Here is a 116,060-nt window from a genome sequence, read left to right as displayed (position 1 = left end):
AACCCTACTCAACGCTGGTGACATGACAGAGTGGTATAAACCCCACCGTGTGGCTACCACTGATGATGGTGATGATAATTTATTGTGTTACCATAGCACCTCTGACAGTAGGCAGAGATTTTCATTCATTACTATGTACCTGCTAAAGCAGATAACCAGAGCTTTCCTCCTTAACGATGTGAGTTTTGCTCAGTTGTAATCTTTGAGTTACCTTTAAACTTCAGACTAGATGATCACAATGGTCCCTTCTGGCCTTAAAATCTATGAAAACCAGAAACAAAGCCCTTCTCTGGACTGAGATTGCATTTACTTAATTACAGGATTGAGATTCTGCCTAATTTCACTCGGGAGCACATTCTTTAACGTCAAATGCTGACCCCTCTTTGGTCTCGGATGCAGTTCTGCTGCGCTCAGATGACTCTAAAGCATGCTTCCCACTGGAATGGTCCCTTTTCATATTCACAGGAAATCTGCTTCAGAACTTCAAATAGACTCCAGAATCCTTGATTCTCCTGTCTGTGTCTGAACCACAGGTCATTTGTTGGGACACCTGTACAGAACGAAGGGAGGCAGAGGAGGAACAATCTGGGGAAGAATGTCAAAGGGAAAAATTAGCTAACCAAATGTGCACTGAACATCATGTCAAATGTATTGCTGTATGCTATTTGTCTCTTTTGTTTGTTTAGCTTGCTAACCCTTTGAGGAAGGGACTGTATGTAATACAAGTAATAATGAAAATAAATAACAACACATTAACTCTCCTGTTCAGTATTTAGGAAAATGCCATGAAGGCTAAATGGGTTTCATCCAGACTTGAGGGATTAAACCTAGGGCTTTTCCCCCACGGGCATTATTGTTCATGGTTATACTAGGAACGTGTGAACTTAGCTAAACCTTCGCACAAAACCCAAATCAAACCTCTCTTGAGATTCAGAACATTTTGGTTAACTACTTTGGTGTGCTCTTGTACTTCCACGTTCCAGCCTGAATGCCCCAAGTTCTGAAATCTTTCAAAAAAGACAGTTCCCATGAAATGTTCAGCCTGATTTTAGAGGCTTAAGAGGCTTGTTTGGTAGTTGCAGGGCTAGATGTGCCACTGTCTGTTTTATAGTCTCTGATTGGCCTCCCTCAGGTGTTGGGCCTTTTGCCTTTACCCTCCTGGTGTGGAATTTTGCAGTTCTCCCACTTCTAGAACAAGCCCTGGGCTACAGTACCCTGTATATCAACCATGCATACTCAGCAGGTCTGAATATGTTTTGTATCTGGAGTTTTTCCCTTTGAGATTCTGTGACCAGTGGTGTCTATAGTGACCAGACAGCCTTCTTAAAGCCAAAGTATTGTTCATTTTAATGTTGAGAACAAGGCGTTTAGAGAAAAAGGATTTTAAAACAACAAACAGTCCACACACACATCTGTCTTACCTAAAGGCTTACTATCCTCATGACGGTAACCTAGGCCAGCCTAATTTCTTCACATACACCAACAGGTGCCTGTGTGCCACTCTGGTTCCCCCAAACAACTCTGCCCCTTTCTTGATAGAGAAAGCAAGAGCCATTTTAAACTGTTATGGTCCTTTTCTACTTCTCTTTCCCTGGGCTTTGGCCATGCTGGACAAAACCAGTTTTGCAGGTTGGTTGGAGAAGAGATAAATCCTTCAATATTAACAATTCAGGCAATATCCCTTAACGACCCTCAAGTGTTTGCAGAAAGTTGGCTTATCCTGAGCTATTCTTTGGCCTTCTTGCTTATTTCTCCTTGCAGCCCACTATTAATCCCAAACCAAAACAGTCAAACAGTAAACATCCCAATAACTAGGCCAATATACCATTCATAGATTAGATCAGCTCCAGTTTGAAATCTGCATATAAATTCCAGATAAGCCTCCAAACACTGGGCGATTCAGCACTTTGTATCTATTAAGCTGACAATTCTGTTCACATATTTAATTACCATGCTGAATCAGGGCCTGGGTTTCTCTCCATATAAATCTTGCAGTTCAATTAATCTTTGATGTGTTTCCATTGACTTAAGTGGAGTGAAATCCTGGCTGATTTTGCCCTTGAAATCGTAGGTCATTTGATTTTCCTCCATCACTAGCCCATATCTGAACAAAAATAGCTGGAGCTGTTCTTGTAATTCAGTGTCAACATTTTAAGAAAGAAAAGTCCATCAATGGCTCTGCTAATTGTGCTTACATGTTTGTTTCCACATGATTGTGTTCAGCTGTTTAGCTTAACTTTGGAACAGTCAGGCCCCATTGACTAATCAGACCTTCAGTGAAAAAAATTGGGCCTGACAGCTTCATGGACATAAATGCCCTATAGCAATCACTGTAAGTAGCGGTACTTTATATGTATTTGGTAAACATCTTGTGTGGCTGTCCTGAAAAGTTACTTAACTGTAACTTTACTGGCCTCTTATTTCCCCAGTCGGTCAAAGAAGGTTTTAATGAAGTTTATTTTTTAAGCAAACAGTATTTTTTCCCCTCCCCCTTCAGCTATACCAAATTAAAGCTACTGTTTGTGGGAAATATCATTATGTCACTGCTTTGTTGATTCAGCTTTCCTTTGCCTTTTCCCCTTGAATATCAGGAACAGATGATAGTCATCACTGTTTCCTGATCAACCTTGTTGCCACATTTGCTGCAGCCTGGATGTATTTTTTTCTTCCCTTCAGCATGATTTAGTCCAATTGCACTTATTCACAGCTGGAGTAAACTTCACTGACTCTAATGAGTGGTGAGAGCAGGCAATGAGGAGGCAGGACTCCTGGGTTCTATTCCCAACTCTTTGTGTGAATTTGTGCAAGTCGCGGAGGGTCTCATCTGACTTCTATTCAAATCAGCAGGAGTCTTTCCGTTGTCTCCAAGGGAAGTTGCATCATGTCTACTGTTTGCCACAATTCACCCATCTGTAAAATGGGGATGACCATGTTATCTTGCAGGTGATGCAGGGGCAGCTAATGTTTTGACAGCACTTTGATGGAAGGATAATAATTGTTGTAAGAATAACAATACTTCTATGGCTCTGCTGTCCTCTGCCTGTGGCGCACAACAATTTATTATCCTGAGGGCTGAGACACTTTCTTCTAACTAGCGTCATTGAGCTCAAAATAGAGGTATCAGGGTGAAATTAAATGGCCTGTGATATGCAAGAGGCCAGACTCGATAATCTAACAGCCCCTTTTGCCCTTAAACTCTATTAAATGAGCCAGATCATTCTATCCTTCCACATAACTCCTATTTTGGGAATTTTGCATTTGGCCCTAAAAGTGCAAAAGATTATTAATATCCACCATCATTATTAGTTTATTTATTAGCAGATGGAGGGGAAACGCTCAGTTTGAGGAACCCCAAAATTTAAAATGTTGGTTCTGAGCAGATTTGTTTTTGATGGCTTTGTGCCATTAAGGAACACGGGTGATGAGGGCTTGTGCCACTTCAGTGAGTCATTTTGTGGGTTCTTAACTCTGAAATATTCATCTCGGTCATTTCACCCTCCTCTTCTTGTTGCTTCTAATCGTTTTATGTGTGCACATGCTGGTTTGAAGATTTAAGGGAGGAAAAGAATTCCATGGTATGCTTAAAAATAATCGCCAATGTCTTAGCAAAGTCACTATCCTGTGCAGAACTCATGGTAACACCCCAGCATCATGGTGCTGTTGAATTTCCAGTACAAGCCAGATCATGCAGACAATGACTCCTGGCAAATATGCTTATTTACACATGCAGTCAAGCAAATTTGCTGGGGTAACTGCTTGCAGGATTGGGTCCTCATTTAAAATGTTATTTAATCTTCACATGATGGTAAAAGTTAACCCCAGTAGCCTCTTTGTGAAGCTCCTATGTGAAGTGAATCCAGGGGTCTTAGCCCTTTTTCCCAGTGGACGAGTAGCCACATCATAATAATGGCTCTCCTTCATTTTTCCCCAATCAATCTTCTTCTGTCTATTGTATTTTTTTAGCTTATCAATCCCCCATCACCTGGACTCTTTAATCAAGGCCAGATGTCTTTCTAAAAGAGGACTCTAGTTCAACCACAGTTTTTTGAGGCTAGATAAGTGAAATTTTCAGGTCCACGTTATGCAGGCAGTCAGACTAGATGATCATGAAGATCTCTTCTGGCCTTAAGTAAACTATTAATCTATTCAATCAATCAGTATCATACGGTGACACCAAATTTAGCAGAATTCTTTTAAAGAAAAAAATAACCGAGTTTTTGATGAAATTTCCAGCGCTTCCTGGCTAGAATACTCTGGCCCCAATTACAAGCAGTCTCAACCACTGCCTAGTGGCATGGGCATAGTTAGGGGAGGTGCAGTGGGGGTATTGTTCTGTTCAGCCTGCTAGGGGATAGTGGGGGTCGGGGAGGGAGAGGAGGAGACTCTGTCCTTCCCATATTGCACCTCTCCACTCCTGGCACATTTCTGCTCATGATGGACACCACCTCTTGGGTCCTAGTGCCCACCTGTTTCCTGTACAATGGTGAGTGCTCGGGGGGAAGCAAGGCAAAGGATGTGTGTGTGCGGGGGGAGAAGAGACAGTGGGGAAAGGGATGGGATGGGGCAGGGGGAAGGAAATGAGACAAAGGGAAGAGAAGGGGATAGGGCAGCAGACAGTGGGGAGCGGGAGGGGGGGAGAAGATAGGGAAGAAAAGGGGATATGGGAATGAGTGGGAGGAAGCAGGAGCCTGGCACTTGGCATCCCCTTGGCATCAGCAGCCCCAGCAGGGAGGCGGACGCAGCAGCACCAGAGCAGAGACATCGCTGCATCAGTCCATGGCGCAGTGGCTGCCAGCAACAGCTGGAGTTCCCCTGTTAAGCCAACCCGTACCGCCACCAGCGCCGGCAGCCCAGGTACCGCTGCAGGTGGGGGAAGATAGCCAGTGAGCCAAGGGGTGGTATGAGATCTGGAAAAGGTACATGAAAATGCAGGGAAGCAGCAAGTTCACTGAACTTTTTTTAACTTAAAAAAATGTTCAGATTCAGTTTGTGCTCTGGATAAAAGTCCAGATGAATTTTTATAAGTCACGTTGTAACAGGGTAAGCTGGCCCTTTGAGGCAGGATACAGGAGCAGCACTGCTCTGTTCCTAGGTCAACTCAGACCCAAAGCATTCTGGAACTTGTAGTCCAGAAGGACCATGGGAGCTGTAGGCCGCTCTGCAAGGAATGTTGGGAACAGAGGCTTGTATATAAGAGCCAGGGCTGGCTCCAGGTACCAGCTTATCAAGCAGGTGCTTGGGGCAGCAACTCTGGAGCGGGGCGGCACTTCCAGGTATTTGGCGGCAATTCGGCAGAGGGTCCCTCACTCCCGCTGGGAGCGAAGGACCTCCCGCTGAATTGCCGCAGATCGCAATCACGGCTTTTTTTTTTTGGCTGCTTGGGGCGGCAAAACCCCTGGAGCCGGCCCTGATAAGAGCTCCCTTTTGAACAGTGTGGGTATATGTGGAGCGGCGCGGCCGCAGTTTGTCCCTCAGCGGGGTTGTGGGGTATCCCAACGCCTCGCTTTAGTTTGCCGGTCGGCGGCCCTGCTGTCCTAGGAACTAATGCCCACTCGGTTAGGGGAGTTCAGACCCCTGGCGGGGTTGAGTCAATAGTCCGAAACCGGCTCAGGCCGTAGGTCAGGGCGGAGCAGCGAACACTGAGTCCGAATGCTCAGAACCTCAGGCAGGGCTGAGCAGTAATCATAGGCTCCAGCCTCCTCAGGCCAGGGGAAGGGGGAGTCTGCCACCCCGGAATAGGGTGGCAGGTGGGACGCAGGTCCTCCCACTCTACTGCGTCCCAGCCCAGGGCTCTAGCAGCGGCAGACACTCGCTGCTGTCAGTGGGGATCCTGGCCGCAACACATTGACATCGGCTCTGGCAGTGTTGCAGCCAGACGGGGGTCGGGTGCCCCCGGGCTACTTCCGCACTCCCCCTCGTAAGGTACCTGAGTCGGCGTAGCATCGCCGGCGGTCTCGAACGCCACCGACTCCTCTGGGTAAGTAGCCGATGGTAGGCTCAGCGGCTCCTCGGGGTAGCGGGCAAAAGGCAGGCTCGGCTCCTCCTCAGGGTAGCTGGCGCGGGGCAGGCTCGGCTCTTCCTCGGGGTAGCTGGAGCGGGGTGGTCCCAGTCAGTCCTCCTTGGAGTACCTGGCGCAGGGCAGGCTCGGCCAGTCCTCCTCGGGGTAGCTGGCACGGGGCAGGCTCGGCTGGCCGGGTGTGAGCTCCGGCTGGCAGCGGCCGAAAACTTCTGGGCCCTGCGGTGACTGGGCCTCAACTGAGCTCTGCAGACGGTCTTTTATACTTCCGAGTCTGCGCCGTGACCTCTGAGGTGCGGGCGCAGGACCCTGTGGCTCCACCCACGTTGGTGGGAGGGGAGGTTTGTCCCTGAGCGGGGCTGTGAGGTATCCCACCTTCTTGCTACAGTATATTTGAAGGAAGTAGGACCAGACATTGAATCTCTGCAAAGAAAGGGCTAAGGAGGGGCTTTAGAAGAGATTGCAAAGGGCCCTATATGGACAACTTGCTAACATACCCTGAGAAATGGATGGTATTTTGGCTAGGAAGCCAGAGAAGGCCATGAATTAAGGGCCTGTAGCAGAGCCTAGGAAAGAGCCCTAAAGGAAAGTGAAGTGGGGATATTTTGAGATTACATAAAATGGTTGCTTCATTGTTTAGAGTTTGAGATTATCTGTACCTTTGAAGGACCATCATTGTTGTTATACCTCAAAAAGGGAGGTAAATTGATAGACCCTCAAGGGTGAGCTACCTGAAATGATTTAATAGAATATCAGGGGTAGAAGGGACCTCAGGAGGTCATCTAGTCCAACACCCTGCTCAAAGCAGGACCAATCCCCAGACAGATTTTTGCCCCAGATCCCTAAAGGGTCCCCTCTAGAAGTGAACTCACTATGCTGGGTTTAGCAGGCCAATGCCCAAACCACTGAGCTATGCCTCCCCTTAAATGAAAAAGTTTTCTTTATTTCTGAAAAATGCCCTTTTTGACAACAAAAAATGTGAGGAGGGGATTTTTGCTTCCCCTCCCCCCCATGATTAATAAAGCCATAGATTTTTTTAATCAAAATTATTAACTTTTTTGTTTACTGAAAATACATTTCCAGTAAATAAAAGGCAGTAACCATTTAAATAATGATAAAAATGTGTTTTAATTTCTCTCATGAAAACTTTTAAAAAACAATGAGTCCTGCAAAATGGAATTAACATTGAAAAAGAAAGCGATTGGATGAAAGTCCTGGATCCTTGCTGTGTTTATTTTGAATTTGGCTACCCTGTAAAGAGCAGAGTTGTAATTTTTGTTGGAGGGCTAAAATCCATCCCATTAAGGAGGGGCATCCTATTATATTCTGTCCGGGTTCTTCTACCATTTAGACTCATAGACTCTAAGGCCAGAAGGGACCATCATGATCATCTAGTCTGACCTCCTGCACATTGGAGGCCACAGAACCTCACCTACCCTCTCCTGTAAGAGACCTATGACCTCTGGGTGAGTTACTGAACTCCTCAAATCATGATTTAAAGACTTCAAATTATAGAGAATCCATAGGAGTAAGTGATGGATCCATTAGGCTACCAGGGAATAAAGGGGGCTGTTAAGGTGGATATGGACATTGTTGAGAAGCTAAATTATTTCTTTGGAACAGTGTACACCACAAAGACATTGTGAAGATACATCTAAGCAGTTATGGGGTGAGAGGCAAAGTATTATCCTAGACTAGAAGTCATTAGACTCATACTTCTAATGGATAATAAAAACCTGAAGAGTATATTAGATAGGACTTTTTCGGGAAGGAATTTAAACCTTCACGTTTTGGAGTATAACCTAACCACTAACCAACAAAGATAATTCCCCTGCAGAAGGTTACACCATAATTGTCTACTAGAGGGTTTCTTGCGCCTTCACCTGAAGCAGCTGGTACTTACCACCTTATGAGACGGGCTACCATGTTGGATTTGGTATGAAAATTCCTATTTTGCTATGAATTCTTTTTAAGGTGGGTAAACGTGACTCCCTGAAGACTTCCTCCCCTCCTTCCTTATCTTCAGCGCTGTACGTTCCTCACAGGTCTGCATCTACCCTTTGTTCACTTCCCAGCCCCTGCCAAGGTCCCACATATATATTGCCACTGCTCATTTGCACTCGTGCAAACTCTACCAGCAAACTGCCACTCAGGGCATGCAGTGCAGATTCTTGTGTTTATATAAATGCTGTTAATTCCTGAATCCTGTGTAGTACAAATGCAGAACTGCTAGAGAGCTCTTTTTATTCAGGAAGGCCCCATAAATCCATACAGAAGGCACTTGAATGTTATGGGAAAAGAGACAAACTCCTCTTGCTAAGTTTGACTATGTATCATGGTGACTGAAGGTTTTGCATTAGGCTCTGTTTTTGTTTTTGCTACCATTGGTCTAGTTGCATTATTTGTTAAACAGACATCTCCCGTGTGCCTTTCTATGCGTGTGTTCGTGTCTCTCTCTTCTCCATGTTGCCACTGTATGGATTCCTCATTGCAATTCATACACCTGTCACTTTGGGGAGTCATTGCCTCTTGCCATGCTGATTAAAAACCAGGAAAAAAAGGAGGAGGGAATTGCCATATAAATAAAAAATTATAGACTTGTTACATTTGAAAAAGGGACCAATGTTAAAACTGCCAATTTTCAGCACAATGCTTGTTTCCTGATTACCTATAGCTAGGGAGAAAAGCATCTAATGTCTTGTTTTTTAGTGTTTAAGTGGTTAATGATTTAATGAACTAAAAAAAATCTCATTTGTTGCATCCCTTGGACTTAGAAAAAAACCTCAAAGAGCTGATTTTCTGTGTATCTCAGTCCAATATTGCTACCTGCTGGGATATGAACACAATCTCTAAATAAATTGCAAGTGGCCTTGGGCAAATGGAAGAGTTTTGCTTTGATCTTGCTAGAGAGAATGAAGTCAAATGTTCAATCAATCAATCAAATTCATAACTTCTAGCTACAATCGGCCTGACAACAGCCTATTATTTATTTTTAAAATCACATATTTCATTATTGCAAAACACACAGTCTCTTGTGGGGGAAAAAGGACTAAATTATTGATAAGCCTTATATGTGACTGAGTTTGTTGTTTTTGACATGCTTGTCATTAACTATTGTCAGGAAGAATTTACTGAGATGTTGAGTCTGAAAAGTTGGCTGCGAATGTGTGTGGTGCCAGATTTAAACTGGGTAGAGTAAACTTTAATGGCCTCTTTCTTACTGAATTCCTAGTTGGTAAAGACAGCTGAAGGCAAACAAGCTTTCTAGTGTGAAAACAATGCTTTAAAAAGAGCCACCTTTGTTTTAAATGGTACGAAACAAATGATTCAGGGTCTGAAATTATCCATGAGGTGAGGATATGAAACTTTTGATTTTTACATTTCTGGAAATAACAATTCTCCGTTTGCAGCACAACTGTATAAATAGAAAAGGAAGAACAATTAACCCACACATCTTAAGAGTCTGTCTTTACAAGAGTGTCTGTCAAAAACATCAGAAGAGCTGCAAACATAAGAATACATTGTATAACAATGTGTAGGGAGAGTTACAGTGTGCATTCGTTCAGTTGCACTATTGCATTAATCAGGGTGTTCCAACGGCTGCTCTGGCTGGTTTTAGTAGTAAGGGAATTGCCTGGACACAATATAAGTCTCCAAATTATTTTACAGCATCCAAAAGTGTTCTAGGCACCTCAAATCTGTCTAATTGTATTTGTATTTGTCCCCATGTCCATATTATCTGAGTACCAGGGAACAGAACAAAATGGAGAGTGACATTCTGGCCCCACTGGATATGTCTACACTGAAAACAAACAAACAAAACCAGAGCAGCAAGTCTGAGAGCCCAGGTCAACTGATGCAAGTTTGCATTACAGGGCTAAAAATAGCACTGGTTTGTAGATGTTCCCACTCAGGCTGGAGTCTAAGCTCTGAAACCTGGTGAATGGGGAGGGTCTTGGACCCTGGGCTTCAACTGACGAGAGAACATCAAAACAGCTATTACTAGAATTGGCTTCACCCAGCAGGCCAGTAGCAGTCACAGGTATAGCGCTCACGCTGCCTGAGTCCCTGAAGAGGGCGCTCTCCCCTAGGCTGTGCCACATTCCTGATCTGCGGTCATGAAGAGGTGTAACAGACAGTAGCGGGGAGGACGGGGATGGGCAATCAGATCATGTGGTTACTTCAGAGAATGATAGATTTGATACTTTTGGGTGTTCAAAAGAACTGTAAGTCTGAAGGAAGGATTTAAATAAAGAGGGCATTAGAGTGATCTGATTGTAAAGCACTCAGACACTTACAATAGATGCAACATATTTTCAACACGGAACAGTGACAGCGTTCTTGATACTCTTTATAAACAATGGAACTGCAGCCAGCTGAAGAATTTTTTGGACAAAAATTAAGACAAGTATACAGAGTGGCTGAAATATTTATAAAACCGCATCTTCCCCCTATCCCCAGTTCTAAATGAAACCTTGAAACATTTTGTGAGGTAGGAAAATCAATAATATTATCCTTATTTTATAAATGGGGAAACTGAGCCTAGAGACTTGGTAATTTACTTGATTATGCTGAAATGTTTGATTATTTTTTTTATTAGGAAAATTGAAGTTAAATATTTCATTTCAGGTTGGTTTGACACGAATCAGAATATCTGTTTGCTGAATGAAATGCAATGTTTCGGGTCAATTTGACAAACAGAAATGAAATAGTCTGATTCAGGAATATTAAAGAATTTCATTTTAATCAATGCCAAAACAAAACACTCTGCCATTTCTGAACCAAAATTTTTCAAAACTTTTTCTTGATATTTCTTCTTTTGATTTAGGATTTTAACAGGGTGCAGGTGGGCCTCTCTAGCTTCAGCCCCTGCTGTTCCCACAAACCAGCCACAGACCTCTGCTTTCCCACCACCTTGTAGCTACAGACAGCATCAGGCTTGCAGCCGCAGGGACTGATTTCTTCTGCAGCCAACAGGGAAGAGTGGCCTCTAACTCCCTGGTTCCTCCATTTCCACTCCCATTTACTTCCTGCCTGCCCGTCTTTATGTAGCCCCTGGCTACTGAGGCCAGCAGCTGTTCCCTGTTTGCCAATTAGGTCTGGGCTTATTCAGTCAGCTCCAATTCCCCTTTCCTGATTGGAGCTGGTGTGATGGAGGTGTGGCTCAGGTTTTCCTAGCCAGCACCCTGTCCCAAAGATCAACAATGCAGAACTATTGGATTTCCTGCAGGGTGGAAATTTTAAGTAGAACAGAGCCAAAATCAGAAGCATAAGGCACTCTTGGCAAATGTACCCTGCGTCTAACAGAGAGAAGTGTGAGCTTAGTGGTCAGAATTCCAGACTAGGAACCCTGAGCTCCTGAATGTTGCCCTTGCCTATCTCATGAATGTGTTCTACTGTTCTGAGCAAGTCACTGAATCTCTCTGTGCCTCATTTTACCCATCCATAAAATGGTTATAAAATGCTGATTTAACTAATATGGATGTTGTGTGGATTAGATCCTGATTCTTCGGACACAGAAGGTATGTGTACACTTATCCGAGATCGACGCTGCACTGATGGATGCACTGGGAGTGGATTTAGTGGGTCTAGTGAAGACCCACTAAATCGACCACAGATTGCTCTCCCATTGACTCTGGTACTCCACCAGAATGAAAAGCATGAGGTAAGTCGACAGGAGAGTTTGTCCCGTTGATCCAACACGGTGTAGACACTGCAGTAAATTGACCTAAGCTACGTCGAATCCAGCTACATTATTCACTTAGCTGGAGTTGCTTAACTTAGGTCAATTTACCCTCATAGTGTACGCCAGGCCTAAGTCACACGGGGAGTCTTTACATAGTATGCTAGTGGGTTGGACTACTCATGTGACAGGCTTTCAATTAAGGGTTTACAAAAGTTGGGCCCTATATTATTAGAACTTTTCCCTGTAGTTTTCCTTTAATTTGAACCCTGTGTGATGGGGTGCCACTTGATGTACTGGGGTACCACTGAGCCCACCTGTTCCACCAGTCTAGGCTCCTTTACACTGCCCTGCTGAGCCAGACCCTCAAACCTCCTCCAGCACACACACTGGTGCTGAAAGACAGACACTGAGATCAGTTCTTCATGGGAAGACTCAGCTAGGGATTTTCCCAGCATTCAAGTGCATCCCCACCCCCGGAGATTAAACCCAAAATTGTATTGTCTTGCGCTGCAGAGAACTGTACAGTGTAAGCTAATTGAAATTCGCCTCCTCCTCAATGTGGAGGAAGATATGCACAGCTTTGTGTCCCCCTGTTATGAATTCCACAAACAGGTTTTAGAATAAACAAAAACAAGTTCTCCATACATCTGAAGAAGTGGGTTTTTCACCCATGAAAGCTTATGCCCAAATAAATCTGTTAGTCTTTAAGGTGCCACCGGACTCCTCATTGTTTTTGTGGACACAGACTAACATGGCTACCCCTCTGATATTAAAAACAAGTTTATTAACTACAAAAAGTAGATTTTAAGTGATAATCAGGGATAGCAAACAGATCAATTGGATTACCCAGCAATTAAAACAAACACGCAAACTAAGCTTACGACACAAAAGAAACTGGTTACAAGCAGTAATTTCTCACTCTAAATGTTGTTTTAGGCATTTCTTTCACAGGCCAGACACCTTTTCCAGCCTGGGCTCAGCTCTTCTCTTCCCACCTCCTTTTGTCTTTGTTTCTTAGATGTTTCCAGTAGTCATCCTGGGCAGGGATTCAGTGAAGAATGACCCTGATTAACTCACTTCCCTGCCTTAAATAAGATTTACATATGGCGGGAATCCTTTGTTTCCCGGTTTGAGTCCCACCCCCTATTAGTGGAAAAATACTAGTAGTCCAAGATGGAGTCCAGTACCAGGTGACATGATCACGTGACCCATGAGTCCAGGGTTGTTTGCAGCATCCCAGGAAGCTTCTAATGAAAGTGGGAGATTAGTATCTTAAAAGTCCTATTGTTCTCCCTAATGGCCCATCCAGGCTGATTGCATTCTGTCTGGTAGGCATTCACCAGGTGTAAACACAGTTGTAATAAGTACATAGACAGTATTCCTAACTTCAGATACAAGTAGGATAATCATAATCAGTACATCATAGCCTTTCCAATGATATGTCACATGATCCATTTTGCATAAAACATATCTTAGTTATGCCATATTCATATTATACCAATATTTCTCTGAAGAATATGGGACATAGTGTCACACCCTGTACTGAACAACTTTGTTTTAGCAGTACTTCCTCACTAGCCAGAACAACTGTGTGCCGGGAAGTGTATTATAATGAAAGAGGGATGGATTTTTCCTAGTGTTTGGCTCCTCAGTGGATGGAAAGTACGATAAAGCTTTTGATCTTTCAAAGTGAATGACTTGTAAATGCTGCAGTTCAGACTGGAATCATTTTCTGCTTCTGTCCAATGCCAGGCTACAGTTTACTTTAAATAACCAGAGGATTTTAAAGTCAGGAAGAAGGTAACAAGTGATAATTATGAAGCTCACAAATGCCATTGTGCAACACTTTGAGTGACAGTTCACTTAGCAAGAAATATACAGAGAGAAATCCTCCTAGTTCTGGTTAGTGCAAAGCGAGCTCATTGTCAGAGAACTGCAGTACGAAAGCCAAAGAGCGCCCAAGTTGTAGCCTGCTGGCTAAGTGCAGTGCACACCCTCACTTTGAAGAGGTACAATTACTAGAGAGGAAGGAAGAGTTTGTGGATAAAGCACCTGAGTGGGACTCGGGTGATAATGGGTCAATTCCCACAGGCTTCCCATGTGATCTCGGGAAACTCCTTTTCTCTCTGTATGCTTTAGTTCACCATTTGTAAAATGGATATTATTTCTTCCATCTCTTGTCTGTCTCGATGGTGAGCTCTTCAGGGCAGGAACTAGCTCTTGGTAAGTATATATACAGTCCCTGGCACAATGGGGCCCCCATCTCAGATGGACCTCTAGATACTATAATAATACAAATAATCTATCTAGAAAGATGTGTGCCAGCAAGCCATGTTCCATATCAATTCAAGTAGCACATTGTTTGTATCAGACTTGGAATCGCTGTGGAATACGACGTCTCATTGAATATGATGATGGCTACAGTTTGCTCCATTTGATGAAAACTAGGTTCACCATTACATGACAATTGCCAGTTCAACCCTGGAAAGAACAACCTTGGCTGTCCCTACCGTGGCAACAAGAGGACTTCCTGTGACATAAATAATCAGGATTTATGCACAGAAGTGTGGGTGAGATGGAAAGGTGAATCCTGCCCTCCAACTAAGGCCTGGGGTTGGAATAGTGGTCCTGGCACCTCTGTGCTACTTACACAAGTCACCAGGGCAACTGGATAATGATCATGGAGGGGTAGGAATACTTAATCTGTTCTCAGCTCATAGGGACAGGCTAGACGACCTTGTGAGGTTCCTTCCAGCACTAAATTTCTATGATTCTGTAATCAAGGCTCTTCTGGCCGCTTGCTCAGGTCATTCCTGCTAGGTTCCATGCAAACTGGGGGTTGTGCCTCGCTACTCCAGATTGGCATAGCAACCCATTCTGCAGTGCATAAGGGAAGTGCATCCACAAAGCTGACCCACTCAAAGCCCCACTGCACAGGGCTCCAAGCCTGCACCTAACTGGTAGACTTTCACCCCGCATGATCAGAGAACACTGGAAGAAGAACAGCAAAGCCTCACAAAGCCCTTCCCGGGGTTCCTCTGTTTGCAGTCATCAGAGGCAATGCTGCAGAAGTATCCAGCCTCTATTGCTGATGACACTCGGTGCCAACAAACCTGGATGTGCTTCAAGAGATTCTCTTCCCTGAGTCTCTTATTGCAGTAGACGTAGTCTTCAAGGCTTGAACCCCAGCTTCAGATTGACTTCTGTGGAGCATTGCTGATTTGCATCAGCTGATGCTCAGTTTGCAGTCGATCTCGTAGTTTGTGCTGACACTTTTTTAGCTCTAGCCACTTATATTGTAAAGTGCTGTATTCCCATATTTATCCTCTTCGTAACATAAAATAAATACATCTCCTCTTGCAGACATAAGACTTGGTTATCTGTAATTGCATGGAGGAAACTGGATTATGCAAATATGATTATTACTCTCTAAGGTTTGTTGTGGTGTTGGTGGCTTTTTTAAAAAAAATCGGGCTCATTAACACTCCAGGCAACATGGAATTTTTTTATTTTTTGCTGACATTTCAACAGAATATGCTGGGGAAAAAATTGCTTCCACATCTTTTCTGTCTGGGCTGGATGCATTTAAAAAAAAAAAAGACTTGAAATTGTTGACCATTTTCCCAACTCCCTTCTCTCTTTTTTTTGGTCACAAGCTGTGAGTATCAGCCAGGAGCAAATATTAAATGTTTTTGTAGAGGTTTCCATAGAAATTAAGGCAGGTTTTTGTGCATCACCTTAATCGCGTATGTTGCAGATCATGGTCATAAGTCACCATGACAAAAAGGCCAGGAAACCTTAATATTTTTGTTTACAGTATGTTAGACAGATTTTTTTTCAGTGTAGAGATAAGACTATGTTAAATATGATTTCATAAACAGAGCCTCTCTCAGTTCAGTTCCTCTTGGGACTGCTCTCTGATTTGTTCATTGGATGATTATAATGGGTTTTAATTATACCTGTGAGCCAAGGTATATCAGAAGTAAATTCCAAAGCACCTTATAGTCAAGATTTTTCAACATACAATAAGCTAAACAAGGCTTTTTGTCCAAAACGACAGAGAAAAACAATTTCCCCCCACATTATTAACTTGCAAAAGTAGGCAAACACAGCCATGAGAACACAGAAGATTTAGACAGATAAGCTCCTAAACATTTTTGGAGGGGCAATTAACAAGCACTTATGAGTTAACCCCTTATGAACCACAGAGTGGGCAGGGCCTTCTGTGCTTCTGGTATCTTCATACTCAACAAATATTAGGTGGAATGTCCAGCAATCAATTTTGCCTCTGTGGTTCTAAGGCTTTTCATAAGAATATAGGAGCTAAATGTTATAATTAATTTAAAACCAAAATGGGCATTTTAAAGAGAAGGACAACAAGCAATAATCAGTACTCCAGCAAAACAAACAAACAAGCAGTAACAAAAAGCACCATGGTCTGGTCTCTTTCTCTGAGTCATCTACAGTTGCCCCATAGACTACAAGGTACATCTTTCGTGAGATGCACATTTAGCTATTCCCTCTGGAAACATGAAAAAGGATGAATATTTTATCCATAAATAGTGCTTAGTAGTGTGGAATTCCCAGAAAAGCTCAGGAATTCCACACAGACACATGGCTTGGGTGAATATGCTTGACAAAACCATTTTGCACAGCCCTTTAAGAATGTGACTTAAAAAGAAATAGGTGCTATTATCTGTTGGCCCATTGAAGTTGATGAAAATACTCCCATTGGTTTAACTCCAACTGTGATCAGGACCTGAATTTATTGCTTCTGAATGCAGTTGTACTAATCTGAGAAACAGGCTATGTGATTTAGGCTCCTACACCTGTATTCAAAAGTGACGAGCACTCTGATGCTGAGTCTTCTTGACGGTCTTTAGTTCCTAATGGCCTAAGTCATTTAGGTGCTTTTGAAAATTGTATCCATTCATACAAGATCTTTGCTAAGATTTTTTCCATGTAAAAATCCGACACCTAAGCTTATCTTTGCAGATGCACAATTTCACACTAAATGAAAAGAAGCCTTAGAGTTTAGAAAATGTGATTCTGGGCCCAATCCTGATGTCTTTACACTGTGTTGCTTGGGCATTAAACAAGCAAACGTCAGCACTTGGATGCTGCATTTTGGGGCAGTTTGTCTGCTGACTCTTAGGCCATGCAGTCAGGAGTAGGTGGAGAGTCCAACAGTATCCCTAGATGTGTTTGGACTAGCCCTGCTTTTCAAACTGCAGAGCAGATGAAGGTTAAGGTTGTTTTTAATTTAATTTCAATGGCTTTTCCCAGTTTAATGATGGGTACAGTTACTCCACTTTAAACTCTCTGGTACTACACACGATGCTCTACTCATTCCAACATCATCTCTGGGAGGCAAGCACAAAGAGATGCTGCTGTTCATCAGGGGAGTAATAATGGAGTTCAATTTAGTATAATTGGGAGCCAAGCTGCATTACACTGTGTGTTTGTTTGTAGAGGGCTGTGCGGTAAATGTGACATGTACTGAATGACAATTTTTTGACTTTTGAATTATTATGAAGAGTTATTATTGACCTTGCAAATAAGTCTTTTGACCTGTATTTCAAAAGCAAGTCTTCAAATTACTGGCTGCTTTGGTGAACTAAAAACATTCCTTAATTAATCATCCAGGTCTGCACTTTTTGAAAAGCGCAGGAATCAATGCTTTCATAATGTGACTGTTAAATGTATCAATCTATTTGAACAACAAGGCTCCAGGTTCTTTGGTGCTGAATAAAAAAGGAGCTCTCTGAGAGATCCGTTCCGAGTGACACATTAGCTGACACCACCACGGGCAAGGTAAAAAGTAAATGCTAGCATCCTTTCAAAGTGACAAAGATTCTTGTTTGTTTACGGAAAAGTTCTTGATTTGTGTTTATCATTTTTAATTTGGCCAATGACAGACTTGGCTGAAAAAAAGACAGGAAAAATGTTGATTGTGAATGGATGAAAGATTAATTGTAAATATAGTTCTGAGAAAGCTGTAGACAAACTGTGTGTAATCAGCATAATGATTTTAATAAGACACAGGGGAGGTTAGGAACTCTGTAAAAATACAGTGTATGCTTTGCCATTCCAGCCATTGTTAGGCATTTTCTCACAGATGTAGTGGAGCAATGTGTTTGTGGCTGCTATCTGGTGGCGTGTAATATACAAATGTTTCCATCTGTGCTCAGAGCAGAGGTAGTTCTGGGATGGTAGAACCAGAATGGACCTCGTCTCTGTTTCAGCCACTGCAGTTCTATTTGTGTAGAGATTATGACACACAATGCTACAACTACTGCTTGGGGCATACAGGTTTTGAGGAATGCAATTGCTGGTAAAGAATGTTCATGGGGCTCTGTGGTAATTGAGGGGCCTCTTTTCGGTTTCAGAAAACAAAAGGAGAACACAATCTGTCCTTTGTTAATTTCATTGGTGCCCTGTGGGTGCCAACACTATTAAAAATACACATATTTTAGCTAATCAGCCTTTAGGGCCTGATCCAAAGTCAGCTGAAGTGAACAGGAGTCTTTTCATTGTCTTTTCATGGATTATGCATCAGGCCTTGAACTGGCTTGGGTGAAATTAAGCTCTGGAGAAAGCAAGGGGTAACTCTCTGAATTTGGCCTAATGACCTATGGCTGGATGATGTAGGAAATCAATACCTTTTTGAAAAGAGGAGGTTGAGTTGTCTAGTGGTGATGCAGTGATAAGGATACCTTAGTGTAATGGCTTTTATCCCAAAGGATGCCCAGACACCTCACTGCAAGTGTTTAATATGGCACAGAAACCCTACACTACAGGAAAGTGGAGGTATAAGGGGAAGAAATGAAGAATGCCCTGACCTGTTGAAACTCCTGGAGGCACTTGGGCAGGCTCAATGGTGCTGCAGTACAACACAGCTTTGTTTACTCTTGTTAATTATCCAGTCTGTAATTTGTCCAGGGTTACCCCATTGTGTCTTTCATGACCAGAGCTGTGACCTCCATGTCATGCAGTAACTTAGGGTACCTCTACAGTACAAAATTAATTCGAACGCGTTCTATTCGAATTTTTGGAAGCGATTTTATACATTCGGTGTTGTGTGTCCCCACTAAAGCGCGTGAATTCGGCGGTCCACAGTACCAAGGCTAACATGGAATGTTGGAGCGGTGCACTGTGGGAAGCTATCCCACAGTTCCCACAGTCCCCACCGCCCATTGGAATTGTGGGTTAAGTTCCCAGTGCATGATGGACAAAAACATTTTTGTGGGTGTTTCTGAGTGCGTGCCATCACTCGCTCCTCCCTCCATGAAAGCTATGGCAGATGCCATGCTGCCAGCAGATGGTGCAGTATGGTGTACCGCCTGTCTCCTGGTACTATGAATCCACCTCGCATGTCCTCTCGTCTTTCTGTCTACTCTTTTTATCTAACCATTTCCCCCTTTTTTTGGCTACCATGGACCGAGCAGCACAGCTTCCACCGCAAACACTACTCTCCTGCTCTTTCATCGCTAGCTAATTTTTCCATTTTATCTGTCCTGGGCTCGCGTGCAAGCTACAGATGGCAACAATTCCCCACCATTTCTTGGCCATCGTGAACTGAGCCGCACAGCTTCCACCACTTTTTCCATGTTGTCAGTCCTGAGCTCCCGTGGAAGCTACAGATGGCAACAATTCCCCACCATTTCTTGGCCATCGTGAACTGAGCCGCACAGCTTCCACCACTTTTTCCATGTTGTCAGTCCTGAGCTCCCGTGGAAGCTACAGATGGCAACAATTCCCTGCCTTTTTTGGCCATTGTGAATTGAGCCACACAGCTTCCAGCGCAAACTCTGCTCATGCTTCCGCCGCAAACTCTGTTCTCCTACTCTTGCAGCTCTAGTGAGCTTCCTGACCCCGTAAAAGCTACAGAAGACAACCATTTACCACCTTTTATCGTCCATCTTGAACCAAAGGGTTCTCCTATGTTTCACACCCTTTTTCCAGGATTACCCATGCAGGCACCATAGTGCAGCAATCATGGAGCCCACTCAGAGCTCCACTGCAATTTTGACCATTGTAAATACCTCATGCATTATCCAGCACTATGTGCAGTACCTACAAAACCAGGTGAGGAAGTGACGACTGTGCGATTACGATACTGATGAGGACATGGACATAGACTTTCCTAGAAGAATGGCATGTGGTGACTGGGAGATTATGGTGGCATTGGGGCAGGTTCATGCTGTGAAATGCCGATTCTGGGCCGAGGAAACAAGCACAGACTGGTAGGACCACATAGTGTTGCAGGTCTGGGATGATTCCCAGTGGCTGTGAAACTTTAATATGCATAGGGTCACTTTCATGGAACTTTGTGACTTGCTGTCCCCTGCCCTGAAGCCCAAAGACACCAAAATGAAAGCAGCCCTCATAGTTGAAAAGTGAGTGACCATAGTACTGTGGAAGCTTGTAACGCCTGACAGCTACCAGTCAGTCAGGAAACAGTTTGGAGTAGGCAAATCTACTGTAGCCGCTGCTGTGTTGCAAGTAGCCAATGCAATCATTGACCAGCTGCTATCAAGGGTAGTGACTCTGGGAAATGTGCAGATCATTGTGGATGGCTTTAATGCGCTGGGGTTCCCTAACTGCGGCAGGGCAATAGACAGAATGCATATTCCTATCTTGGCCCTGGCACACTGGGGCAGCCAGTACATAAACTGCAAAGGGTACTTTTCCATGGTGCTACAAGCACTGGTGGATCACAAGGGACGTTTTACCGGCATGAAGGTGGGATGGCCGGGAAAGGTCCATGATGCTCGCATCTTCAGGAACTCTGGTCTGTTTGAACAGCTGCAGGAAGGGACTTATTTCCCAGACCAGAAAATTACTGTTGGGGATGTTGAAATGCCTATAGTTATCCCCCGGGGACCCAGCCTACCCCTTAATGCCATGGCTCATGAAACCATACACAGACATCCTGGACAATAGTAAGGAGCAGTTCAACTACAGGTTGAGCAAGTGCAGAATGGTGGTAGAGTGTGCTTTTGGATGTTTGAAAGTGCGCTGGTGCAGTTTACTGACTCAGATCTCAGCACAACCAATCTTTCAACTGTAATTGCTGCTTATTGTTTGCTCCACAATATCTGAGAGAGTAAGTGGGAGACATTTATGGTGGGGTGGGAGGTTGAGGCAACTCACCTGGTGGCCAATTTCGCACAACCAGACAACAGGGCGATTAGAAGAGTGCAGTTTCATGACTGGCCAGGGTACGGTGTGACAGTTGTGTTTGTTTCTCTTGAAGTTACCTGCCCCCTATATATATGAAAGGAAATAAAGTCAAAATTGTTTAAAAACTGTTCTTTATCGTTTGTTGCACAACACATTGAGAGAAATCACAAGGTAGACCGGGGAGGGGGGGTATTGGGTTAGGGAGTGGAAGAGGAGGGAAGGACAAATCCAGAAATCAAATCAAAAGTTTGATTTTCCAGCTTTCTGCTGCTTGGATGATCCTCTAGGGTTGAGTATGTGGGTCCCCGTAGTCTCCCCCCTTGTGTTCTTGGGCATCTGGGTGAGTAGGCTATGGAACTTGGGGGGAGGGTGGTTATATAGGGGCTGCAGCAGCAGTCTGTGGTCTTGCTGCTTTTCCTGCATTAGCTCCACCATACAGTGGAGCATGTCAGTTTGCTTCCCCATGAGCTTGACCATAGCATCCTGCCTGCTCTCATCGCATGTGTCCCTCCTCTCTTCAAGTTCCTGTAATTCTTTACAGGACTCCGCAATTGTTTGCCTCCACGCATTCAGCTGGGTCCTATCAGTGCAGGAGGACTGCATGAGCTCGGCAAACATGTCATCCCGAATTCGTTTTTTCCGCCTTCTAATCTGGACCAGCCTCTGGGATGGAGTAGATAGGGACGGTGTTGAAACATTTGCACCTGTGGGAGGAGAAAAAGGGAGGGTAGTATTTTAAAAGATACATTTCAGAGAACAAAGGGGACACTTTGGTGTGAGTAAGCCATCGCACATGGCTGGGCAACAGAATTCAGCTTGCAGGCAGCCTAGGACCACAAAGGATTCTGCTTCTACATTTATTTCAATGCTCTCAAACTGCTGGGCCTCCTTTCCCATAGCAAGCAATGCCTGGTGGGTTTGCCATATAAAAGGATGGCCTGCGGGCTCTCTGGGATGATCGCTTCACAGAACACTCCCCTCCCCCGCACCCACCACATGGTTCCAATGAGGCTCTGAGCAGGGATGAGCCCTTTAAACTAAACACGAACAACCCAGCGCAGCTGGGTTTCCCCCTCACCCCCAACCGCATGGCTCTGATCAGGCTCTCACTCACCAGAAGTACCTTCTTCAGGGTCATGGTCCGGGAGCCCGCCTTAGCAGTGGGGAGAGGCTGTTGGCTCCAGCGTTAAGAATAGTTCCTGGCTAGGGGGGAAAACGGATTCCCCACTTGCTGCCTGTGCACTGTCCTCCTCCTCCTCCTCCTCTTTGTCCTCCAGTGACTCTTCCTCCTCTCTCCGTGCAACTTCCCCCTTGCAGGTGTCCCCGGACAGTGGTGAGGTAGCGGTAGCGTCACCCCCCATAACTGCATGCAGCTCACGGTAGAAGCAGAATGTATGGGGCTGTGATCCAGAGCGCCCGTTCGCCTCCTTGGCTTTTTGGTACGCTTGCCTGAGTGCTTTGATTTTTGTATGACACTGCTCTGTGTCCCTGGAGCAGGGGTGAAAGTAACTTAAAGGACTTTCCAGTACTCCGGAATCCAGAGGAAGGGCATGGCCTCCACTGGAAGAGGAGGAGCCTTTAAATCCCCAGGCCCTTTAAATCAAGATTTAAAGGGCCCGGGGCTAGGGCTGTGGTAGCAGCAGCTGGAAGCCCCAAGCCCTTTAAATCACCCCCTGAGTTCCCAGCTGCAGAGGTGGCTGGGAGCCCTGGGGTTTGGGGGCAATTTAAATGGGGTGATTTAAAGGGCCCGGGGCTCTAGCTGCTGCTACCACAGCAGAGCCCTGGGCCCTTTAAATTGCCAACGGAGCCCCAGGGATCCAGCAGCAGGGCCCGGGGCTCCTGCTGCCACTACCTCCAGGGCCCTTTAAATCGTCTCTGGAGCCCTGCTGCTGGAGCCCTGGGGTAGAGGCAGAAGGGCTCCGGTGGCTATTTAAAGGGCCCAGGCCCTTTAAATTGTCCTCGGAGCCCTGGGGTAGCGGCAGTGGTGCAACAGCGGCGATTTAAAGGACCCGGGGCGGTAGCGGCGGCAGGATCCCTGGGCCCTTTAAATCGCCACCCGAGCCCTGCATCCACTACCTCATGGCTCTGGCAGCGGGGCTCTGGCATCAATTTAAAGGGCCCTGGGCTCCAACTCTTTAAATTGCTGCTTCAGGAAGCCGGTCCACCCTGGTATGGCACACCAGCTCTTGCCGGCAGGGGTGGCAGGTTTGTAGAAATTTTGTTGGTGCCCAGAACCTGCCCCTGCCCAAACTCTGCCCCCCTAAACTCCACCCCCTTTCTTCTTTCCAAGGCTCTTGGAGGGAGTTTGGGTGGGGGAGGAGGTCTGGGGTGCAGGCCCTGGGCTGGGGCAGGGGACTGGGGTGCAGGCTCTGGGAGGGAGTTTGGGGATGGGAGGGAGTGTGGAGGGAGAGGGAACAGGGGTGAGGGCTGTGGGGTGAGGCTGAGGGTGGGTTTGGGATGTGACTGGGGATGAGTGGTTTGGGGTGAGGGAGGGGATTCAGGGCTGAGGCAGAGGGTTAGGATGCAGGGGGATGAAGGCTCTGGCTGGAGCTGGAGATGAGGGTTTTGGGGTGTTGGAGAGGCTCAGGGCTAGGACAGAAGGTTGGAGTGCAGGGGGATGAGGGCTCTGGCTGGGGGCGTGGGCTCTGGGGTGGATCAGGGCTGGGGATGAGTTTGGGGTGCAGGCAGGCTGCCCTGGGACTGGAGCCAGAGAGGAAGACTCACCCCCAGCCCTCTCCCTGCTGGCAGCAGCGAGCTCTGGGGTATGAACCGCCTTCTCCCCCTGGCAGCACACTCACCCCCCCTCACTGTCACTGCATGTGTTCCTAGGGCCCTTTTCAGGTCCAGGAATCCCCCTCTCCTCCCCTGTGGTGGATGCCATGCTGGGGTGGGGGGTGGCTGCCATCACATGTGCGCCTCCTCCCCGCTGCTGCCCCCTCACTGTGGCTGCCCCTTGCCCAGCGTGGGGCAAGAGCAGTGACTGCAGGCAGGGGGAAGCTTTACAGGTGGAGGGTCCCACTCGAAAATGAAAGGGTCTAAGGGGGAAGGGCAGACTGCCCTGGCAGTAGTTGAGGTGGGCACTAGGACCCTGTGGCAGCAGTTAATGCAGGCAGGCAGCATGGAGAGAGACAAATGCTCTGCTCCCGGACTCAGGGGAAGCGCTGGGGGCAGCAGGTGGGGCCAGGGGGGAGACCTGGCCCCGAACATCTGTGGAGCAGGGCTCCCGGACCCTCAATTTTGCTGGAGCCAGGAGGCGGAGAGGGAGAGAATGCTCCATTTTCTTGCCGGTAGCTACTGCACCTTTTCTTATCGGTCCTCTGTACCGGCCGGTACCTGCTTGCTTTCACCTCTGCCCTGGAGTAGCCTCTTTCCATCATGGCCCTGCAGACTTTAGCGTACGCATTTGCATTCCTTTTTTTGGAATGAAGTTCTCCCATAACACACTCGTCTCCCCAACATGTGATGAGATCCAGACCCCGTTTGGACCATGCTGGAGCTTGTCTGCAAATCCGGGACTGCATGATCTCTTGTGATGGTGGAATCTGTATGGTCGCCTGTGATGGTGGACTGTGCTGATGGTGACCAAACAGAAAATGAAATTCAAAAGTTCTCGGGGGTTTTCCTGCCCACCTGGCTAGTGCATCGGAGTTGAGAGTGTTGTCCAGAGCTGGCAAGTAGGGCTAGTCAGAAAAGTTTCATAGGAATGATTTTCCAACAGCAAATGCCCTTTTTGCAAAATTGAAACTTTCTGAACAAAACATTCTGTTTTGCTGAAAATTTTTAGTTTTCTGTTGGAAAAATGAAAATTGAGGTTCCCCAGGTGCTCAGAAGCTTCTTGTTGGTTTCACATTCTGCCAGTGAAACTGACCAAAGCTTTTCTGGAGGGCTGTCCAGTCTAAGTACCCTGACTCTCTGCCTCTCTGGCCCCAGAGTTGAGCAGGGCAGTGGCTGCGCTTGCTGCTTCTCTGACCTCCAGACTCGAAGGCTCTGAAATTGACCAGAACTTCCAGTCCTACTGCCAGGAAACTGAAAAATTCTCCTAAAATGACATTTAACATATAAAAATGCCTCTCTTGAAAATTTTCATGTTTCTATGTTTTGTTACAGTTTTGGACCCCTTGTTCCCCAAAATAAAATTTTTTTCACTGGAAGGAACTTCCATTTTCCAGCCAGTTCTAATGGCAAGCTAGAGTGGGTCTGACAGCAAACATCCAATTTTACTCTGCTGGGGTGGATGGGGAACAATAATGCTATATAATGTGTTTCACTTACACAGCACCTTCCATATAAGGCCTATATTAGCCCTATAAAGGTGTAGTATGGAGATGTGTAAACCTTGCTGGTCCATTCAAAGACAGTTCTTTACCCTTTTGGTGTATCCTTTGTTGCAAGATGCGTGGGGGCATAATACTTAAAAACGCCTAGTGTTGATTTACCTCTGTTCCCACTAACTTCAATGGGAGCAGAGTTAGGCCAACAATGAGCGTTCTTGAAAATCCCATCCCTAGCGAACAGAATGCAATGGTTAGTTTCTGCTCTTCTGGCAACCAGAGCTTTGATCTCCAAAAAACCTCTCCTTTTATAATAATTTGAGATCAGAAATGCTGATCCACAAAAGTGAAGATCTAAACACATCAAAGGAAACTAAACTGGTCTAATTTCTAGATTCCTTCTCTTTCTATGTGACAATCCAGCCCTTCACTGCCATAGAGGTCAGTATCCATCTGCAAGTGACAGATGAATATGCCTACAATAACAAGAGAGATACAGGAAGGTTATAACAACTGTAGCATATAGAATTATAAAAAGTAGCTTTCAAACTACTGTCAACTTTGACAAGCATTCCATTGAAATTCAGATACCTCATTCTCATCCCGAAAGCATAGATTATTTCAGCAAGAATCTGTTGCTCTAGTTCTAATGAGAAATGAGGAAGGACTCACTTTTAATAATGATATATAATCCATAATCATGTCTTACTGCGAGCTCCTCAGTGCCTGGACCATGTCTCCCTATAAATATGCACGTGCTTAGCACATTTTGAGTATTATTGTTTTATAATATAATAATGGGCAAAATCTGCCCAGAGCTCACACTTGAACATGAGGCTGGAATTTGGAATTGTTGCTGGGATTTTGGTAATATCAAGTGGAATAATATTACACACTTACATATGAAAAATCTACTTCTTTAAGTCTTTACCTGCATTTAAAAGATGTTAATAAGTATTTCTGACACTCTCGTATCTTTCCATTTAAACATTATTAAGAATATTCTCTCTTCTTTTGTTCACTAGAGCTAGACATTTCTGAGCTTTCTCTTCATCCAAGAAGCAACAAACGCACAACAAATTGCACTTGACTAATTTTGTTAAATTCTGCAGGAAAGCAAATGTGAAGTCAAGTCTCTAGTGGCTGGAGTCTTTGGCAAGAAGAATTTATAAGTGGCCTACATATCTATTTGTTCTCTGATTATTTGCCCTGCTGACAGTAGACGAAGGAAAGGAGAAGCAGAAGATTTGTACTAATTTAGTAAAATGTTTGAAAATGTTGAGCTTGTAGATCCAAGTATATTAACTAAATATTGTGCAGTGAAAATGAGAATGGGCATCTATCAGCTGAAGGACTTTGAAACTATATTAAATTAATTTGTATTTATTTAACCCTACTCTCAATGAGTCTTTGTTCAAGTTTCTGTAGCTTGGATTCTCTTGAAACAACTGATCTCTCTTTCAATCTCTTCTTTATTTTAGGAATCATTCGAAGAGTGATATTCCCTAATGAAGTTAGAAGAAGTCATAAAGTAAATACATAAAGTTAAGCGTTCACTTATAGAGATAATAGTGTTTGTATTAGACAGACACCAACCAAAATCTGAGCCTCATTGTGGGCCTCCCAAAAGTCCCAGCTTTTGTTTCGCTGTCCCATTTTGACCTACAAAAACCCCTGTCCTGGTTGAAGCAGCTACTTTCCTGCAGAGCTGGTTGGGCTTGGCTCCCTGCTCCAGCCATTGCAACCTGCTTCCCTTCCCTTGCAGCCCCTCTTCTTCCTGCTCTCCAATTTGCTCCTCTGTGCCAGCCCTCCCTGAGCCCGACATGCTCAGAACAGGGGAGCTGAGCCCAGCCAAGACAGACCCTTCCACCTTCTTGGGGGCAGCATGGCTTTGGTAGATAATGCACAAACACATCATAAGGGCTAGTCCTTGCCCCAATCCTACATATCCAAGACAGATGAGAGAAAAGGCAGTACCTATTATCCCTATTTTACAAATGGAACACTGAAGCACAGAGATTAAGAGACTTGCCCAAGGTGCTGCAGGAAATCTGTGGTAAAGCCAAGTTTTGAACCCAGGTCTCCTGAGTCTCAAGCCATGATCTTACCCACACAACAAATCCTCCTTTTACTAGAGCTATAGATTTTTATTAAGAAGGGGCAAAATATTTGATCCAACTAAAAGTGCAAAAGGAGCTTGACTGGGAAGAATGTGACTGCTCAGCTGGAGAGACACTGGGGCAAATTAATTTTTCATCTCATCTGGAAAGTCAACACTACCAACTGCACTGTGCCCACCAACACCCTGCTGGACCATTGTTAATACTGACTCAGAGGGAATGTGCCAGCTACTAAATTATTGACAACACTTCCTGTCAACACTCAGCCTGGGCAGTCTTGCATCCAAGTACTGCTTAACGCAATCACAGCCCAAAGTGGTATGGCTGCATATTGACAAGGAATACTGAAGAAAATTCATCCAAAGGTGACCTCTGTTGGAAGTAAGCACTGAGCTTTGAAACATATTTACTTCAAGATGGGGGTCAACACATGCCTAGCCTCATTAGTACATGCTGGGAATTTAGACCAGTCACTAATATGATCACTTGTGAGCCTTCGACTTTAGAGGGCCAACCATATTTTGAAAAACTGATATTATATTACCAGAAGTGGAGAATCCTAAACCTATCAGGACTTTTGTTTTGTAACTTTAGCTATATCTGAAATAGGTTGCATATAGAAGAGGCAAAACTGAAACCTTGTATCCTAATCTATTATATTTCACATGCTTTGGATTCAAAATGACATACTAGAATCCTCACTGCCTAGGCTTTTGGTTCCATCTTGGATCCAAAATGAAAGGTGCTTGTAATTTGGTACCCATTCAGCTGCACTCAAATCTCACAGACAGCTGGTTTCGTGAGATTTTGGTCCAAAGTAGTAGAAATCTCGCATGTCCTGTTGTCTGAACACCACGTGTGAGCAACATCTGTCCAGCCTTGCTCTAATTCTGCATCCCCATATTTGCTGTGTGATTTCATTAAAGTAAAATAGAGACATAATCCTAGTGCTTGATGTTCTACCTGCCTTGCAGGATGGACTCTCTATTATGTAACATTTGAGTTCTTGTGAAAAACAGATTCCCCTCCTGCTCATGAAATGTCAAGTTAGCAGGACTGTGCAGAAAAGCAACACTTTCCTGGTTTTTAGGGTTCCCTGGCTTCTTAATGACTTGCTTTAACTAATTTGGTTTCACAACAAGACTGCAAGAATTCCTTGTGTCTGGTAAAATATAAGGAAAATGGAGCAAACCAGCAAATACTGTAGATGATTTCAGAGGTTGATCTGAGGTCTCTTCTGGTGGCTGCGTAGGTAGAAGTTAAAGATTCGATGACAGTTCGTGAAAATGAGTAGGCGAGAAACCTTATCATTCCTCCCTTGTCTGCGGGCTCAGTTATGTTAAGTGTTAAGCGTCATCTGCCACTGAACTCAATGGGAATTCAGGGCACGTGGCAGGATCAGGCTCTGAATGTAGAACTGCTGCGCTATTGCCTACACAGTCGTATTAACTACAGTAACTCATTGCTTTGCAGGGCATATTGGGAAAAGTCAGACAGGCATTATTAAAAAAATAACGACTATCATAAATTCTCATTTATTTCTTTAGTCCATCTGGATTTAGGAAATAAAACATTTGACAGGATGCTGTTTAGCATTAGCACTAGCAGGTTAGCATGTACTCGAAGCTAGGGCTTCCTGAACTTCTAATATTAGCTCTGACGCTGACTCACTTTGAAGCCTTAATAGCTCTTCTTTAGATTACCCATCTGTAAAATGGGCATAAATGTACCTGCTTGTCTACTTTTATAAAGATGTTCTGAGGGCATATTAATTATTATTCATAATATATGTTATGTGAGATGAACAGTGTTATGAAGATTTAAATATTCTCATTTGATACTTAAGGTTTGATGCTGCCAATATGTCTTGTCCGAATTAGTTTTCAGGTCTAGGAGTTGCCCTGTTGAAATCAGTGGGCCTTTTCCTTTGAGTGGTGGTCTGCAGAATTAACCCCTGTCAATGCATTTAAAATAAGCTTGCTCTCATTGGGTTCAGTGGGAGTCTTGCAACTGACTTCAGTTGGAGCAGACGCTGGTCCCAAGTAACAGAGAGGGTTGCCAACCCTCCAGTATTGTCCTGGAGTCTCCAGGAATTAAAGATTAATCTTTAATAAAAAATAACGTTATGTGATGAAACCTCCAGGAATTCAGCCAACCAAAGCTGGCAACCCTAGTCTCGGACCAAGGTTGTGGGAATTTGAATGATATCTAATATCTGACTGTTAAATGAAAAGTACTTTGTTTTTCCACACTGGCAAGCAGCCTGTTTATAATGAGAATGCTCATGCATGAAAGGTGGTTTATTTGGATTTCCGTAATGAAAAATGGGTAGTCTATGCTAAATGCTAGATCGAGCTGGGTGATATTTTTCTGAAAAATCTGTCAAAAATGCAAATTTGGCAAACCTGAAATGTTTCATGAATTCCCGTCACTTTTGCCAAATTGTTGATTTAAAACACAATCAAAGTTTTGTTGGGATATTTTCCAAACAAAATGCTGTTGTTGTTGTAAAGGACATTTTTTCAAAATTTCCTATAATTTTATTTTTAAAAATGAAATATTTTGCTCTTGTGAGAAAGCATTTCATTGAATCCACGATGACATTTTTTGATTCTTGGATATTGCCAACGAACCCAGAAATTCATTATTCACCCAGGCACCCCTCTGCAAATTTAAAGAACAAAAATAAAAGAGCAGTTTAGTTCCAAGTGTCAGTGTAACGCCGACAGACCCCGGTCATTGGCAGGTGGGATCGAACCTGGGACCTCTGGAATTTAGTGCATGAGCCAAAAGCCATATGGCTGTTAGCAGACTCATTAATCTCTCTCTAAGTGGTCTCAGTGCCACTAGATGGGACAGAACGCCACACCCAAGAGGTATGTGAGTTACATACTCCCCCTAGCTGAGGAAACACATCCCAAGCTTCAGAGACTTCGCAGCTGAAATCCCAGCTGAGCCCCCACTTGTTACTCTGACAGACCCAGTCATTGGTAAGCGGGATTAACCCTGTGACGTCTGGAGCTTAATGCATGAGCCTCTACTGCATGTGCTAAAAGTTAGCTAAGGGTGTACAGCACCCTCTCTCTCTAAGTGGTCTTGGTGCTCTGGAGGTCTGTGGGTTACATCAGCAGAGCTCAACCCCCAGCCAAACGAACAACTCACCACCCCTGCACATATACTAGCCATGAAATCTCACCCTCTATGTCCACACAGAGGTAAAACTATATATATAGGCACATTATGTATATTTGTTGTGTGTATGTTCTAAAGTCTACATCCTCATCCATTTTAGTCAAGCTCAGTGCAGTACTAGGGTGTGAGGGTGAAGGTGACCTTAAGGCACCCCTGTGGTCCTTAGATCATGGGTCCATATGGGTATAAATCCAGTTCCAAGCATAAGTCAGAGGAACTTATGCCCAGTTGCCCACAGTCCCAAGGGGCTCTTTCAGTAGCTGGGCACAGCCAGAGTACAGATGCCTCCTGGCCACTTCCTTGTTCCTGAAAGAGCAGTCCCTCCCTGTGGCCATTGCACCACTAGAGATTTCCCTTACTCAAGAGGGAATCCCCATGTAGGTCTTCCAGACAAGCATAAGGTAACTGCATCTCAGGCCAGAATACATTCCTAAAGCCCTGATTTGTTCATCAGTGTGAGTAAGGGGATGAATAACCCTTAGGTCACAATTCTTGGATTTAACAAGGAGAGGTTCTAATTTGTATTTATGTAGATATGACCGTAGAGGGCAGAAGGTCAAATACTATTGTTCCTGTATCATAAAGGCTATCTAAGGAATCGCTGGCATTATGCCCCTGCCTCTTCTACCTTCTCCAAACCCCTGCAGTGAGTCTGTATGGCTTTTTTTGGAAAGTGGTATAGAAAAAACGTTTCCATTGCTATTTTTATGTTCATGACTCAGAGGATCGAGGACAGATGTGAATATACTTCTTAAACTTTGTAACCAGCTTTAAACATTAGGCAGCTTGGGAAGAAAGATGCATAAAATATTATGTTATTTCCTGAGCTTTACCTCTGTTTTAATGGGTAAATTGGGAGAATTGGGCTAAAGAATACAGCTATTTAATCGTTTGAAGAAATATGATGTTTGGAAGCAAAGATATCTAGACATTTTAGATACTATTAAAAAAAATTCTCTAATTTTTGTGCACATCTTCATTTCATTACAGAACCCTCCAATAGCCAAAACACAGTTAAAACTGGCTTTATTCAAGCCAGAGGTATAATAATATATGATATAGTACAACCTAATGTGACAAGTAGGTCAACATCTAGCTGTAATTTCAGAAGGTTTTTTTTTTTTTAAATATTCAGAACAACTGCTCCCTTCTATCAAGGAGCAATTTTCATTGGCTGTTAAAATGTCTTATCCTGTACAAGGAACATATGGCTTTTTTCCTATCTGGTAAATCTGAACCTCTGTTCAACTCCTTCTCTGTCTGAGGTTGGGCCATTTAAATTTCACCCGTATGCTAAATGATTGGGGGAGTGAAATAGGAAAGTCTTGGAGCTAGTTAGATCTTCACACTGTATTCTTGGTATGATACCTCCTGATGGGAAGCACTCTAATAAAGCTTCCATTTTCAAGTTGAGATAAAAGCATTGCCAGCCGATAGATCTGTACGTAGACAGTAATGCCTCTCTGCTTTGTTTTCATATATTATATGCACAACTAACATTAATTGTTGCATTTTTCTTATGTCTTTCCAGTATGTTTTTAATCTCCACAGGCTGTATTGATTTTTTTTTTCTGTGTTGCTTCTGCACTTGCCACCAGGACCTCCTTGTAGATAAGGTGGTGCAATTCAGTGTGTGATATTTCTTGGGAAAATGCACTAAAACACTTTTTTTTAATGTGTTTTTTTTTCTCCTCTCCCTTTTGCGACATATTAAAAGGAAGACACTGGAAAAGAATTCAGCACTCAAAGCACACCCTTGCAATGCCCTTTCTCTTTCAGAAAACTCTTTTATTCTACTGTTGGGAATGAAGCACTTCTGTTATAGCAAATACAGACTCTTGTTTTGTTGCAAAAGCTGTTTAAAAGGTTGCACAGATGGTATATGGAGCCGAACATAGTAGCAAGCGTGTGTGTGTGTGTGTGCGTGTGCGCATGTTTTATATATTATAAAGATGCTGCTAACGTCATAACCTGCCCTGTTAAGGAATGATTCATCCTCTTTCATTGTAACTAGTTTCCTCAGCTCTAATTTATAGCTGAGGAGGATTCCAGAGGAGAAAAGTTAAGACAAAATGTGAAACTGTCATAGACTCAGATGGAGGTTAAGGAAGGGTTATCCAAGACCATTCCCATTGTCATGACATCCATTCCTCCAGTACAATGGATGACAGATAGCAAAAGCAAGGCTTGAAATGGGGTGAGTAAATTCTGTGGCTGCAGAGGTATACCTTGCAACATTTGTTGTTGTTTTCAGGTGTATAATGAATTCCTTAAAAAAAGAAAGTGTGTGTGTGGGGGGGGGCGCTCTTTATTGTTCAAGTCTATACAATATAAGATGTGTAACAGTATCACAACATCGCAGAAGGCTATTCCACCATTCCCTTAGGCCAAGGAATTTTTTTTGATAGATGGGTTAAATTATCATCACCATCACTGTAAAGCGGGGAAGGGAAAGCATGCAGATTTAGTGCCCAGGCTGGTGATAGTAATTACAATGAAGCATTTCCACAGCACCACATCCCACTGAGCAGTGTGTACTTGTGCACTGACCCTGACACGTGCTGAGAGCAAGACTCAGGCTGACAACCTGTTGTTAAAAATAAAGCTGCAATTTTATTAACTTCTTATTTATCAATTCAGAATTATAAAGATCACCTCTCTGGGATTTCAAGGGGTCAGCTTAGCTATTCTGGGTGACTTCTGCATTCAGGACCATCACCTCATGTCAAAGGGCCTAAGGAAAGGCTATCCCATTACCCCACATGCATCTAAGGCATTAGAAGGTGCCCATCCACGTTTTGTACCACCCCTTACTCATGCAAGAGTTATAAGCCAGGATGAGGAACAGCCTCTGTCCAAACCTTTCAGAGCCACAGCCCAAGCCCTGAGCCCAAACCAGCAGCCCAAGTTGCCTATACTTATTGGGGCTGTCAGCTTGGGCCTTGCAAACTCCATAACCCCACTTGGACCTCTCCCATTAAGAATGCCAGTGACTAGCATGGATGTGTCCTCATCACACCTCATATCCTGGCTAAGCCACTACTACCATAGAGCTGTAAGGAAACTGTCCAAGCCAATACCAGATGGATGAATCCCATCCTCCCTAATTACCCATACAGATTTTCCTGTTTCGGTGCTTGATTGACACATATCCTGGCCAAGTCCGGTGAGCAGGCCTTCTTCCAGAGCATTACTCACCACACAATCAAGGCCACTAGAAAGAGCTGCTTAATTGAGCCCAGGTGTGTCATTTCTAATTGACAGTACAACCCTGAGGGTTAGAACCAAGACATTTCCCTACAAATGAATAAGACTCTGTGGTGGAGGGAATGTCTCTGCTGACAGCGTATGCAGGAGGGGTATGATTTGGTCCCACAGTGTGCCCATCCTACCGTACCAGAATACCACTAATGTGCTGGCATATCCATAAGCTCAGTGGGAAAACTTGGTCGCACCAACTTGAAATGAGTAACACAAAATGACAAGACCGACACCACAATCTCCTGCCTTTCAGTGACTCAAAACTCACTCCCTTAAAATCTCCATCACACTTTAAAAAAAACAAAAGACACTGAAGCTGAAAGAGAAGGGTGAATGTAAGAGCCCAGTTATTGTGCCTGTCACCATCCCACAGACTAGATTTTATGGGCTTCCATACCCAAGGAGACAGCAACTACAGCAGCTCTGTCCCTACAGGAGTGTGAGCCATAAACATTTGGTGACAGGCCCAGGAATCTGATACCTTTCCTCACAACCACTGTGGAAAGCTGGCAAGGAAATGCTCATCCCGTTGTACCAAAAGGGGGCTTGATATTGCAGGCTGCCTTGCTAGAAAATCCCACAGTGCCTTACCCAGCCAGCCTGGTCACTCCCACTTTTCATTCGGACTGTCTGGATATCCCTACTGACCTTATTGGAATACTTTAACGTCACCAATACATAATCCCAACTGCACTGTATAACGTCCCCCAATAATCCTCTACCTGACCTATTTACTGATCCTGCTACAATCTCGCTTACCTGCAGGACCCCAAAGGCTCTGACTATGGATGGAGCCTTCAGAAATACCAGCCTGTGGAGCACATCCATGGGCCAGCCCAAACCAAATCCAACAGGCTCTAGTTTGTAATAAATCACCATGGATTCTGTAGCTCCACTTTCTCAGAACATGTCTTTCTACATGTTTCATGCCACGGACTCTGAGCATGGGTCTCTGAATCTAGCCACTCTGCTGCAAAATGCTAAACTAGATCTTGGGAACAAGGTGGCAGAAAAGAAAAACTTGCAGTGGACCAATTCCACTACAAACTGCATGACCCACCATAGGCCCCCAAATGCCCTGAACTCAGTGAACTCTGCAAGCCCTGCATTATATGCCCTAAATGTCCTTGGAGTGACAGGGCTTGCCACCAGTGCAAATGGAGTCAAAAACCAAGTTCCAGGGGGCAATGGAGGTAGGGGCTGGGCCCTGCCTCACCTGGTCGATTTGTAGGGAAGACAGTGTTGTCTTGTTGATTGTGATTGATTGGGACAAATCTTGCAGTAACATGAATATCCTGTGCCAGACATAGAAGTGCAAAATCTTGCACCAACTACTTAATCTCTGGGGAATGGGAGACAGATTGTTCATCATCCACACTGGAAGTTGGGTGTCACGCCAAAACCCGAACCACTTACTGAGGGATTCATTCCACAATGGGAAAGAGTTCCAGGAAAGCGATGTCCCTGCCATGGCGCTGGTGGATCCAGTTCTCTGGCCAACACTGACCACACCAAGTAACCTGCAAATAAATCCCCCAAAGCCTTTCCCTCTTGCGGCAGTGTCTGACTGCACCAGCAGATCTGTTGCTACCAGCCAGTCTACTTGCCAGAATGAAACCCTGTTTTAACCTTGTTGGAAGAAGATCTGTCTCCCTGACTGTTGCCCATGTTTCATGTGTCACACAGGATAATGAAGAGCTCAGTGGCATACAAACAGCACTCACCCTCCAATCGAAAGCCCACTAGGTTTGAAATCAGACAGATGAATGGGAAGAAGGCTGAATGATGACTTACTGTCACCCTCTTCCAATGAGTCCCATACATACATCCTAAGCATGGACACACCAGAATCAAATGGCAAAAAGCAGACTGAACAGAGAGCCTATGTCAATTGCATAATTCACCAAATTCCCTCCAAGGGTAAGCTAAGTGATGAATTAAGTGATATTCCCTGCAGCCTACTTGGGCTCCTAAGGAAGCAACACACAGGTCCAGAAGGGGCAGTAGGGGCTAGTTAGCCTGCCAAATCACCTGGGCTATGCCCTTGACTGTTTTCAGATTTCTGGCCTTTCTCCTTGATTCTGTGTTCTGAAACCCATCCAGAATCATCCCCATAAATGAGTGCCAACATCCTTATTTGGGCCATCTCACAACAACAATCTGAGAGTACTAATTTTGAGTCGGCCTGGGGCCAACTCCTGCATTACCTGGGCCAATGGATGCCGGTAGGGTTCACTATCTTACTGCCCACTCCATGTGCCCCTTGTGGGCTGTGCAGAAAACACATCCTGTGCGGCCCACTGTTCTTGGAGCATTCACGCCAATACTTGCAAACAGCACAAATGCATTTACTCACATTAAATGTGAGTATCACACCGGGCACGGGCCTGCACTGGAATCCAGTTACTAACACTCTGCCTGTGAGGTGTTCGCTGGCAAAGTCAGCTACTCCAGCCACAGATCATTATCTGGGCATGTCCATTGGGTGCTTTAAATCTTCAGCGGCTCTTCAAATGAAATTCTGCATACTAGCCACACTGAGACATGCACCCCAAAACCGTTACATGGGCCCTCCTAATTGTATCAATATCCTTGAGGAATGACGCACCGCTCCCTGCATCCTTTTCACAAATCGCTAGCACAAATCAGGAATGCAGCACTCCACTTGTCCAGATGTTTGGACCCCTGGGGCTGGCTTGCCCTCTCTGATTCCTTTCTATTATCTTCTGCTTTGCTCTGTGCACTGTTTTGTCTAACTAGTAATGGAAATGTATCTATGTATTCACCTCTCCAAGTGTTAGCCTTTAACTTCAGAAGGTGCTGGCTTACCACCGCTGTTCTGGAGATCCCTCCCTGCTAGCTTCCCCTGGAGGCCCAACCACAGCTCCCCTCAGGGCCTACCTCCTATTGGCCTAAAGCTAAACTCTGGAGAGTGGGGTCTCCAGCTGGGTCTAACTTGGGTCTTCCAGCAAGCAAACCCCAATTCTGAGCCCACGCATGGGTCCCTGCAGCCTCAGAACCAAAAGCACTGCCTCAGCTCCCTCACCCACCACCTCCTCGCCTCTGTGCCACTGTCGGGGGGAGGGTGAGAAGGGCAACCTCCTCAGTCATGACGGCCAAGCTACCCCCCCTTCTTCTTCACCAGCCCTTCCCCCTCTCCCCGCCAAGCATGGAATAAACCAACTGAGAGATTCTGGGAGCCGAAGGCAAGCAGATTGCTACCTGAAGAGGCCCCAGCAGCCCTGATTGTGGCCCTGGCCGCACATGAGCCGGGAGGAGCCCTCAGGGACCTCTGCCCGAGCCTTCAATTACAGCACTGAAGTGATGACCCCTCATCCCCCATTGTGCTTTGTGGTGTGGGACTCATGTCCTCACATCACTGCAGGCCAAGCACTCCTCCAAGCAGGCTCACCAAACAGCTGTCTGCTCTTAGAGCACCTTCTTCAGTAACAGTCCTGGAGGCGGAAGGGGAAATTGGGCCCTGGGGAAATTAGCCTCCACTCACCATCTAGTGCAGGAGGGCTTTCACCTAACATGATCCCCCTGCTCCCTCCGACAGGTGGATCACAGCCCTATGCTCTGTTTGTTCCTGCTTGGAAGGGCTCTGCGGGGTGTTCTCCTCGGTGCGGAGAACGACCTTCTGCTCCCAGTGCCATCCAATCCATCCAGGGCCATGAGCCAAATCACCTCCAGTAAGGCAATACCGGCTGGCGGACTTGGGCCACCAGAACTTCAAATCCCATGTCAGGGCTACATCTTGTATCCTCATCCTCAGCTTCTACTCCCAGGAATCTTCCCTCAGCGCCATTGGCTGCCAAATGCAGCCTGGGAGGAGTAATAAGATCCCTGCTATGAGGAGGTGGAGGGGAGAGAGGGAGGAGCAAGCCAAACAGAGCCCCAGCTTATTCAAGCCAGCCAATCAAAGGATAGGGAAACAGACAGGACCACATCATCAGTCCGGCCCAGCACACATGGAACGGGGGCAGAAGCCTGTAGCCCCATTCCCACTCCCAGTGTCCAGACTGCACCCAGAGGGAGAACTGGATGAAAGGAGCAGCAACCACCCTGCCTTAGCAAGCAGAGTGGGTATTTCCAGTGTCTAATTATCCATTTCCACCCCTGCCCCAATTATACAATTATCCATTTTATGATTAATGTAATGATATTGTAAAATCCGTCCACTCCTCCTTTTAGAGTGACACAGCTGTGCAAGGTGCTTTGTATAAAATACACCCCTTCAGAGAACCAAAGGTGAAGCCAGCTCTGCTCTGAAATGCATCTCAGCTGTTGAAAAGTTTTGCAAAAGGTGAACTATTCTGCAGTTTATTTTGCTTCTAGACTGATCCAACTAACACTCAAAGAAACTGTGTAGGAGTCTGACATTTTAAAAGAAAGAAAGAAAGAAAGAAAGAAAGAGTCAGATTTTTCCAAAGAACTAAAGGAAAATGTGGCTAGAGCTCTGCTGTGCTGATGTTTGCTCTTGTTGGGAAGAATATTGCTCCATAAACTGCCTATTGGGGCAAAAGGGAAGAGTATGTGTATGTGTGGGTGTGCTGATGTCAGGAGTGCTTAGTGGTTTAGTTCAAGGGGAGGAAATCTTCCAAGAGATCAGTTTTACCTACATCACAAGCTGCCTCAGTTGACAATAAGGAAAATTTGTAGAGGTTTTTATAGGCCATGAGAGATTTGAAGCTGGAAAATACCAAATGCACAACAGACAGAATATTCACCCAGGAGTTTGACAAATATTTACTCTTCTTAGGCAATGAAACCACAAAACCTTGTGATTTCATTGACTAGAAGAAGGATCAAATTGGGGTAAATTTTCACTGTCTGGAGGCCCTGCCTCCCCTTTTTCACTAACACAATTTGCAGCTCAAAATTTTGTGTCTGCACTTTCAAAATGCATTGCTCTCCTCTGAGCTTGCAATCAGCTGGTTGAAGGCACAAGAACAACCTCATGTGCAGCACAAATTACACCTACAAAGAGGGGGCCTCCCTACAGAAATTTTACTTCAATATAAAGTTGTGAAGTACAGCACACAGTGGATGAGCCAAGACCAAAGGAATTGTACTGACAACACTGATTCTTTGAACGATGGCCACGCACACATAGGCAAAAATAGAACGAGTGATTTGGGATTCAAAATACTCCACGGAGGAAAGCTCCTATTCTCTGATGTTTTAAGAAAAATTAAGGGCAAAATTCTCTCTGATCCCGCAGAAGGATGGTCAGTGCAGTATTCTGTACTTGTTCCACTCCCAGTGTTCTCATGGATGCTAACAGAAGGTGTGCATGCACAATAAGTGCCAAAATGATAGGTTTGTAATAGGGGAGAATTTACCTTTAAGTAGTTCAAATAAAGGCCTCATTCACGTTGAACATGATGGTTATTACATAGGCTCGTGGTAGTCAGGGATGGAAAAGACATATCTGATTAAGTACATTCCCTTGAAAGGGCAGGACATAGACGTTGATCCTGCAAACTTTATTCACACCAATTGTTCTTACTCATAAGAGGCTTCCCGTGGGCGTAAAAACAAACTCCTAAATTATTCCTTCTTCTGAATTTCCCAATATCTTTTTTTTCCTTTCTCTCCATTGGATTACATAACTTGGGACCATCCAGTGTTTTTGTGTTTTGTACAGCACTGAGAATAGAAGATTGTCTGTGCATAATAAATAATGCTGCCCATGTGAGATGAGACAGATTAAATACCAAGTGGCTCTCTAAAAATAAATGCCATTGGGGTTTCAGTAGTTAAAACTAGCACTGACATGTATTTAATAGTTAGGTAACTATCTGCAATCATTTTCATTTAGCACAGTACCTTATTAGAGTTACCAGAAAAATTTCAATCAGCTATCATTTATTTATTTCTAGGGATTTTAATTTTAATCTTTTTTGTTTCATATGAGAAAGCTAGGAATCCTGACTGATGCGAATTTTTTTTGCAATCGGAAGAAACTAATAGTGCTTAACAATAATAGTAAAAAAACCTCAATTTGCATAAAGTATAAGAAAAATTATTGTTAAAACGGGACCAGATCAGATCATCAAATTATTCTTTTATTGGGGAGATTGTCTCTTGAGAAATTTAAGGCCTCATTTTATCAACCCTATTTTAATACCTACATCTAGCTTATTCCGGTCAGCTTTTATATATTTCCTATTACCTTGGTGTGGTATCTTCAGATTTGGGGCTGTTAGTCTTTATGTGTTGAGGATGCCTTTTTAATTTTTTTCTTTTACAGCTGTATTTTCACTGTATTCCTCTTCATAATAAAAAAACCCCCACAGGTGAACTGAAATGTACCAAATTCCCTTATAATATAAAAAGGATTTAAAATAAAAAGGAGTGTTACTGGAAAAGAAAATCAAACTTCATGGTAGAAAAGTGTCTGTAATCAGTCACTATAGGATATGCATAAAAAGCCGTCAGAGTATGAATGATAATTTGGAGAGGGAAAAAAAGAATGGTGGAAAGACAGAAAGAATGAAAGGATTTCAATTAAAATATACTAATCAACTGATTGTACAGCTAGAATATCTTGGTGCAATGGTGATGAACACTATAAAAATGCCGGAGATAGATTCCCAGGGCACAGCAAACAATTTGATTATAAATGAATTTCAATACAATTATTGTTTTTGGTCTGACAAACAGCTACAGCAGAAAGTCACATTTTATAGTGCAAGCTAGTAATGTATGAAACATTGCATTGTACAATAGTTATGAACCCTATTTTTGTTTTGAACCTCATAATGGACACTTGAAACATATAGCAATGAAAATACCCTTGCATCGGTTCTTTGTTCTGGAATTTTATCTGTAGATATAATTACAGCAAAAGAAGAAACTGCATCAGATCTAGGAACATCCTCCCTCGCACAGAGTAGTTTCTCAAATTTTCAGTTCAGCGTTTTCAGTTTGTGTAGCCTTGTGCTTTCATGCCCTCTAGTGGTTGGCTACATTATCATCTGTTGACAGAAGAAAATATTAAAAAATGACAAGCATGTCCAGATGTAGAAAGCAGAGGCAACCCTTGTCGGATAAAGAGACAGGTAGGTTCAGATCCAGCGAAGACTTAAGCATGTATGTAACTTTAAGTCCAGTTTTTGTCACAGTGGCTTCAATGGGACCACTCACATTTTGCATATGCTTCATAGAATCATAGAATATCAGGGATGGAAGGGACCTCAGGAGGTCATCTAGTCCAACCCCCTGTTCAAAGCCCCAACTAAATCTTTCCAGCCAGGGCTCCAGCAAACCTCACCTTAAAAATCTCGAAGGAGATTCCACCACCTCCCAAGGTAACTCATTCCAGTGCTTCACCATGCTCCCAGTGAATTTTTTTTCCCTAATATCCAACCTAAACCTCCCCCACTGCAAACTTGAGCACTTTTTATCTACCCTGCACCTTCGAGTTCTTATTCACTCACAAGTACCACTGCGATGTATTAAAGATCTAGACGATACTCCCCTCCTTGGATGGAAACCTCTGCCCCTTCCATGTAGTATTGCGAAACGAGAGCCTGTCCGATCGAATCACCTCCTCAATGCCTCTTCTTCTGCAAGACTAACAACTTCCCTGACTATCTCTCAAAGCCTCTTTTCGCTCCTCATAATATAGATTCATCTGCTTCAACCCCCTAATCATTTTTGTTGCCCTCTGCTGGACTCTTTCCAATTAGCCTTCTTGGCAACAAGGATACACATGTTGACTCATATCCATCTCCTCGTCCACTGTAACCCCTAGGTCCTTTCTGCTTCCAGTATAGGCGCTGGAACTGCAGCCCCAGGCTTGAGGTGGTTTCCATTATATACAGGGTTTACAGTTTGGTTCAGTGTCTTTCAGCATCCCCATTATAAAAATTGTTTCAGCATCCCTGTGTTTCAATGTAGTACTGGATCAGAGTCTAACTGGGCATCTACATAAATCTCAGAAATGGACTCAAACCATAAACTTAGACCTAAGCACCCCCAAATTTTTGTGACATTTCAATCTGGATTGGAGCTTCTTGGATGGTCTCTCACTATGTAATAACCTGTACGAGCACCCTGGATCTGGACACCAAAGAACTTTGTAGCTCAGACCTGTCGCTAATGAATGTGTGTCTATACAACTTCTTTTATTATAGGGTGGCTGCATTAGTATCACTCAGGGCCGGCTCCAGGCCACAGTGCGCCAAGCACGTGCTTGGGGCTGCACGCCGTGGGGGGCGCTTTGCCGGTTGCGGGGAGGGCAGCAGGCAGCTCCGGTGGACCTCCCACAGACATGCCAGGGAAGCCTGCGGGAGGTCCACCAGAGCCGCAGGACCCGCAAGCAGCAGAGCACCCCCCAAGGCGTGCCGCCATGGTTGGGGCGGTGAAATTGCTAGAGCCGGCCTTGGTATCACTTGCTTTCAATATGTGCATTTCAGAGTTTCCCTGGGGAAAACTTCTAAACACTTTCAGTTTAAAATGTACCTCCCTGTCTGTTTTTCCTTTCTACCATTTTCCAGTTCCCCTCCCACTTCCTATATATATATTGAGTTTTATGAATTGCAGTGCTCACACAAATTAGACTTGATAACCCTAGCTGGAGGACTGGAGATGGGCATGCTATGGACAGTTGCTGTGTAAGCTTCCTTCACACATCACTGTCTATGCTCTTCATTCCTAACATGAAGCTCCTTTTCTACAGCCTAGCCCTGAAGCCTGCTGTCAGTCAAGCTGATTGGTATCAAGCTATATGGTATGTATGGTCTGATGTGGACAAATCTATTTATCTAATTCTAAACTGAAGTCATTTATCACCATGGTATCTAAAGTCTATTTAGGAGTCAAGCTGAGACCATCACATTCAGATCACTTATGTGTAAGCTATATTTAAACACTTATAGCCTTTTGACTTTACTTTGGTTTTAGATTAGGGTAGAAGTCAGAATCACCACTATAATTATATCTATACCTCTCCCTCAGAGATTTCTATAGTTGCTCACCACCATGGAATATAGGGTATAGTATGTGAAGGCTAAAACAATCCAGATCTGGTATCAAACTTAGATCTTTTGGGTTGAGTTAGGTATTCTTTGCAATTCCATAATTTAATTCAATATTCTTTGCAATACCAGAACTTAGTGTGAGGAATAAGTCCTGTCTATGCTGAGAGTCTTCTATAGTTTCTGTAGATGTGTGGTACAGCTTCAGAATTTTAAGGCAGAGGAGGTTATATAAATGGCACAGATCTATATTACAGGTTAAACTCATCCCACTTTTACTTCTACTGAACTCAGTAGAGTTGCAACTGAGAGGCATTTGGACCAATACGTTTGGTGTAGCCATTTTGTTGAGCAAACAATCACGTAGTCCCCTCCTCCATTTTGTCTCACGGAAGGGACAAAAGGAGCAAAATTAATTGAGCAAATACAGCATCATCTTGCCTATTTTTTGTGACAGCACCTTCCTCTGAGCATCATACATGTGGGGCTGTATGGTTTTGAGAGGCAGAGATGGGAAGGGCTGCTTTCTGTGGCATTGTTAGCTTCCAGACTGGTGGAGATTTTCCCTGTAAGCTTGCATTGATCTTGCTGGCCTTACCTCTCACAGATTCCAGGACTATGTTGCCATTCCTCTTGCAGGACAGACATGGCCAGGGAAACTTCTGAGAAAGTCATGCTACCATGAGGAATGTGGAGGCAGAGAATCCCACAGAGCTACTGGTACACTGCACAACTGCCCTTGTTCTCGCTTGGCCATCCAGAGATTTTAGGGCATCCATATCAACAGGGCAGGGACTGCTTTTGTGTTCTTTGTCTGTACAGTACCGAGTACAGAGTCAATCCTTGTGTGGGGGCCTTAGGTACAACCGCAATAGAAAAAATGAACAATAACAGAGAGCCATAAGTTCTGCCCACTCAGCAGTGAGGCAAACCCTAGTCCTGATGGGATGATTCAGTGGTATACCTTCACTCTTGTTGAGTTTTCCACAGCACTTTGGCTCTCCAGGACCTCTCTTATAGGAATGCATGAGTTACCTCACAGCTCTTTGTACATATGTACATGTGTCCAAACCCAGTATTTACGTAGAAAATCGTTATTTAAATGAAGGTGGATGTTCTCATTTAACACCCATTTATGATGGGATCATAGTCTACAACCTTCACTGTTTCACTTTGAGGGAATTAGCGGAGTTAAACATTTTCACCTCAGGAGGCAGGGCTTCAAATCTTGTTTTCAAGTTACAGGTGAAAATATGTTAGTGATTTCATCTGATTTCCTACTTGCCTATATCACAAAACACTGCATGATCTGAAGTCTCTGTCCTAGGGAGTGAAATCTCAGGAGGTGCTGCCATACAGGACCAACACAGCGACCTGACAGAGCTCTCTAACAATGGGTGGTATCAGAGCTGCATAACAGGAGTGTTAAATGACTGGGCCGAGGTGCACTTGTGGAGCGGGGTTACAGGGCCCAGAACTAAAATACAGGAACAATGCAGGACTGAGATGTCAGTCCTGTAAGTCCCTTCATTTTCACAAGCACTAAACTTGGCAGTCAGTTTTAACAAGACATTTAGTCTTTGAGAAGGCTAGCACAGACAAGGGCCACATGACCGGCTATGATTTCTGTCTAAACACTGTATTATAGCCATTTAATTGTAATTCTGCTGGGATGACCAGATAGCAAGGGTGAAAAATTGGGACAGAGTTGGGGGAAATAGGCACCTATATAAGACTAAGCCCCAAATATTGGGACTATCCATATAAAATCAGGACATCTGGTCACCCTAAATTCTGCACACATGCAGATCTCAATCCTGTACTATATGACCCCATAGAAAGAAAAAGTCTCCTTTACATACTGTAGAGTCACTTCTTTTCAGACTTCAATGTTTCAGGTATCTCCAGTACTTTTGGTTGACACACTAGGGGAACGTGGGCGAACAGTAGGTTCACTCAGCTAATGAATAGACTTGCTAAAGGAGATTCTGAGCAAGCACATTACTGAGCACCATTAATTATGTTAAGATGAGCTGTGGATATCCAGTGAACCCCTAAGACTCGAACCCTAAGATGCATGCCAGTTCCCATGGTGGTGGTGGGTGCAGTAGAAACAGAAGGCTGTTGCAGCTGAGTCTGATAATATTGTTACACCGACACAGCACTGCTACCGACAGTCAAACTGTGACCCATTTTGTTCAAGACAGCTCTTGAGAACAAGAGAACTTCCACTTCATCTGCTCAGACCAATGGGATTCGTGCTAAGTGTGAATTCCCTCTTATATAGCTCACACTGCAATAAGCCCTCAGGGCCTCGTTTCTGTGTGGTCTTGTTGCTAACTGCCATTTCATCAAAGCTAACTGTTATTTACAGAATGAAAGGTGAGTGCTCAAAAAATGATTTGGAAGTCAGTAACTAAGGCCAGGTTAATGGTTAGCTGTGTGCTAACACAGACTCTGACCCATCCATTGCAGCCAGTCTATCGGAGGGCATTGCTATCCTCTTCTCACACAATGCAGGACGGAACAACATGGAGACAGCGAAGAGTGTGTTGTCTCCTGGTGTTTTCCCTTCATCTCTCATAAGTGGCAATCTCTGCTGCAAGTGACCCGCTTTCAAAAGTTGCTTTTCAAAAGTGTGTTAGAAGAGTCAAGCTGAATGGCAGTCTAAGCTGGGGAGATAAACGGAACTTAAAACACCATATATACACTTGCATATCAGCCAGCTCATGTATGAGCAGACCCCTAGATTTCATTACCACGGAAGAAACAAATTGAGTAATTCACCCATAAGCAGAACACTACCCCCTTTCTGCTGCAAGTCCATGGAGCACTGGCGTCATAGAAAAAAATGGTATTTGACAGACCACCAGTATACATCACTCCCGCTTTTCTCTTTTCCCCTTCCGCCAGCCAGTGCAGCAGGCCATCTAGTTCTCTGTCTCCAGCATTTCTTCATCAGAAATGTATCCCAGTTGCTACAAGCGCTGGGATCAGTGAGGACTACAGCTGGTCTTCACTGACATGATTTTTTGAGGAAAAATGTCGTTTTCATCAAAATCAACCCGTTTAGAAAACTGTTGATTATGACAACATTTCATTTAGAAAAAAGAAACAAAGTGTTTGGATAATATTGAAACATCCTATTTTGACATTTTCCAAATGGAATGCTTTGATTTTTTTTGTTTCAAAATGACTGTTTGAAACAAAATTCCTTTTTCTATACTTATTTAAGTTTCCAAAGGTTAAAATATTTTTATTTTATCAAAATGAAATGTTTTAATTGGCCCAAAATGAATTTTTTTTCAGAATTTCATTTCACTGGGCATTTTTGTTATTTTGTTTTGTTTTGCTCCATTTTGGAACAGAAAAAAACCGAAAATTATGGAATTTCCTGCAAAATGGAAAATCCAGTTCCCACCCAACTGCAGTGGTGACCAGTTAGGTGGAAATTATGCAAATGGAGAAGATCGATATTGTCAAGCTGATATGTAGTGACTATGGTCCAAGTATTGTAACACCTTCTTAGGTTGTGGAGATTCAGTTAGTTGCATGCTTAGCTTAGAAAGAGGAGGCATAGCTTCATTATGTGTGGAAAGGAGAGAAGCCATTTCCAAACTGCTTCCTGGGTAGATGCATTTCTCAGAAGAGAAGCTTCTCAAGGAGGCAGTGTTCAGATCTGGGCTGGTTCACAATTTAGGTTCCAGATCAACTCTGTGCTAGGATTTGCGTCCACATTTAATGGCACTGAACCCTATATAGTCCGAGAAGATTTCTGCTCCAACCCACAGAAATCTCTTAGCAGGCAACCATTCTTATTAGGTTTCTGCCCTCTCTGATCAAAGCCTGCAAGAATGGCTGTTTTCGAGAAATGTTAACAGTCTCAACACCCACATCAGAAAATAAGCACCTTCTGAGGTTGGATCTGACCCAGAACCAAAACCATATCAATTGGCTCAGATCCAAAGTTTCAAATCTGAACTCCTCAAAATTCAAAGTTTTTCTGATTCAAGGATTCAGTCCCTAGAATAGGCAAACACTATAATGGAATGGTGGCAGAAAGTGTTCTGCTCAGATACATACATATGGCATTGTGCTAATGGACACAACTCCATCATATTAACATTAGTCAACTAAGCCAAGAAAGTGTGTCCTTTCAGTCTGCATCTGGAGCACAGGGGCCAGATGAGGGACACTAGCCATCTATTAGTGCAGGGAGCTTGAAATGATAGTGGGTTCATTTCACTTTCTTTAACCTCTCCTTGGTTCAGCATTTCACATATAAATGTTTTACAGTAATAAGTTTTATTGCAACTGCATTTTAAATGAGCGACAGTTGAGAAGTGCGAGCATGTCTGATATTTTGTCATGAAATGTTGACAAAGTTGCTTGGTAGCCTTCTGCTAGCTGGCGGGCTTCATCACTAATATTGTCCTATGCACACACATGATTTTGCTTCCACACCCACCTGTACCCTCACCCTTTGTGCACCATCACCTTGTGCTCATATGATCTAATTTATCACATATGTATTTATCCTGGGTGGTGGAGTTTACACGTATGGAATTCTGACATACTAACAGTGATCACAGCCATGTGCACCTACAAATTGCATACCTTTAAGTGGTCTTCTTGAGAATTGAGCCCACAGTGCCTTCTGTGTGCTACACTTTGGCTTTAGATATTTGCATGAAACTCCCACCGAAGTCAATGGGGGCCCCATACCCACCTCCGAAGCCATATGATCCCACCTATCTTTTCATTACAAATATGTGGACCAGATCCTCAGCATAACTCCACTGACTTAGATGGAGCTACATTGATTTACATTGGCCAAGGCTCTGGATCTATATGTACGTAGCTCCACCTGTGCCTGCAGTTTACAGGTTGCATTGGTGTTTCCATTATAAAAATCATTCTTTTCAAGGGATGTGTGTCTGGGGTGCAAATTTCTGAGCTGAAACGTGCAGCAGTGAGGAATTTTACAATGATGTTTACTATTTACATCTTTGCTTAGAAGCTGCCTGTCTTTAATAGCCAGCTTCCATTTAACAGACATCCTTTTCCTATGTGTATTTACCATGCAAGCTGCAGGGGAAAGCAATTATGTTTAAAACAAGCCACCCTTAACTTGAAGCCACAGGGGGGAGTAATTCAATTGAACAGAGGCCACGGCTTCTAGATGAAGATGCGCAGTGTCTGTCTCTCACCAATAATAAAGGACAGGGTGGGAAGTAACAGACTGACAAAAAAACACACTTGAGGCTCTGTGTATTATGCACACTAGAGGCAAATTTGGTAGCACAACCCCCCAAACTGTGCAACAAATGGAGAATTATACAGCTGGGCTCAGGATTTGGGGGTAAGAGGGTTAGGCTCCTTTCTTATACTTAAAGTATACTTTCTTATACTTATACTATGTTACTTAAAGATCCCTTCTTTGCATCTCACCCCCAGAGGACATTGTTCTGCCTGCCACTTATACCTTAGTTTAGTGTGTTGAGCCAAACTGTGTCATTGCTTTTATTGACTCCTGGGGAAATGACACGTGCAGAGCTGAAGTTGGGATTTGGCCCATGGGGTGTCTTCTTTCCCCATTTAAAATGGTTTTAAATATAATTAAATTGATATTAGGCCCAGATTGATAGAAAAACCGTTCAGCTTCGATGCCATACAATGCTGCCAATGCTATTATGCATGTATTTCCAGAGTGCAGAAGCCAGATATATAATATTACAGTAGTATCAAGTATCAGAGGGGTAGCCGTGTTAGTCTGGATCTGTAAAAGCAGCAAAGAGTCCTGTGGCACCTTATAGACTAACAGATGTATTGGAGCATGAGCTTTCATGGGTGAATACCCACTTCATCGGATGCATCCAACGAATATGTTATATGTTTAGTAACCCCTTACCCGAAGAGCTTACTGTCTAAACAGACAGAGGATGGGAGAAAGAAAGTATTGTTATCCATGTTTTGCATGGTAAACTGAGGCAAGGAGAAATTAAGTCACTTGGCCAAGATGACACACAGTGTCTGTAGATGTGCCAAGGACTAAATACAGATCTCCTGAGTCCCAGTCCAGTGCCTTGGCCACAAGACCATCCTTCCTCTTTATACATTGTTTTTGACAAATCAGGACCTTCATGATTACTCTCTCCAGCAGACAGGCAACATTCAAATATCTAAGGCTGGTCATTCACACATCTGCCCTGACATTCCAAATCACTGCAATTGACACCACTGCTTCCCATTTGCAGGTCAGAGCTACCGTGGTTTAACCTGAACAAATTTCTCAAATGAAGATTTATGCCAGGAGTCATATAAGGGCTTGAAAAGGTAGTTATTGTGCTTTTATATTAATTCCATTTCTTATTAAATGTAGATTTATACTGATTGATTAATATATCCTTAACTGCCATAAACCACATTAGTTCCTTTTGTCTTCAGTGAAGCTAGGCTGACTTATAGCAGCAGAGGATCAGGCCCCAAACATTTATATGCATACTTTTGAATGCACTCCTTCATGTCATTATGAAGGCCAAGGTTACTCCTGCATTGTGCCTAGCTTGTCTGAATGCAACTCTCAGATGTATTCATAAATAAGAAGGTAACCTTTTTTATTCTTGATTCTTTCTTCCAGGGATTTGATAAAGAATTTCCTTTCCATCTACTTTGTTCATATTTCAAGGAGCTGATGACAATTATTTTATTAGCTATTTTTTTTGTTCAAAACCCGGTTTCTTCTATAGATTTCAAACTGAAGGTGAACCCATGGCAATTGAGAAATATACTATAGATTATACAAGGTCAATCTACAAAACATATTCCATTGCATTGTCCTCTATTCCATACAAAATCTCCTCCAGCTCATAAACCCATAGAGTAGCAAGCCTATCCAGGTTTGTAATAGGATTTTTGAAAGAGTTTTGAAAGAAATTTAAACTCTCAAGCATAAGAGAACATGTAACTATTGGGAGTTGGGAAGAAACTTTCCCTGCTCCATAATCTCTTGCTTCTGGGTTTCTAAAGTACGTCATACTGGTCACTATCTAAAATGGGATACAGGATTAAAAGGACAACTGGTGTTACCCAAGAAAGTACAGTTCTCAAACTGTGGGTCTGGACCCCATTTTAATGGGTTTGCCAGGGCTAGCATTACACTTGCTGGGGCCTGGGGCTGAAATCCAAGCCCCAGTGCTCAGGGCTGAAGCTGAAGCCCAAGGCCTTCAGCCCTGAGTTGTGGGGCCCAGGTTACAAGCCCTCCGTCTGGGGCCAAAGCCATTAGGCTTCTGCTTTGGCTTTGGCCTCCATGCAGGCGGGTGAGGCTCAGGAAGGCTCAGGCTTCAGTCCCTCCTTCCTGGGGTCATGTAGTAATGTTTCTTGTCAGAAGGGGGTCATGATGCAATGAAGTTTGAGTAATTCCTGCAGTAGATTAATTTTCCTAAAAGTCACTATCTAGTTGGCCAATTCAGCTAGAAATCAACAAGGCCCAAGAAAACCTCCTTTTCCGTACCACCAATAACCTCATGGTGCTTTCACTTTTTCATCTCTCTTTATTGCTGAGCCGGATGGAGGTTGAATGAACTTTCTTTCTGTACTAAACTGCACAAGCCCTGATTCAACTGAGCTTTTGTTGTACTTGATTGATTTCGGTGAAAGGTGCTAGATTAACAGCCTTGGTGATTGAAATGCTCCACTGACCTACCAAACAGGATTAGCTTGAGTCAGGGTAGATCAAGCTTCGCCACATCTTGCCCCATAAATGTGTCTCAAGTCTGAAAGGCCCACCTTGAAGGGAATGATGGTATTTGAGCCCCCATGATTCAGCAGGCCTTTGCCTCTTTATGGAAACTGCCAGTAATTGTATTATAGCTACTGTAGCCATAGAAGTAAATACACCCATATAGAAACAGATATTTTTAATTTGCTCAGAGTCTGGAGCTGAGGGTTCTTTTAAATATTTCCCTGTGCAACCATGGATCACTTTGCACCACAGCTAGGAAATAGTGAGCTAGGGAAACAGTTTTCCCATCCCATGACAATTTTTGAGTTTTTGAAAAATAGTCCTGTCTCAAATCAGGACAAAAAGTTGAAATCTGAAAATTTGTCACTAACCAACCTCCTCAAAAAAAATATTTGGATTGGGTCAATTGAAACATTTTGTTTTTATTAATTCTGAAATATTTCATATCAATTTGATTTTTTTAACTATCACTTAAATTTCAAAAGAAAAAGTCATTCATGGTCCTTTCTGGGCTTGGAATCTATTGTGATTATCTGGTCTGACTTCCTGTAAAGAAAAATTGAACTTTGTGCTTTGAAAGTGTTGAAATGGGTCATTTTGACAATTTCCACATTTTTATTTATTTATTTTATTTTCAAAACTGGAAGTTCATTGAAACTGATCCTTTCCCACAAAAGTTTTGGTCTCAATGAATTAGCCTTTTCCAACAACAACAACTAAATTTATGTGAAAAAATTCCAGACCTGCACTGCTTTTGATCAGCTGAAGATTCACCCCTGTGGGGCTATAATGTATGTACTGATGACTTGGTAACAAGTACAAAATAAAAATATTCTTTAAAAAACAATTAGCTTGTAGAGTTCCCTCCTCCTTGTGGCTCTCCCCTGCTACAGAGAACTGCCCCCTGTTTAATTCCAAAACTTGAAGCCATCAGAAAATTCTTAATCATCCTGTTTGAGCTATTAAGTGAGTCATCAGAAAGCAACCACACTAATCAGTGAAGAATAATAACTTTATTTATAGAGTAGCCCATGCTTACAACCCTCTCAGGAGCTAACAAAATACAGTATAACAAAAAACATGTCTCATTAAAACTTCTTTAAGTGGTCCAGTAAATGCTGAAGCTGGTTCAATAACTTTATTTTTATTTATTTTGGCCTACTTTAAGGGATGTCAGGAGGGCTTTTAGCTCATGTTCTATGGAGTGTCCCCTTCTGTGAATGGCTGGGTGCCATATATGATAGTCTGAGGAGAGAGAGAGAGAGAGACACTCTAGCAGCACTGATGACTGCATGTCTTAATTGAAGAAATCTCCAGATTACCTGTCTGACTTTCAGCAAGTTTTATGAATATAAACCCACATCCTTCCTGAAAATGCCCTCACCACTGAAACAGCTAATGGGCAGAAGGTTTTAATAAATACTAAGTTCAGTTACTATTAACCACAGGCTCATCACTGGAAAATACCTCAAATTTTGAAGTGTTTCTCTCTGCAACCACAGGTTGTTCCCATCCCACAGGAGTAAATTCTTAGCTAGAGGCCTGTGGGTTAGTGGATTATTGGTTACAGCTGTATTCTGTTCCTTTAAATCAATGAGAAAGATGGATACACACCACTTCAAAGGGAGTAAATCCAAGATGGTGAGATGTGTTTGTTCATGCTAGGTTGTAAAGACCATGGGGTTTGTCTGAGGTGGTATGGTTTAGTAGACAAAGCTCTGGCTTGAGTGTTGAGGAGACCTGGGTTCTATTCTTGGTTTCATTCTTGGATGATAACAGGCAAGTCACTTTAACCCTCTGTGCTTCAGTTTCCCCATCTGTAAAACGGGGATGATTATATTGACTTCTTCTACAAAGTGCTTCGAGATCTACCGATGAAAAGCTCTATACCAGAGCTAGGTAAACTTATGCACATAGAATATGCACAGCATTGCACACAAGGTTTTGAGAAGCCCATCACTATTGACTTGCGGCTGGGCCCCCTCCCTGTTGTCTTTAGTGAAGCTAGGCTGATTCACATCAGCTGAAGATTTAACCAGAAGTCTTCTGCTTATTCTCAAGTGCACTATGGTCTTTTGCAGTGCACGCTTCCTGTGCCCTTTAAGTACATTTCATCCCAGACCAGAACAGATCACATCAACCTGACTGCAAAAAAATAGTTTGTTTTCAAATACCCATTCAATGTTGGCCTCTCTGTTGAGACTCATATTTGCTTTCTAAGGAGGATGACAGTGAGTTTTAGGATGGATACTACTAAAAACCAGGGCGCTGGTGATCATAATTTATGCAGGTACACTATGTCTCTTAATATCTTCATTCCAACTACAGTCCCTGTATATTGTAGCTTTTATTTTAATTACTGCATTCCAAATGACTTGCCTTTCAGTCAGCAGGACAAAAAGATCTTGAAAGACCCCAGAAGTAATTTATGTGCAATTATCTGATTTTCATTTTTAGCAGTTTGTACTGTTCCAGTTTCAGTCACCTTGGAATATTCTTCGCTGCAGCCTAGGTAATTTAACTAATAGGAGTGACACTCATTTTAAAAGGGATCTTTATAATGACAGGCCCTGCTGACATTGGCCTGGGTAGTTTGAATTATTATGGTGACTCTCAGCATTTTCATTAATATCCTCCGCATTCTCAGGGGTTTCTGATCTGAAACTTGCCATGCAAGGTTTCAGCAAAATAACAATCTTTCCACTCTTTGTGGCTGTTAGAAGAGTGGATAAAAAAAAGGGTTCAAGACATTCTCAAGGGCAGAAATTAGGAAGCCTACACACAGTGGGTTTCAGAGGGACATTGGCCTTGCCCTAGTTCTCTGCACAGGCGTGAATTATACCCAGCCAAAACAGAGGTTCAGGGAAATGGAATCTTCTCCCTTAGGATGCTGAACTGTTTCTGAGCTGCTGCTGCATGCTCAGAACGGCAACAGCCTCGGTGGCCGCTCCTGCCAAAAGGTTAGCGCCACCCACTGGATCCTATTTGCTACATACCCAGTGGCCATATTCTTGTTCTACTTCCCATCCCAAAATCTTGCCTGCACATAAGTGAAGAAAACAGCCTGCATGGGCTCCCTGAATCCTTTTCACCCCCTAATTCTTCCTTGTGCTCAGCTGAAGATGCTCCTCTCTCTTTAACATTACAAGCGACAGTAGCACCCAGGGTCCTGCCTCCACTTGGTGGGTTTACAAGGCCCAACCGGGAGCACTATGCACTTTCTTTCTCCGCTGCCTCTCTAGACCAGCCAGAAGCGGTTACGGTTACCCTGCCGGCAGGTGGGGAGAGGAGAATGTAAGGAAAGCAGTGTGAGATGTTCCACATGGACAGGTGAAGTCCATGCTCCCTCTCTCTTTCTCTCCAGCACGTGGAGATAGTTTAACCAAAGAATGAAGGTTTTTAAGGAGCAGTGAGAGCAACAGAAGCTAGGGATGGGGTGAGGCCCAGCTAAGATGTCTCTTTTCCCTAGACATACAACTAAGCAGGGATCCCTCTGGGTGTATCTAGGCACATGGGCCTGTGAAGGGAGAACAAGAGCTCCTGGGTGAGGAGCTAGCCCCCAGGAATGGCAACTGCCCTGGCAAGACTAACATTACTCTTGCTAAACTTCATTCTGTTTGCTCTACAGTGAAAACTTACATCAGCATAGTGACATCTCCCAGGGATATAAAAAATCCACCCCTCTGAGCAATGTCGCTGTTGTGATCTAAGCACTGGTGTAGTCAGCACGAGGTCAATGGAAGAATTCTTCTGTTATTCTAGCTACTGGCTCTGGAGGAGGTGGATTAACTACAGCGATGGGAGAGGTGCTTCTGGTGCTATAGTGAGTATCTACATTTAATGGCACCGCAGTAGCATTTTGAGTGTAGATGTACCCTTACATGGTGCAGCCCTTTCCCTCCTATCTTTTGTTTATCTTGTCTGTTGAGACTGTAAGCTCTTCAGGATAGGAATTGTCTTCCTACGTGCCTATGCCTGGTGAAGGAAGGATGGTTTAGTGCTTAGGGCATTAGTCTAGGCCAAGTTTGGTTCCATTCTCTGCCACAAACTTTCTGTGTGACCTTGGACAAGTCACTTAGCCTCTTAGTGCTTCATTTCCTTATCTGACGAATGAAGAAACTAGCACTACCCTACCTCACAGGAGTAAAGTGATGCTTTCAGATACACCTCTACCCCGATATAATGTGGTCCTCAGGAGCCAAAAATCCGTACTGCGTTATAGATGAAACCCTGTTATATTAGGGTAGCGGCGGCAGGGCTTCAGGGGGGATTTAAAGGGCCTGGGGCTCCCCACAGTGGCCAGAGCTCTGAGCCTTTTAAAGCACCACCAGAGCCCCACTGCCAGAGCCCCGGGGTAGCAGCGGCAGGGCTCCAGTGGAGATTTAAAGGGCCTGGGGCTCTCCGCAGCAGCCGGAGCCCCGGCCCCTTTAAATCGCCAGCCAAGCCCTGCTGTCACAGCTCTGGGATAGCGATGGCAGGCCTCCAGCAGTGATTTATAGGGCACGGGGCTCCCTGCAGCAGCCAGAGCCTCGGGCCCTTTAAAGTGCCATCACAGCCCCGCTGCCGGAGCCCCAGGGTTACCATGCTATATGTGAACCCGTGTTATATCGAGTCACGTTATATCAAGGTAGAGGTGTAATATGTTCATGGGGGACCATATAAAAACCTAAGGGCCTGAGTCTCAGCTGGACACTAGGATAATACAAATCATGAATGCCACTGAAAAGCTTATAATTTCTTTGATTTTTATGCAACTTCTTTTTTCCAATAGGTTTACAAGTAGATATTCAGTAGCGGTGTGCTTTTTCCATAAGCAAAGAGTATACATTTAATCAGAACAACTTATATTTTTTTTACTAAGTGTGCAACGGGAGGAAGGAGAAAAGTAAAGTCTCTAGGAAGGTGTATGTGTGTAATGTAATGTAATGCACAGAATTGAACACAAAAATGATTGCCTGTCCTTGCAGACAGCAAAGTCCTTAGAGATAGAAACGTGCAATAGGCAGAAAAAAGCATGACAGGTACACAGCGAAATATATCCCAGTTCGCTGGGAGATTTCCTCCTCCCCTCCCTTATATCTGTTTCTATTCTTCTTGAGTGCAGTGTGGGGAGATGGCTCATGGGATTTGATACATACTGGCTCTGTGGAAAACACATCCCTAGTTTTGGGTATCTTCTTCTCCCAATCTGAAAGTCACAGCCTCAGAAATGTTCACTTTCTTCCCCCCACCCATGACATGTTCACTTTCTCCCCCCATCCACGACTTCTCGGATCAACTTTTTTCATGTGTTACTCAGAGTTTCTTTAAAACAGTGTTTCCACTGATACACCCCAACGTGATGAATGTTTTTCATGTATTATTAATGTATTCCTTTGTACCACGTTCTGCAAAAAAAAAGTTTTGATTTATTCTGCACCTTAAACCCGATGTGACAAAATTGAGAGAAGGCAGCGGGCTGGCTTTTTCTTTCTCCAAGATTTGAAAACTGAACTTAAAAGTCTGGAATTACACTCAGATGCCTTCCGCTCTTGGAACATTAACATTTTTTTTTTATTACCTGAACTATTTCCCCTCTCTCCCTTGACTCCCACAGCAGGGACCCTCATATTATTTCCTGCAGTGTTCCACCCCTGCTTTCAGAGACCTGGATTTGAGGAGCTGCCCTACAGTTTATCAAAGCTTTTCCCTTGGTCATCAGAGAGAGTCTTGTCTGGTTTGGGCTCTATGAAATTGTCTGCTTCTACTTTTTTTTCCTTGCTTTTTCTTCGTTTTCTTTGTATTGAATTATCTGTTCAGAGCTGAGTAATGTCACTAGAACTGCTGGGATGGAGATCTTCTTCTCTTATGTCAAAGACACAGAACCTTTCTCAGCTCCGCTGAGGGTTTGTGATAGAGATGTGTTTGTATAGCTACACAAACAAACTGGCTATGAGAAGAGTTTTGGTGGTAATACCCTTGCAATTAACTGTATTTATAAGGCGTCTTTTTGCCACCTCACCTGAAGCTCTGCCCACTTACTCATTCCTACTAGGACTAACGACTTCTAACATTCTAAGCCACTGAGCATCTTTCAGGCAGTAGCTATCTTCAAAGAAATCCAACCACCCACAGAAATGGGTCCTTCTTTCCTCAAACATGTGGCATTTCCTCCCCAATTACACATGTCTGTGGTGTAACATTTGCAATATTCATTCTAGTTGACAGGGTTAAGGTGTAATATTTGGTCAGCCACCCAGGTTAATTAAAGGTAGCGTTACCTATTGGAGATTTGAGGGTGACCTGTTTCCATAGATGAATAAACTTTGGTGCAGCATTCTACCTAGAGGAAAATTCTTTTAGATCATTTTGAGAATTTCTAACATATTAATTCTTTCTGTTGAGACCACTATAGCTAGACTCATGGTACTCTTTTGGGCAGGGGGCTGAAGTATATAGTACGAATGCAATTTTAACCGTACCCATGATGATGTGATGTGGTTCTAAAGCAGCGGTAGGCAACCTATGGCACATGTGCCGAAGATGGCACGCGAGCTAATTTTCAGTGGCACTCACACTGCCCGGGTCCTGGTCACCGGTCCGGGGACTCTGCATTTTAATGTAATTTTAAACATTTTAAAAACCGTATTTACTTTACATGCAACACTAGTTTAGTTATATATTACAGACTTATAGAAAGAGACCTAAAAACATTAAAATGTATTACTGGCACGCGAAACCTTAAATTAGAGTGAATAAATGAAGACTCGGCACACCACTTCTGAAAGGTTGCCGACCCCTGTTCTAAAGTAAATGTTTTGTTGGCACTTTGTGTGAAAAGCTGACAGATTCATCCCAAATAACTTGCCTTCCTCCATATGGTGTGACCTCTTTAAGTTCTTCTTCCCCAAATCTGTAGGGTGTAATTGAGCGTCCACACTGCACTGCAAATCTGTGTTTACAGTTGCTGGACCTGGGTCTCACAGCTCTGCTAACGTGCCCATGCTGCAGAATGGAGACCTTCTGATTCAGGTCTGTGGATGGACCTTAGTCCACGCTGCAAACTCAAAGAGCTTAGACCCTTGTTTCAGCGGGAGTAGGACTCTGATTCACACACACCCAGCAGAGTCTTCAGACCCCTGTTCTGCGAGCTTGTTGACTCAAGTCAGACTGATTTGTGTGTCGACAGAAGGCAGGCTTGGGCTGAAACCTGAGTCCGAGCCCAGGCTTAGCGTGCAGTATAGATGTACCCATTAAAACCCACTTCTACCATGCTGAATACAGTGAATCAAGCTGATTTGTATAGAGCTTGCCTGTGGTTGTTCCTATTCTTCTAACCTCTGTCTACTGGTCTAACTGTCCTTAGAGTGAGAACTTCAAAACAGCTCACAAAGGATGGTAGCTGTTCTGTGAAGCATCAGCCCAAATCAGACACTACTACAAAAATAATAATGACCTGCAGAAATGATTTGTGGCTTTGCCTTGCTGGGATAATGTAGTCATCCCACCTGGTGCCAATAGAAACCTTTACACAGGACCGTGCTGTGATGTTATGAATATGTGTGTGCTTGAGCTGGTATCATATGGGACCTCATGCACCTTTCCCATGAATATTCGCTTGAATATAAATTTGAATTTCCTTTGTCTGTGTTTGCATTAGAGCTGGTTGGGAAAAAACTAAATTTTGAATTTTTTTGATGAACAACAGACAAATTTGTCATGAAAAAAGTTTGATCTAGTTCATGCCATTTTGTGGATTCACTTTCTGTGAATCATTTAATGAATAAGTTTACTGGCAGGAATTTTTGTGGAAATGGTGATTTGTTATGTGAATTTTAGGAGCTAGTCACACAGAATGAGTTTTGAACTCCAAAATGTAAGCATTTGGATGGGAAACCTGTTTCTCAGAGTAACAGTCATCATCACATGGTATTCATTTTTGTCTCCTGATTTGATTCCATTACCAACCACAATTAACCCAGCTCAAATTTCAAATGCTGTATGCTTGCAACAAACTGCTCATGAACAATCTACAGAACGTGAAGACATTAAGGTTCACGTCTGCAAACAGAAAAAGTGAGAAAATCCATTGAATAAATTGCACATTAAAATTTTTGCTCCACCTCTTTTGTGCGCCAGCATAGCTCTGCCCATACTGTGCTAAAAATGTGTTTTCACTCGTGTGATCTTAATTGTTCTATCTATATTTATGAGTTGCCATGATGTATCTGTAGTAATAGAATTATTAATGTTTCTCTTGCTTACAATGGAGCACTAAAAGAACCAATGCATGAAACTCACCAGCCTGCAACAGTAGCTGGTTCATTAGTAGTAACCAAGGAAAGTGAGGAACATTAAGGAGTATGAATTTATCCTTAGCCGGTTTTCAATATTCTGTATAAATCCAGCAACAGAAAGAGGAATGGAAATTTGTGAACATTTGATAGGCAAAGACCTTGTTTGAAACAGAGCTATTGTAAAGCATAATTGGGAGGAGTAACCTTAAAGTAACTGGTACCATCACAATGCCCTTGGGAAAAAGGGTGCATTTCCAAAACACTTACTGGGGAGTTAGACTGAGGTTTACAAATAAGCCTAAGGGAGTTAGATGCCCAATACCCAGTGAGCTGATATGCTTGCTTGTATTGAATAGAACCCCACTTTGTGAGTAGCCCCATTGATTTCAGTGGGCCTACTCACAGTAAGGAACTATTCAATGTGAGCAAAGGTGGCACAATCTTAGGTTCTGGTGAAAATCCCAACCCTAACTGCGCAACGCCCAGTAATGTAATGTTGCAACTACAGTATACTCTCAATTATTCAAATAGCCTGGGGGAAAACACATTTTATCTAGATAATCAGGAATTTAGATAAACAAGATAGCGGGAGCCACTCAGCAGCGGGGTGGCCTCCCCGGCGGTTGTTGGCTCATCTTCCTTCTCCTTGCAGTCCTGGTCAGGGATCTCTGCTCTATTATCTGAACTTCTGTATTATCTAATTCCCTTCCTTGTCCTCCATGTATCTCATGCTGGGGACAAGGAAGAGATCTGGGTAATGCGTAGGCTTGGATAATAGAGTTACAGATCAATAGGAGCATTCTGTAGATTTGTGAAACAGCCACATGGGTGGGCTAGATGCTGAACGGAGCACACACCTCCAAGATCTAGGAGGCCAGTTTTGGCACTCAAACTGCACCTGCATAATCAAGGTGAGGAAGGGTTCCATGATTTATAGAGTTATAGTAAGTAGATCTGGACAACACAGAATGTGTATCTTATTGAGCTTTTAAAACATCAGTCAACCAGCCTGGAAGTTCTGCTGGTCATCTGGACAGAATCGATTGCAATATGATGAGGTAGTGACCGTTTAGGAAATTTTCGTAGTCTCTAGCATTGCCATTATGTTTGTGGCTCTCAGCTGTGTGTTCAGCACACTGAAGTTACATGCATAGTATTTTTCAAATTAAAGAGGTCTGTGTACATTTGATGGATCTGTCAAACTGAGGACCAGAGCTGAAATTAAGCTGTCCTGCTACCTTAAGTCAAAGATACTTTTTTCCATGACATGATTTTGTTTATTAGGTGAACCAAACCCCCCATACTCAGATAATTTTAGGATTTCAAAGTCCCTTCAGACAGGTTGTAGGAAATAAATTCCTGCATGTTTTGCAAGTTATACAGAGATCTTTAATAAATCAAAGAGACACTTACAGCAAGGAGCATCACTCAGTCTAGATGATTAGTTCTTTACAGTCATTAGGATTGGAGACCAGAGTGTGTGTGGACTAGTCTCTGTATAGATGATTGATGGGATAGGAGAGATCAGAAGCGATATTGTAGACAACAGATGAGCAGAGAATATTAAAAAAAAGCAAAAGGGGAGGATGGAAGCCCTGCTGAAAGATTAAAGAATAGAAAGAAGTACAAATGAGCAAATCAATTCTTGTGTGAAGATTTCTAGATGTTGTTTAATTCATATTGGTCTGTTCTATATTTGGTTTCCTCACAGTTTCTTTTTATTGATGTTTCTTTTAGCTCCCTCTCTGGGATCTGATTCTAAGATGCCTCCTTGAATGATCCTTTGAGGGGAAATGTTACAAAACGGGGGGCGCGGGCCTACCAACGTTTTCTGACACAAGTCATCCTTGCTCACACAAGCAGTTGCACACACTTCAGTGAAATCATGCACGTGAGTGAGGACTACTTGAGTGAATAAAGTTGAGCAGGATGAGGCAGTTGTGGGGGATGACTCTGTGTGTGTGTGTGTGAGAGAGAGAGAGAGAGAGAGAGAGAGAGACAGAGACAGAGAGAGAGAGAGAGAATATGCCCATAGAAAAGATTTTGCCCTCCTTTAACGATTTACCAGGTCTGTGGGGAATCTAGCATCTCATCACGTAGACAGAATGGCTAGAAAAACAAAGTGGGGGCAAATCTAAGAGGCAGTGTGGCTAGCATTTGCCCCTCCTGAAATAGAAACAAGGGGCCAGAGTTGCTAGCCAACTCTTCAGCTCCTGCTTTTCCCCCAGGCTGAAGCCCCCTATCCCCAAAGATGTCCCCTTGTACCCAGTCGCAATACTTTCTCCTCTCTCACTGCACTGTTTGCTGCCACCGTTGGGCCCAGCTAACTTAGCTGTGCAGCCAGCTGGGGGAAGGAAACTGTTTCTGCTCCTGCTTCCTCACTATGGGCTGCCTGCAGGGGTGAATTAGAACTGTTCCCTCCCCTCCCCCATTTCCCTACTCAGCCTGAGGCATAAAGCAGCACCATCGGTGCGTGCATGGGGAGGACAGCCATGAGGAGAGTGAACGGAGGGGTGAGGGGTAGATGAGTGCATGAGTGTTTGAGGGGGTGGATTGGGGATGTCAGGAGAGTACATGAGTGTATTGGGTCTGGGCATGTACATAGCTCACAGAGAGCACACCTATGGGTATTAGTGATGAGGGTAACACCATGATGGGAGAGTTGGGTTAGGAAGACAAAATTATGGTTATTACAGGGCAGAGGCATGGCTGGCTTTGTGCCATAACTGTGCCGTCCCACACTTTAACATGTTCCTATTTTCTTTTAAGTTTCACCCTAACTCTGCGTTTCTTGGGTTTGGTGTAGTAAAGTGGTCATGATAGGGTTAATAGAATATAATATAAAGAGACACAGTATAGTCTAGTGAGTAGGGCAATGGGCTGACGCTTGAGACACGTGTTCGGTTCTCCCTTTTACCTCTGACCTGCTGCAACCTTGGCTGAGTCGACATCACCTCTTTCTGCTTCTACTTTTCCTCCCACTGCTTGTCTTTCTTGTCCATTTAGATTGCTAGCTTTTTGGCACAGGGACTGCCTCTCGCCAGATGTTTGTACAGGGCAGAGCACGATGATCTCAGTTGGAGACTCCAAGTATTACTATAATACGGTCTTCGTTAAGTGTTTTGTCTGCTGGGATTTTAAAGGACCTGGTTCTGATCTCACTTGTACTGGGATAGATCAGCAGTAACTCCATGCAAGTCAAGGTACTGGGCCAAGGAGTAACTAAGGGTTTTCCTCTGTGGACTCAGTATTGGTTTCTGTTCTTCCTCTCCCCTACATTCAGCAGCTTTGCTTATTGTTTTTTATTTTTTTTATTTTTATTCTTTTGCCTTGGCCTCTTCCTCCTCCTTTTTTATCATCATTGTAATTTTCTGCCCAGGTTTGTGGTGGAAAGGCAAATTTTGCACTTTTTTTTTTTAACCTAACCATCAAGCTTTAGCACAGCCATTTGTTCTCTAAAACAAGCAGGCCTACATTCACTGCTAGCGTCAGCTCATGTTCACACTGAGGCTGTAGAGGCAAGTTCTCTGCTGTATCACAATTCTCCCTTTGCACTGATCGGGATCAATAGCTGCCTGTAAGTCCCCTGCTGGGGAATTTCTTGGTGTGAGGGAGTCTTCAGTGGGTGCAGAGCTCACTCCTCCTCACAGCCGCTATGCAGAGAAGAGTCACAAGGGGCGTGTCCAGAGTTCAGTGTGCCCCAGCAAACCCCAAAGGTGAGTGGCCCTTTGGGGACCATTATCATCAGGCTTTTGTTACAGTAGACACCAGGCTGCTCCAACCTGTACCTGAGGCCTGGCAGAGAAACCTCAGGTCTAAATGGATCCCTGATGGCCTACCCTCTCTGTTATGGCCTGCGTAAGATGGTCAGTCGCAGCAGAGAATCTGGACCTATTCAGATGGGTAGTTCTTCTGTATCTAACCCTATTGATCAACTACTGGCAGAACAGGCCTTAGCGTGGATTCCATGAGATCAGGGGGCATGATCAGTGTCCACCTAACTTGGATTAGTCCATTAGTCCATGATATTCTGGCTCAGGTGGAAACCTGGGCTTTCAAGCCCATCTGACCCCCTAGACTTCAGACCTGGAGTGCTAGCATGAGCCAGAACATCCACACCGCTCTTTTTAGCCCTCTAACTTGAGTCCTGCTAGTGGTTTGCTTCCCACTGCAGTGTAGACATGCCCTGTGTATCTAACAAATCTTGCATTTCTATTGCCTGCAATCATTCCATTTTTGGCTGTGCTTTTGATCTGACACACAGGAAGCAAAATCATCAGTGAGAATTTGCTGCCGATGTGGATTATTAAACAAAATGTAACCACAACATTTTACATTTCTAACTGAGTGGTGTCTAGGCCTTGCGCCAGCCCTCTGCATCAGGATGAAGAAGTTCTTCCAGAAACTAAAAACTCCAAGATGTGGTATTAAAAGCCAATCCCTCATACTCCCTCTCAGTTTTGAGCCTTCTATATGGACTGTAATAATAGAGCTTCTGCTTTCCTTTTTCAGTCTGTGGTTTTTAAAGGTAGGTAAAGAAATCATGCCCATCTGCAGGACTTTTTAGGTTGTTATGTTATTGAAGAAAAGCCATGCTGGTAATGGTGGAAAGTGCCAAAGTAATGGAAATGTAACCCTTCTGCCCCTCTGAGTTGGCAGCAACAAGGGCTGGGTTCAGTATCCAGGGGTTCCATTTCAATAACACAATGCCAAAACCAGCTCAAGCCCCCCACCAGTGACCTGGGAAAATTCTTACACAACACCCCTAGGTGCCTCGAAGAGGCATACTTCCTCTCTCGCAAGCACCGAGGTCTTGGTGTTTGTGTAGCAGAAAGGTTTAAATTACATGAGATAAACAACAAGCATTTAAATTGGAAAAACACCTCAACTAGAGTTTCCATTAGACCAACGTGAGCAAAAGACCCACCCCAGGAAATTGGCCGTGTCCTTTTCCCTGGGCTCTTAAGTCCAGCATACCCCCAGAATCACCCACAGTTCCAAAAGTCCAACAATCCAAGAAGTCTCTGTCCTGGTCATCTGGCCCCAGCCCAAGTTCGTGAGGTCTAATCTGGCAGAGGTCCCCCCCCAGCCCGGGTAGAAAGGGGCATCTTACGTGGTTCGGGGGCCAACTGCCCTGCCTCTCTGTGGGGTTTGCCTTCTGCCTTCTCCACGAAACTGCTCTGGGCTTTTACCAGCCGCTCCACTCTGCTTCTCCTAGCCGATCCTCACAAACTGCTCCGCCTGTTGCTCCGCCAGCTGCTTCTCTCGTAGAGCTGCCTCCACCTGTCCGCAAAACTGCTCGCTCCACTTGCTCCGTAGGCTGCTCCACCCGTCCCACAGCTACTCCACTCTGCCAGGCTGGCTCTGCCTCCACCAGCTTCCCATGATTCTGCTCCAGTCGTTCCCCACAAACTGTTCCATTCCACTTCTGCCAGCTGCTCTGTTCGCCGGTTTATTAGCTTCAGGCTCCCCCACTAGTTAGCACAGTACTCAGTGCTCTCAGCTCAGCAATTCCAGCTCTTTTAGTGATTTACTCTTAGTGTATTCAGCTCATAGTAGGGAGCCCCGTTTCTAGAGCACCCATTAGCCCAAAGTGAGTTCAGCTCAGCTCAACCTGTATTAGATTTCTTTTAAGGGAATAAAAGCATAACCTCCTGACATGCACAGTAGAGAGAAGTGGTGGAACTGGTGCTTCTGGCTCCAACAAGGACTACACACCAGGCACAGATACCTGTCCCCAGGCCTCCTCAATTCACTGGGTTTTGGAACCCATGTCCCCCTTGTCTAGCAAATACCACCCAGCTAGGTTGAGTCATTCTGTCACAAAGCAGTCCACAGCTCGGCAGCCTGGGATGGGGTAGGTGTGCCTATGCAAATACACTCTCTGAAATTCTTTCCACCAGATATCAGGGTAGAGCTCATCCTGACTCTGCTTATAGAAAGATTGGCACTGATCCTGGAGATGGCTATGCTTTTTTGGCAATCCCACTGTGCTCCATAGGACTGCTTGTGGGCCTCATTGAAAGACCGCATGAGTGTCACTAGGCGTTGGATCTGGTCCAATGTGCATGAAGTTGCTCATAAGGACATTATTTGGTTTTGAAAAGTCTAGAGTTACCGGACTATATTTTTTCTCTAGTAATTTTATTTCCTCATTTATTATCATGGTGATTTTTATTTTTGGTGCTAATAATTAGATCTGTGCATGGGTCATGTGCAATATGTTTAACATTGACTGGGGCTAATATATGTAAAGCTTGTCAAATTTGGCACAATATCCTTTAATACTTGTTTGTTTTACCCATTGGCATTAAGAATTGCCATTGACCATAGAGGAATTCTCTGTCATTCGAGATTCACTGGTATTGAGTAGGGCTGGTAGAAAATTTTCCACAGAAAAGGTTTTTTAGGAAATGGCTAATTTTGACCCAAACAACCCCATAAAAATGAAAATAATGGGGTTATAACCAAAAACCGAAAATTGGTTTTTGGCTACCAAAATTAAAACATGTCAGTGAAAACTCAAAAGTGAAAATGAGAAATTTTTGGGGGGACGGGGGAGGAAAGGTTTTGTAGGGACCTGCCTCTAGTCTTGGCCTTGGTGTGGCCCATAATTTTTGCTGTACTGTTGCTCTCTGTCAACTCTCATGCAATCCTGGGTAGCCTGACACCTCTCAAGGTCAACTTGGAAGCTGTTTCTTCCATTTTATTATTGAATCCTCCCACCCGCTCAAAACCCAGATGTCAAGTCATTAATGTTTTTAAAGAGCGAAGATCAGAGTCCACTGCTCCAGTGGCATCAACAAAATAATGTAGCCCTGCATGTGCTATTTATCCTATGTTGGGATGTGCTTGTGCAGAGCCTGGTGCCAGCTTGCTTCAGTGGGACTCCAAAAAAGATCTGTGAGACCAAGACATAACAAGACACACCCAAAGCCAGGTTGCTCACACATGCAAAGTAATCGGGCTGATGATCAGTGAGTGTCATGCCTGGTTCCAAATAAATTATCCTCAACTACAAGCAGGCTGTTAGTTTCTTTTTAAATGTATCTTCATATTAATTGTTCTAAAAACCTCAGCTCTTTAGATAAACTATCCCCAACTAAACATGGATGAGATTCATCCCCATGCAGAAGGCCAGCATGAGGCTTATGTCCCATTGAAACCCTTCAGTAACACATCGGCCTTGTGCAAATGCCTTGCACAGTGGTGAACTTTGCTGCATGTGACTTGATTGATCAATAAATGCAATATCGGATTTTTATGTGTGGTCTGACATACCCATCACGTCTCCTCAACATCATGTGATTTTTCTTTTAGACTGAAAACCTTTCCTCCCCAAATCTTCTAACTCTTGGAAGGCATTCAGCTATTACACTGCTGGGCCCTGTGTATGTACCTACAATAAAGAAATAAATCACCTACTGCAGTGTGGTTTCTTCTGTACAGGAGCCCATAGCCCAGTGGGCAGAACCACCAGCCATGGATGAAGTATCATGAAGATGAGTAACACTTTCACCAGCAGCAGTTTCAACTCCTTTCCTGGAGGCTTTCTGCTATTGTTTCGTAAACAAAGGATCCCAAGCAAAGACATATCACAAAAAGCAGTGGGTCCCAATTGCCAGAGACCTTGCTAACTGGGGGAGGGGAAAGGACAACCCTTCCCTCTCCCTAGATAGGCACTGCCACAGCCATTTCCCCTCCACGTTTATATCCCAGTCCTGATCATCCATGTATCATGTATGGGTCTGGGTCAGCCCCTCATGCATTAAGACTTTGGGCTTTCCACCTTCTCCCACATTTCCAAAAGGTCACTCGTGTGAGTAAATGGCTTTTGGTAGTCTGATGATTTGCATGCACAAATGCTTGTAGTTTTCAGGTGCAAATGATTATGTTGGTAATGCTGCAGTCGTAAATGTAGCAGGTGGGATGAGGCCTCAGAACTACTGGAAAGGATTTACCAGGTTTCAGTGTGCTAATAGAAGGGTTTGAATATAGCAGAATTGCACACCAAAACTGTGTGTGTGAACAAGTTTCAGAAACTCTGTATAGGAACACTATACCTTCCAGTCTATAGCACAGCAGAGCTCCACGTCTGTTCAATGCACTGGAATGAGCAAGGTGGATTGGAGGGGGTGGGAGAGTGGTTTTATTCACAAAACTGAGCTGTTGGCTCAAAACTTTGCACCAGAGAGGAGCAGTGCAACATGTTTGATGCTCCTTTCTATGCCTTGTCGCAATGACCATGCCTGCTGGGTTGGGGGTGAGGTTTTCATTTTTCAGCCCAATGAGTTTCCACACAGAGCTAAGTTGGTTACCCAGGCCTCATTATTTTTACCCAATCTAAACTTTCTCTGAAGGTTATTAAAGTTCCCTCATTTGTCAAAGCCAGAGTTCATCTTCTCCCATTAGCAGATAATGCTACCAAGCTTCTCTTTCAGTAGAGCAAAATGTGACAAGTGCGCACCCTTGCCATGGATTCATTGACAAGTATAAAACTGGGTGGTGGAGTATTCACAGTGGGCAAAGTTGTCCCCTGGGCAAAGGGTCAGCAGAAGTTCTATAAATTAAGTTTTGTTACTGAAGACTCGTGCGAGATTTAAGTGCTGGCCTTTAAGCACAGGAGTGAACTTCACCCAAGAGCATGGGCAGCTCATTGAAGTGTTAAACGGCATCCAGGATAATATGTTGAGATGACAATGTACCATACTACCTTTTCCTGTAACTTGTGCTATGCACAAGGATACATCTAAATAAAATTCATAGGAAGTAGCATCACCCAAATATGATCTACATTTTTGTTGATCAAAGGGGCTGTGGAGAAAAAAATAATTAAAAAGTAAAAGCCTTACGCAATGAGATTTAAAAGAAAACTTTGGAGGCTGACAAGATGCATCTGGCACAACTTCAAAGTACATATAATCAATGTTTGTCAATAGCAGTTTTGCATCCTTTAATTTATCTTTCATGGATATAAAGCATGATGTTATTAGGATCCAGTCCATACCTTAATTCTGTTTGAGATTTGATGAATCAGGGATCTATTAAATTCAGGGAAAATCAGCTTATTCAAGGACACATTAGCTAAAGCTGAGCATTATCTAATTCCTTTTATCTTGCTGTCTTCCTGACTAGTTAAAGAATCTTGAATTGTTGAGATTGAATCTTGAGTTGAATTGTCTTTAACTTCTGTGTGTGACCACCAACATACGAACATCTCTATTATGGTGGGTGGGTGTGTACATTATATATAACACCAATATAAAATATACTCCATCTAAATCGTATGTTACACACTCCAAAAATTCCTTGAACATACGGATTGCAAAGTCAAGCCCTCAAAAGTTAAGAAATGCTACAGTTAAAGTCGGGTGTGCAACCTTAATTCAGCCCTCTTGTGTGTTTGCATAATGATATAGTCTTTAATTACATGATCACATACTATATTTTCCCACAGGATGGCTACCTCATTCAGTGCCCAGGATGGACTATGCTCATTTAATGAGCAGTTTTTCAATATTTTCTTTACTCCTCATGTTCTCGTGTTTTATTTACTGCCCATTACTCACATCCTGCTCTGAAGACGGAATTATTCATTTCATCGTGGGCTTCTATGGCACTCACCACTACAATATCTGAGTCCTTCAGGAACATACATGAAATGTATTAATAGGACTTCTTGAATGACTTGAGCAGGTCCCTTAATCTCTCTATACAATTATACTTCCCTGCCCCCACTCTTTTCTGTCTTTTTACTTAGGCCTGGTCTACACTGGAGTAGGGAGGAAGGGGATCGATCTAAGTTACACAACTTCAGCTACGTGAACAATGTAGCTGAAGTAGATGTATTTATATCTACTCACCATGGTGAATTCACTGCGGTGAGTCGACTGCTGCCGCTCCCCCGTCGACTCTGCTTGCGCCTCTCGTGGTGGTGGAGTACAGGAGTTAACGGGAGAGCACTTGGGGGTTGATTTATCACATCTAGACTAGACATGATAAACCAGCGCCCGCTGGATCAGTCGCTGCCTGCTATCCGGCGGGTAGTATAGTTATACCCTTAGACTCCTACATTTGGGCCCAGGGTCTTATGTGTCTTCACAATGCCTTGCACATTGGAACCCCTAATCTTGGTAGGGTCTTCTAGGAGTTGTCAACAGTTGCCAACTTTCCTGCTGTTTTTATGAATCTCATGGCATTTGGTATTTTTCCTAAAGCTCCTGCACCTGGAGTCATGTTATTACATGAGATTCTCTGCTTTCATTTTAAAAAGAAGTAAATTCCTAGCTCTCCTGGTTGTGGGGGAAAGCTTGAAAACATAGCCCCTAAAGAGTCAAAACCCAGAAGCCAATAAAAAAGAACCCAACGTTTATTATTTTTTTTTAAATCTCATGATTTTTAAGCCAAATCTCGTGGCTTTTTTGCTGTGGGATTGTCTCTGATTCATATCTTTGAATGTCTAGGGTTGACAATAATGTTGATAATAATACATACATACTACTTCTATTTATTACGCACTAGGTTATTAAACTATGTCATTTTGACATATTCCCCAACGATCAAGACAAGAATGTACTGGAATGGATTCACCGGTAGCACATATTTGATCAGGATAGTCTGTTGACCAAACATTTAACATTAAACAATATTTGAGGGATAGTTAATCATTTGCATTGCATGAACTGGCTCTCTAGCCATTGTAGTTTAACTTTACAGAAAAAAAACCAGTCAACAAATGCAAGATTATTTGTAGGAAAATTTAGTTTGTGAAGATGGCTAATGGCGCTGTGTCCCTTTGGGTTCTTCCTCTGATCCTGTTGCTGGGGAATGCACCTTTCTGTGTAAGTATCCTTTTAAGATAGTTACTGCTTGTGCAGTTCTTTGCAGAACCTTTACCAAGCAATTACAAAACTAAGCTCTATCTCAGAGCAGTGCTTAATTTGTAATGAAAGAGGTGCCAGGGCTGAGGCAATTTTTTACATTCATAACTGATGCAGCAAACCCAGAGGTGCCGGTGTGTAGCCCTGGCACTGATTAAGTACTGTCTCGGAGACTGGAAGTACTGATTTAGCCTAGATTCAGATCCACTGGAATGTTGTGAGCCTAAAAGGTGGAAACCTGAGCATTATAGAATAGGCATTCCACCTCAGAGAGCCTATTGGGGGAGAGGACCCCCAAACAAGACAGAGAAGGGAAATCCAATGTGAAAATAGGTTGAAAGATAGAGCAGAGTAAAACAAGCAGAGGGAGAGTATAAAGAGGCAGATGGGGAACACAGAGCCTAGTGAAAAAATAAGTACTGTGGGCCAGATCCTCCGTTAGTATAAATCAATAGAGCTCTATTAAGGATCTGCACTTACATCTGTAAACCACACAGTATTTATTTGACAATGGTCAGGCAGCTGGTGTGCTGAAACCACTACCTATTATACTGACTAATATTGTCTCATTGTTTCCTTGTACTCCCCTGCCTGTCTGGATCCATCTGTTGACTGTTGTCTTATACTTAAATTGTCAAATCTTTGACATAGGGACTGTCTTTGTTCTCTGTTTGCACAGCACCTAGCACCATGAGGTCCATGACTGAGGCTGCTAGGCACTACTGCTATGACAATAATAAGTGATGGTATTAACGTAGATGCGTAGAAGGGGGTGCACTAGCTCTTGAAGAATGTTCTTCTGTCCCTAATACATAGAACTGATTCACTATAGCTAGGAGAAAACATATGTGTTAATAAGTCTCCTGGTCAACACACTTTCAGAGTCAGCTTTTTAAACTAAATCTAATTCCCAATTATTCTTGACAACTGTACCCAAATGATCTAGTTTTGACATCTCCTGTATTGGAACTCAGATCAAGTGTGAGTAGTCTCTTGGCCTATCCAAGGCCGTGATCAAGTGTCTTGATGTTTTTGGTCTTTTGGCCTCAAGATGACAACCTTGTCTCTGTCTCTGAGACCTTGAGGTAAAAATATTATCTAATTTATTATCCATATAGTGTCAAGGTATACGTGGAACTGTGCAATACGTGAACAGTGCCAGACATTTAATTGTACCTTGCTCAGGAGACCTGAGAGTCTCAAACCAAAACACATGCAGAATGTGGCATGTGCCTCTTAGAGCTAGAAAGCTTCATGGTCCAAATGAGTTTTCTAAAATTGTTGGAGGAGATATTAAACATTAAAGAGATGGGTTGCCTGGATGGGGTTGTGCGTGCATGTGTGTGAAACAAAATGTTGGAGTTTGTTTAGCCTAATTCTGGTGAACATCAGAGTGTTATTAAGTGTGAAGTTAGTACAGTGGCTCTGGACAGAGTGAAGCTTACAGCTCTGCTAATGTTCCCGTACAAATACTAACACATCCCAGTCTTTGCTAAATGGAGATGGCTTCCAAAAGAGGCTAAATTAAAAGGTACTATTTGGCCAATTTGTGTGAAGAGACAAGTACCGACAAAGCCAGTAGGGTGTTTCTTTTTCCACAGTCCCAAAAGGCAAGAAAGGGAAACAATATGTTTATACCAGTAAAAGGCAATGCATTACATCTTGTTAACCTGTGGAACAACCTGCCACTGGATTTATTGAAGCAAAGATTTTTAACAAGTTTTTTTTAACCATATAAGATGTTGGAGCTTTTGCTTACTGCTGTTAAAGTCAATGGAAATATTCCCCCTAATGACAGCGAGAGAGTCTTAGGCCCTTAAAGAGTCAGAATCTGAACCAGAATTGCAGTTGCTGTGATAAAAATAAGGGCTTTCAGTCTTCATGTTTAATGGAGTGAAATAGGGCCCCGAAGGAACTCATCTTTCTGTAGTACAGTATTGCAGTTAGGTCCATGTGTTTTTTCAAATGAGCATTGAGGCAGAAAGGATTAGATACTCACCTAAAAGGGTCAGTTGTGTGCTCGGGTTTGTTAATTTTGCAGACTTATTCAAAGAGGATGAAATTTCGCTTAGCCAGATAAGTGCTTGTGTTGATTTAGTAGGGCTACTCACAGAGTAAGGTGCTATTCTCTGAGTAAGGGCATGAGAAAGTGGTGCTAAGCATGTGATCTGTCTGCCAGATAACCAGAGATGCCAAACAGCAGCTCCGCCGCATCAACAGACCCCCCAAAATATTCACATCTCTGACTGTAGGGGGAAAAGGTTAACAGCAAAACATTCAACACAACTAGAGAACTCCAAACCCTAGTCTTATGAGAGCTAGAGAGAGATACTTTTCCAGATCTGTTCATCCCATCACTAAAGAAAAATAAAAGAGTGGCTTGTAACCCAAGAGAAGTTAAAAATCACTTTCAAAAACATTCCCGTTCCTCCAAACATTTCAGCACTCAGATTTTTTTACAAAAGGGGTTGTTGTTTTTTTTTATTTATTCTCTAACGAAGATTCCAGTTAATGAGATTTCATGTTTACTGAAATTCATTCTGAAATTCTAGATGTTGATTTGCTTAAATTCAGACCTTTAGAGGAAAGAGAGAGAGGGTTTTTTAATGGCTTATGGATCTTTCTGAACTGGCTGGTGAATGCATGATCAGTGATTTTCACTACACAACAGAGTTTTATTTAAATAGTGTATTGTTAAGGCTATCCACTCACAGACGACAACGGATCACCACACACTTGATCCAGCGATGCATTTGACAACTTACTGGCGGCATCCATACTAGGGTACTTCAGCGTCAGTTTCACAGATTTTGTGAGAACTCAATCAAATCAAAACAAGTCTAGAATGATGATGATGCTTTAATTCACACCCATTGCAGAAGGTTGGATCCTGTACTAAATCATGTACAGATTTTCCTGACTAGTCCTAAATGTTAGATCAATTAATTAGCTTTGATGATTTTAATCTGACTTTCCTGTAAATATCGCTGAGGAAAATGGAGTATAAATATATTACCCTCCGCCCTCCAAAATTTCATTAATGTTGCTAAAATGCAAAAGCAATTCTCCTGTCACCGAAAAGCAGCAAGACAGAATATTCAGCAGGCTAGTTTTTAATAAAACATATTTTTATTCATAATTAATATAACAAGGTTTTTTGGCTTAGCACTTGGCATGAATCCCAGCGGAAAAAAAAAAGGCCCAGTTGCTGTGACGTGACCATGACATGACAAACATGTTACAAGAGGACATTTTGGGCTTAATGATTTGCTCCAAAGAAGTTGCACTGAAAGCAGTCTGTCAAAAAAAAAAAATAGACTTTACACTCTGCCAAACTCAGTGGAAAAATTAAATTAATGTTTCCTTCCTTGCCATCATCATCCTCTTCATTTTATTTTTTATTAGACTTGGGTTATAGGAGTTTTTATATGTAGCAGTATAATTATTAAAGGATTATCGTTATAATATTGCAGAAGCCAAACAACATTTCATGCATTAGTGCCGTCTAGTCAGAACTGAACAGAAAAGCACCAGGATTTCAGGATCAGGGTCTAAGGTGAAATTCTCCTGTCAGTGCAATGCAATATAATCGGAAAAGAAACCAGTTACAAATGTGAAAATCTGGAGTAAATCCATCAAGGGTTGTGGAATTACAACATTGGTGAAACTGAGAGCAGAATTTGGCCGTATTTAAACAGCAGAATTGAACTATATGCAAGTTTTGCTTCAGTGACTAGAGATCCTTTACGGTTTTTATTCAATTTATTTTGCTTAGAATTTCAGTAGGAATTCACTGGTTATCACATCACTATTCTGAGAATCTGGGCTTTGCTTTTTTGTTTTTTAATGACTGTCTCACTCAACTTCTTACCAAATATTTAGTAGCAGAGACATTCTCAGACTAAGGTCTGATATCGTTAAGGATTTCTTACTTTTGCAAAATTGAAACAAAAGACTGTGTTATTGAAACACTGCAGTTGTAGAGTTAAGCACCTTTAGAGTTAAGACATTGCTTCAGCAAAGTAGCCTTTCTCAGCAAAGTACTGAAGCTTGTGTTTTAAGTGCTTTGCCAATTTCAGCCTGGGTTTCAATACTTTGCTGAGTCGGGGCTTCAGAAGTCAATAAATATGAGAGCTATGTTTGTGCCCCGATTTCATGATGATGGGTGAATTTAGAAAAGTTCAGATAGGAAATTAAGGCCCTGATTTAGCAAAGCATTTGCGCACATGGTAGGTGTTGATGGGATTTAAGTATGTGCTTAACGTTAAGCATGTGCCTAAGCGCTTTGCTGAACTGAAGCCTAAATGTTCAAACTTTTCCTCATAGGAATAGTCCCACTGACTTCAACAGCACTACTCGCAGGAGTAAGGCTGACTCACATGAGTAATGAATGCAGAATCAAGTCCTTACCTCTGCCCTTTGATGTGGACATTTCAGAATGTATGAAAACTAAAAAAGGCAGGGTTATAATCGAGAATGTTTTGAACCCATCAGCACGCCCACTGTCTTAACCTACAGTATATTTGCTTGTGAAGCATGAATTATTAAAAGAGATTAAGATTTTTAAAATGCTTGGCGAAATCCACTGTTCAGAGTGTGTCATGCATCCTACTGCAGTGGCTGGGCCACAGGGGATATGAATCTCCTGTAGCTACCAGCTAAAGGAGCTATTTCTTCAGCTCGAGTGTTAGGCCAGGTCTACACTGCGACTTTAAATCGGTTTAATGGCCGATATACCGATTTAACGCTGTATCCGTTCACACGACGTCGTCATTAATATCGAGTTAACCGCCTCCTTAAATCGATTTCGGAACTCCTCCCAAACGAGAGGAGTATAGCGCTAAAAGATAGTGTAATCGTGATTAGGTTTCGTTGGAGCGGAAATCGACTATATTGGGCCTCCGGGCGCATCCCAGAGGCTGCAGGACACGCTACGGACAGCAATACTGAACTCGGATGCAGCGGGCAGGTAAAAGAAAAGCCCGCGAACTTTGATCATTTCCTGCTGTCCACGGGAGCCGACAGCAAAGGCTGCGAGCAGTCTCCAAATCCAAAAGAAGCTCCAGCATGGACCGTACAGGGAATACTAGATCCTAGGATCGCGTATGGGGAGACAAAACTTTGTATCCAGCTCGTTACAGAACACGAAATGCCAAAGCGTTGAATAAAAAACTGCTAGGATACACAGCGCTGCTACAACGTAAACGGAACCAGACTCAAATGGACCCTCATGAAGGAGGGGGGTACTGAAGGATCCAGCATCACCACAGTCCAACACAGTCTCTGGAAAATTTATTCCATCTTGGATACTCCAAATGTCAGGTAAGTGTCAAACACAGTGTCCTTGCCGTGGTTCAGAACACTCCAGAATTCTTTCCCCCCACACCACGTGAAAAAAAGGGAAAGAAATCATTCCTTGACACTCTAATGTCACTCCTATGTGTACTGGAACCTGGTAGACGGGACGCTAACAGCAATGAAAGGCAAGTATCTAGCATCTCTCACCATCTCTCCCTTGGTGGAGATGTACGTCACCTATTTCCACCATCCAAGAAAAGCCATGCCGATAAATGCCATGAGAGCAATATTCCTGGTTACTTGCAGTAGAATAGGACAAATGCTAATAACCACTTTATCATCGAAACTGGGCGAAAGTTTTTGAAGCAAATTTGGAATGACTCGCTTGGCAATGAGTAATTCCTCCCTTATTTCAAAATAGATCCAATTCGCTGACTGCATACCCGGGAAGGCTGCCTCCAAAGTCCTCCCCCCGACACATTTCTCTCACTAACAAGTCTCTGTTTCTTATTCTTGTATTCCTACAACTTCTGACACAATGGACGGGGCACGGCACGGAGCCCAGGAAGGTGAGGGAGAGGAAAGCAACGGGTGCGCTTCTCAGGCAACCCGTGATACGGACACGGAGCACCTGTGCCTCTGATACACGATCTCTATACACATTGCCTATATTCTGCAGGACACACCCTCTGACCCTCTGGTCCGCAACCGAACTCGATTGCGGATGCCGTAAACAGGAAATCCCCGAAGCTTTACAGTACATTCCTGCTTCACGTTCGACTCAGATCACCACGCTGGCGATGGCAAATCAAATCAAGAAGTACTCCGCATGAACCTTACGGAGATACTAGTACTGCGCTGAATGGTGAGAAACTCAGTTTTATCAAGCTCGTTAAAGAACAGAAATGCAAAGCGTTAAAAAAATAAACACAGATACACAGCGTGCGTGACAACCGTAGGGAACAACACTCAACGGATGGCAGAGGGAGGAGGGTAATGAGACTACACTGCCATCCTCCACAGCGGTCTCCTGAAAACTATTTGCATTTTTTGGCATGCCGCCCAAGTCGAGCTAAACACGTGTCTGCCGGTTCCACGAAACAGCTCGGCATTTTTTCCCCACTCCATGACAGTAAACAAAAGTGAAATAAATAAATCCTTGATATGTAAATGCACCCTCGTTACTCTGAAATGCGGCTGGCAGACGCGATCGCTGCAGTGAGAGCATATCCGCTCCTCTGCCCTCCCCAGAGTAGACAGCCACCATGGATCTCTGCTGAGTCTGGCCGGGCCTCTGGGTGAAATATGGAAGACCCCTTTTCGACAGAACCTGTAACGTCTTCAGCTTATCACTGGGGGCGACTCTCAGACCCCTTCCTCTCTGTGTAAGAAAAGATCTGAACGCAGGACTGTCATAGCCCATGGTGGCTCCCTCCCCTCATTGAATCTCATAACTAACTCGTGAATTCGATTCATGCATTCTTCCCATTAACATCATGCCAACAATGGTGGGGCACGCTGTGTAGCCAGGTAGTTGGAACACATTTGTTACTTGCACGGATCCTCTGTGAATACTGACACGACAGCTGCCCTGTGCACACTGAGTTTTACACTGATCTATCTTTCTGGACTGACTCTAATTTATTAACGTAAAGGCAGGATTGACTCACACACAAGCAATCCCCATGTGCTTTCAAAAAATTACACAGGGTTATTACTTTTGTCCCATTTACTGGTGACCGTAACAAAAAGAGCCAGATGGTAACATTCTGCTGTCCTACAGTAGACGTACCATCTACCACAAGGAGGGGAAGGGAGCAGATTTCAAGTAGCAATAATCCACCTCAATAACTTCCTTGGTTATGATACTGCCACGTGCAAGTCTTAATGCTCTTCAGAGCTGCAGATTTCGCATCTACAGTACATTCAGCAAAGAGGTGACATTGTAAGTACTCAATGGATTGCTTTTTAACACTTTCATTCTTCGTCTGGGGTAGGGAAAGAAACGAATAGCTGTTCCGTGAACCATAAAACACCGTGTTGTAGCTACAGACACTGGCGGCTAATCCGAATGCAAATAGTTTTACGAGACTGCTGAAGGTACTGTGGGAATAGCCGGAGTCCTCAGCACCCCTTTCCGTCCTCCAGTGATCCCCGGCCCCTGATGCAATGTTAATGGTCACGGGGGTTCTGGTAAATGTTGTCGTTCATTCCTTGCTCCGAAACATCATAACAGTCCTTTCGCACCATTTTTCTCCTGGATTGCCCTTGCAGAAACAATACCATGGCAGCACTAGAGACCGTCGCTTTTTGTTTTTCCCGTCACCAATTTGTGTACTAGATCCGTGGAGACAGAGGCGACACTCGAGCGCTACACACCAGCAATTCCAATTGATTTTGCAATGATAGACAGAGATGGTACCAGTTGTTCTGTACCGTCTACTACCAGAGAAAACTGGCAATGACAATGATGGTTATCTCTCCTTCTCTGAACTGTCTGCTGCTATCATGAGTGCCCCTGGCTAAAATCAGCTGGGGGCGCAATGCAAAGCAAAACTTGGGATTGACTTCCAGGCCACTGAGTCAATCCTCTCCCTTAAGGCTGTCTAAAAATAGAGTCAGTCTGACTAGAGATCAAGCAAGCAGAGAAACTCCTGTGGTACCTTACAGACTAACAGACATCTGTTAGTCTATAAGTCCACTGGATTCTTGCTGCTTTTAACAGATCAGACTAACACGGCTTACTCCTTCTGAAGGAGAGTCAGTGTATAGAAGAGCGGCAGCTACTCTGTGGGCTGTATTAACAGGGGGTTCCCCCAGGAAGACCCAAACCATTGCTTACCTTTCTCCAGACTGGCAGTCAGGGGCAATACAACCCTTCTGCAGCTACTGTGGCAGGGCCCACCCCCCCATTTCTGGTCATGCCAGTCGTGAGGAATACAAGAATAAGAACATAGACTTTCGTTGACGATAAACTGTGGGGGGGGAGTGGAGGCAAGGCAGCTCCGGGCTATGACAGTCCAGGCGAATGTACATCATTTTTTACGAAACCATGAAAGGGAGGATTGACTCTGCCAAGCGAGTCACTTCCAAATTTTGGTTTTCAAGAACCATGTCACAGGGGCACTCATGATAGCATCGGACACTAAACTGTGATGACTGGCCAGGTAAACAGGAAAAAGACACTGAAATCCCCGCGAACCTTTTGAATTCCAATTTCCTGATTGTCCACCGTGAGGGCAGCACACACAAGGTGACCACACAGAGCTCATTTGCACTTGTCACAAGCAGTCTCCTGATAATCGAAGAAGAGCGCCGCTTGGACCACAACAGAGGTTCTGGAATCTGATCGCTATCTGGGGTGAGGACTCAGTGCTCACAGCACTGCGTTCCAAAAGACGAAATGAAAAAGTTTTTGAAAGAATTCAAAGTCATGGCTGATAAGGGCACAGCAGAGACTCCCTTAAAGTGCAGAGTAAAAGTAAGGAAACTTAGACAGGGTTACAGAAAGCAGAGAAGCAAACGGAAGGTCAGGCTCTGAGCCGAAAAACATGCCGCTTCTAGATGAACTACATAGCAATTTTGGGTTCAGTGCTACCAGTGCCCCCCTGTCTGTGGATTCCAGAACTTTGGGATTGAAATATCAAGTGTTTCTGCAGGATGTAGCCGAGGGGAGAAGATGGAGACGAATTTGGATATATGAATGACCGTGGTATAGCAACACAGCAGGCCCCTAAACCCCAACAGGGCCAGATGCTTTTTGAGACCCAAGAATACAGTCCCCTGCGCTCCCAAGCGAGAAGCCCAGACAGTGAAGCCATGGAAGCTGACCTCCGGTAAGTGTTCACATTCATTCTGGTACCAAACACGGAATTAAAACACGACGGTTTGGTAGATCGCATTGACCCAAGGGCTTTTGCTGCAAGTCGCAGCCATTACTGTTGACAGGAAAATTTCGTTAACATAACTGTCCTGGGGCACGGAGCGAAAAGTCCCAAATTAATCTCCATGAATCGATCGGGAGACTCAATAATATGTCTATGCTATATGATCTAATTTGCGGGCCACAGAACAGGCTTCTCCGTTCCCCCATAGTAGTACTTTTCACGCCATGCAATTTTGGCAAGGACATTGGTACTGCAGGCATTGACGGCATTGCACTGAAGGCATTGCATAAACCCAACGAATCTCTCCTGCGGTGCTATGTCAAGGAAGAGATATCATCCATTTGTTACCCCTTGTAGAAAATCATCAGGGAATGTAAATAGGGGCAGACACGGCGATTTTGCTACTGGCCAGAGCGGGGTAGGATGGGAGAGGGAGTAGCGACGATTTTCAGCGTCTGGCAAGCAGTAATTCTTCCCTGCTACCAGCCGCGCTGCGGGGGGTGATGTAGGGTGATCAACAGCAGCGATCATATATGATAGAGCCATGCGCTAGTTGTGATGTGAAAGAGGGGCGGTTGGGCTTTGCAGGTTCCTCTACGAGAGCAAGGCATCATATCGGAATTGCACTGTGTATATGAACGGCGGAGAAGTCAAAATTTTAAGCCTCACATTACCACCGCGCGTGGAGCGTATCGTTGGCGCGTACCTGTGTCTGTGTGTGTGCCAACCAGTCACACACACTGAATAATTTAGACGATACAATGTCGACCTGTATCGAGATCACAGTGCTCTGTAAGGTGGAATAGTGTTCTATGTGAAAGAGTACTATGCATGCTCCGTAAAAGGTATCTTTTTCCACATATTCATCTCTAGCTGGTTTGCTTCCCCCATGCCAAGCTGCAAATTCTCTGAAGTTCCCGAATGCCATCCCGAGGGCGTGCTGTGATACGGGGAGAAAGAAGAAAGACGCAGATGAAATGTTCACAGAAATTATTGAGTAACCGCAATGAGAGGGATAAACAGAAATGATTGGAAGGACTGTGGTAAAGCAAAGTACAGGAAAGATGCCAGTGAACATCTGAAGAGGGGCTAGGCAGGAAGACCCAGCGTTTGGAGAGATGCAAACGCTGGATCTGCTGCGTTCTCAAACTGAAATCCCAATGCATGGTGCTATCTTCAGGAAGAGACCAAGCAGAGTGCCGCTGCAGCCCCTGTATAACCTCCCTGCAAGCCCACGTCATATCTCCTCACCCAACTGTAAGAACGCGTGGGGGAAGGCTTTTCTGCACCTCGCCTACTTCCTCCACACCCTGCAGAGTTCAGGAAAAGGCTGATATTATGCGTAAATGTGCTTAATTAGCCTTTCCTTCCCCTCCTTTCCAAAGCACAGCAGCCAGGACACCTTCCTAATTCTCTGCCTTTTTTAAGTTCCTTTGTAATACAGAATACATCGAAAGGGAGGGTAAGGTTGCTTACAGGGAAATCGAGTAAGGAAATACTCATGATTTTTAACAGATGCAATAATTACTTCTAATGAATAATAAAGGATTTTAAACGATACAGAATTTATTTCCTTCCGCCAACGCTGTAATGAAAAGGGGGAGGGTGGATTGCTTACACTGGAATAATCCATCAATGCGCGGCAGGGTTTCACAAGGGGAAGCAAACAGACGTCACGACCGTACCCTGGCCGTGCTGAAAAACTCGTTTCAAAGGCTCTCTGATGCGCAGCGCCTCCAGGGTGTCTTCTAATCGCCGCTGAGTCTCTGGCTGCTCGTACTCAAGCTGCCAGATGATTGCCTCAGCCTCCCACCCAGCCATAAATGTCTCCGCCCTTAGCCTCACAAAGATTGGTGGAAGCACACAGCAAGCAGCAAATAGCAAGCGGGACATTGGTTTGCTGAGTCTGATCGAGTAATGTAATGATCCGCCCAGCGACCTTTAAACGGCCAATGCACATTCTACCACCATCCGCACTTGCTCCACCTGTAGTTACAGTCCTGACCACTGTCCAGGCTGCCTAGTGTAATGCTTCAATGACCATGGCATCAAGGGTAGGCTGGGTCCCCCAGGATAACTAGGCATTTGAACATCCAACGGTTATTTTCTGGTCTGGGATAGTATGTCCCTTGCTGTAGCCATTTAAACAGACCTAGTGCTCCGAAGACGTGAAGCGTCATGAACCTTCCTTGGCCATCCCACGTGATTGGGTGAACGTCCTTGTGGTCCACCAAGTGCTTTGCAGCACCATTGAAAAGTACCCCTTGCGGTTCACAGGTACTGGTTGCCCGGTGTCTGGGCCAGATAGGGATATGGTTCCTCTATGGCCCACCACAGTTTCGGAAAACCCATTGCAGCAAAGCCCATCCACTATCACCTGCACGTTCCCCAATCACAACCTTTCGTAGCCAGCGCTTAACGATTGCTTTGGCTACTTGCATCACTGCAGCCCCCACAGTAGATTTTGCCCACTCCAAAAATTGATTCCCGACTGACGCGGTAGCTGTCTGGCAGTTGCAAGCTTTCCAGGGGGCTATTGCCCTCGCTTCTCACTGTGAGGGCTGCTCTATGCTTTGTTACGGTGTTTCAGGGCAGGGGAAGCATGTCACAAAGTTGCTAAGAAAGTGCTCTTGACGCTGCGAAGTTTCGCAGCATCGCAACGTCCCACAACGTACTAAACATGCAGTCCACCAGTTCTGTGCTTGTTTCCATGCCCAATTCGGCGTTCAATGGGCAGAAAGATGCCCCGTTATAGCTGTAGCTCCAAAACGCTGTGGTGCCGAGCGGTTTATGGAGAATTCTGCCTCCATCTCAGTCATCGCTGTCCTCGCTGCTCAGCAATAGCTTGCCTCTCCTCTCCTCCTGCCCTTTGCCAGTTCATGTTTCAGTTATGTCAGCACGAGAGTACGGAAGGTTTGACACGGTCAGGATCCGTTTGTGATCTCAGGTCATGATTGCTCGTTGCTTGGCGCGTTTGCGTCAATGCACTCCCGAAAAGGCGCCAAAGGTTGTCTGCTGCCTTCACAACAGGGAGGGGTAGGCTGTACCAGTTACACCCGGGGCAATGTTTTCTGCCCCACTCAGGCTCTGTGCCTCAACGGAGTGGGAACGATGGATAGCTGAGGAACAGCTACCCACAGTGCACCGCTCCTTAAATCGATGGTAGCCTTGGACCATGGACGCAAGCAATCAATTTTGTGATCGCATTGTGGACGCGCAAAACTGATTTTATAACATCGGTTTTGTAATATCGGTTTAAACTACTTCGAAATAATCATGCAGTGTAGACATACCCTTAGATCCTCATCACTTAGTGCTCGAAGTCCCAAAGTCAGGCTATATCTACACTACCACAGTAAGTTGACCTAAGTTACGTGACTACAGCTACATGAATAATGTAGCTGAAGTTGATGTAGCTTAGGTCGTCTTACTGCGATGTCTACAATGCGCTGGTTTGACGGGAGACACTCTGCTGTCAACTTATTTTACTCCACTCATTCCCGGTGGAGTACCAGGGTCAATTGGAGAGTGCTCTGCCGTCGATTTAGCAGGTCTTCACTAGACCCACTAAATCGACCCCCAATGCATCGATCGGCACAGCGTCAAGCCCATGGAAGTGTAGACAGGAACAGCTCATGATTCTGGCTGCTGCATTTGTCAACAGAATGCATTGATTAAATAAATCAATGATGCTGGTCTATGCATATTCGCCCCATAGTTCTGTGGTATGCACATATGGGTGGCATACTCTATTGCATCATAAAACAGTTCCCTGAACAGAGGACTATGAGTAGTCAAAGCAGCATTGATCATTGGTCCATCAAGGCCAATATCCTGCCACTGCAACACTGGCCTACGTTTGCCTGATGCTGCAGGAAAGCAAAAAGCCTTCACAATGCCCCTAGCTAATTATGCAGTGCTATAACATAGAGGGAAATAGTCCTTTCTGACCCCCGAAGGCAATCAGCTTATGCCCTGAAGCGGGAGGGTTGATATCCCTTATAACTAAAGGAACTTAATGGCTTTGCATAAGCTTTAAGTCTAACAGCATAACCTGCATTCTCAGCACTGACTGCAGAGTGTTTGATGATACTCAGCACTTCTGTCAGGGTGATAGAATCTGCTTTTGCAGCCCCATTGAAACAGATTTTGCAGCCCCCTCTTTTGCTCCTGATTCCTGAAACAGAGCCTGTTTCCCATGTAAGCACAAATGCACACGCTCAACAACTTAGCCAGTTTGAAAACACCCACACTTCCCCAGGAAGCTTCTTCTGGTGCAAGATTAACTTGTGGTGCAAAGATTGTCTTGAAATACAGTAGCCAGGAGCCCTTGGGTAGGCAGCAGAGGTGGTTACAACAGCATCTCCAATAGCCATGCTTTCGGCTCCCTTCTGGGCCCCAAGGGGTTCCTGTATCAGATGCTAAAATGGGAAAGGGTTTCAACTTAACAGTTCCAAAAACAGAGACATTAAATACATTCAGTTTTTGATATTCTGAAACAAGACACATTCGACTCTTGTCATCCGCTCTCCTAAAGCAAATAAAAAAAGATTGTAGCATAAATATCTGATTAGAATATGTTTGGTTGTCCTTTCTCCTCAAGACTCTAGGGCTTGTAGTGGGATCAAGAGGCAGACAGTATGTGTATTCCTAACTTGGAAAAGGCAGGGGTTGCTGTATTGGGAAAGAGAAACCTAGAACCCACTAACCATGATGAAGTCTTTTTAAGTAGACCATTTCCCACTCTAAGGATAATGTGTGTATGTTTTCTGGTGCTCCATGTGAGAACACACCCTGCTTCCATTATAATCCACTTATAACATTGATGTAATGCTGTTGGGAGCTTAGGACTTTTCCAGCAAAGTTCCTGGAATGCTGCCATTCAACATGGTGGTACCCAAGAATTTGGATGCTTGTTAGACTGTCAGAACATCTGATTCCTTTCTGGACTGTCAAAAGCCCAGACAAAAGATCTCTTTGAAAACTGTCAGAGTGGACAAGAGATTCACAATGGACAGGCAGTTGTGGTTATGGTTATAGCTCTTTCAGACCTACTGTCAGTGATGGACAGAAATTGCCCAAATGCTCTCCTGTGTTTTACAACCAGTCTCAATTCTGTATCTATTTGATTGTAATGGGAGCGGCAATGTGCAGTCTCCAGGTTTATGGTTAGGACGGAATTTTCCTTGGCAGGGCCTGTAAGCAGGGAAGTTTAGGGGATATTCTGCTTCCTCTGAAGCATTAAGCAGTGCAGCCAGCTGGCTATATCCCACAGGATCATTTCCAGCAGCTGCACTGGTCGTTCCCATCTTCTGCCTCTTTCTTTCAAAGATCTTTTGTAATGTTCTGCATAGCAAAGGGCAGCTATTTGAGAGTTCCCTGCCCTGCTACGTTTCGCTCTTTCCCCAACCTTTCTCTTTATGAGAGTTACCCAGGTATTTCTGTGGATTTATTTTATTTATTTTTATTTTTACGCCAAGGGTCCAAGGAGAAAATTCTGACTCTATGTGACATGCCATGCAGAAATAGGCACAATTCTCACAGGGAGCTTTAGAGATGAGAGGCTGAAATATAGTCTCAAAAGCACTCAAGTGACTTAGGGTTACAAGTCCTATGTCCAAAAGAGACTTAACCCACTGACTTCCATTCACAAGACTTGGCTCCTAAATGGTTTTTTGTAAATTTTACCCATTATTATGGTCAAGTAGATATTTTTCTCAAAAAAAGAACCATGAGCGTTTTAAAAAGCAGTCTGCAGCTATACTGTATACAGGTGGACAAACTAAAAAGTCAGTATTTATCTTACTGTAGCTGAGATTGGTTCACTGCAAGGTATAGGAAAATGTCACAACTTACTCCAAAGCTCAATTCATGTTTTGATTTTGTTCATATATTCAAATGTTCATATATTTTAAGGCCAGAGGAGGCCAGTATGATAATCTAGGCTGACCTCCTCCATAATGTAGGCCATAGAACCTCTACCAGAAATTTCTTCATCAAGCTAATGAAGTCTGTTTGAGCTATAACATGTCTTTTATTAAGACATCCGCTTTTGATTTAAAGACTGCAAGTGATAGTAATCCAGCCACATCCCCAGGTAAGGTGTTCTAATTGCCCTTAGTCTTCAAAATTTGCACCTTCTTTCTGGTCCAAATTTGTCTCGTTTCAGATCTAACCATTGGATCTTATTATGCCTTTTTCTGTTACATAAAAGAGTAGTCTACTATCATAAATCTCTTCCCAATGTAGGTACTTGTAGACCATGATCAACTCACTTCTTAAACTTCTTTAGATCACCTAATCAGACTGAGCTTCTTAAGTCTCTCAATATAAGGTATTTTTCTAGACCTCAGCTCATTCTTGTAGCTGTATTCTGAACCCTTTCAAATGTGTCAACATCATTTCAGAAATGTTGACACCAAACTGGACACAATCTTCCAGTAATGGTCTCACTAATACTGTTTGCAAAGGTAATAGGACCTCCCTAACACTACTTGACATTCCCCTGCTTATTCATTCAAGGACCATGTTCACCTTCTTAGCTACAGCTTTGCACTGGAAACTCATGTTCAGCTAGCTATCTACCATGATTGCTAACTCCTTTTCAGAGTAGGACCTACATTCTTTTATTTGTAGATGTCTGACCTTGCATTTGGCTGTGTTAAAAAGCGTGCTGTTCAAACGAGCCCGACTTATTACCAAGCAATCTGGGTGGGTCTGTATAACTGACCTATCCCCTTCATTATTTACCATTCCACCAATTTTTATGTTACCTGAAAATTTTACTAGCAATGATTTTATATTTTCTTCCACAGCGATTAAGATAATGAACAGCATTGGTCTGAGAACAGATTCCTGTGAGACCCTTATAGAAACACTCCCACTAGATCACAATTCTCTGTTTACAATTGCTGTTTGAGATCTATTACTGATCTAGTTTTTAATCCACTTAGTATGGACTGCATTCATTTTATATAGATCTAATTTTTTATCAGAATGTCAAGCAGAACAAAGTCAAATGCCTTACAGTAGTCTAAGTATATTACGTCAATGCAGTTACCTTTATCAACTAAACTTGTGATCTCATTAGAAAACAGCATCATGTTTGTTTGACAAGATCTGTTTTCCAAAAAAATCATGTTGATTGGCTTTAATTACACGATCATTTTTAATTCTTTACTGATTGCAGCCCATATCATCCTTTCCATGATTTTGCCTGAGATTGATGCCCCTTGTTTCCCAGGTCATCCTATTTACTCTTTTTAAATATTTGTACAACATTGGCATTTTCCAGTCCTCTGGACCTTCGCTAGCGTTTCAAGATTTCTTAAAAATCAACATTATTGCTTCAGTTCCAGTTCCATTAATAATCGTGAGTGCAAGTTCTCATCCTACAACTTTAAAAATTTTTAACTTCAATAGTTGCTGTTTAACATCATCCCCGGTTGCTGATGAAATACAAAGAATTTCATTATCACTGTGAAATATTACATTGTTCTGCTTCTTTCCTAACACAGAACAGAATATTTCTCTCTTTTCTGCAGTGTTACCATCCCTGTAAATCGGAACAAAAATCGAAGCTATCATATTGCTAGGATTTTATTTGTTCCTGACAGTTTTAAACAATTCCTTATTTATTTGTACCATTGTGTTTCTTGCATCTGACTCAGGTTCAAAGGCTCTTTTCCAGCCATCACCTGAGGATATAGCCACTTTCAACCAGTCCTAGCGCCTAGTTTCTCAGTTCCCATGGTTCTCAAAGGAAGGACACCCATTTCTGGGCATGTGAGGATGAACACTGGCAAATCAGTGAGTAAATTTGCTTCATGAAAAGGGACTTGCAGCAAACAGCCAGATGCTTATTGGCAAGTCCTGCTTACAACTAAGGCCATATCCTGCAGTCTTTTCTCAGGCAAAATTGCCATGGGCTTAAATGGCTGCAAAAGGGCTGTAGGGTTTGGGATTCAGTGCACAAGGTGCACAGTTCTGGCATTACAAGGTCCAGTCTGTTACTTTTAACTAGCTGAATCCTTTTGCTGTCCATGAAGTTAGAACACAGATGATAAACACCTAAAATGAAAAAATATAAAGTAGCAAACATTGGCAGCGTCTTTCTTTTGTATGCTAGGTCTAATTAATGAGCTAATGTTTGTCAGTGCTTTGGAGAAATGAAGCATTGGATAATTGTTTATTCTTATACTTATTGCTATAAAGTCCAGCCTAAGTTTGGTCATTTTGCATTTCAGCCATTTTCCCAATGCACTGGTGACTCCAGGCTCAGCAAATTAGCCACATACATTTTATCTTAAATATTTTTGTAGGGCTTTTGTTTGTTATAAGACTGAAGAATTAAAATGTACAATGAGGTGCCTCTGACTTCTAGCTTCATCTTTTGTCTCTCTAATGCCCTGATGCAAACAGGATTCACACGTTCAGCAATTTTTTTTTCTCTTGAGAACACAAAGTATCCGTGGAAAGCTGCAGAAATGATCATGCTTGGTGAAAGAAAACCCAGAATCTATTATTTTTCAACTTCTTTTGTTTGAATCCTGCTTCTGACTTGTTTTTATGATACTTCCACTGAAGAACAAGTGCCAGGTGCAAGCATGTAAAACACAGAGAGGGCTCGGCCCTAGCCTTTGATACTCGCTGTGCATTGCTGTGAATCTTGGAAACTTGGCTACCCTGCTGATTTCGCACAGCTACTCAAGGTGCTAAAACAAGAGCAAGGGCTAGACCTTAGGGGCTGAGGAGGGTTGCACTTTCTGTGCTGTCCAAAGACGAGAGCTGCAGAAAGTTTGTACACAAAGCAAAACAGGCAAAATGTGGCTTTGTGCCATTAAGCAAGAAAAAATTCCTTTAAGCCAGTACGGTTTGGTGAGTTCTCAAATGTAATGAATGAAACTCAAAAGGTTTGGGTTTGGGAAGCATTTCAAAGCCAAGAGGCCAGTTCTCTCCTTCGTTGTGCTAAGGTGGCTGGTCATTAGAGGCAGCACTGAGGGAGGGCAAAACGTAACACAAGCTCCTGATGGTAAGAGTAATGGTGAACACGCTGGTCTGGTCTGGTATGTAAATGTTTTACCCGCCTAGCTATGCTGAGAAAAGCACGACCCTCACCCACATAGCCTTGGTGGCAAAGCCCTCACATAAATGGAGTTATAGAGATGCAGCTTATGTAGCTGGCGGAACTGCTATAAGCTATATTGGCAAAATAACGCCTTTGCCAGAGTAAACTAGACGCCTACTAGGAGGGTTTGCCAGAAGAGCGACACTGGTATATTTATACTGGCAAAACCCTTTCTAGTGTAAAGAAAGCCTTAGACATGGACTATACCCCCATTTATGGAAAAGTCCTGTAGAAATCCATATGGCTCTCCAGAAATGAATTCCTTGGTACCAGGCATAATGTCTGTACACTATTGCAGCAGCACCTAGAGGCTTTAGTCCAGGATCGAGGCTTGAAGTTAGGCATCTGCTTCAATTCTTTGCTGAATCAGACAAGGCCCCCCGCAAAAAGTGATTTGCAGACCCAGCTGGACAGATAATACAGTGAATGATGGAAACCAACCAGGTGGGGAATTTGGGTTAAGTGCAAAGAGACAGCTCTAAAGGATGGGAAGGATTCTTACTTTTGAGGGAAGGGGACTGTAAATGTAGCTTTGCTTTGTACCATTCTTTGCTTGTTTCTTTTTGTTTAGTGTATTTAGCCAACCAGGATTAAGTTCAGTTTCAGGGTTTTGATTTAGACTTATCTCTAATATGTAGCCCAATACCCAATTTTGAACATTGTCTTACCTTGCAAAGGGTGAGGTCAGATGCATTTTGCTTGTACAGTTGTCCCTGTATCTGGGCTCTGGCAAGGGACTTGGGGAAACCTATACTTGCACTGATTAATATATACCTAGTATATTGCATTTATGACCCTGTAATTGTCATTACCCCAGTCATTGACCTGAAAAAAATTGCATGAGTGTGCTTCTTCCGAGTTCCAAATGATTTGGTTAGATACTTGGATGGTTCAATCAATTTCAGCTGTATGGAGGCTCTGCTGAGAGGTCTGGGGAACTCTGCTCTGTTAAGGTTCCCGTTGTAGTCAATGGAATGGGTGGATCTGGAGCTTCTGTTCTCCCTATTTCACACACAAGAGGGACACAAACACACCCACAGCAAACTAGTTTACATATTCAAGTTTGTATTCACAGAATGTTGTTTTCTGAATTATTTAACCAGTTAATTGTCTATCAAGCATAGATAATGAACCATGTAAGTAATGCAAAAAAGCAAAACCGGAACTCTCCAAATTATTCTGTGAATACTAGTTTGAATACATAAATGAGGCTGCTTTGGGCGTATTTGTACCCCTCCTGTACTGTGAAATAGGGAGAGCTATCTTCTCTGCACTATTCAGTATTCTGTAGACTCGCATCCCATCCACAAAATCATGTATATAACGTAACTGTGTGTGTTTTAGCACAAGAAGAGGTGCCAGGTTAAAGCCTATTTCCACACAGGAATTTCTGGAAATCCCATGCGAATGCCTATCATTGTTTTGAGCCTTCCAGCTCAGATTTTCAGGTCCTGCTGATCCAAATTTTCTTTAACTTCACCCATTGATCAACAGGCATCTTTGCATTGACTTCAGAGGTTACTAATCAGTACTCAGGCAAACATCAGGACCAGCTATAATTCTAAGAGGCAATGTTTATTTAAACAAACAATGCAGTCACTTAACAGGGGAACAGGCAGTTTGAATAATTCAGACAAGATTTTCTGAAGTATGCAGGACAAGAGTGGTTGGAACTTTTTGGCCAAATCCTTTTTTCCCCCTGAAAAACATGGATTTGGGTTGACTGAAACATTTCCCAAATTTGTGTTGAATTTGCCAAATTGTTTTGGTTGAAACCAAAACCAAAAAATTCAGCACAATTTGTTTTGAAATTTCCCTTTAATATTATTTGTTTAAAAAACTGACCAGTTAAAAATGCTCAAAATAGAAATGAAATGTTTCATTTCACCCCAAATAAATTTTTTCCTGAGTTTTGGATGAGTTGAAAATTTCAAAAATTTCATTTTTGGTTTGACCAAAACAACTGTGTGTATATGTATAGTGATTTTTTTTTGTACATTTAATTATTTTAAGGAACTACCAGCAAACCGAAAAATCTCATATTCACTCCAAGCTCTACTCAAGATCCATAATTGACTTTCACAGCTCAATTGCTATTTAGGCACTTCAATAAAGTGTGTGAGTTTTCAAAAGTGTTTTTGAGAACATAGGATCTAATGGGTCCTGAGTGCTTTTGAAAATGCAGCAGCTTCATTCATTAGAATTCTTGGGAAACTGAAACTGCAAATACATTCAAACTAGACTCCTCTTGTGTTTTGGATTCAAAAACTTACCAGTCCACCATTTTTTGTCTTCTATGCAGCTTTCCAGTCTCGTCTCTTCACTAGTTGACTTGCAGATAGGTGAGTGGTTCCGATTTCTTTCATACAATGGTCCCAGTATATTATATTGTGATTGTGTACCTGATTCAGCAAGATACTTAGCACATATCTGAATTCAGGTCCTACCTACTGCAGTGGGGCTACTCATGTGGGTCTGTATTATTTCAGCTGCACACAATGCAAGAGTGATTTCTGTTGCTAGAGTTCTCAGAACACAAATTTAATTGTCATTTTATGTGAGTATTTGAGGTTATAATTTGGCTTCTCTGAGCATTTGGCCATATAATTGCATAGGTCTCAGAGTCAAATCGTGCCCTGATTTTCGCACTGTACCATCCAGTTCATTGGGATTGTGTAAAGTGTAAAACAGATTGTAGCCTATATGATCAAACTCTCTAACTTCCATGAATCTGTGTTTTATTCATGCTAACAGGGTCCTGCCCTAAAAAGTTTGATACAAGCTTAACATTTTAATTTATAAAACAAAAAGTCACTCATCATAGTGTTCTCAAAATCCCACAAATAATAACCATCACTTTAGTTTAATGGCATCACTGCTTGAGAAAATCAGGATATACAGCCTGAGAGCTAGTTATATGGCAATATTATGTGGACTACCAAATAATTCAGTTGCATAGGGGTCAGAAAAATATTTTAAACTTATTGCAAAAAATTTAACGTGCTCAAGAATCAGTCTTAGGACCAACCTTATTCAATATTTCTGTTAATGACCTTGACATGGAAAGAAGCTAATGAAATTTGCTAGTAATGACAAGTTAGGAGGTATGGTCAATACAGAGGAGGATTGGAATATTATACAGGGAGAGTTAGATGAACTTGAAGCCTGGAATGATAGAAATGGGATGAAATTCAATAGTACAAATTTCAAGGTCATGCACTTAGTCTAATAATAAGAATTTCTGCTACAAGCTGGGGGCTCATCAGTAGGAAGCAGCAGAGGAGGAGAGTGACCTCCACCATCACCATCATATTGTGGGAGGAGTTTTTTTATGTCTTCCCTCTGAAGCATCAGCGATGGCCATGGCTGGAGATGGGATGCTAGGCAGGGTGGGACAGATCTGTTAGGTGGCATGAGGCATTCTCTCTCTCAGGTGCTTGGCTGGCTGGTTCTTGCTCACATGCTCAGGGTCTAACTGATCATCATATGTAGGGTCACAAAGGAGTTTTTCCCTCAGGCAGATTGGCAGTGGTCTGGTGGGGTGGGGTTTTTCTTCTGCAGCATGTAGCTGTGAATCACTTGGGTATGCTCACTTAATTATTTCCCAAACACTGCAGGGGCCTCAGACACTGGTGTACCTCAGTCCCTCCTATGCATTCCCTGTGAGCTGTAATGCTTTGGTTGCTCATTTTGGTTGTTGGATTTAGAGTGCTGGGGCTGAGTGGTGTTGGTAGCCTGCAATATACAGGGGGTCAGACTAGATGATCTAGTGGTTCCTTCTGGCCTAAAACTCTGTATGACTCTAATATCATCCCAGAGCAGAAGTGGAAATTAGTGTTGATGGTTGAACTGGCCTGAGAAGAATAATGACATTTAGTGATGGGACTTACCCTGGGAGCTAACTAGATGGCTCTTTAGCCACTTCTGTCTTCTTGTACCAGTGCCTCTGTTTGGAGCGTGATCTTTGGTGTTGGTTGGAAGTTGAAGGAATAACAAACCTATCTAGCTGTATGGTGCTAAGCAGAGCCTATGGGTCCAATCATGCATCCTATACTGGGTGTAGGGCTTTCCACAGTGAAGCAACATTAGCTCCAATGAGGCTAGTCACTGTATTAAGCACTAGGCTCTGCAATAAGTGTTTTCAGGATTGGCCTCAATAGCAAAACTTCCCCTCCAGCCCCCTCCCCCACACTAAGCCTCTATATTAAACTCAAATTCAGACCCAATTGACACCATGGTGGAATTCTTTAAAAGTGTGGTTAATTTTATTATTTTTATTTCTTTGGCAATTGCTTTTCAAGGTTGCAGTTACTTCCAGCCAGGATCAGATGTGTAAGGGCCAAAATGTCCTGGGTGAAGTCTGGGCTTCATTTGGAATTTTTCCATTGACTAAAATGGGACCAGGATTTCACCCCAGGAGAGTAGCTTTTTTATGTTATTTTCAGAAGAACTGGAAACAGAAAATGCCAGAAACCTTGCAAGAAAGCCTATCCCAGCTAGATCAATAGCTCAGTTAAGCAGTCCCAAGAGTTTCTGAGAACTTGCATAAAGTTTGGATAAGCATGTGGCTATCTTGGTTCTTATTTGCGATAAGCTTTTGCTTTGCCCGGCACTCATCTCAGTGTCTACATCCCAGCAAAGTTTCCATGCAATTCATTAGAGAGACAAGTTGGGTGAGGTAATATCTTTTACTGGAGCTACTTCTGCTGCTGAGAGAGACAAGCTTTAGAGTTTTACACGTGTTGTGATAGGCACGTGTAGGACCCAGGGATCTTGAAAGATGTGTTCTGGGAGGGTGTAGATCATTGTAGCGGTGGAGATATGTCTGCGGGTTTTGCATCTTTCGTTCTGGCCGGGTCTGGTGCTGCTTTGCGTTGGTGGGTCCTGGTCTGTGGGGAGCTTGCTTCTGATGACGAGTTTGGTGAAGCTGGGGGGTTGTTTGAAGGCCAGAAGAGGGAGTTCAGGAAAGATTTCTTTCAGGATGGGGTCCCCATTGAGTAGGGGTTGTAGTTGTTTGATGATACCCCATATGGATTCCAGTGTGGGGTGATAGGTGTTATTTCTGTACTGAAGAGGGTTCTCCTTGGGTATTTGGGTGGCTTGTTCCATGATGTGATCAAATTCTCTGTGGTGGAGTGTCCTTGTCTGGTGGAGTCAGTTTTGAGTGTGTTAAACTGTGTAGTATCAGAGCGGTAGCCATGTTAGTCTGGATCTGTAAAAAGCAACAAAGAATCCTGTGTCACCTAATAGACTAACAGACGTATTGGAGCATGAGCTTTCGTGGGTGAATACCCACTTCATCAAATAAATAAATAAATTGTATAATCTGGACTTTCTCCTCAGAGCCTGTTCTGTGGTATCTGATCGCCTGGCTGTAGGTAACAGATTTCTTGGTGTGTTTGGGTTGGTTACTGGATCGAGGAAGGTAGGTGTGGTGACCTGTGGGTTTCTTGTATATTGTTGTCAGTAGAGTTCCATTGCTGATGCTGATTTTGGAAGTTGATGCTGGTGAGGAAGTGTTCCAGAGAGAGTTTAATGGATGGGTGGTGGTTGCTGAAGCTGTGGTAGAAATCTATGAGGGAGTTTGTCGTCTGGAATCCATGTCACTCAAGTGACATCCCATTTCCACTTGGAACATTAGTCAGAGCTCGATCCACTGATCAAAACAGCATGACTACCAGTGTTGAGACAGCTATTCTCTCAATAACAGAGCCCATTAAGCTAATGAATAAGAGGATATTGATCAGAAATCCACTAATTGATTGACTGATCTCAGCAATGACAAAACCTGGAGATGAAAGCTTGAGCAGTTTAAAAGATCATCCGAACCTCAAAGATGATTTGAAGCTTTAAAAGTCAATCTCTGCCTATCAATTGTGGTGGGCTGGGTGTGTTTGTACTACACAGAGGAAAGTTATTCTTTGAAAATTTGCATGCAGGATGTCTAATTTAATTTCATGTAATCGTCACATTTCAGTGACAAATGTCAGATCACTGCTTTTTTAAGCGTGTTAAGGTTTCCCGGCACTTACAAAGAACGAGCCCTCTGATTCAATAATATGTTTAAATCAGCCAGTGTATCAGACTTTGTGCGTTAATTATGTGCTCAGATAAAAAAAAAATGTTGCTTTTGCTTTACTAAACCTATGGCTTATTATGAATAATTAAAAAAATGGAACGGGAACACTTCTTAAATAAGAGATGTGGAAGCCAAATAGTTATTTAATGCTGAGGCAATGATAAAGAGGAAAACAAGTCTTAGTTTGATGCAGGAATGTCATGTACCCAGGTGTGGGGAGGAGGGGAGTTTTTGTCACATGTAGCTGGCAGAGTATTGGGTAAATGAAAGATGAGATGATGCCCTAGGGAGTCTGTAGCAGTTACTTCAATTTAATGAACTTGTAGTTATGCCCCGGAGTGGGACCTAGGTGATCTGGGTTCTACTGCCAGTCTTCTTTGGCAATGTTGGGCAAGTTGCTTAGAGGCGGGTTTTCACAAGTGCACGGCCAACTATTCCAAAGTTCTCTGCACCCATGGACGGGGTCAGATTTTCAAGAGTCTAGCGCCCCGCAGCTCCCATTGATCTCAGCATGGGGAAGATTCTTTGTTGTTCCCAATAAAGGCTGCTGCATCCAGAGCACTTTTGAAAATCTGGACATAGCTGTAGTGTGCTGAGCCTTTCTGAAAATTGAGGCCTTAATATCACTGTTCCTCATGTGTCAAATGGGAATGATACAGTCCTATCTGACTGGGGTGTTGGGAGGATTCCTTCTGTAACGTCTGGGAGGTGCCGAGAACCCATCTACTGTCCAACACCAAAGGTCCCCTGTTAAACTCTCAGTCCCCTGGCAAGGCTGAATATAGGGACCATGCTTTATATTCAGGGCACATCTATAAATAGTTTATAATGCATCAATACATGATTAGCAAGTGGTTAGTCAGTTGTTAATGAGTGGCCATAATGTTTATAAAAGGTTAAATAACATAGATGATGATATTGCCACTTGTTAAGGTCCATTTGAAAAGCGTAATAGATGACATTCCGCATTCAGGTTATTGATTTGTACTATGGAACAGGTCAATAGGTGCGTCTAACCCTCTCCATCACAATGTTATACATTATTATTATTATATTGTAATGTTCTTTGTATCGTGGTAGTGCCTAGGAGCCCTTGTCATGGACCAGGCCCTGCGACAGAATGTATCCCTGTGTCCACACCCCACACACTATTGTAATAATTGTTGTACAGTATGTTTTGTGAGATAGCATTTAAAAACTCATAATTTGGTGATCAATAATATCATGGCAAAATGCAGGTAGCAGCATTATATGTGAAGCTGTAGAATCATAGGGTTAGAAGGGACCGCAAGGGTTATCTAGTCTAACTCACTGCCAAGATGCAGGATTTGTGTGTCTAAACCATCCAAGATAGATGCTATCCAGCCTCCTTTTGAAAATGTCCAGTGAAGGAGCTTCCACAGCCTCCCGAGGTATCTGTTCCATTATCCTACTGTTCTTACAGTTAGGAAGTTTTTCCTGAGATTGAATCTAAATCTGCTATGCTGCAGTTTGAACCCGTTGCCTCTTGTCCTGCCCTCTGTGGCAAGAGACAACTTTTCTCCATCTTTTTATGACAGCCTTTCAAGTATCTGAAGACCACTATCATATCCCCACCTTAATCTCTTCTTTTCCAAACTAAACATACCCAGTTCCTTCAGCCTTTGCCCATGTGGCTTGCATTCCATCCTTTTGATCATCTTTGTTGCTCGCCTTTCTATACATTGGTGTCCACATCCTTTCTGTACCCTGGTGATCAAAATTGGAGACAGTATCCAGCTAAGGCCTAACCAGTGCCAAGTAGAGCAGTACTGTCACCTCTCATGACTTGCATGCTATGCCTGTGTTAATGCAACTAAACTTGCATTTGCTTTTTTTGCAACCACATCACATTGCTGACTCCTGTTGATGCTGTAAGCCACCAAAACTCCCAGCTCCCTTTCAGCATGCTGCTGCCAACCCAGTTATCCCCCATTCTGCATTTGTGCATTTGGTTTTTCTTCCCTATGTGTAGCACCTTACATTTGTCTTTGTAGTATTTTGTGGTCTACAGCCCAGTTCTCCAATTTCTCAAGATCCCTCTGAATTTTAGCTCTAGCTTCCAAAGCGTTAGCAAAACCCCCACCTCCCAACTTTGTGTCATCTGCAAATCTGATCAGTATGCTCTCTATTTCTACACCCGAGTCATTCAGAAAGATGTTAAACAACAGTGGACTGAGAACAGACCCCTGTGGAACCCCACTTGAGACCTCCCGCTAATCCCACATCATTCCAGTTATAGTTACTCCTTGTTTGCAGTTGTTTTAACCACTTATATATCCACCTAATGGTAGTTCCACCAAGCCTGCATTTCTCCAGTTTACTTATCAGAATGTCAGGGGGCACTAAGTCAAAAGCCTTGCTGAAATCCAGGTATATTAAGCCCACCTCATTTCCCCATCCACCAAACCAGTTACTCTGTCAAAGAAGGAAATTAAGCTGGCTTGGCATGATTTCCTCCTGGAAAATCCATAGTGGCTGCTAGTGATCACCCCTTCATCCTCCATGTATTCACAAATTGAATGTTTTTATACATTGTTCTAATAGCTTCCCAGGTATTGAAGTCAGGCTGAGTGGTCTATAGTTCCCTGGCTCCTCCTTTCCCCCCGTTTTAAAAGATGAGCACTATGTTAGACCTTCTCTGGTCTTCTGGGACCTCTTCTGTCATCCATGAGTTTGCAGATATTGCCAGTGGCTCTGAGATTTCTTCAGCTAATAATCTCCAGTATCTTGGGTGAATAGCATCAGGCCCTGCTGATTTCAATTCATTCATTCAAACAGCTCTCAATTAGCGGTCTGAAGGCCCGCTGGGGGCAGCGAGCAGGTTTCAGGAAGTCTGCCAAGCAAGGCAGGTATTAGACTTACTGGGGGCCAGAGCAGAAAGCTAAAGCCCCGCCACCCGGGACTGAAGCTGAAGCCTGAGTAATTTAGTTTTGTGGGGCTCCCTGGGCAAGTGCCCTGCTAGTTATGTGCTAATGCCGACCCTGGCTTTTATGTGCAGAAAAACTGATGTCGTGGCACAGTTGGGCCATGGAGTTTTGATAGCATGTTGGGAGGGCCTCAGGAAAAAAAAAGTTGAGAACCTCTGGTCAGAAGATCTGACATGTTGTTTACTTATTCCAGTCTGCATCTCTGCCCCTTTATTGTCTATGGTAAATGTAAGCTGAGATCATGACTAAGATTACGTTTTACAGAGAAGTCTAGGGAGTTCAGTTTTTTGGCGATAAAGGGCAAGCTGACATCTGAGCCAGGTGTAAACACTCCTGACGGGCCATTACTTGCTAAATGGCCATTCTTTGGCAGGAAAGGGGGAAGGGGCAAAAAGAAATCTTAACAAAGAAACGGCATGGAGTTCCCTTCCACACCGAGTGCTTGTCACCTTGCTTCCCTGTTGGAAAGGCTTCTCAAAAGAGAGACCGACTATCAAAAGAAGGGACAGGCACCCCTATACCTCCCTCCTTTTCTGTCCACTGCATGAGAAGGAACAAAGGAAGCAGCCATTAATCAAAAGAAGGGGCCCTGACCTAAGAAATTTGGCCAACAAAACTGTTGAGAGCATGTGGTGAGAAAAACTTTGCTTTGAATTTAACATAGGTTGTTAGGCACTAGTTGTGTTTTGTCTTTATTTTTCTTGTAACCATTTCTGACTTTTATGCCTCATTGTGTGTATTCACTTAAAATCCATCTCTTTGCCATTAATACATTTCTTTTATTGTTTTGTCTAATCCAGTGTTTGAATTGAAGCATTTGGGAAACTCCGTTTGGGGATCCAAGAGGCGCGTGCATGAGTTCTATTAATAAAATGACAGATTTTATATACGTTTGTATTGTCCAGTAGAGGGCTAGGTAGTACAGGACATACATTTCTGGGGGGAAATATAGGACTGGGAGTGTGTTGGGGTCACCCTGCAATATAACCACGGCTGGTGAGAGCTGACTATAACCCAAGTGTGGCTGGCAGGCTACAGTTGCACACAGGCACTCAGGCTGTGGCTTGCATGCTGGAAGGTTGCTTGTGAGCAGCCCTGGTGGGAACATCTTTTGCCAAGGCATTGTAAGGCACTCAAGGTTGCAGGGCAGGGGTGACTCAGCTACTCATCAGTGTGGATTATTCCCTGGGTATGTCACAGGCCTCCATTGTGCAAGCTGCAGTACAGGCACAGAACAAAAAGATGGTCCCAGACCCAGTTTGTTGCAGTCCAAGATGTATAAGACAAGAGATGACAGAAGGATATTGCATCTATTACTCATTTATTAACCCTGCATAGACCTTTTATACATTTCTTTTATATAAAGTATGTGCTAGGGTCTGGCTACTCAGACCTTCGCAGCAGTTACTTAAAGATGCCTATTGAAACAAAGCCACTTTCCTGAAAGATATTTAATAATTAAAGGGAGTTGGTGGGGGTGGGGGAAGGGCAGGGGGGAATCTAACTCGTGCAATATCTTCCCTCCTGCACAATGTCAGCTTGAAGGCTGAACTCTGGGCAGACATTCTTTTTGTTTTCCTTTTTTAACTTCATCACTTTAAACTTTATTTGCTTGCTTGCTGAAGACAATGGCTTTATCTTCCAGCCAGATCCTTATGTTCCTCAACCAGGTGTGCTCTTCTGCAGCACTTTCATATCATGGAGACTCAGCTCCTGAGAAATAATGAGCCAGGAAAAAGGAGTCTGGACTTGACATAATGATAAATGAGGTGAATCTTTTTTTTCCCCCAAGAAACCAGGATTGGTGCATATTAAAAAGAAGGGGGAAAAAGACATTTCCATTTTAATATGAAATATAAAACATCCATTGTACAAAAGTAGATTTTTTCTGAAGCAAAGAAGGAGTAAAGATAAAGGCTACAAGAGAATGAATGAGGAGAGGAAACTAAGATAATGCAGTCAATAATCAGTTCAATGTATAGCATTATCCGCAGGGCCATCGGGCCAGCAAAGAGCAGAACTTTTTTAAAGTTTCCTATATGCATTTTAGTCTGCTCATTAGCATACCTTGCCTTTGAAACTCGTCAGAGTGGCTCTGACTGGCTGCAGTGACACCTGCTGGAGAGATGGGGAGGCCCAAGTTAATTGGTTCTTCATCTGCAAAACATAAGCTGGAAGCGCTGCTGGTTCCAGCTGTGTTTGGGTGCACTCCAGGCTGCTACCTGCATAATGTGGCTATTCCCAACTGCACAATATTAACTTACATACAGTCATTTAAAATTAATGCTGGAAACTTACTGGCCCATTCAAAGAAGCAGAGACTGTCTTTTTGCCCTGTGTTTGCATACTGCCTAGCAAAATGGTGTCCTGGCCAATGAGTGGGGTCCTCAGCACTACAACAATGCAAATAATAAATATTAAAGTAAATGAGAATCTCTTAGTTGCACCCTTTAGGCATCTGAACCTTTTTTCTTACTGCCCTCTAAGATAGGAGCAATTATTATTTGTCTTCCAGTAGTGTTAAAAAGCCCTAATTGGGATCAGGGCCCTATTGTAATAGGTTCTTTGTCTACAAATAGTAAGAGACAGTCCCTGCTCTAAAAACTCACAGCCATCTTATAATAACATGTAAAGAATTGCATTTTTAATACAATGGGCCCCAATGATATTAAACTTAATTCTTGGTCCAGGATATTGTCATATGTCACAAGGTGGGGCGGGGGAGGAGGCAAATGAATAACAGGACCTGAGAAGCTGACTGTCTATAGGCACTGAGGGTGTGATTCACAAAGATAGTTAGACATCTAAACCCATTGACTTCAATGGGAGATGGGCACCTAAGAATCCCACCCTGAGGGTACAAAACAGTGCAATGAAATGCAAAACAACCACAGAACAGTGGGATCACCCAAATTATATTGGGGCACTGGAAATTTTCAATGCTGTGAATGGATGGATTCACAATATCCTGGACAAAGTCTTCTCAACGGCACCATGGCATGAAGTGGCTTCCAGTTCTAGCAGTTTAGGGATCTGTGAGACTTAGCACTGTTGGCTGATCCAGATTTCTGATTCACTCCAGCCCTCTCAGGTGAAGCATGTTCCTCTGTGTGTGTTTGCATATGTGTGTGTGTGCACGCACATACGTGCACATATATGTGTGCAGGAACATCACTTCCGTCTATTGGGTAGCCTCAGGCCAGCTCATTTATGTGTCACAGGCCACAAGGCTAACAAAGAATACTTCTTTCAGAGAGGCAGCTGTGTTAGTCTGTATCACCAAAAAGAATGAGGCGTACTTGTGGCACCTTAGAGACTAACAAATTTATTTGGGCATAAAACCCACTTCATCAGATGCATGCGGTGGAAAACACAGTAGGAAAATATATATATACAGAGACCATGAAAAAATGGGGGCTGCCGTACTTGACTACTTGTACTTTTATAGGATCAGGAAGATCTATATGTGATGTCATGACATCCCAAACAGCTCCAGTGTGCAGCAGAGTAGCAACCCCAGAGAACGGATATTTTACAACACTATCTTTCCTTTAATAATATTTTCTCCTCTTTCCTTCCATGCTCCTATAGACAGGATGGATTACTATGAATACGATGATGAGCATGTCCCTCCAGAAGAGAACACCCCCGCCACAGACAGCGAATACTTCACATATCCCGACTGGTTCTACGAATACTTTGGCTACAATGGTATTAAAATAGGTGTTAGCAACTCAACATTTTTAAAGTATGTTGGAAGGTATCAGGGGTAGAAAACCCCAACCCACCATTCCAGTTCTAAGTGAGGCAAATCTTACTGTCTCACTCTCCATCTTACCTTATCCACCAGCCTCCTCTCAACATGTCTGCATCAAAGGAATTAGTTAGGAGGGTTTGCCTGCAATGTTCTCCTTTGTATTCCTCTTGTAAGGAGCCCGTGTTTTATCTCTTGGTTTTGCAGAACGGATTCTGATCATGCAGAACATTTCTGATTGCTATTACAAAAAGCCCCAGCTCATTTCTCTATAGACACTGTGAGATGTAATTGCTGCTTTCACAGAATGTATGTTCTGTAACCAAATGTAGAGCAGATTTTTTTTCTTAGTCACACATTATTTTCTATTTTATCAAACTTCAGTATAGCGAGAAAGTGCCTTGAGCCAGCTGCTTGGCACCACTTCAGTAGCAGAAAGGTGGGAATTCTCCTTGCATAGGAGAAAAGTAGATGGGGTAGAGCTGGGTTTGCCAGCTTTGAGCCATGAGCTGCTGGCTTCCCCTCCCACCACCTGGGTTTGTGGCTTCAGCAAACTTCACTCTAGTGATCCTCTGCTGGTGGATAGGCCCTGGGGACCTATAGCCAACCAGGTGTAGTTTAAAGCTGCACTGAGGCCTACACCAGAAACCTAAAGAGCTCCCAGATATCCCCAGGGTCTGAAGCAGAAAGAGAGCAACCCCTCCTTCGTCCCTCTACCCCCAGGTGCACTGCACAGAGATCTGGCACTCCTTTATCTCTAACCCTTTCTTTTCTACAGTGCACAGTAATTTAGGTGAGAATAAGTTTATGCAGGGCCTAGCTCAATGGGGTCCTTCTGAGTAAATAGTAAATAATAATGATTAAGGCTATGTTTTAGTCATGGGTATTTTTAGTAAAAGTCATGGACAGGTGACAGGCAGTAAACAAAAATTCACGGCCCGTGACCTGTCTGTTACTTGTACTATATACTCCTGACTAAAACTTGGTGGTGGGGGCAACTCAGGAGGGCAGCCCTGGGGGCACCACAGGTGCTGGGGATGGCGTGACCTGGGGAGGTGCCACAGGTGCTCAGGGATGAAGTCGCAGCTGGTGGGGGTGTGGGTATTGGGGGGGTTGTGGCCCAGGGTGTTGCAGATGCTGGGAGAGGTGTGGCCTGGGGGAGGTTCGTAGCCAGGGGGGCGTCATGGGTGCTGGTGGGGTAGGGGGGGCAGCTCCTGGAAGCAGCGACCCCAGCTCCTAGCTCCGCTCGACGTGCTGCCTCTGCTTTTCCCCAAGCCCCGGTTCTGCAACTTCCATTGGCTAGGAACCACGGCCAATGGGACTGCAGGGGCAGTGCTTGCAGGCAGCTCCAGCATGTGGAGCTAGGAGTTGAGGGAGGGGAGTTCCTGTCGTCCTTCTGGGAACCTCCACCCAAGGTAAGCACCACCCTGCACCCCAATTCCCAGCCCTGAGTCCCCCCACACCCAAATTCCTGCTGCTGGGAGGTGGGGGGACCCAAGACCAACCACTTCAGAAGTCACGGAGGTCACAGAATCTGTGACCTCTGTGACTAACATGGAGCCTTAATAATGATATATGACATCTGCAGGGGAATCTAACAACTACATTGCTCCTAGTGCCCAAACACTTCCACGCTTTAGTGAAGTCCTTTGTATCTGGAGCCAAACTCATTAGCTTGGGGTCATCTCTGGTTCCTAATGCATCTGGTCCCACAGGCCTTGAGCATTGGCCTGCTAAACCCAGGGTTGTGAGTTCAGTCCTTGAGGGGGTCACTTAGGGATCTGGGGCAAAATCAGTACTTGGTCCTGCTAGTGAAGGCAGGGGACTGGACTTGATGACCTTTCAGGGTCCCTTCCAGTTCTATGAGATAGGTATATCTCATATATATTAGGTAAAACCCCCATTGATTACAAGGGAAGTTTTGCCTGAGTAAGCGGTGCAGAACTTTGTTCAGTGCTGACTGGCTCACTGTTGTTAGGCATGCTTCTGTGCTTAGGAAGACAGCATCAGATTGCTTTGGAAGGGGGAACCTGTCAACTTTAGTTCAGGGTCACATTTTGGGGGTGATCTGACCTGGGGTTCCACCTGAAACCATATTAATCTCAGATGAACATGATCCAGAAACTATCTATTATCTAAACACATGAGATTGTTGAGACTCTTCGGGCAACGTCAAGCTAAGAGCCTAGCAAAAAGACGGTACTGTAGGGTGTAAATAAAAAGTCTCCATGCTCTCCTGGTAGATCCATGCTCGTCCAAGCCTTGCAAGAACAGTGGTGAGTGCAAAAGAAATAGAAATCGCTACACCTGCCTCTGCCCTATGCCGTATTCCGGGACTAGGTGTGAGAAAGGTAGGTGCTGCTTTCATAATTTCATTACTATTAAAGGAAGGAAAAACTCTAGCCAAAAAGCTCTAGAAAAATACATTGCCTTTGATTCACTTCTTAGAAAGCATCTGTTTGTGAAATAATCCAAAGGAACTGGTAAATGTGTGTCAGGTTTTAACTAGAGCTGGTCGACAATTTGTTGTTGAAATGTTCTAGGGGAATGTGGAAAGCAGGCAGGTAGGCAGACAGGCTTCTTGCTAGCTCACCCACCCTCATGACTTCTTGGCAGGGCTTCTTGGCTTCCCACCTGGCAAGTTGCTGGGGAGCCCAGGTTTCTAGGCTCCCTGGGGTAGTTTGGTAGCTGGCCAGCTCCTCAGGCTCCCAGGCAGGCAGCTGGTAAGCCACAAAATTCCATTTCAGTTCTTCTGAAATGGATTTTTTGTACCTTTTTCTTCCCGTGAAAAATTTCAAGATTTATTTTGTTGTTGTTCCGATTCCAAATGGAAAAAGAAATCCTAGTTTTGAAATTTGTCACAGGAAGGAAAATTCCATTTCTGCACAACTCTAGTTTTGAGGTTAGATGCTTAACAGGCAGTAGCACCCAAAGCCAAAGCTAAAAATGGCACAAGAGGTTCAAGTGAAAGTACATCTAGCCTGGTTTCTATGGGACTCAGCACCTGTTCAGTGAATACATGTATAAAATGCGAGCAATTAATCTTATCTTGCTTTTCTGTTTTATCTGGCTCCACCATAGTGAAAAACATGTGTGAAAGGAATAGCTGTCGTAAAGGACACTGCCTTATAATGCTAACTCCACCTTATTCTCAGTGCACTTGTAGACATCCCTACAAGCCACCATACTGCAACAAAGGTGAGAACAACATCAGAAAAAAACCCAAATGTTTATGTGTTCTGTAAGTGAGCATATCCTGCACTACCTGCTCACCCCAGAGAGATGGTCTCTCCAGGCAGAGTGAATCTGGCAGGATAGTGCTTGGGAAAGCCTATGTTTCCCATTGAATAGTATGTATTATGCATCTGCTCTGTGATGGACCCACCAAGGATGAGTCTGCTGTATCTCCCAGCTAAGGGACTAAGTCCCTTAGGGGAGTCAGTTACTGCCAGCCAGCTTCTAGCAGAATAATAGTGGTGTTTTATTCTTTAAATGTTGACAGCATCTTCGGCTTGCAAACCAAACCCATGTAAAAATGGAGGCATCTGTCTACAGCGGAGAATCAGATCAAAATTCTCCTGCCAATGTGCTGAACCCTTCAGAGGGAGGTTCTGTGAAATAGGTATGTCGAGATTTGCCTTTTTTTTCCCAAGGATGGGAAGAAGGTAATTATTAGGCTGCATTTGTCCAAAGCAGGGTTCAAGCCTGTAATCAGATTTAGTAGCGCTGCTCTCAGACCAGGAGCCCAAACACATATCCAGGGTAATCCCAGGCTCAGGAAGGTTTCAGAGGACTTCCTTAACCTATTGTAGGTTCTCTGTCCCCCCAGGTGACTAGTGATGGGACGTTCAAGTTTTAGCAACATTAACTCCCCACATTGCTGGGCAGACATAACCAGTTGTTGTAAGGTTTCCCAGGGCTTTTATCTGTGAACTTTCCTGTACAATTTCCCTTCCTCTTCAAAAAAAAATCTTTCCCAATTTTGTCTCTCTGGGGCCCCCTTCAGGATGTACCCACATGTTTTGGGGGTACACCCAGGCCAGTAAGGCATTTGGTCACTGTCTGCCTTGTACCTTTTGAGAGTTTTATGGCTGTGAAGCTTTGGTTCAGAACTCTGACCCCAACAGCCAGAAAGCCAACCACAAGACACATAGGGTTACAAGGCCGATGGTGACCAATCCCCTTTTTGGCCTGGGTGAGCCCCAAATGTCACAAAAGGGTTCCCCACTCTGATGTTCCCAAAACTGTGCTCCAGCCATTTCCCACTTCTAGAAGAGTGTGACTGAATGAGGGTGCAGGGGCACACATTTGTAAGGATAGGAGCGCAGGAATCGTAATGTCTCTCTATATGTATATTAAAGGCTTCAGACCAGCTCCACGCACATGGACAACCTTCTCATGAGCACTCCTCAATGCTATAATTCCTTCATTAACCTTTAACCCCTTCCTCTTGCCGGTGTGTCCATCCTTCTAGCATGATACCAACTCTGTGATCAGGTCTGTCCATCATGCTGGCACCCTCTGCTGTCCATGGCTCAAGTGGCAGGTTGCTACAGGAATGGATTCTGACTAGGTGCTGACTTTGTAATAATGGAAGCTCTCCAACTGTACTTTGCTGAGCTGTTTAGAGCATGAAGTCTCAACTTGGGAGTGGCAAATAGGTTTCAGGGGTTTGCAGTCATTTTCACTTTCCTGAAACTTTTTTCCATTGTAACTAGGTGTCACAGTATTGATATGGTTGAGAATGTGGGTGGCTTAAGATTCAGTTATTCCCACCTCCCTTGTCCAAGACTAAATTTGGTCTGGTGGCTCACAGCACCCAGGGGGAATCATACATCAAGCTTTTGCAATAGGCATGAAATTAACCCATGTTGTCCTTGGTGGATGACACATCCGCTGTGCAGGAAATGAGCAACAGGACGGACCTTTTCATATCAGCATTGTCTTCTTGTAGGACCAGAGGACTGTTTTGAACAGGATGGGCATGAATACAGAGGGAAAGTGAGTCAAACAAGGTCTGGGGAGACATGCCTTCATTGGAATTCTAACCTGCTCTTGGACGAGAGTTATAATGCATTTATGGAGGATGCTGAGTATTATGGCATCGGTGAACATAACTTCTGCAGGTAATCTATTGAAGCTACATGTGTAGAGGTCTCTTCTCACGAAAAATGTGCAGAACCCCCAATAATTTCAATGTGAGCAGCTCATAAGGAAGTACAGGGAAATCTCCAGAGGATGTAAAGATGCCATTGCCTCTCTACGCAACCTGCCTTTGACATAATGAGAGTGACAAGGTGGGTGAGGTAAAATCTTTTATTGGACCAACTTCATATGGTGACACACAGACTCTTCATATGGTGGACATTCTGGGGCACCCCTCTAAAGAGTTCTGATGCTCCTGTCCTGGAAGAGACCACTCTAATTTGCACTGACCTGGCCCCTAGCTACCCCCAGGGTCAGGAGGGTGGAAAAGTGGCAAAGAGTCACCTATGCCACCCATCACCTCAGGTGTGTTCCTTGTTAAAAATAAAAATAGCTTCTAGGGAAGCTTGGATCTTTACTTAGAGCATTAAGCTGATCTGTTATGCACCCTTAGTCCAATGGTTAACCTGTTCTCCTGGAGATTTCCTCACTCTGATTGGTGGATGTTGGAATCTGTTCCCTTCAGGAATCCAGACGGTGATGTAAAACCCTGGTGCTTCATCAAAACAGATAACAAGGTGAAATGGGACTCCTGTGATGTTTCACCTTGCTCAGCAACAGGTAGAGTGGAGAATAACACTGAACCTGCTCGGTGAGACTCAGAGGTGTTAAGGGCTTTCTTTTTGCCCTTCCCCGGGTTCTTGTCACGCAAACAGAAGACAGAAGACCAGAAGTCCGAAGTGCAGGCAATGAGATGATTATTGGGGAAATCAAGCAAACGTATAAATGGCTCTGTATGCCACAGAGCCTTTCCCGTGTCCCCCTCCCCTGTCTTAGTGGGCATAATTATACCTGTAGTGCACACCCTTGATCCCTCCTTATAATTTACGTCATGTTCTGTTTTGGAGGGTCTTGGGGCTTCAGAACCACCTCTTTTGTATCCCATGGGGGGAGTAAGGAGTGAGGTTGTGTTTCGGTCAGGGTCAGGCATTTCTTTGGCTTTTAGTGTTTCTTATACTTCCCCCTACCACTCCCCTCGCCTCTGCTGACTGGTTGCTTGACCTTATCTCAGGTGAACAATTGAATCAGAACAGTCCTTCAAGTGTGCGCTTGTATATTAAACTCCCACTCTACCCAACACTTTAATTCTATTTCTTAGCTCTTTTTTACCCCATCTGCTTGTGGGCAGATGTAACACACAGTGTTTTTGTTCTTTGTTCACATATATTTACTAAGAATATAAAAATATCAAAAGTCAAATGGGCAAACAAGACCCAAAATTCCGTCTCAGGCAAAACTTGCTCCTAAGCTTCCAAGAAGCTCTGACAGCCAATCACCACTGCTGAACAGTGCTGTAGGTGATCCTCCAAGTGGCTTCTACAGTACGTCTGGCAGGATTTCCAATGTTGCTCCCAGACCAGGTCTCCCCTGTAGTGTGTCATAACACTTACAGTCCTATAACTGTGCCAGACATTCCCAACATGGATTGCCTTGTCCATTCCTGAGATTTATAATCATTATCGCAAGTTCAGTCTATGCCTGTAGCAAGTTCAGTCTTATGTCGCCCCTGCAGAAAAGACTCCAGTGAGTACAGTTGCCCCAGCTGTTCTTCCTACAGTGAGTAAGACATTCAATGTGTGTGGACAGCCAGAGGCTGAGAGAATGCTCAAAAGGATTTATGGTGGGGCCAAGACCATGTCTGGCAAACATCCCTGGATGGCATCTCTACAGAGCAAGCGTTCATTGGGGCCCCCTATGCCAAAGGGACACTTCTGTGGAGGAGCTCTGATTGAACCATGCTGGGTTCTCACCGCTGGACACTGCATTCAGTAAGTGCATTACCTGCATCCTGTCAAGCATGAAAAAAATCACATAAAAGGTATTTGGCTGAAATTTATCTACTGGAAACCATTGCTAACAAAATGCCAGATTGAATTTTTTTGTTGGAAAACATCAATGTCAGCAACATTTTCTGATTAAGCAGCAAAGAGTCCTGTGGCACCTTATAGACGTATTGGAGCATGAGCTTTCTTGGGTGAATACCCACTTCATGTGATTAGTGTTTTTTAATGGGAAAATTCCAGACAAGGCATTTCAATTAAAAGTGTCAAAATTTTCATTTTGATATTTTAGTGGACGTTTTTCTGAGCTTCCCATTCCATTAAAATGCTTGATATTTTGATTTTTTTTTTCCGTTCAGTTTCAGGATAGAAAAGAAAAGTCAAAATATCAGAAGTTCCTGCAGGATGGGATTTCTGTGTTCTGAAATCCCATCCTGGGATTATAGAAATCCCAGGATGGGATCTATAGCATTATAGAAATATATGGTGTTGTAGCCATATGAGTCCCCATTGGAGAGACAAGGTGGGTGAGGTAATATCTTTTATTTGACCAACTTCTTTTGGTGAGAGAGACAAGCTTCTGGGCTTATACAGAGCTCTTCTTTAGGTCTGGAAAACGTACTCAGAGTGTCACAGATAAATACAAGGTGAAACAGATTGTTCAGCATAAGTAGTTAACATGTTTCAAGGGACCATTCGAGGTAATGTAGCCCGGTAACACCCCTCCAGTCATAGGGAGGAAGGGAAGCGGGCATGAGAAAGACAACTGCTGGGGGCGGGGGGAAGGGGGTTGTTAATGGGTTATAGATTGTTATAACAACTCCTTATAGAAATGCTGAGTATGTTTCCCACACCCGAAAAAGAGCTGCATGTAAACTCAAAAGTTTGTCTTTCTCACCAACAGAAGTTGGTCCAATAAAAGATATTACCTCACCCACCTTGTCTCTCTCATTGAAAGATGGAGTCAGATCCCCAGCTAGTGCAAATCAGCATTAACTTCAATGGAGCGACACCACTTTGTCAGCTGAAAGTAAAATCCTAAGAAGTTACTTAGGACTCGTATTGGGGGTTGCCAGGGAATGAAGAATGAGACATTAAAGGAATGTTGTTACCAGAGAGTTATAAAATCACAGAAAATTTAGATCAAAAACACCTATTAAATCATCCAGTCCACTTCCCTCCCACTGCATGAGTGTCCCAGAAGCTCATTAAAACACATGTTGTCCTTTTCACACCTTTGCTGCAGTTGCTCAAAGAGAATCTGACTTCTGCTTCCAATCAAACCCTAGTTAAGTTGAAACAAGATTATACCATGTGTACAGTATCCTACAGAAGGGGCTGTGAAGTGAGATAGAAGGGAAGAGAGAGGATATTTTTACATGGAAAATAGGGAATTCCACTTCTAGAGCCAGTACATAAATCGACTTTCTTCTCAAATTGGATTAAAGTTCAGAGGAGTCAGTTTCTGCTTAATTTAGCTGTGGTTAGTATTTTTATTAAGATCACATGCTAGCGAGTAGCTGTATACAGGAGGTTAAAAGGATATTATAAAAACGTGTACTGGGTGTCCCCCTAAAAGGTGTTACCTATGAAATGCTCTCCTCCCTCCTCTTACTCCTATGTAGTGTAGATAAGGCAGTTGGCTGACGTGTTGGTATTTTTATCACATCTTGCTGTGGGACTGATTCAAGCCTTCAGTTAATGCCTTGGGGAAATGTTATCAGTGTCTGAAGGGGTCCCCTATCTGAGAGTTTTCAGCATCTGCTGGAGGAAAAGAGGAGGAATCTAGCAAAGCTTTCTGGTGGTTGAAAGGAAAGTCCTCTGAAGACCTGGGGTTGGGGGTCGACCATATAACATGTGACACCACCTGCCATGGTATAAGGAAGAAAGCAGTGAGAGCTCTAGAACAGCATTCTGTGATTTTTGCCTGCTGTTGCTAAACACCAATTAGCCTCTGCCTGGAATACTAGAGTTCGTTTTTGGAGGAGCTTATGCCTCGCGGGTGTGTAGAAATCTCTAGGTAGGGAACGTTTGGAGATGACTTGCTCAGCATTCTGACTGCCTGCAGTCTAAGCAGGCCTGCTGGTGGGGGTGAGGGGCAAAGTGGGCAATTGCCCAGGGGCCCAAGCGATTTTGAAGGGACTGGCCCTTGGCCCTTTTAAATCACCCAAGTAGACCGCAGGGTTCTTAGGCGCACGTGACCACTCTGGGCCCCATGGGCCGGTGCAGTTGGCCAGCACGGTCAGTCCCAGAAGTGACAGGTTTGTCACTTCCACCCTGGGCCCCACCCCCCTTTAGGCATTGCTGTCAGTGGGCCTGATTCTAAGCACCAGAGCTAAAAAGTTCAGCAAGTGATTTGCTTTATTTATTTTTTTCTTCTTAGATTTCAAGCAGACAACCTGCAAGTGTTCCTTGGAAAGCGAGACCTGGAGAGGACAGAGTACCATGAACAAAAATTTGATGTGGAGAAAATAATTCGTCATGGACATTACAAAGAAAGGAACGATATTCCATTCAATGATATCGGTAAGCTCCCACAGTGTTGCAACACGCGTGGCAAAGTCTTTGACGAGGCATTGTTGGATGGACCTTTTCACTGATGAAAACTGAGGTGCGGTTTCTATGGGCTGCACCTCTCTGTGGGGCTGATCCTGCTCTCACTGAAATCAACAGCAAAACTCCTGCTGACTTCAATAGTGCAAGGACAGGTTCTGGATAAAATGAAGCCAGTGTGTGATTATGTACAGTATAGACATTCTAGATTTTCAGGATGGTTACATAAACAAGTAGGTACAGAGTAGAAGAGGGCAGCATCCAGCAACAGGTACAGATAGTAGATCCATAGACTCTAGGACTGGAAGGGACCTCGAGAGGTCATTGAGTCCAGTCCCCTGCCCTTGCCGTTATGGCATTTGCACAGTGCACATTTGTACATTGTAGACTGATAAAGTTGAAAGGTGATTAAAATTAACGAAGGTTTTCTTTGTTACCCTGTGTACAGCTTTGCTTAAGCTGAAGCGAGTTGACGACCATTGTGCTCTAGAAACAAAGTACGTAAAAACTGTGTGTTTGCCCAATGCTCCATTTCCTGATGGAACTGAATGTTACATCTCAGGATGGGGAGTTACTGAAACAGGTAAGATATTTGATGGTTGGCTGATCTCAGTTATATCCATGTTAGCATAGAGTAACTCGCTCTCAGCAGAGTTGCTCTGCAATTCCCTGGATCAGAATCTAGACCCTCGTACTTAAAATTCAGATTAAGCAAAGAAATTTAACCAAAAACTAAGCATGTGTTAACCTGCCTAGGTAAAATAAGTATTGACTTGAACCTTTATCCAGTATCCAAACCTTTCTGGGAAACCTGAAACAATTCATTAACCTTTTTCTTTGCCACCTGACACAGTGCTTCTTGGCTTCATTCAGAGCCAAAAATAGAAACAACAAGGTACCGTGAATGAGGTGATGCTTTACTTACAGTATTTCCAGACAGGATCAGGTACTGGAACCCTTGCAAGTTTTCTGCACCCCTTAAGCTTTTGATAAGCAGCATCTAGATTTGTTTGATGCTTCTACAAATCAAACATCCAAATCATTTCAAGTTCAAGTAATTCTACCCAAAACTTTTCTGCAGCCGGTAACTCTGAGTGGGAATTATGTTTAAAAAAAAAAAAGATAATGGCAATTTTCTGAAAAATGTATTTTCTTATGTTCTGATTGATGTGTTGCTGTAAAGTAACAGAAGGCCAATGTTTCATTCAGGATTTGCAACTGATAGTCTGATATGACACATAGGGCCAAAATCTGTTGATGTAACTCCCGCTGAAGTCAACAATAGCAAATCATGCCCATTTGTTCAGAATGCGCCAATAGAATGTAATGGATCGTTTAAAAAAAATCTAAATTGAAGAGTTCTTCTAATTTTTTTTTATTTAGAAAACCAATTACATTATAAGTGTTCCAATTGGCTCCCTTTCTCTGAAATCTCTGAACAGAGCTACTATTAGCATTTCAGGAAGTCACTGAGACAGTGAAATGTTTCCTGTAACTCTGGAGTAAGACCAAACTTATAAACCACATAAAGTACCCTTAAGTAGCTTCAGATGTAATGCTTTGAATTGGCGGCTATCACCTTTCGAGATATGTTATGTCTTTAGAGTCCCATTAATTATCTTCTTTAAATATTGTATGATTTTTACCTTCTTTGTCTTTCTCACTATTTTGTGCGTTGAAAAATATATAGTGGCTTGATTTTCAGAAGTGCTGAGCACCTAGAAATCTGATTGAAGTCAATGGAGGCCGCAGGTGATCAGCACCTTTGAAAATCAGGCCATTGAATGCCACTAGCAAATGTGTAGATGCAATGACCAAATCCTGTAGACCTTCCTCTTCCTCTAGTCAGGCAAATCTCCCAGTGCCTTCAATGTTCTGAGTGAAGTTCCCAGGCACGGGCTTTAACTAAAATTTGTATAATTTCAGACAGACCCCCCCTCACTCCATCCAAATTACAAACAAACTCATAGATTAAAAACATAACATGAAGTGGGGAAAGGGAAGGTGACTTTCCGCATTTTCCTGGCACACATCTTGTAGGTGAAGGATCTCGTCAGCTGCTAGATGCCAGAGTAAAGCTGATCTCCAAGACACGGTGCAATGCACGGTGTGCATATGATAACAAACTGGATGAAAGCATGCTTTGTGCAGGAAATCTGCAGGCACCAGGAATTGATACTTGTCAGGTCGGTTGCTTTTTCTGTATTTGAACATTAATTTCTCTCTTTTAAAAAAATCATGTAAATAGTCAGGCTGTGCAGAGTAATGCCTCTGGCAGGATACTACATACGTATCTGTTTCTCCCATCAACACATTAAAACAGCCGCCTTCTTTCTTTAGCATGATTTGAGAGACATATTCCTACAGTTAATGTCCTCACTATCAGTGACAAAGATGGTTTAGAGGTTCCATTGGAAAAGTTCCAAAGTTCAGATGTTTACCCAGAACTCTTCTTAATGCATATACCTTCTAATCTTTTTTTTCTCTCGCTCTTCTCAAATCTATCAGATTCTTCTTTGTCATGAGCACCAGCCCCCCCCCCCCCAACTTGATCTTCCTCATCAGATCTCATATTCATGGGGGAAGTTAGGACTGATTTACTCTGTTACTCTGGTGTAAATCTGAAGCCGCTCCGGAGTTGAACTATTGTAATACAGCAAAACCTGGCTCAATATGCCTTTGGGGTTTTTTCCATAAACCTTTAAATGAAAATAACAAAATGAAAGATGGGTCCACCTCCCTTTTACAGATGTTTTGATACACAAGCTGAATCTGCCCGTATAGTTATGATCCAAGATTATGACCAAAATGCCAAATGAATTCCATTCATGGCTCTGGAAATGTCATGTGAACTTGTGAGATTTCTGCTAGTTTGAGCCAGAACTTCACAAGAACAATTTGAGTTTTCACTGTCATTTTACCAGAATCCAGAGCGGTGTCCTAAACCTAATCAGGATCTAACCGGAACCTCCTTAGCACATCTATATAAAAAAAATCATTCAAAACCTTAAAAGCTTGTGCTTGAGAGAGAAATTTTGTTGCTGGGCAACATTTTGCTTTATTTTAGAATGCAAAGAATGGCTTTTTATTTCTTCTCTCCTCAGGGAGATTCTGGGGGTCCTCTAACCTGTGTACAAAATGGTTCCTATTATGTCTATGGAATTGTGAGCTGGGGCGAACAGTGTGGTTTAAAAGATAAACCAGGAGTTTATACCCAAGTGACAAGATTCCTCAATTGGATTAAATCAAAAATTCAGCAGGAGCCCAGTTCACGCGAGTAAGCAACACTTTCTGGAAAGGCAAATGGTAAACCTGAGAAATTTAATTTTCTTTATTCCCTCCTCCTCCAACATTATTGATGGCACTGTGACCATGACAACATATCCAAGATGGTGGTGGCTATAGAGAAAATAGCAATAGCTGCAGCTTCAGACCTCATGCATCAACACAAATTTCAATCTCTGGTGAACAGTACCAATGTATGTATGTAAGATTTTGCTGAAAACTGAAACTCCCGTAGGTTCTTTTAATGTCTTTACAGTGATTTAAAGGGCCTAATCCAAAGTCTGCTGAAGTCTTTTGGTGACTCAGATATAAGGAACAAGAGCTACTCTGCTTTGTCCAAAATCAACTAGACAGTCAATTTCTTATTTTCTTCTGAGATTTTTGTCTTGTAAAACACTTAGCCATGTAAAGCTGTTCACATGCAAAAGTATTCCCAGTGACGTCACTGCTACTATGCACATGCACAAAGTTATTCAGGTACATGTGTTTGCAGGCTCAGGGCCCAATTTGTGTATCTCTGTCTGTCAGCAAAAGGATGTAATATATATATATATATATTTTTTATAGAATATCAGGGTTGGAGGGGACTCAGGATGTCATCTAGTCCAACCCCCTGCTCAAAGCAAGACCAATCCCCAGACAGATCTTTACCCCAGTTCCCTAAATGGCCTCCTCAAAGGACTGAACTCCCAACCCTGGCTTTAGCACGCCAATGTGAAAACAACTGAGCTATCCCTCCCCCCTTCTATAATGTAAAAAGACGGTTACTCACCTTTGTAACTGTTGTTCTTCGAGATGTGTTGCTCATATCCATTCCAGTAGGTGTGTGTGCGTGCCGCGTACACAGCCGTCGGAGAAAACTTTTACCCTAGCAACACTCGGCGGGTCAGCTGGGTGCCCCCTGGAGTGGCGCCACCATGGCGCCGCATAAATACCCCAGCCGACCCGGCCACCCTTCAGTTCCTTCTTGCCGGCTACTCCGACAGTGGGGAAGGAGGGTGGGTGTGGAATGGATATGAGCAACACATCTCGAAGAACAACAGTTACAAAGGTGAGTAACCGTCTTTTCTTCTTCGAGTGATTGCTCATATCCATTCCAGTTAGGTGATTCCCAAGCCTTACCTAGGCGGAGGGGTCGGAGTGAGACGTGGCAGCCTGGAGTACTGCCGCCCCAAAGGCTGCGTCATCTCGAGAATGTTGTACCAACGCATAGTGCGAGGCGAAAGTGTGGACCGATGACCAGGTCGCAGCACGGCAAATCTCTTGGATGGGCACGTGCGCCAGGAAGGCCGCTGAGGAAGCTTGAGCTCTGGTAGAGTGCGCCGTAAGGCGTCCCAAGGGAACATGAGCTAGCTCGTAGCATGTGCGAATACAGGCAGTTACCCAGGAGGAAATCCTCTGGGAGGAGACTGGCAGACCTTTCATCCGCTCCGCAACCGCCACAAACAGCTGCGGAGACTTCCGGAAGGGCTTGGTTCTTTCAATATAGAAAGCCAGCGCTCTGCGCACATCTAAGGTGTGTAGCTGCTGTTCCCGCCGAGAAGCATGAGGCTTCGGGAAGAAAACCGGGAGAAAGATGTCCTGGCTAGTATGGAAGGCAGACACCACCTTAGGGAGGAACGCCGGATGAGGTCGCAGTTGTACTTTGTCTTTATGGAAGACAGTATACGGAGGGTTCACAGTGAGGGCTCTGATCTCGGAGACCCGCCTGGCTGAGGTAATAGCCACTAGGAAGACCGTCTTCCACGATAGGTAGAGGAGCGAGCAAGTCGCGAGTGGCTCAAAGGGCGGTAACATAAGCCTGTTTAGGACCAAGTTGAGGTCCCAGGAGGGGGCAGGGTGACGAGCGGGGGGATAGGTACGCTCCAGGCCCTTAATGAACCGAGAGACTACTGGGTGAGAGAATACGGAATGACCACCCTCTCCCGGATGGAAGGTGGATATAGCTGCCAGGTGCACCTTCAGAGAGGAAGTCGCCAGGCCCTGCTGCTTAAGGTGCCAGAGGTAGTCTAAGGTCGTGGGATCGATGCCTCTAATGGAGAAACATCCCGAGACGCGCACCAGGCTGTGAAGCGCGTCCATTTGGCGACATACGTCCGACGGGTGGAAGGCTTCCTGCTACTAGGAGAATGTGCTGTACCGGAGCGGAACAGCACAACTCCTCAGCGTTCAGCCATGCAGGAGCCACGCCGTGAGGTGGAGGGCCCGCAGGTCCGGATGACGAAGCCTCCCGTGGTCCTGTGTGATCAGGTCCGGGATACAGGGGAGGGGAACCGGAGCGGCCACTGACAGATCCAGGAGGGTGGTGTACCAGGGCTGCCTGGGCCACGCAGGCGCGATCAAGATCAGATGCGCTTTGTCCCTGCGGAGCTTCAGCAGGACCCTGTGCACCAGAGGAAACGGAGGGAAGGCATAAAGCAGGCGTGGTTCCAGGGCAGAAGGAACGCGTCCGTTATCGATCCGGGGGAGAGGCCCTGGAATGAGCAGAACTCCTGGCACTTCCTGTTCGAGTGGGAGGCGAACA

General features: G+C 43.7%; 1 protein-coding gene across 1 annotated transcript; it reads left to right on the top strand.

The window, feature by feature from the left end:
• The first annotated feature begins 69,511 nt into the window (after positions 1–69,511).
• HABP2 (hyaluronan binding protein 2) lies at positions 69,512–113,532 on the top strand. Its single transcript, XM_032775166.1, has 13 exons — positions 69,512–69,580; positions 90,234–90,273; positions 100,550–100,669; positions 102,956–103,063; positions 103,794–103,910; positions 104,215–104,334; positions 105,667–105,838; positions 106,384–106,478; positions 107,431–107,686; positions 110,082–110,224; positions 110,700–110,834; positions 112,292–112,437; positions 113,356–113,532. Exons 1-13 carry the CDS (start codon positions 69,512–69,514, stop codon positions 113,530–113,532), a joined length of 1,698 nt encoding a protein of 565 aa, XP_032631057.1.
• Positions 113,533–116,060: the final 2,528 nt, after the last annotated feature.

This window comes from Chelonoidis abingdonii, chromosome 15 (genome assembly GCF_003597395.2).
Source record: "Chelonoidis abingdonii isolate Lonesome George chromosome 15, CheloAbing_2.0, whole genome shotgun sequence".
NCBI lineage: Eukaryota > Metazoa > Chordata > Testudines > Testudinidae > Chelonoidis > Chelonoidis abingdonii.
Note: the sequence above shows the minus strand (reverse complement) of the source record. Positions and strands in the feature narration are given on the sequence as shown.

Coding starts and splice junctions, on each gene's coding strand:
- HABP2 (XM_032775166.1), top strand. CDS start 69,512: ATGGCTAATGGCGCTGTGTCCCTTTGGGTTCTTCCTCTGATCCTGTTG. Junction 69,581..90,233: donor TGGGGAATGCACCTTTCTGT/GTAAGTATCCTT, acceptor TCTTCTATGCAG/CTTTCCAGTCTCGTCTCTTC. Junction 103,064..103,793: donor CGGGACTAGGTGTGAGAAAG/GTAGGTGCTGCT, acceptor GCTCCACCATAG/TGAAAAACATGTGTGAAAGG.